The 130512-nt window shown below is 35.8% G+C and overlaps 19 protein-coding genes and 1 long non-coding RNA gene across 25 annotated transcripts; 4 read left to right on the forward strand and 16 right to left on the reverse strand.

The window, feature by feature from the left end:
• Positions 1-1941: 1941 nt before the first annotated feature.
• On the forward strand, positions 1942-4725 carry LOC9313529 (probable inactive serine/threonine-protein kinase fnkC). The gene is made up of 7 exons (XM_021026115.1): positions 1942-2046; positions 2361-2379; positions 2913-3078; positions 3179-3345; positions 3501-3789; positions 3886-4034; positions 4230-4725. Exons 1-7 carry the CDS (start codon positions 1990-1992, stop codon positions 4385-4387), a joined length of 1005 nt encoding a protein of 334 aa, XP_020881774.1. The 5' UTR covers positions 1942-1989; the 3' UTR covers positions 4388-4725.
• Positions 4726-11242: 6517 nt separating this feature from the next.
• LOC110228448 lies at positions 11243-12101 on the reverse strand. Its single transcript, XR_002332000.1, has 2 exons — positions 11732-12101; positions 11243-11654 (listed from the first exon to the last, which is right to left on the reverse strand). It is a non-coding gene; the product is annotated as an uncharacterized LOC110228448 (long non-coding RNA).
• A 365-nt stretch (positions 12102-12466) lies between these two features.
• LOC9311842 (nudix hydrolase 9) lies at positions 12467-14522 on the forward strand. The gene is given in 10 exon segments (XM_021026870.1): positions 12467-12586; positions 12662-12736; positions 12921-12977; positions 13148-13233; positions 13356-13414; positions 13518-13666; positions 13761-13904; positions 13991-14149; positions 14261-14341; positions 14343-14522. Coding segments are annotated over 10 exon segments (936 nt in total). The 5' UTR covers positions 12467-12499; the 3' UTR covers positions 14382-14522.
• A 1080-nt stretch (positions 14523-15602) lies between these two features.
• LOC9311844 (topless-related protein 3) lies at positions 15603-17852 on the reverse strand. Its single transcript, XM_002877416.2, has 4 exons — positions 17666-17852; positions 17059-17238; positions 16856-16963; positions 15603-16725 (listed from the first exon to the last, which is right to left on the reverse strand). Exons 1-4 carry the CDS (start codon positions 17743-17745, stop codon positions 16530-16532), a joined length of 564 nt encoding a protein of 187 aa, XP_002877462.1. The 5' UTR covers positions 17746-17852; the 3' UTR covers positions 15603-16529.
• A 3507-nt stretch (positions 17853-21359) lies between these two features.
• LOC9313531 (F-box/kelch-repeat protein At3g13680) lies at positions 21360-22772 on the reverse strand. The gene has a single exon (XM_002877417.2). The coding sequence runs from the start codon at positions 22640-22642 to the stop codon at positions 21473-21475; it is 1170 nt and encodes a 389-aa protein (XP_002877463.1). The 5' UTR covers positions 22643-22772; the 3' UTR covers positions 21360-21472.
• Positions 22773-23531: 759 nt separating this feature from the next.
• LOC9313532 (exosome complex exonuclease RRP46 homolog) lies at positions 23532-25766 on the reverse strand. 2 transcript variants are annotated; one of them, XM_021024401.1, is made up of 9 exons: positions 25657-25766; positions 25321-25436; positions 25096-25209; positions 24876-24976; positions 24718-24738; positions 24421-24493; positions 24270-24337; positions 24058-24190; positions 23532-23887 (listed from the first exon to the last, which is right to left on the reverse strand). In XM_021024401.1, the coding sequence occupies exons 2-9, from the start codon at positions 25424-25426 to the stop codon at positions 23775-23777; spliced, it is 729 nt and encodes a 242-aa protein (XP_020880060.1). In that variant the 5' UTR covers positions 25427-25436; positions 25657-25766; the 3' UTR covers positions 23532-23774. The 2 variants fall into 2 exon arrangements, with proteins under 2 accessions (XP_020880060.1, XP_020880061.1); XM_021024402.1 differs by having other exon boundaries at positions 25321-25439; positions 25657-25755.
• Positions 25767-25875: 109 nt separating this feature from the next.
• On the forward strand, positions 25876-31130 carry LOC9313533 (E3 UFM1-protein ligase 1 homolog). Its single transcript, XM_002875730.2, has 20 exons — positions 25876-26165; positions 26414-26725; positions 26825-27091; positions 27253-27300; positions 27476-27541; positions 27679-27782; positions 27902-27995; positions 28070-28126; positions 28239-28626; positions 28721-28875; positions 29031-29096; positions 29180-29248; positions 29327-29419; positions 29532-29597; positions 29946-29992; positions 30084-30147; positions 30243-30320; positions 30398-30460; positions 30608-30700; positions 30809-31130. The coding sequence occupies exons 1-20, from the start codon at positions 25992-25994 to the stop codon at positions 30917-30919; spliced, it is 2415 nt and encodes an 804-aa protein (XP_002875776.1). The 5' UTR covers positions 25876-25991; the 3' UTR covers positions 30920-31130.
• Positions 31059-31770, reverse strand: LOC9311845 (17.4 kDa class I heat shock protein). The gene has a single exon (XM_002877419.2). It carries the CDS (start codon positions 31676-31678, stop codon positions 31208-31210), a length of 471 nt encoding a protein of 156 aa, XP_002877465.1. The 5' UTR covers positions 31679-31770; the 3' UTR covers positions 31059-31207.
• Positions 31771-32138: 368 nt separating this feature from the next.
• On the reverse strand, positions 32139-34171 carry LOC9313534 (putative two-component response regulator ARR21). 3 transcript variants are annotated; one of them, XR_002331751.1, is made up of 4 exons: positions 33857-34171; positions 32928-33107; positions 32479-32806; positions 32139-32218 (listed from the first exon to the last, which is right to left on the reverse strand). XR_002331751.1 is itself a non-coding variant. In XM_021024403.1 (3 exons), exons 1-3 carry the CDS (start codon positions 33978-33980, stop codon positions 32544-32546), a joined length of 579 nt encoding a protein of 192 aa, XP_020880062.1. In that variant the 5' UTR covers positions 33981-34171; the 3' UTR covers positions 32431-32543. The 3 variants fall into 3 exon arrangements, 1 of the variants encoding a protein (XP_020880062.1); XR_002331750.1 differs by having other exon boundaries at positions 32479-32818; XM_021024403.1 differs by lacking the exon at positions 32139-32218 and having other exon boundaries at positions 32431-32818.
• Positions 34172-39140: 4969 nt separating this feature from the next.
• Positions 39141-59288, reverse strand: LOC9313536. Its single transcript, XM_021026178.1, has 8 exons — positions 59266-59288; positions 43588-44057; positions 43236-43484; positions 41072-41545; positions 40134-40643; positions 39888-39941; positions 39562-39717; positions 39141-39368 (listed from the first exon to the last, which is right to left on the reverse strand). The coding sequence occupies exons 1-8, from the start codon at positions 59286-59288 to the stop codon at positions 39232-39234; spliced, it is 2073 nt and encodes a 690-aa protein (XP_020881837.1). The 3' UTR covers positions 39141-39231.
• Positions 59289-60033: 745 nt separating this feature from the next.
• LOC110228524 (uncharacterized protein At1g24485-like) lies at positions 60034-62284 on the reverse strand (the record flags this gene model as incomplete). Its single annotated transcript, XM_021026179.1, has 5 exons — positions 60034-60185; positions 60347-60502; positions 60671-60724; positions 60872-61395; positions 61755-62284. Coding segments are annotated over 5 exons (1401 nt in total), but the record flags the coding sequence as incomplete, so codon positions are not given.
• A 1127-nt stretch (positions 62285-63411) lies between these two features.
• Positions 63412-64497, reverse strand: LOC110228581 (17.4 kDa class I heat shock protein-like). 2 transcript variants are annotated; one of them, XM_021026280.1, is made up of 3 exons: positions 64250-64497; positions 63562-63905; positions 63412-63512 (listed from the first exon to the last, which is right to left on the reverse strand). In XM_021026280.1, exons 1-2 carry the CDS (start codon positions 64411-64413, stop codon positions 63596-63598), a joined length of 474 nt encoding a protein of 157 aa, XP_020881939.1. In that variant the 5' UTR covers positions 64414-64497; the 3' UTR covers positions 63412-63512; positions 63562-63595. The 2 variants fall into 2 exon arrangements, with proteins under 2 accessions (XP_020881939.1, XP_020881938.1); XM_021026279.1 differs by having other exon boundaries at positions 63414-63905.
• A 2448-nt stretch (positions 64498-66945) lies between these two features.
• Positions 66946-68218, reverse strand: LOC9313537. Its single transcript, XM_021026180.1, has one exon. The coding sequence runs from the start codon at positions 67894-67896 to the stop codon at positions 66946-66948; it is 951 nt and encodes a 316-aa protein (XP_020881839.1). The 5' UTR covers positions 67897-68218.
• A 10788-nt stretch (positions 68219-79006) lies between these two features.
• On the reverse strand, positions 79007-81733 carry LOC9313538 (uncharacterized protein At1g24485). Its single transcript, XM_002877424.1, has 5 exons — positions 81673-81733; positions 80585-81104; positions 79622-80079; positions 79216-79371; positions 79007-79110 (listed from the first exon to the last, which is right to left on the reverse strand). Exons 1-5 carry the CDS (start codon positions 81731-81733, stop codon positions 79007-79009), a joined length of 1299 nt encoding a protein of 432 aa, XP_002877470.1.
• A 5091-nt stretch (positions 81734-86824) lies between these two features.
• Positions 86825-87551, reverse strand: LOC9313539 (17.6 kDa class I heat shock protein 3). Its single transcript, XM_002877425.2, has one exon. The coding sequence runs from the start codon at positions 87468-87470 to the stop codon at positions 86997-86999; it is 474 nt and encodes a 157-aa protein (XP_002877471.1). The 5' UTR covers positions 87471-87551; the 3' UTR covers positions 86825-86996.
• A 2013-nt stretch (positions 87552-89564) lies between these two features.
• LOC9313540 (uncharacterized protein At1g24485) lies at positions 89565-91811 on the reverse strand. The gene is made up of 5 exons (XM_021026182.1): positions 91319-91811; positions 90387-90896; positions 90186-90239; positions 89862-90017; positions 89565-89701 (listed from the first exon to the last, which is right to left on the reverse strand). The coding sequence occupies exons 1-5, from the start codon at positions 91809-91811 to the stop codon at positions 89565-89567; spliced, it is 1350 nt and encodes a 449-aa protein (XP_020881841.1).
• Positions 91812-98031: 6220 nt separating this feature from the next.
• On the reverse strand, positions 98032-100892 carry LOC9313542 (uncharacterized protein At1g24485). The gene is made up of 5 exons (XM_002877428.2): positions 100715-100892; positions 99948-100482; positions 99094-99611; positions 98364-98525; positions 98032-98258 (listed from the first exon to the last, which is right to left on the reverse strand). Exons 1-5 carry the CDS (start codon positions 100797-100799, stop codon positions 98161-98163), a joined length of 1398 nt encoding a protein of 465 aa, XP_002877474.1. The 5' UTR covers positions 100800-100892; the 3' UTR covers positions 98032-98160.
• A 3400-nt stretch (positions 100893-104292) lies between these two features.
• Positions 104293-107392, forward strand: LOC110228525 (meiosis-specific protein ASY2-like). The gene is made up of 4 exons (XM_021026183.1): positions 104293-105479; positions 105565-105702; positions 105844-106499; positions 106574-107392. Exons 1-4 carry the CDS (start codon positions 104486-104488, stop codon positions 107324-107326), a joined length of 2541 nt encoding a protein of 846 aa, XP_020881842.1. The 5' UTR covers positions 104293-104485; the 3' UTR covers positions 107327-107392.
• A 7071-nt stretch (positions 107393-114463) lies between these two features.
• On the reverse strand, positions 114464-116926 carry LOC9313543 (uncharacterized protein At1g24485). Its single transcript, XM_002877429.2, has 3 exons — positions 116280-116926; positions 115156-115693; positions 114464-115004 (listed from the first exon to the last, which is right to left on the reverse strand). Exons 1-3 carry the CDS (start codon positions 116359-116361, stop codon positions 114473-114475), a joined length of 1152 nt encoding a protein of 383 aa, XP_002877475.1. The 5' UTR covers positions 116362-116926; the 3' UTR covers positions 114464-114472.
• Positions 116927-118667: 1741 nt separating this feature from the next.
• Positions 118668-121351, reverse strand: LOC9313544 (uncharacterized protein At1g24485). Of its 2 annotated transcripts, none has more exons than XM_021026554.1 (5): positions 121278-121351; positions 120458-120992; positions 119619-120127; positions 118983-119153; positions 118668-118881 (listed from the first exon to the last, which is right to left on the reverse strand). In XM_021026554.1, exons 1-5 carry the CDS (start codon positions 121312-121314, stop codon positions 118787-118789), a joined length of 1347 nt encoding a protein of 448 aa, XP_020882213.1. In that variant the 5' UTR covers positions 121315-121351; the 3' UTR covers positions 118668-118786. The 2 variants fall into 2 exon arrangements, with proteins under 2 accessions (XP_020882213.1, XP_002877476.2); XM_002877430.2 differs by lacking the exon at positions 121278-121351 and adding an exon at positions 121109-121196.
• Positions 121352-130512: the final 9161 nt, after the last annotated feature.

The raw sequence follows: 130512 nt of genomic DNA on the forward strand, positions 1-130512 counted from the left end.
GAAAAAAAGAACAAAAAAAACAAGGGTTAGTTATGATCTGAAATTGAATACCATGAGCAAGGTATTTATATTGAATAGGAGGCGGTGCATGATTTAGGGTTTCTAAATTTTTCGACGATAAATACAAAAAAAGAAAAGAAAATTTACATATTTTAATAAGCAAATCACTATCATAATAATAAATATTTGTAAAACTGCCATTTATTCATTGTTATCCATGTTTATTTAAAATAATATTTACTTTTTTCCGTAAAAATATGGAATAATAACAACTATTTTAGATTTACTACTATATCTGATACTATCTTATAAAATATATTAAAATTTAAGGAAAAATTTCTTTCTGTTTCAAAAATAAGGCGGAACAATAATATAATTTTTGATTTACAATAGATAGACATGCATGGTATCCATATGCGTCATGTCAAGCTGATCCATATTTTTTTCCAAAACTCGATCTAATTGCTATTATGTGCAAAAATCACCGCCGTTCCAGTTCATGTTCACGTTAGCACTCCATACCTTAATTCACATGTAAACCTCTCTGCCTATCTCTGACTTCAGCTCTCTCATCTTCGAGTCTCCCCAAGAAAGTTTTGACACCACACCAACATTTCATTCGTCAAAATTAAATCGAGTTTGCACAAGGTTACAACCGATTAATAGGTGGTCTTCTACCTTTTATTTACGATTTTATGCTATGAATATATGTTTTTGTCAGGGTTCAAGTCAATCTCCGGATTAGAGACTTATAATCATCCGACAAACAATACGATGGCGTGATAACCGTTTCTAAATTGGTGGGTTCTCTTTCATTGATCTACATATTATTTTTTTTGTTCGTTTTTTTTTCCAAATATTTAGATTGAAACGACGACGAACACAACGATCATACCAAAAATTTCATCTATTCCGGTATGTTTGATCTTTATTTTAATTAGTTTAACAATTAATAGCCGTTTACGATTAATTTCGGATATCTAAATCTTATTAATTTGAGTAAGGTTAGAATAGTATTCTTTTATGTTTATATTAGTGCTCCGATTAATAATTTTCGGATATTTGACATTATCATCTTAAATATATCAATATTATAATAAATATTTTCCTTTTCCGATTTTTTTTTTTTATATTCACACGACGAAGGACACGATGAATTCAATTAAAGCTTCCTAAATGGTACTTCGTTGTTCCTTTTTTTTTTTGGTTAATTATCATGTTTATTGTTTCCAATATTATTTTTTCCTGGTTAATTCCGAAATTCAATTTAATTTTTTCAAAATTAATTAGATTTCATTAAGGGTAATTAAGTAATTACGTAAAATGAAGGACTCAACAAGAGCCGAGAGTCCGACACGTCAGCAAAAACACTTCTCAAATATTGTTATATATATTTCGGATATCTAAATCTTATTAATTTGAGTAAGGTTAGAATAGTATTCTTTTATGTTTATATTAGTGCTCCGATTAATAATTTTCGGATATTTGACATTATCATCTTAAATATATCAATATTATAATAAATATTTTCCTTTTCCGATTTTTTTTTTTTATATTCACACGACGAAGAACACGATGAATTCAATTAAAGCTTCCTAAATGGTACTTCGTTGTTCCTTTTTTTTTTTTGGTTAATTATCATGTTTATTGTTTCCAAAATTATTTTTTCCTGGTTAATTCCGAAATTCAATTTAATTTTTTCAAAAATAATTAGATTTCATTAAGGGTAATTAAGTAATTACGTAAAATCAAGGACTCAACAAGAGCCGAGAGTCCGACACGTCAGCAAAAACACTTCTCAAATATTGTTATATATAGATATAGATTTGTTTTTTTTTTTTTAATTTTTTGTTTGACGTCAAGAAAGTCTTTATAAAAACTAAAACTATTGCTTAAATATCAGACGCAAAAAGGCACTTTAGAGCAATTTCTCAAGACGGATTAAAACGTGATTATTGTGAAGGATTTCTTTTCCCCATCTGGTTTACCATGGAAAAAAGTGCAATCAAAGAAGAAGAGATCATTAGCAAAGGTCATATCAAAGAGGTACTTCTTTGGCTTCTATTTTCGGTTTGCGATAATCCATGAATTTTAGAGGGGTTGACTTGTTTAGTCTTGGAGGCGTTTCTTGATTAGTAGTTTTTGTGATGTATGATGAATTATGACGGTACTAATGATTCATATATAGTTGTACCTTTTGATGATAATAGCCGTACATGATCAAAGCGTATGAACACACAACCTATGAAATTGAGTCAATTTTCTGAAATGGACCAAAGATTTGTATGGAAAATGTCAATGGCTCATATTGATCAGTATTTGACTATTTCTTATTTTTCCTAATTTTCCATTTAATACAGGAATCTGATATATACAAAGGTACGTTGTCGTTGCTATACCAAAAGATCGACTACAACAATTGTGTCAAAATTGAAAACTATATTATATATGATAAATTGATGAGAGTAAAGAACACAAAAGTGTTTAGGAAGAATTATAATAGACTCTCATGGGAATAATTGTACAAGATACATTTTCTTATATAGAGATGAGATTGATCTAAGTTTCCAAATCTAAGGATAAATATAAATGTAAATAATATATTTAGAGATAATAGTTAATATCCTAAACTAAGATATTAACAAATATCATGATCGACCGTCGATCTCGGTCAATCTCCGGTTCTCCCAATAATATAATTTTTATTTCTATATAAAAGCTCTACACCAACATTATAAAAGAAATTTTTTTAAAAAATTATTAATCTTTTTTCGAGATCATCAAAATGTTCAAACGTAAAAAATACCATGGCCTTTTTAAAATTCTAATATTTATCTGTACTAAAAACTAAATATAAGTTGATAAAGGAGGCATCAAAATGTCTAACTACGAATTAAAAATAACTTCTAAAGGATGTCAACAACACGAGAAGCTCCAATTACCTTTACCACTCATTTTTATGAGAGAACGTCCTCCAACAACTTACAGCGTCACGTTCGAGTCTTTTGGGAAAATGATGGAGCTAGTCAACAATGGATATTACGAGTCCCTTCCTTTCACTGTTGATGGATTCAATTGGTACGTCATTCTCGTTATAAATCATTGCAACTTTAATTTGTTAGCTTATATATGTTTCTAATAGTAACCCACATTCTTGTGCTTGAATGAATGTTAAAAGGACGTTCAAAATCTACCCAAACGGAAACTCGGACACTACAAGAGGACTTGTCTATTGTTATGTAAGAATTGATAACTCAAGCCTCACCGACCCACCATTAGATGTGTATGCGGAGATCAAGTTCTTCGCATACAACTATGGCCTTAGCCAGTATTATACATACCAAGGTACTTAATCTTAGAGGATTGATTCATTGGTATGTAAGACAAATGTGTATTCTCATTGGTTATTGAAGAATTTACATAGCGATTTATGGCTCCAAGATTAACGTATCTGTTTTCGACTTAAAATAGTTTTTTTTTTGTTGTTGTTGTTGTTGTAGAAGTCGAGCCGGTAAAGTTTGATAGTGTAGAACAGGAGTGGGGAAAGTGGATTGTTCTAACTACGGCATCGTTTACGAAGGCGTCAACAGATTTCTACAAATACATTACCGACGGAGACAAATGTGTGTTTGGCATAGATGTCTTCGTTGCTCAACGCAACAAATCAGAAGTTTTCTCCTACGATGAAAACATCAGCAGCCCCGTTTTCACTTGGAACCTCACCAATTTCTCTACACTCACTCTGGACTCTTACACATCCGACCCGTTTTCTTCTGGAGACAGGAACTGGTGACTCTCTCTCAATCTCTCTCTACTTGTATAGACTCACATACACTTTGTTATATATCTATGTGTTAATAATATATATATGATGAATTAAATTAGGGTTTTGAAAGTTTATCCAAATGGAGATGGTGTTGGAACGGATAATTCTTTGTCACTCTACTTGTTGAGTGAGTCTAATGAAAAGAATTACGTTCGAGCCACACTAAGAGTTCTAAACCAAATCGGATCCGATAATGTGGAGAAGCCAGGTGAGTGGTTTAGTATGTTCTTGGATATATCCGATCATTTAAAGAGAGGAAAAAACCTTTATTTTGACTTTAATTACAAAATAAATACCATTACAAAATTATATATCAAAAAATTATATATAACATTATATATCAAAATTAAATTTATTATTTGTTTGAAGTTTTTATTTTGTTGCTCTTTTTTCTTATGGTAAGTTGAGGGATGGCCTAATGCAGCAGAAAATGGATGGGGTTACGCGGAGTTTATACCTCTTGCAGATCTTCAAGATTCAACCAAAGGTTTTGTTGTGGACGATGTGCTTGAAGTTGAAGTTGAGATCATGGCCATCTCTAAACAAACTCCAATTAATTAGGGCTTGTGAGCCCTAAAACAACCTACCACTTTCGTTTTTTCTTTTGTGTTTTTGTTTACAATGTCATTTGTGGGAGGTTCAAACGGGAGATCTCTTTGGAAAAACTTGAGACGTTAACGTTTTATCAATTAATGGATCGTCAAAGGCTTCATGCGTACACATGCATCCTCTACTCGAAGCCATGCGAGACCCCCTACCTCTATTGTTTATATATATGTTCAAATAAGAGAGGTTTCCATAAAACTCTTTTCCCACAATCTTCTCTTTTGTTTGTATTCTATGTGTCTCCAAAATTATAAAAAGTTTTTTTTTTTCAAATATCTTTTACCCATTTATTTCATTATCCTTAATCGTTATATAATAAATCTAATATATTAAAACCACTAAATTGTTTTTTCAGTCAACGCGACTACACAATTTGCTTATAAATGAACTTATGTTAAATTATAGTGACTGCTTAGGGCTTACTAAGTTACTATGTATGAGTCTAATAGATACATAAGAAAATATCAAAACTAGCTATATGTCTACCGAAAGATTAAAAAGAAAACAATAGATTGACATTTTTTTGTTGGCAAATCCGTGTGTTCGAGAAAACAAGAATAATCATCGTTTTATAACATGACGTATATATATATATTGGTTAGAGCATGATTATTGGTAGTATCTTAGAAATAAATTTTAAGAATATTTAAGTAATATATTTGTAAAAGTGATAGTTAAGATATAGTATTTTTGGGTTAAGATTTTTGTGTGATTAATGGTAGGTTCTTAACATGTGGTTCTAAGAAAAAAAAATATTAATACAAAAATAAAATTTATAATTATAGAAAATTTAATAATTGTTGCAAATTAAAAAAATTAAAACATACATGAGATACAATTTATAACATAAATAACATAAAGCACAAATATTTTAAACTTAATTTCTAGAATATTTTGTCCATATATGCTCGACCAAATCCTTCTTCAATTGTAGATGCATACCTCGATCACGAATTCGAGTTCTAGTGGCCATCGTATCGAAGAAATTTGAAGGCATATCTGTAGAATATGTGAAATCCACCCGTGAACTTCCTGCAGATTCCGCTTGTTCGAATTCGGTCGTATCAAACAGAGTATACCCATCTCGTTCGTCTTCTACTATCATATTGTGAAGTATTATACATGCTCGCATAATATTTCCTATTTTTACCTTATCCCAAAGAAGAGCCGGATTTTTGACAATAGCAAATCGAGCTTGCAAAACTCCAAAAGCACGCTCGACATCTTTACGGCAAGCTTCTTGATGGGTTGCAAATAAAGATGCTTTTTCAGTTTGTGGAAGTGAAATAGATTGGATAAAAGTAGCCCATTTAGGATAAATGCCATCCGTGAGATAGTAACCCAAATTATACTCGTTCCCGTTGACTGTATAATTCACTGCTGGTGCTCGTCCTTTTAAGATGTCATCAAAAACCGGAGAGCGATCTAGAATATTAATATCGTTTAAAGTACCTGGCGGTCCAAAAAACGCATGCCATATCCAAAGATCTTGGGAAGCTACAGCCTCTAAAACGATCGTTGGTTTTCCAGAGGCACGTGTATATTGTCCTTTCCAAGAGGTAGGGCAATTCTTCCACTCCCAATGCATACAATCAATGCTTCCCATCATCCCGGGAAATCCTCGAATCTCTCCAATATGGAGTAGTCGTTGAAGATCTTCTGCAGTGGGTTGTCGTAGGTACTCATCTCCAAAGCAATCAATAATTCCGTCAACAAAATGTTCCATGCACTTCATCGAAGTGGTTGCACCAATCCGGAGATATTCGTCAACCGCATCAGCACCAATCCGGAGATATTCGTCAACCGCATCAGCTGCTAAACCATATCAAGCATACGAATTGCTGCTGTACACTTCTGTAGTGTAGAAAAACCGTATCTTCCTGTAGCATCTCTTTTTTGTTGAAAGAATGGAATTGTGGAGAGTCGATCAACAACACGCATGAATAATGGCTTGTTCATTCTAAAACGGCGTCTGAATAGATTAGGAGGGAAAGTTGGATTTTCTGCGAAATAATCGTTCCATAACTGGATGTGTCCTTCTTCTCGATTTCTTTCAATATGGACTCGTTTTTTCCTCGGTTTTGCGGTTTGTGGACGATCACCGTAAGAATACAAAGAATTATCTATTTCTTGCTGTAAAATATTACTAAATTCTTCGTCCAACGCTTCTTCTAAATTTTCATGGGAAGATGATGCCATTTACAATGTAGAATTGTTTTGGATTTTTTTGAGTAAAAATAGAAGCCTTGGCGTAGAAAAGAAATTGGAGATTTTAGTTGTAGAAAAGAAAAAGAAGCCTTGGAGATTTTTGTTGCAAGTAACTGTTTTTAGAGTAGAAAAGAAATAGAAGCAAAGTAAGAAGGAAAGAGTCTGGACAATTGATATTACAAAGTGATATTACATGGTCATATTTATAGTGGACTACACAAAACATATACATGGTTAAGAAGCAAAGTGAAACATGTGGCTACAATGAATACTTGTGTCCGTGAACAAACAGAGAGGACTTGTGGTAAAAAGAAAACTCATTCAAACATGTGGTTAGAATCAAGACTTGTAGTGTCCGTGTACTTGCTGGAATCTTGTCCTCTTTAACATGTCCCCTTCTTGTCAACTTGTCTTTTTGCTTCACGTGTTGCTAGTGAAGCAACTTGTCTATCCTGCACAAAAACACAAACGTGTTACCATCACAATATCACAACTCCACTTGTTTGTCATGCACTTCAACTATTTCAAGCAAAACTGATTCATACAAACACTGATTCATTGATTCAAACAAGTTCATACAAGCAAAAGACATAACTTATGACAGAAAACACAAATTGAAATACAACAAAAAGACAAACTTATGATACATGAAACAAAAGAAAGCCGAACTTATGATACATGAAACAAAAGAAATCCTTCAAGCATTTGACAACATGTCATTTATGAGCTTGTCTTTTAAGGCAATTTCTGTGTCACTAAGCTCTGTTTTTGCAAGTAGACTATCAAGCATACTATGCTTGCTCTGTTTCTCTTTTAACTCAAAGTTCTTTTTTGAGATCTCCCATATGCCCTGCAACCTAGAGAGACCATTGCCTTCTTCTCCCACAGTCTTTTTTGCGTTGGCCTTTGCAGCCTTAACACCAATAGGACGATGCATTGCTTCCTCTACTCCATGGGACAGTGGCTGACAGCTTGAAGGCTCAACAGACTCCTTAGTCTTTCTTCTTTTAGACTGTCCAGTCGGTTTAGTAGTAGGAGCTGAACACCATTTTTGATCATGGCGAAGCTCTCTCCAAGCATGCTCAAGATTGAATTTTGCATCATAGTCGTTGGTGAAGATTTGGTGAGCCAGTTTCATCACATCATCATCATTCTGGCCACTTGATTGCTGTTTTAACGCAGCCTCATAACTCCCTACAAACTTGCATACACCATCATTGATCTTAGCCCACCTCTGCTTTATGTGATCTGGCTCTCTCCTTTCCACACCTTTCAGATTTGGACTTGCACCATAATAGTTAGCAATGCGTGACCAAAAAGCATTACCCTTTTGTTCATTGCCTATTACTGGATCCTTACTTGTGTTGAGCCAAGCACTGATGAGCACCACGTCTTCTGTGGGAGACCATTTCCTTCTCCCTCTTTTCACCTTGGGTTTGTGTGCAGCTTGGCTTGGAGAGTCAGCTTGGCTTGGAAAGACAGGGACATCATCATACGGATTGGCTTCTAGATTGTGAACCTCTTGTTGACTAGTTAAGAGGTTCACAAAGCCTGATCCATGACTATATGGATATGAATCCATAGCCTAGTTCTCTGGTTGGTGTTGAAAGGAAGCAGGATAAAAAAAGAAGAAGTGTTTTTGGTGTGTGTAAATCAGTATTAAGTTAGAGAAGAAGAGGTTCATATATAACAAGAGAAACGCTTGGTTTGTGTTAAGTGTGACACTAAATTCTTTACCTAATCAAATAAAACACAGAGGCTATAGGCATTGATAACAAAGATTTGTTGTTGAGTAGGCAGGGCATTATTAAAAAAGAGTAGGGGTGTGTGTTTAAGTGTACGTGATAGAACATAATGAGAGATAGAGTGTTTAGGTTTTTATTAAAAGGGAAGAAATCAATTAGACAAGAAGTTTGACAGATAAGAAATGAATTAGACAATAAGTGCTAGGTGTTTTAAGTGTGACACAACAAGCAATCAATACCAACTACCAAGCATTGAGTAAACACAATGTCACTAAGCAGAGCCACCAAGCATCAAATTCAATAGAACCAGTCAATGTCACTATCTCTTTTCAACTCAGCTTTTGCAAGTTCTCCAATTAACCTCGCCAAAAGATAAACAAATCAAAATCAAGCCAAACATAGTTCTCCAATCGACCAATCTCATCAATCACAACTTATCCATATGTATTCACCTAATCTAAATCATGAAACATACCAAATTCAACCAAACAACTAATCAAAAACGGATCAAAATCAAGGTTAAAATGAATCAATCTACCATTGTTAATGGAGACACATCAAACAGAGAAACATTAAATGGGTCAAACCAATAGAGAACACATCAAAAAACAGAGAAAACTCTCCATTTCTAAGGGAAACATAGAACACATCAAACGACATCATAAACCTCTAATTTTGCAAACATCAATTCCCATTTCTAAGAACCCTAATTTTGCTAACATCAAATCCCCAATTTCAGAAAATCCTAATTTCGACACCACATCAAATAACCCGAATATTACATGAAAAACAATCGAAAGCAGAGATATGCGTACCATGGAAAACAGATTGGAGCATCCAATAACCAAATTCTTCAATTTGGTGAACTCTCCGATATTTTGATCCCGATTTGGTGAACCAGAAATCGTCGATAGTCTCCATCTTCGGTTGAATGATGATGACGGCAGACGAATGACTAATTTCCGACTCATATCTCTTCTCAATTCATCGGATCGAGCCGGATTGAAGAGCTCTCGCAGTGCGTTTTTGGATGTTGAGAAAGAGAGAGAGAAACACGATGAACTGAGAAAAAAAGTAATACGCGTTAAATTTTATTTTTGGTTTTGTCTTTTTTCTCGCCCACTTATCTTAACACACAAAAAACATCTAAGCTAAGATTTACTTCTTAGCCTTTTAATCATTTTTGATTTAATTTTAAATGCTAAAACCTAAGATAATTAACTAAGATATGGGCTAAGATGCTCCGTTATTCATGCTCTTAGTGACAAGTTAAATGTCTTATCTGACCTCTACTCAATCATCTAGTTTAGTGAGTTTGTAAACATTATTTAACATATTTCTAGCAAAAGGCTTTAACTTTTGGAAAATCCAAATCTTGTGGAAGTTGTATTCTCAGTATGCTTTTGGAACTTTTTTCAAAACCCCTCATCTATAAATATCATAGAACGTTTATTAAAAAAAGAGACTATAAAATGTGAAAGTTTTAAACGTGTATGTGCAAAGTCAAATGTGTACATGTCTAACATTGTATATACATACACATTGTCACTTTGACCCACTCCCCTCGTGGCCAAAATATCTCACCAACTTCATATATCCTAACCAAACATATATTACTACAGAAAAATTAGGTATTCTTATCAACGGAAAACGTTATCTAGCGTTGGTGATAATAGATTTATCAACGAGATATTTTTTAAAAAATATTTCTATGGTTCTATATACTTCTATTATTTAATTTAGCGCTTTCATGTCTGCAATCATATACTCTACAATAACATTCAAATATAAATTACAAAGAAAAAATAATCAACAATATTAATTATAAAATTTTGGAAAGAGAACATTTTTGTCTTAATATTACTAGCTGTACGTATATTACTAGATGTATATCACCATCTCCTGCAAACGGGAACCTATACCACCATCTCCTATATATCATCCATTATGTACGCGCACTAATACATCTTCCTTCCTAATCCATACATGCACCCATATATATATACATGACTCACGCATGATAATTCATATCATAATAGTAATCATTCATAAATCCAAACCAAAAATACCTAAAATTACTCTCAAATCAAATATATATGTCTTCTTTCAAAATGATCTTTCAACCACTCTCACTACTTCTTTTCTTAACTCTACTCGTTAGTTCTGTTACTTGCGGCCGTTTCCTCTACGACTTTGACCCTGTCCCGTCATCTGCTACTACGCCATTGGATACTGACTCAGTTGGCTTCGGCGGAGCCGTGATTGAAGTCGTGGAAAATCAGGCCGTCAGTGGAAGTCTGTTAGCTAGCCTTTCTTTGGGTAATGGCGTCCTTTTGACTAGTAACGAAAACGAAGTCCCTCTCATTCACCAGATCACCAATATCCAACATAATCAAATGATCAGCTCGTAGGTACAACTAGTCAACAAAACCATAACTTTAAGGAAATTTTTTTCCCAACCCCTGCAATGTATCATCAAGAGTTGTACCTGTAATCATATCAGTTGACAATTTGAATGGTCTTTTATTGAACTTGGGTGAAACAACACATAAACTAAGGGGAACAATAATCATTTAGTAAATAGTGATATGATCATCAGTTTGTCTTTCCACAAACATCTTGATTAAACAAAAGCAAGATGTCATATATATATAGATAACGAAAGCTAGAAACAAGATCTTTCTCAGATAACTGAAATGGATATTGTTTCATGAACATGTTAACGAGAACGGATGACTATAGCAAGGACGAGATAGAGATAATTATATCAGACACGCCCATCAGTAGACTGTTTGATGCCAAGAAAGTAAGAGAGACCATCATGCTTTCGAGACCCATCTGTTGTTTTGAATTTGTCTTACGTCAGGACTATACGTTCTTATGTCATTTCTGCAACTCTCTTTACATCATGTATTTATTTTAAGAAAAATGTTGCAATATGAAGGGATGATCCTATGAGATCAGGAAATAGTCGCACTAGAGTTTAAAGAAAAAGAACCGAAACTCTCATTGCAGAAGCTTAAGTTGGTGGGTCCTTTCGCTTAAGTTGTGAGCTTTCAGATGGCTCAATTTGCGAGCCTCCACCAGCAGAGTCAATTCCAAGACAATATTGCGACCTGACATAGACCATTTTGTATAAACCAACTCCAACAGATGGCATTCTGAGATATTGCTTCCCAGGATTAGTACAAAATTTTCTCGTGTACGATTATCTAGTCTCCAGCTTAAAATGTCAGTTATGATCCTGCGAATTTTCGCAGGTCCCTCTCCTGAAAACCATACGAATATATATATATTATAAACGCGACGTGGATCAAAGTTATTTAAGACATGAAAGAGACTTCACCTGCGAGTGTGTGATTGACAACGATTTTGAGGTGACCACCAACCACTGGGATCAGATTCGTGTCACCACAATAGATGGAACCCGTACCACGATAGTCAATTACCTTTGGCAGAGATTAGGTCCTGCGGGCTGATACAGAGATCTAATTCAACCCTAAATAATTTAACAAACTTTATATAGCTTTTGAGGGAGAGGTTTTAGACATAACAAAAGTGATACGTCGCCGTTTACTTGTCTGGACCAAATACTTATTTATCTATGGGCTTGTATATTGACCCAATACCATAATAATTAAAATTTTCAAATTACTTTTTATGATGATCGAGTTGGATTCGAAGAGTGTACACCGCAGGTTTATTAATTTTTACATTATTGATAAATGTTATAGGTCTTGGTTGATGTTTTTTTTTCGGTACTTAATGATAAGATATAGATTTTCATATTTTGTGATATTGATGATGAGTCTTATTGTAGTGTGTTATGGATCATGGATGTTTAAGGAACTCGGAAGAAATTGGTTCTGAATTCGACCAAATATTGGTTGGTGAATACAAACCAAATTTGGTTTACTTCGGTTTAAAAGGTGTCATTTTAATTTTTTGGGGTAAGCCTAAGCCATGTCTTATGTATCTTAAAAGGCCACAAAAGGCCCATTAGTTCCTTTCTTGAGATTAATGGTTTCTTTATCGGCCCATTTAGTGGTATCCAGCCCATTAACGGTTTCTTTCTTCTTTCACATTGCCTTCTTTCTGTGTCGGAGCTTCTTCCATGGCGAAACTAGCACAAGAGATGAATCCTGAAGGTTCACGATACCAGCTTCTTCTCTCATGTCCTTCTGGCCTCTCTCCGTCTCAGGTTATTCTCTAATCGAATCTGTACACTGTGATTGTATCCTTAATCATCTGATTTCGTCGTTTCAATTCAAAAAAGGTCTCAGTGGATTTCTCGAAATCGCATGATCGGATTCCTCATCCTGATCCTGATCTCGAAGATTCTATTTCTCAGGTGAGAAATCGAAAATGGAGTATCTAGAACTAGTTTTGGTTTCTGAATTATGCAACGTAATCCAATAATGCTTTGATCGTAACAATGTTGAAGATTCCACTACTTAGTCATCTAATTTTTCATGACGTGATTTGAATGTTTCGACTTGATCCGAATTTTGATGTGATTACTTTGGCAAATTTAGGTTTGGGAGCAAAGATCACAGAGCAATTCATCATTGTTCAATGGCCAAAAATTTAGGGTATGCATCAATGTTTTGAGATTTTTATTTATGTTTCTTTGCATTTGATTGCATTGGTTTTGAAGTTGTTTGGTACTTAGTCACTAATCAAAGCAGCTACTTCATGTATTTAAACTTCGACATAGATTGTTTATTTGTTCGATAAGCTTACTCTTAGTTATAATTTTCAGTATGGATCATATTGTTTAGGTGGTGATGATGGTGGTGCCAATGAAGTGCCACACGTTTGTCTTCGTCTTGGCCTGACTGATTACAGGTTTCTCATTTATCTTTATTTTTCATTTCTTTGTACATGATTAGGCTTATAGTTTATTGATTTCTGGTATACATTGTATGGTTTGATGGGGAGAATTATTAATCATGGACATGGTTTCCAAGGACTTTTGTAGGAACGAATTTGAGTTCTCTGTGGGAGAGGTTCCTTGTTCCATCAGAAGGTATATCTGCACAAACCCAATCTCTGGTGCCTTGTCGTGAAACTGGAGAGATTCTATTGGATTTGTTTGCGTTTCTTATCGCTTTAGTTTTGTTCTCCCACAGATGACTCTGTAAGATGTCGACATACCTCAAGTCCATTGGGTAATGGTGCAGTTATCGAGACTTCTGACAAGAAGATTATTGTGTTACGCCGGAGTAATAATGTCGGGGAATTTCCAGGTCACTATGTATTCCCTGGGGGACATCCAGAGGTATTTACATAAAGCATCCTATATATACATAAATCATCAGCAGATTGTCCTGTTTCTGACTCTTTGGCCTTGTCGATTACTTTAAACATTGCAGCCAACAGCAGTAGGCATTGATTATCATCAGCTTGAAAATGATGTTCAAACCGGTGAAGTTTTAAACAAGAAGGTAACTCAAGAAATGTTTGACAGTATTATCTGTGAAGTTGTTGAAGAAACTGGAATACCAGCATCATCACTTGTAAGCCAGAAAGATTTCTTTTGGTCTCTCACTTAATTAGGCATCCCAAGAGATATCTAATAGGAATTTCTTTTATACAACTACAGAGCCCGCCTCTCTTCATCGGTATATCTCGTAGGGAGTTGAATGTACGACCAGCTATGTTTTTCTACCTCAAGTGTAGTCATCATTCAGATGATATTCCAAGATTATACTCTAGCGCTGAAGATGGGTTCGAGTCAACACAGCTCCACACTGTCTCATTGGTTAGTTCTCTAATCCATTAAGGAAGAAAAACCATCGACTGCATGTTTTACTCTCTAAATGTTATGATCCCATCACGAATAACTGTAGTTTCGCTTTAATTAATCGATCAGGATGAGCTGAAGATGATGACATCGAGAATGCCTGGTTGCCATCATGGTGGATTCGCTCTCTACGAACTGATGCTTCAACGCTTTCAAGAACACTAAGGAAACAGCGTTAATAGCAACGTAAGAGGAAATACTTAAACTTTACACCTAGTTGTGTTATGGTTTGCTAATGATCATGTCATTTTCGAGTAAATTTTATTATAATTAATCCCAATAATTTTAAAAATCCATGATAATGAGTAACTGATTAATTCAGGGATCGAAAGCTCTAAGTTATGTTCGATAAAAGGTTAATTTGTTTACATATGTAAATGGAGAGTTCTACAGAACCTACAACAGAGGAAATATGAAAGCTTACAAATCTCAAGCAAACACCATTATGATTCATGAGTTTACCCGGTTTTGGATGAATGGATGAATTCCTCTGGCTTTGTTTGAATTTACTCCTAAAAAGTGCAGATAAATTAGCCTTAGCACGACCATTCTCCACATACTAGAAATAATCGTCTACCGAAACAAAAGCAATGATTCAGAACTATATAGTAGATAATGCAGTGATTGAGAAACAAAATCTTTAAAACATTCTTAGACAAATGGAACGTAAGAATACAATAGACCGCTGCATGGAATTCTATTCAAGAAAGTGAGAGTTGTATTTGGAAAGACGAAATAAGCCAAGGCCGCCATTTTCTGTTCTTTGAGCGTGTTACAAGACAAGGACAATTATTATGAGAGGAAAGGAAATGAGATGGATGACCAATCGATATTCGCAATATTGAGTCAGTCACTCGACAACTACTCTGTATTATTCTTTTTAGAATCGTCTCATACATCTTTTCGACTTTTCCTAAATTATGCAAAGTAAGCATCAGCCAGAAAAATCTATTTCCTACCAAGCGAAACCAGGAATCACCTGTACCACAGACAGTACTGAAGCAACAAAAACAGCATCGAGACCAATCTGCCCGGTTTTAGGCTTCCATATGACTTCAGAACAAGCCTTCTCAACCATTTCATTCCACGTAGTTCCTGCTTTAGACTGCAGCTAGAACTTTGGTATCCCCTGAAATAAAAACGAGAACCATACCCATTTGAAAGTTCCATATGGACTGTCCGCTGAACCCTTCAATCAAACCTACGCTCAGTTTCTTTGTCTTCTGATAACTTTACCATGCAACCTTCCACAGAGACACTGCAGGATTAACAGATGATGGACTAGTACCTCTGTTGCCACCCTGTCCTTCCGGCAGAATTAGCAGATAGGTATATTTTATAGAATTTAGTTATAATTACAGCTATCCCGAAGCTAACATTGTTGAATTCATTGTGAATTAGGATGTATATCATCATATAGAAGGGATAACAGAGTTGAAGCACAGCTTAAACAAGAGAAACTATTTTCTGAGGAGTCAGAGGATGCACTTCCAATAGCTGTTCTTGGTCAGGCCAGATTTGTTGAACACTACACAGAGCTACAAGAGAAGTAAAATGACTTAGGCGTAAACCATAAAGCAACGGTGGAGTGGATACTGGAGTTGAAGAAGCAGTAAGTATCAAAGGCTGGTAAAATGGGTTGGGGTTCTGGTTCTGCTAATTCACTTTCTACTGAGCTCTAAGCCCTTGAAGTAGAAAGTGAAAAGAAATAGAAAGAGAAAGGGATTTTTTGAAGAAGGAAAACGTAAGCCTCAAGATTGAATACCGCTGGAGTTCTTGTTAGACTCAGAGAAGCTGCTGAGGTAACACAAATTTTTCATATTTTAATCGATAAACCATTGGTGTGTGAGTGAGCGTGGCATTTTTTTCTGAGTTTTGGGCTCCCACTATGAACATATTCCGTTCCAGGAAAAGTTCAATGAAGTAGAAGAAGAAAACGAGAAGTGAAAGAAAAAATATGGAAAAGCTATAAGAGGAGACACAAGTTGGAAGTGGTAACAATCAAACAGAATCTAAAACAAAACGCATTGCGAGAATCTGCATTACATTTACTATGAACATATTCGGTTGCAGGAAAAGTTCAATGAAGTAGAAGAAGAAAACTAAAAGCTAAAGAAGAAAAGGGAAAAGCTAAAGAGGAGACAGAGTCAAACAGAATCTAAAGCAAAACACATTGCAAGCCGCATTACAGTCACTGCATCAGAGGAACAACTAGGCTATTGAGGAAGGTATGTAGAAACATAGCAAAGTGCATGACTTATTGCAGAAGTTTGCAACCTGTTGAATTCGCTAGAATCTTAAAACCATCCCTTGTGGAAACAGCTAGAAGGTTGCCTTTTTAAGATTCTAGCGAATGGTTTTGACTAGGAGCAGGCTGGGTACATCGTGCTAGAGAACGTAGAGTTGCAGGTGCCAGAGAAGGAGGCGCCAATTTGCCATGAAGAAGAGGGTTCTCTTGAATTTGTGTTTCAAGATAATCCAAGGTGACTTTCCGATGAGCTTTGCGCTCATATTGGGAAAGCTCTTCATGCTCCCTGCATTTCAATAAGGAAAGATAAGGGATCCATCTTGACAGATACTATTTTCTGAGTACTAGTGGTAAATTCAAATTATATGGTATAAATACTTAATAGAATCATACAATTTTGGTTATTAAAGACCTACATGATATTTTGCAAAGTAAGAAGCTGAATCAGCTCTTTGTACTGCTTTGTATCAGAGAAAACTCCTAAATCCTGCCGCAATATGTGAAGAGCCATTGTCTTGTCTTTCCTACATAGAAGCAATGAAATGGTAACAACAATCTTCAACCACTAAGAAGATCTTACAAGAGTGTAAGATTACAAAATACATGTATGGATTCATACCGTTCAAGAGCCTCTATATACTTGACCTTCCAAATCTGAAAGAATGTATCCCTTGTGTAATCATTATCGTTGACATTGATAAAGCCTCTGAGATAACTCTCGACTTCATCCCATTCACCAGCAATAAAGTTTTCCTTGAAATATTGCAGGTTGAAGATATAACCTGTTTCTTTCTCAAGCCTACAACAATGGAAATAAGAATCATCTCATCATCCCGTAACATAAGCAATCAATTAGTTGCATATCAATCTGTAATTACTGAGTATCAATTTCATATCTTGGTTGATTAGGATTTAGGAATCATCTCATCATCCCGTAACATCCGCATTCACTGTAATTAGTGAGTATCAATCTCATATCTTGGTTGATTAGGAAACTAGATTGAATCTTTGTAGTATATATGTAATGCACATAACCCTATTGGAATATACACAAAATTCTCCAAACTACATCGTCTCTGTTCTTGAATCAAACCATTACTAAACATTTTCTCAAACACCTTAACTACGTGAAATAAAGGATCAATCTTTGGTGAATCTTTGTTTAACATACAATAACTTAACTTAGTCAAATAAAAAATCATCAATCTTGAAGAAACACAACATACCTGTGCATGGAATCGAGTAATTTTTCCTCCTCGAGAAATTGGAGAACGATGAGCACCAAATCTCGTCTCAAATCCGACATCTTTGAAGGCTTTGAGAGATTCCGAAGAGCTTGGAATATCAAGAATTCGAGAGAGAGAGCTTTGGATTACTAGGGTTTCGCAAAGAATCGTTTCTTTCAATGGTGGATTTGGGATTACTGAGACTTGAGCGAGAGACACTTTCAAAAGACGAGAGAGTGAGAGGGAAACACCTTTATATATCCCATGTGGGCCCCATAATTTCTAGCTCTTCTTCTTTTATGTAAAAAAATACTTATATGTTACTGTTAGGGGTGGGCACAAGGCAAATACTTACTCTTTTAGCGATACTTATTACTTGGCTTGCCTTGTACGAGTAATAAAAATTAGTACTTGTGCTTGGCTTGTTGAAAACGAGTACTTGTAATTTCGAGTACTTGCTAAAAAATGAGCGACTTGCGAGTTACTTGCCTTGCCTTATTACTTGCTACTTGCGACTTACTTGCAAGTAACACTTTCAAAATTTTTACATATTTAAATTTTACTTTATTTTTGATGTAACTTTTAATTATGTTCTTAAAACTAATAGAATATGAAATATATGTATATAAAATGGTAAAATATTAAGAGTACCGGATCAAACAAGCCGAGTATTAATTTTTTTTTCCACTACTTGTTGCTTGGCTTGTACTTGCAAGTATTTAAATTATACTACTTAGTACTTGACTTGACAATAACGAGTACTTGTTTTTTCAAGGCGAGTACGAGGCAAGTAACGAGTATGAGACGAGTAACGAGTACTTGTGCCTCAGCCTAGTTAGTGTGACTTCTTATCAAATTGAATATTTCGGAAAAAATAAATTCAATAAAACGAAAAATTATTTACTCAAATCTTCTTCAGCTAAAACCCAAAAAAATTGAATAAAATATAGAAGAACTAGAAAAGCTGTTCTGCTATATAATCGTTTTCTTGAAAATGTATTGTGATGCATGTAAGATTATTTAGTTCTTTCAACATTGTTTAATATGTGTTCTCAAAAATTAATCATATTTTTTCTTGTGTGTTTAGGAATAAAATTGTTAAATGAAAATTACTTTTCTGATTTTATAATTGACCTTTACATACACGAATGTATAAAGTTTTTAATAATTGTTTCCTCTGAAAAAATTATTTAAATGTGAGAAGTAGACTACGAGAGTGTGTTCTTAATAAAGGTCGAGCTAGTCAAATTATTTAGCTTGTAAACTAAAGATGCCTAGATTGAAACAAACAATTGGTCTTTTACATATACATCTTGTTTTTTTGGTCAGAAAAATGTTCTCGTCAACTAATAACGAGAAACAGAGTTTTCAAGGGAAAACGACTACAACTTTAGAATTGAGTAGTAGCTTTATCCGATTCAAATCAAGCGCATTCATCAGCGCTACTCTTGCTTCCCCTGCCTAGGTGAGAGCAAAAACTTATTATAGTCCGAGAAAGAGCCTAAATCAGTGTCTGATTGATCAAGGAAGCACCAAGTTAAGCCATTGTTCCTATTGTTAGGATTCCATGCAGCATCACCAAATGAAACAACGAAGGGCAGAGAGGAGTTTGGGGTTTATCAGCCTGATCTTCAGGTACAATTGCTTGAATCCATAGAGAAATATGAGCCGCTTGCCAATCTTTTGCTTTCTGAATAGACTTGGCCACAGTTTCAACTTCAGAGAAAGCTCGATAAATCAGTTGATTCCTGGCTGTCCACAAATTCTAGCAGATCCAAGGATAAACTTCACCATTTGCTATGCCTGTAGGAGAGACATTTACTAGACGTTTTGCTTGGAGAAAATCCAGAATCAAGCTGTAACCCCATCCTATGAATTGGGGATAGATGCCAGATCTGTTCTGCAAAAATGCATTCAAAAAGCACGTCAGGTAACATCTCAAGGAGGTCACATCTTCTTCATCTTGCGTCAACCGTTACTCCACGTTATGATAGCAGTCCTTGCCAATTGAAATCAGTAAATGCAGCAGAGGGATCAATCCTTGATCGAAAAGCATATCCTGTTCGAGTAGAGTAAGTGCTGTTTGTTACCCTTAACCAGACTAGTTTATCTATTCTTCTAACAGAGCTCAAAACCAGCTGAGTGATGCGCTGTTCATACTGCGAGATAAGTTTTCTACTTTTCTCCACATTCCAATGGTGGGAATCCTGGTGTATTATATCTCTGAGACTCGAAGATCCTCATGGTGCTTCTGTTGACTGAGAGTCAGGGGTCTGTCCATAACATCCTCTCTATTGCCAGTTAACCGACCAATTCCTTTTCTTTAGCACACCACGACCTGCAATGATTCTTCTTCATCGATTTGAGGGATTAGATGGGAGAGAACACTCCAGAAAGGAGGATTCATGGCAATACTTGTCCAAAAGTACTCGAGAGAGCAAAGAATGTGGATATTAAGTACCCACCAACAGATTTTTTTAAGGAGTGCACCGTTAAAGGTTACAATATCCCTAAAAACCAAGTCCTCCGGCCTTTTTTGCCTTATATATATCTTTGATGGTATGGCAAATTCACTCCTACACATGTTTCTTTATTTGCTCCTTACCTGTAATGATTTCTAATTTCTATGCAGCCCCTTTGAAATTTTGCTGCCGACATAACCTTAGTTCTCATTCATTTTAAAACTTGCACAAAACATGAGGCACCTTATATTGAAAGATTACCCTAGAAAGATAGAGATAGCAAAAATATTCTAGAAGTCACTAAACCAAAACAACCGCCCAAATCATGGGAAGATACTGTAACTCTCGGGCTCTATTTGGTAGTTTGAATCCACCAATACTGAAACTACCAAGCGTAGCCGCTTCACTTTTCTCAATAAGAGGTGAAGTTAGTTAGATCAGGCTTACAAACAATCATCTAGAACACTGTTTGTACATCCCACCATTACCGTACATGCCTGAACCTCAAAAGAGACCACTATATCAACCCCTACACAATATGCCTCACTACTACCTTATGTATTCCACCTCCATAAATTGCTGACCCATATCCGGAGTTAAAATTTATGTTCCAACTCTAGCTTAAGTGATGTACAGCAAATACTAAGCATTTTTTCCTGTTAAAATAAATAACTCAGCAAATACCATCACCATGCATCATCATCAAGACACAAACTTACATTCATAACTCGTAAGTGCCCCCACAATTCTGTTTTTACCAAAGGTGTAGATTCCATCAAACCATTGGTAAATGAATGAGAACTACACAGCACAACTTTATGAGTGAATGCTTCCGTAGATGAAATCAGTTTTATCATTCACAGGAAATGGCCTAAACTAACTAAAACCTGAAATACATTGATAACAGACCTTTCAGGCATTGGTAATTAACAGGATAACAGACCTTTCAGGCATTGGAGAAGAAGTCATAAACATCTCTCTCAGCATCTTTTACAGGCATATGCTAATATGAAATCATTTAGGTTGGCTTGTTTTTCCTCCTGCATTATCAACCAAATGTCATATGGTCTGTTGCCGGATCGGCTTCGGTCAGTGATACTAAAAATGATATCTATAATACTGAAATAAACTGCATAGTTTGATATCCATGTTCATATAGGTTGGGCAAGTTAAAGGAAGGACAATAAGAAGCTCGCCTGAAGGACTACCATAGAAAGTAAGAGTCGGAAATGTACCTTGTCGAATCCAAATTCTTTATTAGGTGATAAACAGAAAAACACAAACTAATCAGGTTCAAAAGTAAATGAATGCAAGAAACAAAAAATGTATTTGTAAATGGAACTAACTAATAATAATCACGTTCTTTCCCTTTTCCCGGTTGGTTGATTTGCAGTTGTACTAAGCTTGGAACATAAGAAGAGCACACAACTGGGTAACAATACTTTCTCGGAGTATATCCAAACATGTATGGTTTGTCAAGTTTTGCGAGATTCGGAGCTTCTCCGATATTCACAGATTTGAAGTATCCACCTTGTCCAATGATGTGAGCTGTTTGGTAACGAGTCTCATCATATTTGTAATCTAGACCAAAAACCACAGCAACTTTCTTCCCCTCGTCAATGAAAAAACTCCCAGCCTCAATGTGAACATGAGAACCACGGAACGATCTCAAAAACTTGCTCCAGGACACCGCATTGGGTTCAAGCTTATTCGTAACCCAAATCTCATATACGCTAGATAAATTCAGGTGGTAACTAAACACGGCGAGCTGCTCCTCTCCAACACAAGACAGAGTCATAGTTTCTGAACGATAAGAGTGAAACGAAAGAGGCAGAGGCAGGGGCGGTCCAAATCTCTCACTTGTAAAATCAAAACAGAGTAAACTATCTTCAATCTTTCTTCTCACCCCTTCTCCTCCACTCACTGTTATCTTCTCATGACCCAAAAAATAGCTATCTCCCTTCAAAGACACACCACGTTGATGAGACGGTATCTCCCAATCGGGAGTGACACAATAAAACTTCCATAAATCAGAGCTAAGATCATAGATTTCGTACCCAAAACAAGAAATCCTCAAAATCTTGTGGTTACGGTTCTTGTCATAACCAAGAGCATACCTGTCTGAGCTGAGGAAACTGGTTCTGGGTTGGATCCACTTGGTTTGACCCAAATACGGGTTCCATACCACAAGCCCTGTGTTGTCCTTAACGACGCATAACAACAAGCCGTCGCAGTGAAACAATTTAGATATCTTCACTTGATCAAGTAAAGCTACCTGCTTTATAGATGGGTCTGCGCCGTAGTCTTCGTTTGGGAGATTGAATTTCACTGAACAAACTCTATAATCCATCATCATGAATCCCAAAAACTGTTTCTCTGTTTTACCAAAAATCTGATTTTTCGATAAAGCATTCCATTTTTTGCAAGTAGATCGTAAAGCTTTCAGAGATGTTGCTGGAACCCTACAGAGTATCTCCTCTACCAATTCCTCGGACAGATCTGATATTGTCGTCATTCTTTCAAACTTTCAAGCTTCGATAAACAGCTCCGCTAGGTTTGGACGAAAGAAAAGAAAATAATTATTCCTTTTCAGGACAGGACAGGAGAGCAAGTCACATACTGTCTCTCAACTCTCAAGTATTCGAAGACAAATCGGCCTACTGTATGAACCGAACCCAACCGACCGAACAGAAATTTGTTAATTGGGCTTGTTATTAGATTTTGAATTAGTCCAATTTCTTTTTTTTTTAAGTCCAATTTCTTCGAAGTTGGTTCGAATTAACTACTGAATTAGGAAAAAATTCGGTTTAGTTCAGAGTTGATTTTAAACCCTACAACCGAACTGGACCGAATTATTTTCGGTTCGATTCGGCAGAACTATAATAGAAAACTGGAAAACCAAATAAACCGACAATTTAAATCAATAAAACCAAATGCCCGGGGTTAGTTTTTGATATCTACTAAATAACCTAAATTGTTTTCGTTAGCTGATTGATAACTATGGACAACTTGAACTCACCTATATAGTTTTCTGTGTATTTTTGTTACCCATTTACCAATTTTAGCTACAACACTGGTACCATAAGGCAAGTATTATTGTCCTCATGTCTTCTGTTACAGTGACCTTTTTGGTCTGTGGAACTCAAGTTGTGCTATGCCTCTGATCAACGCACTACTTATTGAGCTGGCACCCATCAGCTTGAATCAGAGAGTATTAATATTTTTTTTGTCAATGAATAGATAGGCCAATTTGCTTTCATTACTACTTTCTCCCTATTCTTAAAAATTGTTGTGCTTATCGTTCGTATGCTGGATAATTGAAAGCAATAGCTCATCTGTTTCGAATCTGATCCCACGGGCTGAATCTGATCCCATTAGATTTGCTTTGAACAAAAGAGGGAATGTCATGAAGAAGTGACGAATCAAGTAGTTCGTCAGATTCATACATCAATAGCTCTGACCATGGCTACCATTTGTATTAAAGATACGAGGTTCATCTGTTCACATATCTAACGATACTAGATTCTTAGGCCTCCAGCATTTAAGATTTGATTAGACACATCGACGATAAGGATTCTATAAAAGCTACAACAGGAGAAATATGAAACCGTCAAAATCTCATGCAAACCATTATGAATTTGTGCTCTTTACCCGGCCTTGGATGAATCTTTTTGGCTTTGTTGGAAGTTCTTTCTAAAAAATGCAGATAAACTAGCCGTAGCAGCACGGCCGTTCTCTACACACAGGAAATAATCGTCCACTGAAACAAAACAGAAACAAAAGGCGAGAATTCAGAATTATAAATGATGCAGTGATTGAGAGAAACAAGTTCTTAACACATATCTCAGACAAACGAAATGTATGAGCATAATAGACCACTGCTTTAAACATATAGTGAATTCTATTCAAGAAAGGAAAGTTGATCAGTACCTGACATTACTCCATGGGTAACTGATGTAATGATCCCATGCTCTACTGGCTCGCCTTCCGCTACTGATGATCCTTCCGGAAGAACAGAGAGAGTTGTATTTGGAAAGACTAAATAAGCAAAGGCCGTCATTTTCTGTCCATTGCAGTTTCAAGTAAGTATAACAAACACGCAAAACAAAAGATAACAATGGACGATAAGGTATTTAAATAACCTTTTCTTCAAGCTTGTTTGGATCGAGTACGAGATATCCATTATCAGCCAGGCAACAACATATAGCAACTGAAAGATAAAAACGCCAATGAAATAGTAAGAAGAAACACACAAAGTCAATTAGAGAAGAGTATAAAGTTGCAAAGAAGTACCAGCGAGATGCTTCATAGGGATTCCTGCATCGACAAGCGCTGCACATGCTGCATTTATCGCACACGGTAGAAGCTACACAGAATTGAATCAAGGAACAAGCAGCCAAAACTGTCTTCCAAATTAATGCACCAATTATTCCACTAAAACATATTCACACTCCCAGCTTATGGAATTAAAATCCTTCACTACTAAAAACTCTATAAATGCTCAGACCGACATTGCTTATACCGGATTAAATGTGTTTGAGACAGCATCAGTAAATGTTTACCAAGGGGCAAGGAACATAAAAAGGATACAGAACCATCATCATGTACAACCTACACGGAAATCAAAAATGAAAACATCAGATACAACTCAAATTCAGAATCTCACAAGGCAGGACAATTATTACAAGGGAGTGGAGGTACTGAAATGGATGAAGAATCGATATAAACAACATTCAATAGCTACTCACCTGAATTATCACTGAGGTGGTGGTATTTGGATTAACTGTCAAAACACAAATACTCTGTATTGTCCTTTTCATTATCATCTCATACTCCTTTTCTACTTTTCCTATCATTATGCAAAGTAAAATTCAGTCAGAATCTAAAAAACCAAGAATCACCTGTTCCGCATATTCAAGCAACAAAACAACATCCAGACATGATTAAACTAAATGCATTTACGATTACCAATCTGCCCAGTTTTAGGCTTCCATATGACTTCAAAACAAGCCTTCTCAGCATTTTCATTCTTCTTCGTTCCTGCTTTAGGTCCATAAACTGCAGCTAGAACTTTTGTATCCCCTGAAAATATAAACGAGAAGCATACACATTAGAAACTTCCATCAATCCCATTCAAAAAGGACTACAAAACTTTGTACCCATAAGATATATTAAGAAATCTGATAAAAGTACCTTGTGACCAACTAGCAGAGCCATGAGGACGATGAAGGATATTACGGGAACAAGCAAGAGGTCTCAGCTGATTCGGCGTTCTTCCATCTTCTCTATCAATCTCCATTGCTCCAATCCTTCTTCACACAAAAGGGTTTCACAAAGTAAGCATCTTTAGTCACAAATTCAAAATTGTCAGATTCTATAACTAAGAATTCGTATCACTGAAAGCAAAAACAAAACCGCTTCTAACTCAACACTAGCTCAACAATAGCTCAATTCAAAACTAGAGTAAAAACCTAATTTCGAGGAAGCTAGAAGAAGAGAGACGATTCCTTATTAGACTAGAAAACTAACCAAAGCGAAGATACAGCTACGGAGTTGAAGAACTGAGGCAGAGAGGAGAGAAGAAGAATCGCTCTGATTTTCTGAAGAATTAGGGTTTATTTGGTTTAAGTTTCAAAACCCTCAATTCAAATTAATTAAAGTGTACCGACATCAAACCGGTCGGTCCGGTTTACGTTTAACCAGTAAACTCAATTGAGGAAAGATAGTTAATGCGGCGTTTGAACATAATCAAATCTTCCGGAGAAAGAATCTGAGTATAACTGACGGAAAAATTCCGACGATCCTTTGCATCGACGATATCAAATTTGATCTGAGATTCAAATTCCGGTGATAATTCGAAGAAGATGGATGATGAATTGTTGGAATTGCAGCGTCAGTTCGAGTTTGCTCAACAGGTGAAGTCAAGCGTGAGATTATCGGATCGAAATGTTGTCGAATTGGTTCAGAAGCTTCAGGAGCTTGGCGTTATAGACTTCGATCTGCTTCATACCGTCACCGGAAAAGAATACATCACTCAGGTATAGATTCTGTTCAAAGTCCGGTGTGAATTTAGACTGTTTAAGAATCAACACTGGGTTTTTCAAAATTTTATGGCATCATGATGTGAGTTATGTGTTAATGGAGTGAAACTATGTTAACTCTGCTTGTTGCATGAGGAATTGAATCGAAAAAAATGAAGTGAAATTGTTTGATCTAGTTTTTGCTGAACGCTGCGAAGGATTTGGTGAAGTTTTTTTTTGTAATTGTTCTTCTTGATTTGTCGCAGGAGCAATTGAGGAATGAAATTACTCGTGAGATTAGTAAATTGGGACGTGTCTCTGTTATTGATCTGTCAGATACGATTGGGGTTGATTTGTATCATGTGGAGAAGCAAGCACAAGATGTGGTGTTGAATGATCCAGGGTTAATGTTGGTTCAGGGAGAAATAATATCACAAAATTATTGGGATTCGATTGCAGAAGAAATTAATGAGAGGCTTCAAGAATGCAGCCAAATTGCTGTCGCTGAACTTGCTGGTCAGTTACAGGTTGGCTCTGAGTTGGTGCAATCGGTTTTGGAGCCTCGACTTGGAACTTTGGTAATTGTGCTTCTCATCTTGAGCTTTCCAGATTGTGTTTATATGAATGAGAGCTTTTATATTTGTGTATTTTTTTTTTTATGCTTCAATCTTTTTTAGGTGAAAGCAAGGCTAGAAGGTGGACAGTTATATACACCTGCTTATGTAGAACGTGTGACCGCTATGGTTCGAGGTGCTTCCAGGGGTATTTTTGTTCCCTCCAACTTATCGGCATTGTGGGCACCATTGCAACAGTTGGTACAAGAAATGAATGGAGCCAGTGGAGTTGCTGTTGAGAATTCATTTTTCCAGTCTATATTTAACCGACTGTTGAAGGAAGAGGAGATGCTTGGATCACTACGTGCTGGAACCCATTGGACTCCTAGCGTATGTCATAACATTCCTATCTTTTGGGTTTCTGCCACTAATGGATTTACAACTCGATTACTAATTAACGACAGTTTTTAAAATTTCATGAGAGCACTCTTTTCTATGCTTGATGGTTCAGTTACAATTCATTAGAGTAACTTGTTTGATTTTGGTGGCAGGCTTTTGCAATTGCTCAAAAGGAGTGCGTAGACTCTTCTTTTTCACAGGTTCGGTCATCATTTTCTCTGAAATGTCCTTAGTTCGTTTATTTATCAGCTGGTTGTGGAAGAGAACTAAATCTAAACTTCATCAGACTGCAGTTTTATCATGTTCTGTAAATTATTCTTTTTTGAAGAAATGGTGAATACGGATTTATGGTTGTTTTTTTCTGTTTTCCTGCAGAATTCCTACATCTCCTATGAGAGCATGCAGAAGCTTGGGATTTCTCAAGCTGTGCAGTTCTTACAGGTATTGTATCATGCTAGTTTAGTGTAATTGTTTTGTAGTTAGTGAAAATCTGAGTTATGAAATGATATCTAGAATGATTATTATGTTGCCTCTTTCACTGTTTTCTCATTATAAGTTGTGGTTTATGACATGTATAGTCTAGATATCCAGATGGTACACCTTTAGCTGCTGTATTTATTCATTCCTCAATGATTGAGATGCTGGATTCTGCAACCGAGGATGTTATTGAACAAAACAGTTGGTGAGATAAAATTTCTCGTACTCTGATTCCCTCCGTCTATGGTGTTTGTTTTCTTTTATGTTATGCTGCCTGTATCACTAGATCCTTTGTTACTGAGAAACCCATGATACTGTGTGCAGGATCGATTCCCTCTCTGTATTACCTTCATCATTCACTTCACAGGATGCAAAAAAGATGTTGCTTCTTTGTCCCTCTGTCCAATCAGCTCTCAAGGTGAGATTTTGATCAAATTTGATAACTAGTCGACATTCTGTTGCAATAAATTGCTGATTTATTTGGCCTTTCAGGCTGAGAAAGCACTTATCTTGGGTGAATCCTATATCCTGAGCAGTGGGTTTATCAAGGTAAACTTATGAAATGGAGGGTATTATTAGTAGTTTCCTTTCGAGCTGTTGCCTTTCCCATTTGGTTTTTTTCCATCTGAACTATGCCTTAGTTTGACCTACTAATGTTTAGGGCATATATGATCAAATTGAGAAAGAGGCAGAAGCTTTTAGCATCCAAGCTTCTACTGCTAGTTTGATAGATCCTTCAAGCAAATCGTCAGAGTCGACAGAAAGCATACCTGCTAATACGGAGAAAGGGTCAAAGAAGAAAAAAGGGAAGTCTGTCAGCATGAAGGCAGCTACCGTTGAAACTGTTCCAGATGATGAAGAGGATGCCCGTCCAAAATCTAAGAGAAACCAGAAGAAAGGCAGGGATTCATCGTCATCACAGAAGTTGGATTCAAAAGCAGGAGGCAAGAAAGAGTCGGTTAAGGCCCAAGAAAATAATAACTTCATTCCTCCAGACGAATGGGTGATGAAAAAGATCGTCGACTCTGTGCCTGAATTTGAAGATGATGGTACATCTGAGAACTTTTTCTTATGTATGCATAAAAACATTATGTAGCTATTAATTCTGAGTCCATGTGACATAAACTATGGGGTTTCTTGCAGGTACGGAGAACCCAGATTCGATTCTAAAGCATTTAGCTGATCATATGAAACCTATGCTCATTAATTCACTAAAGGAGAGAAGAAAGAAAATCTTCTCTGAAAATGCGGATAGAATGAGGCGCTTGATTGATGATCTGCAGAAAAAGCTTGATGAGGTTAAAACTAACTGCTTCGACTATAGTTTTATCTTCTTTCGCTAAAATTTACCAATGCCTTCCCTTTGTTTCTCATCTTGGAGCTGTTACTCACCACTAGCTCCCTGCATGATAGAATCTTGTGACCTTATTTTTCTTGGATTTCCTTTTGGCAGTCTTTCTTAAATATGCAGCTGTACGAAAAAGCTTTAGAGCTTTTCGAAGATGACCAATCGAATTCGGTAAGTACTTTCAGTCATTTTGCAAGCCACGTGTACTACTCAAAGAAGCTAGTGTGTAACACTTTCTTTTCTTCTGGCCCTAGGTTGTTTTACATAGGCATCTGCTGAGAACAACAGCAGCTACAATTGCTGATACACTTCTTCATGGCTTGGTAGGTCAAAAATAAAGTGGAGTTTCTAAGGCCATCTTCATCCTGATTTAACTAATCACAGTTCGATTATCAATACAGGACATCCACAACAAACTGAAGAATGGTACTGAAGTTGGAGAATCCAAAACGCAAGATCAAGTTCTGCTTGATTCCTCTGAGAGAACGGCCCTTGTAATGCAAATTTGATCACTAATCTAACTTCGTACTTTATTATTGCACGTTTCTATTGTGAATAGTGCTAGCCTATGTTTGACTCTCCCATGTTTCCTTTCTTTTGGGGCAGGCTAAGAATCTCAACGGTTCACTTTCGAAAAAGGCTCTTGCATTAGTTGAGGCATTGGAAGGAAAGGTTAGATCCTCGTTAATGGATAGATTTTTTTTCCTTACAGTTGTTAACATACTGCCTGGCATGTGAAAAAGTGATTCTCCTCCTGTGGCTGACCATGTTGATATACACCCAAAGTTTCTGTCCTGTTAGAATTTTAATGGGAGTCAGGGATCTTAACAAGAATATGGATGTGCACTGTGCACATAGCCACATATAGCTATGGAGTTAGAGAAAAATCTTTATTAATTATAACTTAGGCCTGATCTATTTTCCGCTACCTAGTTAATAACCCTCTTAAAGGTTAGTTTCTCTTTGGTTCTTCTAGTGAATACATTCTAAGCGCCATTGATGGGATTATATTTGTTTCAGCGTGTAGACACTTTCATGATCACCTTTAGAGACCTGGCAGAAGAAAGGTATTATAAATATTATTTTTTGAGGAATCTCTGAAGCAAGTCTGTTTTGTTTTCACCGGGTTTGAGCTGAATGTTTACTATAATTGTGCAGTGGATTAGTATTGAAAAAGCTTGACAAAAAACTGGAAAGGACACTCCTACATTCATACCGTAAGGTATGTACGACACACCATGTCGTTGTTTCTATGACTTTATGATTTGTCATCACTGCTTTTTATCCCTTCAATGATGATGTTATCTGTGGTTGCAGGATTTGATATCTCAAGTTTCTACCGAATCAGACCCTGTTGCACTTCTTGCTAAAGTTGTCTCTCTACTTTTTATTAAGGTACATATCGACGTTCGTGTAACTATATTCTGTGCTCAAAATCCAAATTCAACTTATGGCTGGAAAATTGTCGACAGGTTCACAATAAAGCTTTACAAGCCCCTGGTAGAGCCATTGCTGCAGCTATTTCACACTTGAAGGTATTACAACTTAAGGAGAGATTTGCAATAACCTTCTCTCTCGATCATTCCTATATTCCTCTTTTTTTGCATTCACTGGCGTCTAGTTGTTCTGTATTATATCTTGGCCTTCCTTAATCCTTATTACATCTTTTTGATACCTTGTAGGATAAACTTGATGAATCTGCGTACAAGACTTTGACAGATTACCAAACAGCAACTGTAACTCTTCTTGCTCTAATGTCAGCTTCATCCGGCGAGGTTCATTTCCTTCTCTTGTTTTGTGGACTACAAATGTTCATTGGAAACGCAGCCGATTAAATCTCTATAGTGAATGATCTCTAAAACCTATTCCATTAACATGTACAGGAACATGACTGCTCCGCAGACAGAATCTTGACCAAACGGGAATTTCTCGAGAGCCAGATGCCATTGCTTAGAACCCTCGTCCTCGGCGACTCACAGCCACAACAATCCTAATCCAACAGAGTCAGGCCCGGAGGTTTCCTTAGTGTTCTGCTGATAAGATAAGACCGAGGTCACTACTCTTGAAACTTGTTAGGATTAGGAGAAATGACTCATGTTAAGATCGATCTTAACTATCAAATGGAGGCATCTATATTTCAAAACACTCTTTTATTAAGATTTACTTATATCGATACAACGAGATCGGTGATTACAGGAGAAAGAAGCAGAAAGGAAGTTCGCACTATTTATTTTACACTATCACACATTATTGTCTTTAGCTTTCCAACTTCAAAGTTCCTCTTAACCAGAGATATCAATGGACTTGACCTCAGGCTTACTCTCCGGCACTTTCGGCACCGTAACGGACAACACACCATTCTCCATACTCGCCTTCACTTCCTCCACCTTCGCATTCTCCGGCAATCTAAACCTCCTAATGAACTTCCCACTCGACCTCTCCACACGGTGCCACTTGTCACTCTTCTCTTCATTCTCACTGCTCCTCTCACCGCTTATCTGAAGTATGTTCCCATCTTCAACCTCCACCTTCACCTCTTCCTTCTTAAGCCCCGGCAAGTCCGCCTTGAACACGTGCGCCTCAGGTGTCTCCCTCCAGTCCACTTTAGCGTTTGTGAACGCTGCCACGTCCTTGGCAGGTGCGTTTGTCAACCCAGGCGTCATGAATCCTTCGAATGGATCCCATACGTCTAGTGAAAATGGGTCGAACACGTTTGTTCTTCGGCCTCCAAAAAAGCTCGGAATTAGAGACATCGTTTTGTTTTGCTTTCTATGAATTTCTTTTCTCTCTTTTTTTTGATGCAAACACTTGTGTGCCTTGGCTTATTTATAGGGAGAAAAGATGGGAGAGTGGAGGATAAGAGACAGAAAGTTCTGCAAGTTTCTTGCAGTTTCAGGTTTCTTCTTTTCTTTTCTTTAGCGTATGTCAAGAGCGTCACTACCAGATTTCTCAGGTGACTTCAAGAAGTTTCGACATTGATTGTTGAGAGACGACATGCAGTTCATCAGGTGGGGCAGTGAACGCCATGTCGTTTTGTTTTAACATGGGCTTCGTTAATGGGCTTTAATACACCATGCAATTAATCACATGTTTACCGTAATGAACTTATATTTTTTGTTGCTAAACTAAAGGGTTATTATTGTACGTGAGAATTTAATAGAATATCATTAAAAAAAAAAAGTGAAGAAACAATTTCCACCATTTATGCTCTGATTTGGACAAAATTCATTTATTATTTTTTTTTTTTTTATCAATTACTCAATAATCCCCTCTTAAAATGAATACATGTTCTCCTAGGAAGAAGATAAAAAAAAAAAAAAAGTAAAAATTAAAAATAAATGGTATTCTATCACTACTAAAAGTTTTTGTTCAGAAAATACCATCACTAGTTTTTTCTTCCAAATAATACCACAAATTCAATATTAAAATAAAATAAAATCTATTTTAAATGTTGAAAATATATATATCTAAATTGGAAATAGGAAATCAAAATATAATATTTTAATTTTATTTGTAATTTATGTTAGTAATAAAATTCAATTTAGAGACTCACCATCATCACTAGGACCACCGGTAGGTTTTCTTTTTTCGATTTTTTCTCGAACCATCCGTACTAACTCAACTTCCATTTGTACTGTTCACGGTCACGGATCTTGAATCCGATTTAGATGAGACATCAGCTTGTTCAGGTAGCAACATGATTTGCTGAGGGACAATAACATCTGTGTCCTTGTGGTTGTGCTCGGTTGATAATGTTGACTTACTGTTCCTCTTGCTGGTTAAAGCAAACTGGTAAATCTTTGTTAAGTCAGATGGTTTAATGGGTTTTGTAATGAAACCCATCGCTCCACCACTTAAACTCTCCTCTTCTTTGTTTGTGTCTGATGACATAACTTTATATCAAAAGAAATGTAAGAGAAGACAAACGGTTAAATATATCTTAAACTATTACAAAAAATATATCATAATTTGATTTAAGCTGTAAAGAACAAAAAATGTTACCTAAGACCGGTAAATTTCCAAATTTTTCAGTGATTTTTTTTTTGAGTTGTACACCGTTCATGCCAGGCATGTAATAATCTGTGATTATGAGATCTATATTGTCTCGTTGAATTTCTAGAGTAGATAATGCTTTCTTTGGATCGTCTACAGTTATAACTGTGATCTCCATAACCGATGGATCTAAAACCATTTAACCAAAAAAAATTAATAAACTAAAATATAAAAAAATATTGCAAGTACTAAGAATTATTACTTTTTGATTGGTTTAACCTTTGAAAAAAAAGATAGGTTTTTCATAAGTTCGTATGGAGGGCTTATATACGAAACATAAGTTTTCCACCTTAAGTATAATATATTTCACAAATTTTGAGAAAAGTTCATAAGATTAGTAAAACATATTCTTTAAAATCACAACATTTTGATTGAAGTGTTTACAAATTCTTGTGATGGCTAGTTGATACTTATAAGAAAATTCGATTTGAAGAATATCAGCTAGTTTTAAACTAAGAAAAATTACATGTCGTATGCAAACACAATCTACAAATTAAATAATTTATTTTGAATTCAACACTAAGTTACTATTTTCAACACTAATCTCTTAAAAAAATTACATAGTATAAAGTATGGTTTGACAAAAAGAAAAGAAACTTTACATGGCATATTGGTTAGAATTTTTATCAATCAAACTGTTCGTTTCAAGGTCATCAAAATAAGAATACCTTGAAATTGTAGATGTGCACATGTAAATGGAATACGAATCCGGATGATTTAGAAGAATAATTGTTAAATTTCAACAAGTTTTGTTTTTAAATCTGCTAGTTGTTTCTCCAAAAGTTGTATTTCATACTAAAAAATAATAGAAAATAAAATCTCAATGAAATCACTAACAAAAAACCAATAACATATTATATATGATAATAATATTTTACCTATGTATTTGTTCTTTTCAAGCATGCGTGCCAAAATTTGAAGGAAAACATGATCATCGTCCACAACCATGACATTGATTCTGAAGACAGAGCTTTGGTTGTAGAAAGATTGAGCAAAAGCCATTCTAATAATCTTTGTAAAGACTTTTTTTTTGTTTTTGTTTTTCCAAGTTTGTATGAACTATTTAGGTTGCACAAAGCCCACTATTTAAAGGCGAGTAAAGTAGACACGTAAATGCAACATATGGCAATATTGTACTAGTGTATATGTAATTAATTATTATTTGTAGAAAGAAATAATAATAATATAAGATAAATGAAAACATAATTCTCTTTACTATTTTAATGATAATATTGAAAATTAAGAAAAGTTGAGAAAAAATAGAAAAAAGAGATGCAAACAAATATTACCCAATGTGCTAATTAATGTAAAAAATCTAGAATAAGTTAAGAAAAAATTAATGCTATTTACCAATAAATGTTTGGTAGATTTAACACACACAAAAAAAAACAAAAACAATTGGTAGTACTATAAAATGGATATGAACTTTTAGTGTTTCTCCATATTTTTTTCTTTCTTGTTTAGGATTGATTTTCATATAGATTTTCTACATATTTGTTGGATTTGTGCTATAAAGGGGAAATGTTGCAATATTGTTTCCAGAAATTCTAAATAAATTATGAATTTTTATTATTTCAAGATTAACTTTTATCTATAGAAAAAAAATGATGTAATGAAAATTGTCCATCCAAAAAACCTAATTTGTTCCATCTTTTTGATCTTCACATATACAAATGTGACTAGAACTAAGATTTGGATACACATTAGGTTCTATGATTTTTATGTTTCGAGTTTCGTAAAAGAAAAATATTTTTCATTAACTTTTTGTACTAAATATTTTTTATTTTTCTAATCTTATACTAAAACGTGCATTAATTCTTGTTATTTTTGGAATAATCATATACTTTTACTATTTAGATATAAATAAAATGACATCAACCTAGTATCTCAATTTAGAAATAAATCTTTCAATCACTATACTATTTTCTTCTAACTATATAAGTTTGTTAGTTTTTGAACTCCATAGTAAGTTTTTAGACCATGATTAAAATTGTGTCCTTCTTCGTAACTTAAAACTATTTAACAGAAATTAAAAAAATTAGATATATAATTCACTAAAAATAAGTTAATATTAATAGTATCTACAACTTTTGCCCTTACTCATCTCATAGACAATATTTGATTAAAAGTGTTATACCTAGTTATTTCTATATTAGATGAAATATACAACAAGAAATACAACGTTTTCCTACGACCAAATTCGTAGAAAATTCTTAGAAAATCAGTAAATAAATGTTTTGTGTTACCATGTATAGTTAGATTTATTTTTAAATTATTTATAAGAAAAAATATAGTTAGTTTAACGAAAACATTTTAATTTATAGAAAAATTTCATGTAACAAAAACACTACAAAGTTTTACATACGATATTATACATTTTTTAAAAAATCACATCTAATTTAATTAATATTATTTTACCTATATCACATTATAATTAATTATACAAAATTTGAAATAAATAATATTTTAATTATATATGAAATCTTTTCTACCAATTTCCTACCTATCCTTTTTCCAGAACTTTCCTTCCAATTTCTTACGAGATTTCCTACAAGAATATGTTCATAGAAAATTGAAAAAAAATATTTCCTACCAATATTTTTCTCATGACTTTTCTACCAATTTCCTACGAGTTTTCCTACGACAATATAATTCGTAAGATTTTCGTAGGAAATTTCCTACGAAATCCTGACGACGATTTTTGTAGGAAATATCTTTCGAATTTCCTACAAAATATATATTTCGTAATAATTTGGTAGGAAATTTTTCCTATCAAATTTTTGGTAGAAAATTTGGTAGGAAAAGCATATGTTTTCTTGTAGTATATAATGGTGTTTTCTACCAATAAAATTACGTAAAGTTTACATGCGCTTGATTCTTACTCATGGAAACGCAAAACTGTTTGTAACTAAATTCACCGTGTTTCATGGAACGACAAGATCCAAAGAATTGAAATGGCAAAGAGCATTATCACTTGATCAAGTAAAAAAAAAAGTCAGTTGCATCAATTAATTTGTGTCAAAGAATAAGATGACACTAATTTGAATTACTTATTTATAATCGATACAAAAATTATAATTTAAAATCATTTACAATAATTGATGCTATTATTGATATATGTGGCATCATTTCATTAAAATTGATGCAGATCTAGATCCATTTGCATCACTTTTACAATTTAGAAAATAATACAAAATTTAAATCAATAAACAACCGATGCTAATTAAAGATTAAGCATCCGTTGTAAAAAGCGATATAATTGGTTACTTATTTTGTCAACGTCTCACATTGCTTCCACTGAAAAAAAAAGAGGCTTCATAGTTTTCTTATATATAGTGACCTTGGTTCATGATGTCAACAAGTGTAAAACTTAATAAGAAACTATTATCCTAAATAAATATGATCGTTTGCTTTCATATTAATTAATAAAATTAGATAAATTTGTTTATTAAAAAATTATTTAATATGATTTTACAAATTTTAACATCAATTATTCATAATTGATATAAACATTTAACACCACTCATTATTACCGTAGCAAATATTAACGTCATTTTGATAAATTGATGCAAATACTAGTATCATTTATTTTTATTTTTTTAATGAAATGTTTAATTGATTGATTAAGAATGAGACAAATATCTACAAAGGTAATGAATGGACTTCTACGACATGAGAAAAGGAAAAAACAGAGCTAATGACAAAAATTGCAGATTAAAAAACTAGACAAAAAACGATCAGTTTTTTCTTAGAAGCATAGGTCCAGCTTCAAACCACCTTTGCATCAGTCGCCGTAGTCGGGGCTTTTTGGTGTAATCAAGCGAAGTAATTCTGTTGCGAACTGTCTTTTCAATACGGCGAAGCACTTGTGTCATCGTGGAGTGGTAACCATTGTGAATCCGATTGTTACGTTCATGCCATATCGTGTAAATCGTGATCTGAAAACAGAGCTTGAGCAGAATGTCATCGAGGTAGCTTCCCGAGCCTGAGATCAAGACCATGACAGTAGCAGACCAGTCAGGATCTTGTGGTTGCCTTAGAAGGTTACCTGCAAGGTCAGACCAGACATTGAAAGAGAAGGGAAACGCAAAAAATAGGTAGTCACGCGTCTCCTCTCTTTCGCCGCAAAGAACACACGGTTGATCTTGTCCCCAAATTCGCATACGAACTCCCGTTGTCAACCTGTTCTCATTGCAAGCCAAGCGATGAATCCGCAACGAGGAATACTTTGTCCAAACCAAATAATAGAGCTCCAACTTATAACAGGGTGATGTGTCCTTATCTGATTCCAAGTATGAGTTGTTGAGAACTCTGGTCTGAAATCATCATCTCCACATCTCCATAAAAATTCATCCGGCCCTCTTGAACTGTGAGGTATAGGTTGTGCTCGAAGCTGCTCTGTTAGCAAAACCAAATGGGCATACTAGTATCATTTATACTAATTGATGCAAAATTAACATCATTTTTTCAATTGATGCATATTAACATCGATTACGATAAACGATGATGCAAATAATTATTTGAACCATCTTTTCTCAAATAACATATAACTACTATATTTTTGTTTTAAATATTTTCGGTACATTTTTAAAATAGTTACTGCTATTTATTGATTTTCAAAATTTCTTCTAAAATTCAAAATTTTACTAATAATTCTTAATTTTAATATTTAGTCAGTTTATTTACCTCTGTAATCGAAAGTCAAAAGGTTGTTTGGAAAATTAGTGCATGTAAAATTCAGTTTTAATTTTGTTTCCTTAGAGTAAAGTTAAGCTAGTCTTGGGTCACTGGTTACACCATTTCTAAATTCTCAAATCAGTACATATATATTTTATTGGTTGAACCTACATTAAGTACCATGCACTTATGCAGAGTCATTCCTTTTTTTTTGAATTTATGCAGAGTCATTCCTACCGCAAATATTTATCCAAATTTGAAAAAAAAATAGTATAAAATAGAAGAAGATGCAATTTGATTGATATTTTAAAATTTGATATAATATTAATAATCATTTTATTTTTGTCAACTATATGATAATGTGGGGCTGTAATTCGAAGTGCTCTAACCCACCGTTGGCCTTTGCTTCTCTGATTTTGCGTTCTTGCCAAGTCAAATGCCAACAAGTCAATACAATTTTTAATTGTTAACTCACATTTCTTCCATAAACTTTCAAATTAAATTTAACAGTCCAGAATAAATAAATAAAATTGAAAAAGTCTTTATTTTGATTAGTGTTCTAAAATACGGTCTAGGCGGCCGTATATATGGCGGCGTCTATACATTATACGGTGAGCTACTGTACCGTTTTTAGGTTATACATTTAATAAATACAGTTTGGGTTAGTCTGGATGATTATACAGCGTTTATACAAACGCATATACGGCTACCGTATGTACGGTATGTATTTTTTTTTTTTTAGTATTTCAACTAAATGATGTTGTTCTATTATATGATCACTGTTTTTTTTTTCATTACCTATCATTAGTTCATTATTTTGATTGTGTCTTAGACTCTTAGTTTCTCAATATCGTGCTTAATTTAGATGTTCACGTCAGATGCATTTCATATGAAAAACTAGAATTCCTTTAAAGTCAAATCATGTTGAACAAATTAGCTTAATATTATATGGAATCAAACAAACTGTTATGTTTTGGTTTTGGACCAAACAAACTACAGATTGCTGTTCTTTCTTATTATCATTTATTTGATGGCTTTTCTTTTGACAACTTTTTGTTTAACAGCATTTTGATTTGGATTTATAATCTTTAATTTTATTTAAGTCTTTTTACATATATGTGAAATATAAATATTTTTGTCTACCTCTCAGGTTACGCTTAGACAACTGTTTCGCCCGCCTAAAATTGCATAAATTTTATTTTAGTATTTTTATTTTTCAATTTCCAACTACATAAATTTAAATTATAAATTTTAGCTTCATATATATTCTTTGATATGAATTAAATAAATGATTTTTTTTTTACAATTAATATTTTATTTTTCTAATAAATAGTTTTATATGAAGTTTATCTATAATATCATATTTATGATGTGTTACGTTGTAAACGCCTAAACCGCCTAAAATCGTCTAGATTAGGTAATCTAAGCGGTAGGCATTGGGTCACTGTCCGCTGAGCGCCTAATGCTTTCTTGAACATTGATCAGAAGAACAAAGAGAGAAAACTAAAATAAAAATAAAAATTGGAAACATATAAAATTCAAGGTAAAAATCATTTCTTTTACATGATGTTCAATGTCATTGCGCTACGTATGACTGGTTCATTCCAATAAGGTCGTCGATCTCCCCCATGTCTGATTCATTTGTAGGCTGGTTTGAATCGTTTTCCATCTGTTGTGTGAACAGAGTTGACGCTCCAGTCCCCATATTAGCCACTATCATCAAAACATTTAAGTATTTAACTAGTCACATCTCTAGAGTACATAGATATTAGCCATGAACAAAACTTCATATATATATATATATATATATATATATATATATATATATTTAAAACAAATGGATCATACATAAACACTCTATAGATACACAAATTCACAACAAGAGACTTAATATATAAAATAATACCTGTGGAAGTAGGCATAGCCAAGGCTTGCAGCCTCACTTTGCGACGATTAGCTAAGATTATAGCGATGAACACATATGCGACAAGAACAAACGCAACGGCGGATACCACACCGAGTATAATTGGCAGTTTACTGCTCTTTCCATTGGTTGATCCACCTGACCCGATATCAAAATGTGATTTTTTTTTTTACTTGCATAAGATGCATAATTAAATTTTTTTATTTTTCTGCATAATATTCATGTTATGATTACTGAGAGCTTTCATCTAATAATAACAAACCCATAAGATAACAAGTTAAAATGGATAAAAATATCCAAATACAAACCTGGACTCACTTCATTGCTTCCTCCAGTTCCTCCTTTGCTACTCCCACCAGAGCCTTAACACAAAAATAAAATTAAATGTATATCAAATAACATAGATGACTATTATTTTTTTTTTTTTTTAGTCGAACTTTATAGGTGATTATATAATCTAAATATAGTAAATTAAAGCTTGTTTGTTTTGGTAATTCGTGTTTCTACGTCGAAAAATAGACTAATCACTAAAAATGCATTCTAAGATAACAAACCAGATCCGGATCCACTGCTCCCAGATCCTCCTCCTCCGCTTCCACCTGATCCTGATCCCGAACCACTTCCGTTTCCGCCTGTGCCTTCGTTTGTACCCTTACTTATCACATAAAGCTCGGCCGCATTTATCATGGGCGGTAAAAGCGCACTAGCAGTGGACCATAACGTCAGTTGGGTGCTTGAGCTTGCCACCAGATCTCTCACGACCACTTGTGTGGCTTTTCCAAACACAGGCACAACAGGACCCCTACCAACTTGCTTACCACCAAAGAAAATGTTGAACGATCGTAAACTGGACTGAAGAGGCTCCGAGAAATACATAGCCAAGTACACCGGAACTCCTGCCGAAGGAAGAGTAGGGTCGTATAATGATAAGCCTTCTCCGGTCCAAGAGTTACGGAGGACGGACTCAGGCGGTCTGTTTGATGCACCAGAGGTATCGATCGATGCAGCCGCGGATGGTATTCCGGTCACCAATATGTTTATATCGGATGGAAGCCAAAATCTACCTTGAGGATCCGATCTAACCAAAAAAAAAAAAAAAGATCTTAATTAAACTCGACAAGCTATTAATTAAATCTTGTATTTAATCAATCTCCCGGCCAGTTGACATAATTATGGACTTATGGTTGATTAGATTATGATCTCAACTGTACTTTAAAACATAAGTATTTTATAAATTTCACTTTCTTATCAATATTTTTGCAAAAATTGTAAACCAAACGGATTTTTACTTCCATTTACAACTAACAATTTTATTTTTTCGAATTTAAACGCTAGAAATTGCTGTTTCATATATACACATTGTAATCGTGAACACCTAAACTAAAATAATAATTGAAACCTATGTTTATGCTACTTATACACGTAATTGGATATCGATGTTACCTTAGAAATTCTGTTGCACCATACGCACGTCGTTGTTGGTAAAATAAACCTTCACCAGGACCAAGCTCGTTATACATGCCATCGTCCAAGTCGGAAACTTCAATGGAAGATACAAAAGGGTTTGATGATGAAGACGTACGTACAAAACAAACGCTGGTCTCTCCGCTGGCCGGAGAAAATATCAGCTCCAAAAGATAAGGTTCGAACGCCGAGGATATCGATACGGTGCCTCGGTGTTTCCCTTCAAACACTACGTTGAAGGATGGGGTTGAGGACTTCCCGTCGTAATTTCCGTAGTAAAACATCGTTCTCACAAGAATTTTTCCGCCTTTTGTAACGGGAATGTTGGAGTAGCAATTGGAGTCGCCGGTGGGAAAGTACCGAAGTGTGGTGAGGGATTTCTCGACGGTGGTGGACGAAACGGTGGCCGACTCTCCGGATGTGATGAATTCTTTGTCTCCGACCCATTTTAGGTTGTTGTTGTCTACGCCCGGCAATGACGTTCCACAGTCTATGTTTACGCCTGCAATTTGATTATGTATGCATGAATCATGATCGCTAAGGGTTAAATATATAATCTTCTTTCCTAAAATTAGTTTTACGGCCTATATCCAAATTCGAGGCCAATTAATGTTGTATACTGACAATTAAAAGCATCTAATAATAATCCAATAAATTCACCCCTCTTATTGATCTATTGAACAATTTTTCTGGAGTTCCATGTAGTCGTTATGAACTTCCGTTGTAGATTATGTAAACAAAAGTCATATGACTCGATCCACATGATGAAGGGACATTGTTTAACGCTTTATGTTTGATGGGTTTTGGTGAAAATGCAAAAGGCAGTTATGGATTTTGTGACCAGATGATAAGAAGTCTTTTTTTTTTGTATAAACATTTTTTTATGCATCCCTTAAAATTATGTGGATTTTGTGACATAGACCAAACTTTAAAACCAACAATGCTGAGGAATGACTCTTTTGAATTCTAATTAATTGCGGATGACAAAAAAAAAAAAAAAAAAAAACTTTAAAACATGGACAGAAAAGAAAGAAAGAAACCATAAACAGAATCCCTTAATTATGTAGATCTTCATGCTACTAAGCTTACCTAATACGATAAAGAAAGAAAAAAATTGAATTATGTGCGAAGCAAAAATACTTACTGGCAAGAGAGAGGGTTATGACGGAAAGAAAGAATAGAAGAAAAGGCAAAGCAGCAGCCATGGCGGGAGCTAATTTTTCAAGTAATGTTTTCTACAAAATTTATATAGAAATTCGATATATGTACATCATATGTGTATATAGATGTTATCTAGTTGAGCTGTCGATTAGTATTTTAAAACCAAGTTAAAATCGACCAAACAAAATAAAACATGAGAACATTCCTTTAGAATTTTGACCTAGCTAGTTTTATTTTCCAGCGAGGAAACAATTGGTTCTTGAAGACCGGGCAATTACAAAATATTTACAATATGCATTTTGATATTGATATTTCCAACTCATGCTAACAAGTTAGGAAATTTATGTCCAATGCCAGTCTTAACTTTGACATTAGTTATACACAATTTGAAATCTTATATTACCAAAGAAAAAAAATAAAAAAATAACTTAAGGCCTTGTGATCTAAGTAGACTTAAGGTGCAAATCAACTTAACCCTTGATTATACTATAGAAATTTATTCTTGACATTTTTAAGATCACAAGGCCTAAATTACCTAGAAATATCGTTCTAGAATTTGAGTCATTCAACTGGATTAACCTCTATTAACTAAATTATGAGAATCCTAAATTTTCGTTTGAATTCCAACAGAATTATGCCAAACGGTTTCTTAATTACTCTGCTGATAAGACCGATCGAGGTCACTACCCTAAAACTTAAGGACTAGGAGAAAGCGACTAAGCTTTGCAGATATTTTTTTTGGTTTTAAGGTTAATTTTCGAGAATTGTTTTATTTATTTTGGAGAAATCTGACTCATGTTTGCAGAATTTAGCTACATATTTATATCCCAACCTATTTTATTGGCATTGTTAATAACCACTTGGGGCAACTATGTTTCAAAACATTCTCTCATTAAAATTCACTTATCGATATCACCATATTCATTATTACAAAACAAGATAAACGAAAGAGAGAAAGCATAATCACACCATTTATTTCACATATCACACATTTTTGTCTTCAACTTTCAAAACTTCAAATTCCCTCTAACCAGGGATATCAATGGACTTGACCTCAGGCTTCCTCTCCGGCACTTTCGGCACTGTAACAGATAACACACCGTTCTCCATACTCGCCTTCACTTCCTCCACCTTCGCATTCCCTGGCAACCTAAACCTCCTCATAAACTTCCCACTTGATCTCTCCACACGGTGCCACTTGTCACTCTTCTCTTCATTATCACTGCTCCTCTCACCGCTTATCTGAAGTATGTTCCCATCTTCAACCTCCACCTTCACCGCTTATCTGAAGTATGTTTATGCTACTTATACACGTAACTGGAAATCGATGTTACCTTAGAAATTCTGTTGCACCATACGCACGTCGTTGTTGGTAAAATAAACCTTCACCAGGACCAAGCTCGTTATACATGCCATCGTCCAAGTCGAAAACTTCAATGGAAGATACAAAAGGGTTTGATGATGAAGACGTACGTACAAAACAAACGCTGGTCTCTCTGCTGGCCGGAGAAAATATCAGCTCCAAAAGGTAAGGTTCGAACGCCGAGGATAGCGATACGGTGCCTCGGTGTTTCCCTTCAAACACTACGTTGAATGATGGGGTTGAGGACTTCCCGTCGTAAATTCCGTAGTAAAACATCGTTCTCACTAGAACTTTTCCGCCTTTTGTAACCGGAATGTTGGAGTAGCAATTGGAGTCGCCGGTCGGAAAGTACCGAAGTGTGGTGAGGGATTTCTCGACGGTGGTGGACGAAACGGTGGCTGACTCTCCGGATGTGATGAAATCTTTGTCTCCGACCCATTTTAGGTTGTGTCTACGCCCGGCAATGACGTTCCGCAGTCTATGTTTACGCCTGCAATTGATTATTCATGCATGGATCATGTCATTATGATGATCATGATCGCTAAGGATTAAATATATAATCTTTTTTTTTTTCCTAAAATTAGTTTTACCTATCCAAATTTGAGGCCAATTATTGTTGTATACTGACAATTAAAAGTATATAATAATTCACCCCCATTTTATATATAAATTCATCTTATTGATCTATTGAACAATTTTTCTGGAGTTCTAATTAGTCGTTATGAATTTCCGTTGCAGATCATGTAAAAATAAGTCATATGACTCGATCCACATGATTAAGGGACATTGTTAATTTAACGCTTTATGTGTGATTGGTTTTGGTGAAAATGCACAAGGCCGTTATGGATTTTGTGACCAGAAGATAAGAAAAGTCTTATGTAAACATTTTTTATGCATTCCTAAAAATTATGTAGATTTTGTGACATAGAACACACTATAAATTAAACATGAACAAAAAAAAAAAACAATAAACAGAATCCCTTAATTATGTAGATCAATCGGGACGAAGAGGTTCAAGTTTACGGCCAAATCCAAGACACTTTCTACTACTAAGCTTACCTGATAGGATAAAGAAAGAACTTAAATTACGTGCGAATAAAAAATACTTACTGGCTAGGGAGAGGGTTATGATGTAAAGAAAGAAGAGAAGAAAAAGCAAAGCAGCAGCCACGGCGGGAGCTAATATTTCAACTAATCTTTTTATACAAAATTATATATAGACACCCGAATATATTTACTCCATCTGTGTATATATATATGTTATAATATATGTTATCTAGATGAGCTGTCTATTAAGACTATTATTATTTTAAAAACAAGTTCAAATCGACTAACAATATAAAACATGAGAACAATCCTTTAGAGTTTTGACCTATTTTTAATTTTCCAGCGAGGAAACAATTGGTTCTTGAAGAACGGGCAACTACAAAATATTTACAACATGCATTTGATATTGATATTTCCAACTCATGCTAACAAGTTAGGAAATTCATGTCCAATGCCAATCTTAACTTTTGACATTAGCTATAAACAATTTGAGGTCTTATTTTACCAAAGAAAACAAAAAAAGAATAACTTGAGGCCTTGTGATCTAAGTTGACTTAAGGTTAGGCCATGGTCAATGAAAATTTGGGATATTATGCAAGTGATTTTCATCTTTGTTGTGTGTAGTTGTTAATATTTCTATTTATCTTCTTGTACATGCAGACTGCTTTCCATGATTCATATTGTGGTATGTCCCACAATATGATGTTAGATATCCTTACCCGAGTCTCTAAAAGCAGTCTCGCCTCTCTTCGGTTTCTCAAAAGTTTTATCAGATTTTCTGCTCTCGCGAAATGCTTTACATGAGAAGGCAGTTAGGCAAAGATGGAGTTTTCATAATGTTGGTGGACACTAATAAGGCATGTCTTCCTCATTTTTGGTATTCTTTTAGTCGCAACCAAACTAATCTGATGGCCAGCCTATTCCAACCGACTCACATGCCCAATCCTCAACCTCCCACCCGTGACATCTTCTCCTTCCCATGGTATAATTTGTTTTGAGTTCAACTTATGATCGAGCTAGTCTATGAGTTTACAACTCTTTTTTCAACAAATTCCGCAACGGCCCTCATATGCCTTCTCAACTCACGTAAAAGACAGCCGGATTGGTGGGTAACACTCTTTACATTATCAGCGTTGGAAGATAGGGTCCATAGCAACTCTAAGTTGTGTCTTTCAACATCACGATCAACCTTTAGAGCAGTTTACCATTGATCCAAGAACCAACCATCCACGAATGTCGTTCTATTGAAAACACTTGTATCAACAAGCACATTTACTCATTGAGCTAAAACATAGAGCGACCCGTTCACTACAACAAGCGAAACGGAATGTGTGTATTTTGATTTGCTTGGTGATATACTTATACAACTTTATCAAATATTATATATATGGGCATGTTAATAGTTGAGACAACATGCAATTGATTATGTATGTTGATGAGCATCACACCATTTTATTTTACATGGACTTTGCTAATGGACCTTAATACGACATGCAATTAATCATGTGTCTACTAAAACAAACACGTATCTTTTGTTATTAAACTATAAGAATACATGTTTGTTATATTTAATGATCTTACTCTCATGTGTAGTTCAACTTTTGTACAAATTGCATAACTTAAACCCCAACATAATACTTATACAAAAAATTATGATATTAACTTAATCCAAGATTATATGACCATTGAAAATAATTTCACGAATTTTCAAACACTTAATTTAAAGATTTGAAATATCTACTTATGAAAACAATGTAAACAATTTTTATTTTAAAAATTAGTCACTATCTATTTTTTTACTTATTTGCTTTACGTTGGAGAGTAGAAAGACAATGAACTTGCTTATCAACATCAAGTATATCACTCATTATGTTCATCACCATCAACATATTTGAAGTGAAAATGTTCATTACCATCAACAACTTATTTTTTCACTTAGTTTTTTCTCATAATCAATAGGTTCTTCTTCTACCATCATCAATGTTGTGATTTTCATGTTTTTTGTCCACAACATCAACACTACTCTCTTTGAAAAAAAAAATCGAGTATATGAATTCGAGAGAGAGAACATAATTACTATAGAATTCTAATTTAAAATTAAAAATGATTACCAAACCGAGAATCCATTGTGGATCTTGAATACATGGCATACAAACTACAAAATTGTATCTAAAAGCAAAATCATATCTTGCAAATAAATAATTAATTTATGTGATCCATGATAATTATATGTCAAATAAACATTATGAAAACAATTTTACAAATGCCAGTTAGCCAAAATTCCATACAAATCAACAACAATCTCTCACATGGTAAATATTTTTGGAAACAAAAAATAACAAAGAGTACCAAAAAAAGTCATCTATCATTCCTTTTTTATCTCAAAATGTGTTCACTAATTGAAGCCTAAATGTGATTTTGTATGATTCTTTATTTTCTTTTTTTTGGTTTTATTCTATATAAATTCTCTGTTTTTTCAGATCCAAAAGAGAGAGAGAGAAGAGACGTATTAAATTGTGATCTTTTGCTTTGTATTCGAAATCACAAAACATATACTTGTAAGTTATGACTAGTGTTTTAAAATACGTTTTAGGCAGATGTATATACGACACTTATACAGTGTACGGTTAACCATTGTACCGCTTTTAAGTTATATGTTTAATATATATGGTTTGGTTAACACACCCAAGTATAAGATGTTTATATAGATGTATATACGGCGACACTATAAACGTTTTTCCATTTTCTTTTGTATTTCAACTAAATCATTTTGTTTTCGTTCGTTAAATAAACAAAAATTAATTGTGTATCTTAAAATAAACCAACAAAGAGAGAAAACCCTAATTGAATATGTTTTTGATCAATAGAAAATGATCCACGCATTGCATAGGTTCAATAATATATTAGTTAGTATTAATTATTATTTTTTCAAACTATTAAATGTTCACCTTTTTTTTTTTTAATTCGTAGTTTAGAAGTGTATGATAGTGTTGTCGATGTGTTAGTACTACCTACGTATAAACTCCCATTATGCATGTTATTGTTAAAAATGTGTTTACCTTCTTGCAAAGGAAATTAATTGCATAATCTAATATATAACTGCTAATGAAAATTATACATGAGAATGTTATAGTTTTTGTTATTCACAACACTTACACATCCAATACTAAACAATGTGATTTCATTTTCATTTATAATAGTATCTTCGATGACTTCAGATCACTCTTTACATATCATTTTTATTACTTTGAGATCTTAATTTTATGATGTAACCTCAACACCGTCTTCTTAAAAATGAACATATTGGTGTACTTAAAATATGTTGTTGCTGCCGATTTTTTGTGTTAAAAATATTTGATTTACATGATGGAATCTCAAACGTTTAAAAAAAAAAAGTATATCACAAAATTATCACTTGAGATATGCTATAAATATTTTATATCAATTTTTTTAACCGGCTTACATATCAATTTTTTGTATATTTTGTTGTACAACTCATGAATCATATGACTATTGATTATTATTTGTGTTAAAAAAAAATTTAGATTTCTTTTTAATAATTTCAGAAAAAAATGTGACCTAAGAATGTCTATCTTAAATTAAATTTGTGAGTTTAGTAATCTCTTAATATTTAAGTGAACATTTAGTAATAAATAAAATCTCTGATTCAGGTTTAATAGACCGTGAGTATTGGTCTCATCGAGATCATAATCCGCATTTGATCTGAGGCATACTGTATCAACTATAGGATTATTGTTGTTCCATTGCTCCAACAAGACAACTAGAAAGCTAATAGAAGAATTAGAGGTTTACCTACTAGATTTCACTTGTTCATCCAAGAAACCATTGATTGCATCATACCCAGGGAAAACTTAGTTAACCTTGGTCATCTTGATGAACTTGAGGCGTTGGAATATCTTTTGGTGGATGTAGGAACAATATTAGAAAGTGAGAACCCGTTTACGTATAATTTGGCAAAGGAATCAAAAGTGGTAAATAATCCCATGTAGTTGTACGAGACCAGTACGAGGATCTGGAACTTTAAAATTATGCTTATGAAGTCTCTCTTGGAATCCCATGTAGCTACACGCCTAATCGTCACTAATAAGTATGACTCAATTGTGGGAGATGATGTTTATGATCCGCGAATAAATGCAAGAGAGTTGAGCGGACACATGATTCTTAACACTGGTTATGGCATAGATTCAACCGGAAAAATGTTCTAGGAAGCACAAGAGTCATACGGAATCAACAAAGGAGCTGGCGGGTACATCAGAATAGCTCGATACAAAAACCTTCTTTCTGATTTGTATTAGATTACTGTTTGAGGTAAACTTTTGTTGCTAGTTCTGTTTTGATGGATCTTCTATCTAACCAAGCATTGGTTCCTGATAAACAAGATGATAATATATGTGGGTTTCACAACTATGATATGGAAAATATTTCGAATCGTAGACTATCTGAATTACATGTTATGGTTCTCTCGAAATGATTATATATCTCTGGGATTGTTATATATTACTTGTTTAGATATTGATAAGGTCCCACACGGTAAGATAGAGGATGAGAGTGTTATATAAGTGTTTATGGGTTGTTCTCCTCATAACCTAAGTTTTAGGGAGAAACAAAGGCCCATGGACCGTGTAAGCTACACCTCAACTCTATAATTAGAGTGGTGAGCGTGAACTTGAACCACCAATCAACAATGCGGATTTGGTATAGCTGGTACGGACTAGGGCGCGGGTATGGGCTCATTTGAAGGCTGCTTGTATGGCCGAAGCCACTAGCATCGAGACATCAATGTATGATGGGCGGGGTATTGATAAGATCTCACATCGGTAAGATAGAGGAGGAGAGTATTGGTATATAAGGTTTCATGGGTTCCTTTCCTCATGATAAGGTTCAAATTTAATCCTATAGAACTACTCTCTCAAATAAGAGATCAATTGTAGCACTTAAGGGTCGAATTCCACAAAGTTCTCGTTGTTCACACAATAAACAAATCAGCAATCGAATTAAGCTAAATAGAGAATAAAGATATTAAATTAAAATGAAGTTCCTGAACACACAAGAAACAAAAAAAAAGAAAATCACGTTAGTAACAAAAATAAAGAAAATCTAGACTTAATTCTATACTTAGTCTAATGGTGAAGCGAAGAGAACTTCAGCAACGGGGCCAAATTTGATACATGTCAAATTAAATCCTATAGAACTACTCTCTCAAATAAGAGATCAATTGTAGCACTTAAGGGTCGAATTCCACAAAGTTCTCGTTGTTCACGCAATAAATAAATCAGCAATCGAATTAAGCTAAATAGAGAATAAAGATATTAAATTAAAACGAAGCAAGTGATTCGGGTTTAGATCAATTGACGGAAGAGGTAGACTTAAGGTTATTCCTTACAGTAAATCAGAATTACAAATTAAACAGCAGGTAAGGGTTTATTAAGCACCGTTCTTGAACTCAAATTACAGATATCAAATTAACCACCTCTCGAATGAATTAATTCACAATGCCTATCAATAGAAATTACACCTCTCGAATGTAAATTCCTAAAGTTAAGCAAGCATTAAAGTCCAAATTTGATATGTTCACAAAAGCACTAAACCACCTCTCGAATGAGAATAGTTCTTTTGCTCACCTAAGATTATTTCAGGAAATAGATGACCTCTCGAATCTACCTATTATCCTATGAGCTAGATTCTAGGTGTACATGCTAGAACTAGTAATTAAATCAAATCTAGGTGAAGAACCCTAAAATTACCCTACCAATTGTTCAACTTAGCAATTCTTCAATACATGGAAAAACCCTAAATCTAACAGGTGAATTACTCAGACATAGCAAAAGAAACACAAATCATAATCTGAATAAATTGCATTAAAAGAGTAAGAGATAGAGTAAAGGAGTTCTGAATCTCTCTGAAGGAGTCTGATTCTTCTCTCCAAGGTGATACAAAATCTCTCTCCAAAATTAAAGCTTAAAAACCTTACAAAGATAAAAACTTAACAATATAGTCTAAAACACGTCGGGGACTTCTTTTGCAACAAACAGGAACATGAGTGCCATTCTGCAATTCTTTAAAACTTGATAAAAACGTGTGTCGTCCAAGCAAAACGTGACGGTGTCGGTCGACACCAAAATACTCTGATCGTGACAAGTTGCTCTTGTTAGCCATATTGTTCCAAATGTCCAGCTTTTTCTCCAGAATTCTCCCAAACCTGTAAATACTGCAAAGACTCTAAAAGACGCAAAAAGAACCAAAAATACTCTAAAAACACACCTAATATTATGGTTAAAATCAGTAAAAACCACGATATATCACCTCATAATCTAGGTTTCGGAGAAAAACAAGGGCCCATTGACCTTGTAAGCTAGACTTCAAATGGTTCATTAAATAAATAAGAATTAATCGTGTATCTTAAAATAGACCAACAAACAGAGAAAACCTTAACTGGAAAAAAAAATGTATCACTAGAAAATGATTCACGAGTTGCGCATGTTCAATAATACATTAATTAGTTTTAATTATTACTTTTTTGTTATAATTTGTAGCTTAGAAATTTATGATAATGTTGTCGATGAGATAGTATTACTTACATATAAATTCTCTTACTGTAAAAAATATGTTTACTTTTTTGCAAATGATATTTCACAACACTTACACTCTCGTTAGCCACTAAGTAATTCATGTCGTTCTAAAGAAAAGAAAAGAAGATTCTTGAGTTTTCTTGCAGAAATCTTTCTATTATCCTCTACCTTACTCTCTCTCCCTATAAATACGCTAAGGCACGTAGTTCTTTACAAGATTGGATTAATTGCATAGTCTAATATCAAGCGTCGTTACCAGAATTCTCAGGCGCTTTCAAGAAGTTTCGGTGCTGAGGATTGAAAAGACATGAAGTTCATCAAGTAGGCTAGTGAATGCCATGCCGTTTTTGTGTATATGGGCTTCGTTAATGGGCTTTACTATTTCGGCAAAATTGAAATTAGTTTAGACGAGGCTAAAAATTGCTAGTTAAACTTCTTCTTCTTTTTTTTCAGTTTTAATAAAAAAAATTCAAACAATCTGAAACAGCCATAATATATTGTAAAAATGTAGTTACTTTCTTAATTTTCTAACACTTTCTTTTTTTTTTTTTTTTTTTTTTTTTTTTTTTTTTTTTTTTTTTGCATAATCTTTCTTGGTCTAAGAACTAAGATGAGCTTATATTGGGATAACTACAAGTACGTTCACATTGACACTTTCTATAATTTTAATTTTCCTATCTCATATACATAGATCTATATTGGTTATAGAGTTTTCGTTGGACGTAGTGTGATGTATAAATAAATACATTGACTTTATATATCAATGATACTCATATAATTCATATGTATAGGATTTGGCACCGCTTCTCATAACTAATGTTTATTTATCCCATTTCCTCTACTTTAGATTCCAATCATATTTATTTTATTCAACAATATACGTCATATGATCAACTCATTGATCTAAGTGAAGACTAGATACAACCTATGCTCATTCTTTTATGTATATCTTGGTTGGTCTTTGCTCTCTGAGCTGGCGTTCTTGCCAAGTAATGTCAAATGCCAACAAGTCAATGTAAATTTAATTGTCAACGCACATATTTTCAGTTAATTATTTCAAATTAAAAACGCCAGCATGACCACCTTTTAGACAACAAAAGAAAAACAAAAAGAACCCTTATTTTATGCCTTAAATATTCTTAGATTTTAAGAGTATAATAACCAGGTTCGAGTTTATGGTTCAGGATTAAATTTGTTTATTAATGAATTGTTTAGGTTTTAGTTTTTTGACCTTTAGGATTAATTTTTTAATCTATATATATAATACGAGAGTTTTTTCTCCATCTAAGCTATCCACATCAACGTCCACATCAACGTGCACCTAAGCATCTATTCTAAATAGAATTCATAAATTTTAGTTTATATAAAATGTTAATTCAATACATATTTATTTATATTTATTGTTATTTATGATTTAAAATGAATTAATATTATAAGTATAAAACTATGATGTTATTATACGTAATAATTTATTTTGAATTTAGCGAAAAATGATAAGATTGATAATATTTAAAATTTTAGAAACATTTCAGTTTTAAAATTGGTTTATTAAAAATCAGTATGTTGGGTAATTCTAAAATTATATGAAAGTTGAAAAGTCATACATTTTTCAGTTTAAAAAAATATAAATAGTGATAAATCTTATCACATACTTAAAATCAATATTTTTGGTATTTCTAAAATTGTATAAAAGTTTTTTCTTTGTTAGAAAGAATAAAAGTTGAAAGGTCATACATTTTCGAGTTTTTTTTATAAAAAATATTACTTATGAAAAAATAACTAAATTAATAGTTGATTAGCTTATAAATGAAACTAAACAAAATGTTAAAATATCGCTAAATACTATCGTCTATGATATATCTAAAATTCACAAGAAAACTAAAAATATAATTATGTATATTTTTAACTTTAGATTTGCATAAATACAATATAAAAAAATTATGAAAGTAAATGCATTTGATAGTAATACAAACATTATGCACTTATTAAAACTATAAAGCAATTATTTAAAAAAATATGAAAATAGGTAAAAGTGCAAAATTACAATATTGTATTTTATAAGATATAATATTAGTAATAAAAATAACAGATTATAGAAATATCGGAACTGGGTGACAAAATTAGTCTCACAAAGTTAAAGGTCTAAAGAGAAACCAATATATATTATAAAATAAGATATATATAGATATCCTATTTTGCTTCTAAATATAATAGATATAAATTTGGAAAAGACAAACCACATTTAAAATGTCACGTTTGCATTTTATATTTAGAAGATGTTATGCATATACATTTATAAAGAGAAAATATATAATTAATGGTTATAGGATTACTAAGTTGTACAACAATAACAACAAAAATAATTAATATATGTAGTATATCATAAGTGGATGTGTGAATCACTAAATCTATACCATTATCATGTATAACTTTTTTTATTTTTTATATAACCGTATTCTTACCAATAAAATTTCATATATTTTTCAAATAGAATTGTAATAAAAATATTTAAAATAATATAATTTACAAAATTATAAAAACTAGAAATATATCACTAAACCCACGCAACGCGTGGGTCCATTTTTAGTATATATAATTAAGAAGTTTTAGGCCGTAGTCATACATCTTTTTAGTCTCGAACCAATCTTTAATCATTTAGCAGCACCATCTGTTAATCAAGAAGGTGTTTAATACTAACTAAAGCAATAGTTAGATATTAAACACAAGTTACTTATATTGAGAAACCGCCGGTCTGAGACACCCGCCTGGCTAGGCAAAGAGATCCAAACTGGCAGGGACAAGTATAAACCCACCTGTCTGGGACACCCGCCTGGCTAAGACCTGCCAGTCTCCTCTATGTCATTTTAACCTAATCTCTTTTATATATAAAGGTTGTAGCCACCATTGTAAAGTTTTAAACACAACTTTTAATCAATACATTTCATACCTTTTCTCTCCATTTCTAGTCATGAGTGTCGACACATTTCCTTCTTAATCTTCTATTCTTATCATGGTATCAGAGCAGCGTGTGATTCTTGAGTCTTAATCTTGGTTTCTTTGTTCGTTTCTTAAGCTTCTTCTCTTTCGATCCTGCTGGTTTCTTCTTTTCCTGATTCTTCTGGGTATTTTGCGATTTGGTTCTTCATAAAGTTATCAGCTTGTGAAGGACTCTTGTGACTAATCTGTGGTAACTCTGTTCTGGGTTTAAAGCTTGGGGATTTCTAAATTTCTAGAGCTTTCGTCTTGTAGTGTGTCTGTTTGGGTTTCTAATCGGCGAAAGGCTACGAATCTGGTTGGAAGACTTAAACTTTGAAGATGTCTGTCACGATTTATGATGGAAAGATGAATGATACCTTCAAAGACTTGAAGCTTGCGGTCACTCTGAATGGGAACAACTTTCTGTTATGGAAGCGGACTACTTTGAATGTGTTAGGAGGAAGGAAACTCACAAAACACATTGAGTCCACCTATGAGGAGCTAAAGGCAACTGATGAAAGTTTAGATGAGGGTACTTGGAAACAATATGATCTGAATGTGCTTAGTGCTCTACACTGCTCACTAGAGGCGTCAATCCTAGAGGGTTATTCGTATTGTGAGACGGCTAAGGAGTTGTGGGATACTCTCACAAGCGTATTTGGCAACGAGTCTAACTTGACTCGGGTTTATGGTATCAAGAAAGCTCTTGGCAATCTGAGCCAAGAAGAGAGTGATTTCAACACTCACTTTGGGAAGTACAGATCTTTGGTTGCTGAGCTAGAGATGTTAAGACCCTTCACCACTGATGCAAAGACACTCAAGGAGCGTAGAGAGCAAGATCGTGTGTTCGGGCTATTGTTGTCACTAATTAACTCAAGCTATACTGATGTAATCCAACACATTCTGAGGGAAGATAAGAGTCCAACTCTAGAACAAGTATGTGCTAAGATACAAAAGGAGTATGGTACTCATGAGTTGTTTGGCACCAAGAGCATAAGTCTCCCTACAGCTAACAAGGTGGGATTTCCGCCGCAAGGAGACAAGAGGACATTGGTTTGTGAGCACTGTGAGAAGAAGGGCCACCTCAAGGACATATGCTGGATACTACAGCCCCATTTGAAGCCAGATAAGTTCAAAAAGGACCAGGTAAAGGCTAACGTGGCATAAGCAAGCGTAGGCTCCGAGAATGGCGAAAGGGCCATTGTGCAATACAGTCATCATGAGAAGGCGTTGCAAGCTACACTAGACAAGAGTTCTGCTTCCATTTCTCAAGAGACCATTGTGATGAACAAAGCCGATCTAGAGAGCCTTCTTCAATCCATTGCCTCCATATTACATCCCGGGGGTATCTCTCTCTTTACTTCTAATTCTAGTGATTTAAACTCATTAGTATAGGACTCAGGAGCTTCTCATCATATGATTAGTCATCCTAAGTTGTTAGAGAACCTTTAACCGGCTTTAGGGAATGGTTAGGTTGCAAATGGTCATAATGTGCCAATAGAAGGTGTAGGTTGCATCAGTCTGTTCAATAAGAAATCTAGTGCTTTCTATATGCCTAAGTTCACTTCAAATCTTCTTTCTGTTAAGAAAACGACTAAGGACTTGAACTGTTTAGCTATTTTTAGTCCTAACGACGTGAAGTTGCAGGATATTGAGAGTGGAAAAGTGTTTGGGCAAGGAAGCACCAAGGATGACTTATATGTGTTTCAAGACATCTCTTTAAATTCTGTTTCTAAGAATAATGTTTCTTCTATCTTTGCAAATTCTGTTAAGACATCGGTTGTATTGTGGCATGAGAGACTTGGCCATCCACATTCTCGAGCTTTAAGTTTGTTAATGCCTGGCTTTTCTTATGATTGTTCAAACTGTGAAGCATGCATTTTGGGTAAACATTGCAAAGTAGTTTTTCCCAAATCCAATACGATTTATGAGAAGTGCTTTGACCTAGTGCATTCCGATGTTTGGACTTCACCTTGTGCATCTAGAGATAATCATAAGTATTTTGTCACATTCATAGATGAGAAATCTAAGTATACTTGGGTAACTTTGCTTCCATCTAAGGATAGGGTTTATGATGCATTTTTAAACTTTCAAAACTATGTGACTAATCACTTTGATGCCAAGATTAAAATCCTAAGAACAGATAATGGAGGTGAATATACAAGCACCAAGCTCAAAGAACACTTGGAGAAATGTGGAATCCTACATCAAACGAGTTGTCCATACAATCCTCAGCAAAATGGAGTTGCAGAGAGAAAGAATAGGCATCTAATGGAGGTGTCAAAAGCTATGTTATTTCAGAAGCATATGCCAAAACGGTTTTGGGGAGATGCGGTTATGACGGCATGTTATCTCATCAACCGAACACCAACCCGTATCCTTAATGATCAATCTCCTTTTCAAGTCTTAAATAATCAGAATCCTAACATTGATCATTTAAGAGTATTTGGAAGTCTTTGTTTTGTGTTTGTCCCAGGTGACTTAAGAAACAAGCTGGAACCCAAGAGTACCAAGTGCGTATTCATTGGATACTCAACAACTCAGAGGGGTTACAAGTGCTTTGATCCAGTCAACAATAGATATCATGTATCTAGGGACGTCAAGTTCATGGAAGACAAGGCTTATTTTGGAGAAAAGAGTTGGGAAAGTGTGAAAGATTTGCCTAATTCGACTTCAGATAGAGCTAAAAGTCTCCGACATATTCTAGAGCATTTGGGTAATGTTAGTTCTTCACAAGAAGATGTGGAAATTACACCAAATGTGGATACCAATGAAGCTCAAGAAAGTGGTGATAATGCAACACAAGAGCCTCGGGATATCCAACAAGAGAGTGGTAGAGAAGAAGGGGTAAGTGAAGAAGTGGAAGAGAAAGATCCATCTAGTGAAGGTGAAATTATTGAATCATCAAGCGGAGATGAGACTTATCAAGCTCCACCAGTAACACAAGATCCAATCTACACTCGGGAGAATCCAAGAAGGGGTACAAGAGAAAGGAAATCGAAGAAGTGCCACTATAATTGCCAAGTCGTGGCTCATCCAATTCAAGCGACATGTTCGATTGACCTTCTTCCCGAAGAACATAAGGCTTTTATCAGTAAACTAGATGTGGAATTTGTACCACAAAGCTATGAAGAAGATAAGGAAATAAAGGAATGGACTAATGCTGTGGATGATGAGGTTCAGGCTATGGTAAGGAACCATACATGGGATGAAGAAGAACTTCCACCAGGGAAGAAGTGTGTGAGTTCAAAATGGGTTTTCACCATAAAGTATAAGAGTGATGGTGAAATTGAGAGATACAAGGCTAGACTAGTGGCAAGAGGGTTTACTCAGACCTATGGTGAAGACTATAGAGAGACTTTTGTGCCAGTAGCTAAGCAACACACGGTAAAGGTTGTCCTTTCTCTAGCGGTGAATTTGGATTGGGAATTGTGGCAGATGGATGTCAAGAACGCTTTTCTTCAGGGGGAGTTAGAAGAAGAAGTGTATATGACATCACCTCCGGGCTTAGAGGATACAGTAGCTCCAGGAAAGGTTTTAAGACTTCGAAAAGCTATATATGGCCTCAAACAATCCCCAAAAGCTTGGTACCAAAAGTTGAGTTCAACCTTGCTTAGAGAAGGCTTCAAAAGGTCACATTCGGATCACACTTTGTTCACTAAACAAGATAATCAAGGAATCGTAGTAGTGTTGATCTATGTTGATGACTTGATTATCTCGGGCAGTAACAAAGAAGGTATCCAAGCTATTAAGTCTTCTTTACACTTGGCTTTTGATATTAAAGATTTGGGTGTTTTGAAGTATTTCTTAGGGATCGAGGTGTGTAGATCCAAGGAGGGACTGTTTCTCTCACAAAGGAAATATGCTCTTGATCTTCTAAAACTTACAGGGAAGCTTGGAGCTAAACCAGTTGATACACCATTGGAGCAAGGTTACAAGGTCAATCGAAAGGGGGAGAAAGATGACACTCCTTATCATTGCCCAGAACAATACCGAAGACTCGTTGGTAAGCTTATATACTTGACATATACTCGACCTGACTTGTCTTTTGCTGTGAATCAGGTAGCTCAACACATGAAAGAGCCCACTGTTTATCATTGGAGCTTGGTGGAGAGAATTCTGAGATACATCAAAGGAAGTCCTGGCAAAGGCATATGGATGGGAAGAAACTCTAGCACAGAAATTGTTGGATATTGTGATGCAGATTACAATGGCGATCGCAACACAAGACAATCAACAACTGGCTTTTGTACATTCATTGGTGGGAATCTTGTGACTTGGAAGTCGAAGAAGCAGAAAGTGGTCTCTTGTTCGAGTGCTGAAGCAGAGTATAGGGCTATGAAGAAACTCACAAACGAGTTAACATGGCTAAAGGCTTTGCTGAAGGACTTTGGGATCGAGCATAAGACTCCAATCACCTTTCATAGTGACAATCAAGCGGCGATCCATATTGCTACAAACTCAGTGTTTCACAAGAGGACTAAGCATATAGAGACCGACTGCCACAAGACTCAGGAGAAGATCGAAGATGGTACTATCTTACCTTGTTACACCAAGAGCTTAGACCAATTGGCCGACATATTCACCAAGGCAGCAAGTACCCAAGTTTGCGAATTTATCCATGGCAAACTTGGGCTTGTAGACCTCACACATCCTTGAGATACCTCTCCACTTATGTCAGTAATACTCTTTTTCCCTAAGATCGGTTTTGTCCCACGTGGTTTTCCGATCTTAGGTTTTTAATGAGGTTACTAGCATAAGTGTCAAGTTTATACAAATGAATATTGTAGTATAAATTGAGGGGGAGTGTTAATCAAGAAGGTGTTTAATACTAACTAAATCAATAGTTAGATATTAAACACAAGTTACTTATATTGAGAAACCGCCGGTCTGAGACACCCGCCTGGCTAGGCAAAGAGATCCAAACTGGCAGGGACAAGTATAAACCCGCCTGTCTGGGACACCCGCCTGGCTAAGACCTGCCAGTCTCCTCTATGTCATTTTAACCTAATCTCTTTTATATATAAAGGTTGTAGCCACCATTGTAAAGTTTTAAACACAACTTTTAATCAATACATTTCATACCTTTTCTCTCCATTTCTAGTCATGAGTGTCGACACATTTCCTTCTTAATCTTCTATTCTTATCACCATCCGCTATTGGATGATTTGATTTTTTGGTTTGGTATATTTAATTTCTAGTCGAGGTATCAACATGTATGTTAGGATTTCAATTTTAACTTGTAATCATTTTTTATTTTAAATTTAAAATTTTTGTGTTTAAGAGTTTTTTTTTTGTAGGCTTTGTGTTTAAGAGTTTTTTTTTTGTAGGCTTTGTGTTTAAGAGTTAGAATTTAGATCTAAATTTTAACTTAGTTTTATATAATTCTAGATTATTTCTCAAAGTTGTCCCAAACTATATTTTAGCAGAATTAATATTTTTAATATGAATCTATATTGAAATGCATATATATACGATAAAAGTACCGGTCCAACACTATCCATTGAACTGTCAGTAATAAATAAATAAATGAAAAACTATTTTCTTTTCACTAATCCTTGTACACATAATGCAGTAAAACAGAAAAGTAAAGAACAGTCCAAAATGATAGAAATATTTCATGTTACTTCGTTCTTTATATATAAAGCACTCTCATTAATCTTTCAACCATAATAAACAAATAGCGATACGAAATTATACAACTGCGGATACATGACCATTCACGATCAGAAGAATCAAAATCTTATAAAGACGAAAAACAAAAGAAGTAATGATATCATGACAATATAAAGTAAACTATTTAAAAAAAAAAAAAAAAAAAAAAAAAAAAAAAAAGAGTAAACTATTTATTTCACATGATGTTTAATGTCATTGCGTTACATACGACTGATTTACTCCAATCAAGTCGTTGATATCTCCCATGTCTGACTCATATGTAGACTGGTTTGAGTCGTTGCCCATTTGTTGTCCGAATAGAGGGGATGATCCAGTAGCCATATGAGCCACTATCATCAAAACATTTAACTAGTCACATCTCTAGAGTACATAGATATTAGTCAAGACCGAAAATACATATATCTTAATGTAGAAAAAATATGGATATAATTTAGTCACTCAATATGTATACAAAAACTACACCAAATACATAAAGAGAATGAATGTATACCTGACGTAGGTATAGCCAGGGCTTGTAGCCTTGCTTTGCGACGATTCGCTAAGATAACAGCAATGAACACATATGCGATAAGAGCAAACATTACTGCGGATACAGAACCGAGTATAGTTGGCAGTTTACTATTCTTTCCTTCACTGGCTGACCCACCTGACCCAATATCAAATGTTGTTTTTTTACTTGCATATAAGGGATAATAAACGTTTTAAATATTTGATTTGTTATTTTCATTACATGTAATGGAACTAGGAGCTTTCATCAAACTAATAAACCTATCAAGATCACAAGTTGAATGGATAGAGAAGTCCAAATACAAACCTGAGCTCACATCATTGCTCCCTCCAGTTCCTCCATTGTTAGTTCCACCAGAGCCTAAACACACAAAAATTAAGTTTATTTCTATAAGATTAAGTGACTATATGATCCAAACATGCTAATAACTTTGTTCATATTGGTAATTCGAGATTTTACACCAAAACCTAGACTAATCACTGAAAATGCATCTCCAAAATAACAAACCTCCAGATCCGCCACTCTTAGACCCTCCTCCTCCGCTTCCAGCACCTCCACCGGATCCTGATCCGCTTTTGTTTCCGCCTCCGCTTCCACTTGTACCCGTACTTATCACATAAATCTCCAACGCATTTATAATGGGCGGTAACAGCGCACTAGGGGTGGACTGGAACACCAGCTCGGAGCTTGAGCTAGCCACCACATCTCTCACGACCACTTGCGTGGCTTTTCCATACACGGGCACAATTGGTCCTTTACCAACTTGCTTACCGCCATATAATATGTTGAACGATCGTACACTCAACTCAAGAGGCTCTGAGAAATACATAGCCAAATAAACTGGAACTCCTTCCGAAGGAAGAGTAGGGTCAACTAATGATAAGCCTTCCCCGGTCCAAGAGTTACGGAGGACGGACTCAGGTGGCTTGTTTGATGCACCAGAGATATCGATTGATGCAGCCGTGGATGGTACTCCTGTCAACAATATGTTTATCTCCAACGGAAGCCAGAACCTACCTTGAAGATCCGATCTAACCAACAAAACGAAAATATTATATCAACTTGTAGCTATAGGTTTAAATCATGTATTTTAATCAGATTCCGGGTCGGTTTACATATCTATAGTTAAATCAGATTATGGTCCGATTTGTCGTTCAAATATGGCATTTATGTTTGTGCTTACGTAAAAATCATTTCAAAGCTTTCATTTTTATCAATATTTTTGCAAATTGTAAAAACGGTAATGGAATGGAATTTTTTTCCCGTTACGTTTAATTTGTTTCTTCTGATTAAAAAACGCTTGAAGTTAATGGTGAACATAAATATAAATATAAAACATATTAGATCTATGTTTTTGTTACGTATACACGTAAATGGATATAGATGTTACCTTATAATTTCTGTTGTGCCATACGCACGTCGTTGTTGGTAAAATAAACCTTCACCAGGACCAAGCTCGTTATACATGCCATCGTCCAAGTCGGAAACTTCAATGGAAGATACAAAAGGGTTTGATGATGAAGACGTACGTACAAAACAAACGCTGGTCTCTCCGCTGGCCGGAGAAAATATCAGCTCCAAAAGATAAGGTTCGAACGCCGATGATATCGATACGGTGCCTCGGTGTTTCCCTTCAAACACTACGTTGAAGGATGGGGTTGAGGACTTCCCGTCGTAATTCCCGTAGTAAAACATCGTTCTCACAAGAACTTTTCCACCTTTTGTAACTGGAATGTTGGAGTAGCAATTGGAGTCACCGGTGGGAAAGTACCGAAGTGTGGTGAGGGATTTCTCTACGGTGGTGGACGAAACGGTGGCCGACTCTCCGGATGTGATGAAGTCTTTGTCTCCGACCCATTTTAGGTTGTTGTTGTCTACACCGGGCAATGACGTTCCACAGTCTATGTTTACGCCTGCATTTGATTATGCATGATGATTAATATTTGATTATGATGATCATGAACGAAACAATAAAAAGAATTAATCTATTAATTATGTAGATCGATACGGACGAAGATGTTCTGCAAAATCCAAGACTCTTCATGCTACTAAGCTTACCTAATAGGATAAACAAAGAAAGAAATTGAATTACGTGCGAATCAAAAATACTTACTGGCTAGAGAGAGGGTTATGACGGAAAGAAAGAATAGAAGAAAAGGCAAAGCAGCAGCCATGGCGGGAGCTAATTTTTCAACTAATGTTTTATACAAAATTTATATAGAAACCCGAATATATGTACCTCATATGTGTATATAGATGTTATATATGTTATCTAGTTTTTTTTTTTTTGGTAAGCATATATGTTATCTAGTTGAGCTGTCTATTAGTATTTTAAAACCAAGTTGAAAATGAAATCTAGTAAACAAAATAAAAAATGAGAACATTCCTTTAGAGTTTTGACCTATTTTTATTTTCCAGCGAGGAAACAATTGGTTCTTGAAGAACGGGCAACTACAAAATATCTACAACATAAAAAACATATATAAATATATTTACAACATGCATTTTGATATTGATATTTCCCAGTCATGCTAACAAGTTAGGAAATTTATGTCCAATGCCAATCTTAACTTTTGACATTAGTTATACACAATTTGAAATCTTATATTACCAAAGAAAAAAAATAAAAAAATAACTTGAGGCCTAGTGATCTAAGTAGACTTAAGGAGCAAAGCAACTTAACCCCTTGATTATATTATAGAAATTCTAGACATTTTTAAGATCACAAGGCCTAAATTACCTAGAAATATCGTCCTAGAATTTGAGTCATCCAACTAGATTAACCTTTATTAACAATTATGAGAATCCTAAATTTTCGTTTAAATTATGATAAGACCGATCGAGGTCACTACCCTAAAACTTAAGGACTAGGAAAAAGCGACTAATCTTTGCAGATTTTTTTGTTTTTTTTGTTTTAAGGTAAATTTTGGAGAATTGTTTTATTTATTTTGGAGAAATCGACTCATGTTTGCAGAATTTAGCTACACCCCTATTATCCCAACCTATTTTATTTGCATTGTTCGATCTGAATAACCAATTGCGGCAACTATATTTCAAAACACTCTCTCATTAAAATTTACTTATTGATATCACCATATTCATTACTACAAAACAAGATAAACGAAAAAGAGAAAGGATAATCACACATTTTTGTCATATATCAGCATATCACCATATTTATTTCACATATCACACATTTTTGTCTTCAACTTTCAAAACTTCAAATTCCCTCTAACCGGAGATATCAATGGACTTGACCTCAGGCTTACTCTCCGGCACTTTCGGCACCGTAACGGACAACACACCATTCTCCATACTCGCCTTCACTTCCTCCACCTTCGCATTCTCCGGCAACCTAAACCTCCTAATGAACTTCCCACTTGATCTCTCCACACGGTGCCACTTGTCGCTCTTCTCTTCGTTCTCACTGCTCCTCTCTCCGCTTATCTGAAGTATGTTCCCATCTTCAACCTCCACCTTCACCTCTTCTTTCTTCAACCCCGGCAAGTCCGCCTTGAACACGTGCGCCTCAGGTGTCTCCCTCCAATCAGCCCCGGCTCAGATGGGTAGGGCAGAAGTGCGACGGCCCGGGGCTTTTTTTTTATAAAAAAATTTTACATATAAAAAGGCCCAAATATTTTTTAAAAATATTATTAATATAAAAATTATATTTTAAGAGACCTAATTATTTATAAAAAAATGTATAAAAAGGCCCAAAATTTTTAAAATAACAAATTTTACTATAAAAACTCCGCAAAATTTTTAAAAATTAAGTAAATTTTCTCTTTGTATATAATAATAAGCAAAAAAAAAATTTTTGAGAGCCTTAGGGCAAAAAAAAATTTTTTTGCCCTAAGGCTCTCAAATATATTGAGCCGGGACTGCCTCCAATCCACTTTAGCGTTTGTGAACGCTGCCACGTCCTTAGCCGGTGCGTTTGCCAACCCTGACGGAGTCAAGAATCCTTCGAATGGATCCCATACGTCTAGTGAAAATGGGTCGAACACATTTGTTCTTCGGCTTCCAAAAAAGCTCGGAATTAGAGACATCGTTTCACTTACTCTTGGCGCTTGCTCTGTTTTGTTTTGCTTTGCTATGAACTCTTTCACTCTTTTTTTGATGCAAACAATTATGTGCCTTGGCATATTTATAGGGAGAAAAAATGGGAGAGCGGACAAAAAGTTCTGCAACTTTCTAGAAATTTCAGGTTTCTTCTTTTCTTTTCTTTGGAACGTTTTGTCTTTTAAGAGTATCCTACTAGATTCTCAGGTAACTTCAAGAAGTTTCGATGTTTATCGTTGAGATGACATGCAGTTCATCAATTAGGGTAGTGAACGCCATGCCGTTTTATTTTAACATTGGCTTTTTTAATGTGCTTTAATATGACATGGAACTAATCACGTGTTTATTATAATGAACACTTATATTTGCTGCTAAACTAAGAGCAGCATTAACGGTGATATCTTAGAGATATCTTAGGATTAAAATTGATTAAAAATAATTATACCAACAAAATTAATCTAAGATTTGTATCTTAGTTAGGATGTTTTTGTTAGCTTAAGATGTTGATACGTGTCACTGTGTAACAGGTTCAAAAAACAATCAAAAGGCGAATTTTTTTCTTCTGTATGTTTTAAATTTTTTTTTTCTGTATGTCCTTAGAGCAGAATTTTTTTCTTCTGTAACAGGTTCAAAAAAAAGATGTTGATAAATTGTATCTCATGTATGTTTTAATTTTTTTAATTTACAACTATTATTAAATTTTCTATAATTATAAATTTTATTTTTATATTAATATTTGTTTTTCTAAGAATCACATGTTAAGAACCTACCATTAATCACACAAAAATCTTAACTCAAAAATACTATCTCTTACCTATCACTTTTACAAATATATTACTTAAATATTCCTAAGATTTATTTTTAAGATACTACTAATAATCATGCTCTAAGGGGTTATTGAACGTGAGAATTTAATAGAATATCTAAACAAAAAACGTGAAAAAACAATTCCCACCATTTATGTTTTGATTGGATAGAATTCATTTTTTTTAAATTTTTTCTTATTATTGTTATTTCATTCAATTTTCTAAATTCAATTGTTGAATACCTCTTCTTATATATGTCTTATCTTAGGAAGAAAGATAAAAAGACAAAAAAATGGTAATATTTAAAAAAGATAGGATATATTTAACCATATATTTTAAAGGATAATTCACGAAAATACCACACTATTAAAAGTTTTGTTGGAAAGATATAATCACTAGTTTTTTTATCTTCTAATAATACCACAAATTCAATATTAAAATAAATCAAAATCTCTTTTAAATGGTGTAAATATATCTATATTAGAAATAGAAAACCCAAATATATTATTTTTTAATTTGATTTGTAATGTTTTTTGGTTAAACAAATATTTTTTACACAGAAAATTATGGTATTGTTCGAAAATAAATTACTGATGATATTTTAAAAACAAAAACTCTAAAAAGAAAACATTAAAAAAATCTTAATCTATATATTACTCCACAGTTATTGTGAAATGGTAGTAGTAGTAAAAGCAAAAACAAACCACTAAAACCAATCAAATCATCATACAAAGAAACTCCAAAACTAGACCGGCAATGATGATTTTTTTTTGTTTGGTTTCTACTCACTAAACACGAAATAAAAGAAAAAATACGAGATAAAGATAACGAAAAAATAAAAATAAAAATACGAATTATATATGACAATAGAAAGGTTGAAAAAAGTTTTAACCCACACCAAAAAAAAGTCTGAAAGCAATATGATAAAGACCATTCTAAAATAGATATACTTGTTTCCAAGATTGTTTGTTTATATATCTTGCTTCTCCGAACACAATTAATTTTCTGTAATTTTCCTTTCAAACCTTTTGTCGAAATATTAACTTCTACGATTAAGAATCATCAACTATATCATTTGAGTTCTAGAGCCAAATGCAACTGCTTGGAACAAATCTAACCCTTTGGACAAAAAAAAAAGAAGAAAAAAGAAGAAAAAAGAAAAAGAAAGAACAATCCTAATCCAACCAAAGTCAGATTGAACGATCATGTTCCCGTACATGTCCTATCAACTACGTGCAATTCATCTGGTCGGCGGGTGAACACCCTGTTGTTTATGTCTTCTATATGGGCTTTGTTAATGGGCTTTCATACTGTTGCCTATAAATTCATTTACCTAACTCAAAATTTTCTAACCAACTAGCTTTCTACAAATATGATAACCAAGTCATACCAATGCATGTAAGGAATTCAGTTTTAATTTTGTTTTTTGGTTTTTGTTTTTTTTTTTTTTTTCTGTTAAAGGATTTTCTTATATAAACACTAAAAGTATACAAAGAACCAAATATAGAATCATTACAACAAGAAAAAGAAAAGAACTAGTAACCAGTACTAGAAAGACCAAGGATCTAAACACATGAAACTTGAAAAACAGAACCTAAGCTAAGGTGCACCCTTAGGTAGTCCAGCATTGAAGAATTGAAAGCCCACGCTTTAAACCTAGCTGAAGCATTGCATTACACTTATTTTCTATGGAAGAAAGAATGACCCGTGTAACTATGGCTGGAGATAAGGTGATACCATCATGAAAGCGTCGATTTCTCTCTCGCCATATTCATATATTGCACCTTGCCATCCTTGAAGGAGAGCAAGTATTTTGTTCCTGGAGACTAAAGTCGTTGGCAGCCAAAGGAGGATCTGATCCCATAAGAGCGGAGAAGATGAGATGTGAAGTCTTTGTGTGATCAATCGCCAAACCTCAACAGAGAAAACACAGTTAAAAAACAGATGATTTCTCGATTCATGGGCTAACCCACAAAGGAGACAATCTAACTCAACATCATAGCCCCAAGAAGATAAACGATCAAGAGTAGGGTTACGATTGAGGATAAACAACCAAGAGGTTATAACATGTCGTGGGATGGCAGCTTTGTGCCATACAAGAGGAGCCCAATAATTTACTGGCTTTGAAATCCTAACCGCATTCCATACCGCTTTGGAAGAGAAGTGCTTGTAAGGAATACCATCAACAGCCCAAACTAGAGTGTCATTTGATGAAGAAATGGAAATGGTAGAGATGAAAGAGTGTAGAAGAACTTGTTTCTCTGATCTGGCATTAGGGAGAGACCATCCATCCTCAATTCTAAGTTCAGCCACAGTTGAAAACAGAGAGATCCCTAGATGAGTAGGACCATCAGAACCCAGAAAATGGTAAAGAGATCCAAAAGGAGTCCATGGATCCCACCAAAAGAAGGTAGAATCACTATTGCCAATTTTGATGCTGAAAAACTTAAGAACTTTGGGACGAAGCTGAAGAAGTTTTCTAAATATCCGTGAGTAAGAAGCATTTTTTCCATTGAGAGTCCACAAAGGAGAAGTAAAAAGATACTTACTTCTTATCCAGGCCACCCACAAAGAACCGTCTCTAAAAAACAGCAACCAAAAAAGTTTCAAGGCACAAGTCTCATTCCAACTGCCAATGTTCCTTAATCCAAGTCCACCCTCCATTTTAGGGAAACATATGTCATACCATGACACTTTTGCCCCCGTGGATGTATCAATCTTGCCACGCCACAAAAAAGAGCTGCAGAGGCCATTAATCCTCCTAATAACCTGCTTTGGAAGGAAGAAAGCACGAGATAACTGTAGAAATAAGTGTTAACCGTCCCGCCAAACTCAGAAACTTGTGAGTCCACGAGTTTAGTTTCTTCCTTATTTGAGACAGTAGTGGATCACAGTCTTTGACCGAAAGCTTTTTTTAGCATAAAGGGAGACCCAAGTACCTGACTGGAAGCGAGACATGCTTCAGATTAAAAAGGAATTGTAGCCGAGTTAAGCAACCCTCACTTATACCAGAACAAAACATGGAGGTCTTTTCAATATTCATACCCAACCCAGACATTTTCTCAAATTCTGAGAGAACTGACATAACACCATTCAAAGATTGCTCAGATCCTTCTAAGAAGATTAATAAATCATCAGCAAAACAAAGAATAATTTTGTTTCCTAAGAATAAAGTTAAGCCATCTCTATTTTCTCAAATCAGTACATTTAATTTCTATTGGTTGAAGCCACGTTAAGTGCTACCATGCACTTATGTAGAGTTATTCCTACCTTAAATATTTATCCAAATTTGAAAGAAAAAAATAGTATAAAATAAAAGGAGATGCAATATGATTGATATTTTAAAATGGATAATAATAATCATGTTATTTTTGTCAACTATATGATAATGTGGAGGTGTAAGTCGAAGTGCTCTCTCTAAGCTACCGTTGGCCTTTGCTTCTCTGATGTGGACTTACCATATCAGCATACTCTTTTAATATATATAGGATAACTAATTATACCTTAATGTGTTTTGAAATAAGGTTCTTGTGAACGTGATCCGAGAGTGTGGAAGAATCTGATGCAATTCGAGCTAGAGTGATTTTGAGATGATTCCGTTTAGAGCTAGCTAGATATAGGATTTTTCACTCGCGTTTAGGATAAGTATTGCATCTAGTTCTTCCGTCTCTTCTACGTGGAGTTTCAAAAAAAAAAAAAAACGTTCCTGAAAAGAGCCGAACAAGAAACATGTTTGACATCATTTTCTTTTTGTAGTTTCTCCACAAGTCTAGTTCGGTTTCCATCCGGTTACTTAATCTTTGAAAGTTATGGAAGAAGTCTAGTTTATGCATCATCTTAAAATTAAATATACCCTTACTTTAAAATCATTCATAACTACGCATATCACATATTGTCCCTTACTTTTATGCAAGCATATATATATATCAAAGAATGATTTGTTACAACGAAAATAACATGCATAGATTAAAATAACAAATTTTAAAGAAACAAATTATGTTAAAAAGAAAAAAAAACTGTCCAAACTATTGTTATATACACTTATAAGAAACCTATGTGGAGTTTGAATTGCTATTTTCTTAATTTCTCTCACACTTTTGTCATTGGATTTAATTACTTCGAAAATATTGGGCTATTTGTTTCTACTATAAATTGAAAACTACATACTCATTTCATCTAATTTTGTTGTTGAGTAAATTTTTGTACTAATGTAATATTATATATTTGTATCCTTATTTTTAAAATCCATTCAACATATGTATATATTATACTAGATATGGACCCGTGCGTTGCACGGGTTGCCGGTCGAGATTATCATTCTTAACATTTTTATTTTATTTTTGTAAGCTTAATTAAAATTCTATAAACATATAATTTTTAGAAAATGCAGCATAATTATTTTTAAATATAGATTTATTAGCATAATGCGCAATATAAAACACTATTTGTAGTTATGTTGTACTAATTATTAAATCATCTAATATAAATGTTGGCCTATTTCTTCACCACCATATCTTTATTTTTTTTTCCCTATCTACATTTCTCACATTTGTCGGGCATCACCACCGAGTCTCATTACTCTGACCCACCACCACAACTAAATCTCACTACTATCACTGTCACCACCACCAACAATATTGAATCTCGCAAATTCCGACTCACCACCTTCATTAATATTTACCGCCGCTACCACCACCAAGCTTGAACCACCATCATCAACACCAACACCACCGCTACCGTCTCTTATCCTTGTTTCCCAACTTCTCTTATTACTTTACCTTCTTTATCTCCTCCGACATTGGACCAAGCCTCTCCAACAATAACTCTACTCTATGTCTATCGCCGTTCATCATTATTAATTTGCCTCAATTGCCATATATTCATTAGATCTAAATATCACATGCTATTTTTAGAAAAACATTGTGATTCACAATTTTTTTTTTATAATTGATATGATATAACATCGTTAAGAAATTAGTTTGCTTGATGAGAAAATATGAGACAATTATTTGTTTATTTAAAGGTGACTATTTACAATCTTTTTTCTTATAGGATTAATAATTGATTGTATAATTTTCTTAATTTTTTTTTATTTTTAAATCTTTTTCTTGTACAATTAGTAACTTATAAATAAAACATTTATCATAATTTCAATTTTTTTTATGGAAAATATACACATAATTTCCTTATTTATAAATAAATTTTTCTTATTATAATTTATTATATTTTTAAAACAATTTAAATTTATAGTTTTGTTATAATTATCTTTTGAAAACAAAAATTTTGTTTGCTAGATGGCAAAAACTCTTATGAAAATATATGTACAATTTCCTTATAATTAGCTTTTTACATTTTAAAACTGTTTAAATTTATAATTTTTTATAATTATCTTTTTACCTTTTTTTTCTTTTTAAAAGGGAAAATTTATTTGACACATGTCAAAATCTCAGATCAAAAAATTTGACACGTGTCACGATCTCGTGAGTTAATAGTTTTGTTATAATTATCTTTTGAAAACAAAAATTTTGTTTGCTAGATGGCAAAAACTCTTATGAAAATATATGTACAATTTCCTTATAATTAGCTTTTTACATTTTAAAACTGTTTAAATTTATAATTTTTTATAATTATCTTTTTACCTTTTTTTCTTTTTAAAAGGGAAAATTAATTTGACACATGTCAAAATCTCTGATCGAAAAATTTGACACTTGTCACGATCTCGTGAGTTATTAACTTTGAAAACCATACTTTATTAATAAGATAATTTAAATTAATTGTTAATAAAATGAAGATGAAGGAGTGTTCGAAGAGGTTTTTTCGGGGTTTTCAAGGGCTCATCATATGCTCGTATTACGTAAAGATCATCGCAAACTGGAGCTGGAGATGTGACATATATATACTTCGAGATTTGAGACGATATATAGCTATTTAGGTTTTGAGCTGATATCGTTTTGATTTGGACGAAGGATATGCCTGCAATATCATTGGCTTTGAGGATTGTGCATGTCATGCTTGCTTCACGTATCAATTCGTTTTAATGGTATCCTGGAAACGTACAACAAAAAAACGTGGTTTCTGAGGATTTGGACATATAGACTTACAGAGGCGGAGCCAAAATTTTTGTTTAGGCGTAGTCATATATTTTTAATGATTTTTATTTAAATATAATAATAAATGATATATTAAAATATAATTTTTCAAGAACATTTAAAATATTTTACCTAAAAAAAACTAAATAATCTTTTTTCTTAATATTATGTAGTTTTTAAAATGTTTCACTTTCCAAATAAAAAATATTTGTAGTTCATCATTCTTATTTTTAGTTATATTAAGGAGATCTATTTTCAATTTTTTTTTTTAAAAAAATATAGTATATTGTGTTTATCTTGCCTTTTTCAAAAAAAAAGGGTTTTGTGTTTTTTTTTTGTTGTGGTTATTGTTGTATGGATTAGAAAAGTCAATTTAAATATTATTGTAAAAACTTAATTCTAAAGATTCATCTTCATTGTGTATTTTAGATTAACATTAGTTTTTTAAAGATGCATCTTCATTGTGCATTTTAGATTAACATCTTATAAGTAATCATTCTCTCATCTTCTTCTATTATATTTATGTGTCTATTTTTATGTTGTTATATGGGTTAAAAATCAAGAATTTGATTCTATATTTATTTTAGAAAGTATTATATATATATATATATATATATATATATATATATATATATATATATATCTTAAATTGTATTCATTTTTTGTATACTTCTAAAGCCATACTAGGTTATACTTATTTCTTCTTTAATTTTCATATTTTCAATTTAAATTCACATATGTAAAATAAAAGTTTTGATGGTTATAACAAAACTTTCAAGTTTATTGGTGATAGAGAGTTAAATATATCAATTTTAATCATGGCACAACAAGGTAATGAAGTTGGAAAGATCCATTTCCATTATCTACTTTAGATGTTTGATTATTTTCTAACATATTCATGTAATTTTTTTAATTATGCAATATTTAATCAAATAAATTATTGTAATACATTTATCAACTATATTTTTCTTACCTCTTTCTTATCTCGAATAAATTTTGTAATTCTTTAATATATGTATCATTATATTTAGTTTTTGTGATCCAATAGATAATTATATAAAGATCGATATAATGTTTATTTTATTTAAAATTTGAGGTTTAAGGGTTTTTTGAAAACAAAAAGCACTTTGTTAAAATAATTTGGTCCTTAAGATTAAAAATATGAAATTTTATGTGTCAAGAAAATTTAATTTAGTTAGAATGAAACCTAGCACTCATACTTAAATGGAGTAAAATATAGAAAAAATAACTATAACTAAAACAAAATTCATATTTTTTAAATCCTATAAAGATGAAACCATTAGTATGAAATCTAGCATTAGAATTTCAATTGATGAGTGAAATTAAAAAAGAAAAAAAAAAAGAAGAAAGATCGAAGTTATTATTGAGATCTTTTAAAAACAATATTTAGATTGAACTTCATATGATTTTTATAAGAAAAACAAGTTTAGTTTGTCACTTATAAAATAATATGAATTTGAACTATTATGTGGGAATTTATATCAACAAATAAACAATTTTTTAGTGTGTTTATATCAACAACTACTAAATATGAGCAAATGCAAAATATCAAATCTTAAGAGCTTTTTAAATTTCTTCCAATCATACTTATATTGAAACAAATTTATTTATAAGAAAATATCCCGCCGCGTAGCGCGGGCTTTTATCTAGTATTAAATAAAAAGATTAAGTAATTATTATTACATTCACGTTACAACTAAACATTCATAAATGTTATGGGGTCAACTCAGATTGGGAGAAGCATTGAGATGTTAAACTCAGATTTTGCGACTGATTGAGCTGGGCTGAAGTTAAGGCCAGAACCAAGAGTCCATGTATTCAACACCAAGTTAAACCACATCCAACCACCACTTTCATAGTAAACAAACAGTTATCGATCCATGTAACCCTGATTTTTCACCAACCAAATCAAAATACCCATACATTCCATTTCACGTTGAGTAGTGACCTAGTCTCTCTATGTTTGAGCTTAATGAGTAAATGTGCGTATTGATACAAGCATTTTCAGTAGAACGTCATTCTTGGATGGTTGGTTGTTGGACCAATGGTGAATCTCTCCAAAGGTTGGCCGTGATGTTGAAAGACACTGCTTGAAGTTCTTGTGAACCGTATCTTCCAATACCAATGATGTAAAAAGTGTTACCTACCAACCCTGATGACTTATACGTGAGTCAAAAAAACATATGAGGGCCGTTGCAGAACTCACTAGAAAAAGAGTTGTAAATTCATAGACTAGCTGGATCATAATTCGAACCATTGACGAAGAATACCATGGGAGCAAAGGAGAAGGTGCCGCGGGTGAGAGGTTGAAGCCTGGAAATGTGAGTGGGGTGGAATAGGTTAACCATAGAGTTAATTTGACTTCGACTAAACAAATATTACAAATGAGGAGAGCATGACTTATTAGTGTCTACAAACATTATCAAAACTGCAGCTTTTTCCAAGCGCATGCATGTGAACGCCTACATATGAAGCATTTTACATGGTATTAGGGACTTCTTTTAGGCGAGAGCGAAAAATCTGATAGAACTTTCAGGATAGGCGAGCTACACTGCTTTTAAGGACTCGTAGAAGGATCTCTAACATCATATCATTGGACAAACTATGATATGAATCATGGAAAAATGTCTGCATGTACAAAAAAAAAAGCTGAAATATTTACACCCACACACAACAAAGATGATAATCACTTGCATATTATCTCAAATCGTCATAGACCATGGCCTAAGTTTATAACATAGAGAGGTATCATATAGTATTTAATCATAACATGTTTGCAAGCACATAACAAATATATAAAAAAAAAAAAAAAATCAGAAATCTTATAAACCTGCTTGAGACATATAAGAATATTGATTGCAAACTAAATATTAAATGTTATCTTAGTGAAGAAAAATAATTTTCTTAATTGAAGACATCTTATATATGGAAACCTAAGGAGTAATATAATTAAATGTAACAAAAAATTATGTATCAAGATTTATGCATAAATGAAATATTTTTGAACATTTAACTAACGATAAAAAAAGTTATATGTCATAAAAAAACAATGCACTATAACCATAATGAATGTCTCTAATGTCACAAATATATAATACTTATATAATTTAATCAAATATTATATGGTTATGTTAATGGTTGAGACAACATGCAATTAATTATATATGTTGGTGAGCGTCATACCATTTTATTTTACATGGACTTCGCTAACGGACCTTAATACGACATGCAATTAATCATTTGTCTACTGAAACAAACACTTGTCTTTTGTTACTAAACTATAATAATACATGTTTCCTATATTGAATGATCTTAGTCTCATATGTAGTTCAATTTTTGTACAAATATCTTAACTATCATAAGTTAAACCCTAAGATAATACTTATACGTAAAAGCATAATACTTATATAACTTAATCAAAGATTATATGACCATTAAAAATACTTTCACACATCTTCAGATACTTAATTTAAAGCCTAGAAGTTTATGATAGTGTTGTCGAATGTGTCAGTACTACCTACGTATAAACTCTCATTATGTATGTTATTGTTAAAAATGTGTTTACTTTTTTGCAAAGGAAATTAAATGTGTAGTCTAAATGTCTAATATCTAACTGCAATTGAAAAGTTTACATGAAAAAATATTATAGTTTTGTGATTTCATTTTCATTTATAATAGTATCTTCGGTGACTTCAGATCACTTTTCACGTATTACTTTTTATTACTTTGTGATGTTAATTTTGTGATGTAACCTCAACATCGTCTTCTAAAAAATGAACTTATTAGTGTACTTACAATATGTTGTTTATGCAGATTTTTTGTGTTAAAAGCATTAGATTTACGTGATGAAATCTCAAATGTGTTTTAAAAAAAATGTATATCACAAAATTGTAGTTTCACTTGAGATATGCTATAAAATTATATATCACTTTTTTTAACCGACTTACATATTATTTTTTGTATATTTTGATTTACAACTAATGATTAATATGATTATTGATTATTATTTGTGTTAAAAATCAAGATTTTTTAATAATTTCATAAAAAGTGTGACCTAAGAATGTCAATCTTAAACTAAAATTCGTGCATTTTTAGTAATCTCTTAATTTTTAAGTGAATATTTAGTAATAAATAAATATCTCATTCAGGTTTAATGGACCGTGAGTTTGGTCAAATCGAGATCATAATCTGCATCTGCTCCGAAGTATCTTGGATCAAATATGGGATTGTTGTTGGTCCATTGCTCCAACAAGACAACTAGAAGCTGTCTTCAAGGCTAATATATGAATTAGAATTTTACTAGCTAGATTTCACTTGTCCATCCAAGAAACTATTAACTGCATCATGCCCACAAAAAACTTAGATAATATTGGTGGTCTTGACGAACTTGAGGCGTTGGAACATCTTTTGGTGGATGTAAGAACAATATTAGAAAGTGAGAACCCGTTGACCTATCATTTGACAGAGGAAGCAAAAGTGGTAAATAATCAGGCTCGAAAGTACAAGGTAGCTACAGTCGTATGATACCATTACGAGGATCTAGACGTTGAAATTGTGCTTATGAAGTCTCTCTTGGAATCCTAGGTAGCTACACACCTAATCGTCACTAATAAGTATGACTCAATTTTGGGAGAGAATATTTATGATCCGCGAATAAATACAAGAGAGTTGAGCGCACACATGACTCTTATCGCTGGTTATGGCATAGATGCAACCGGAAAAAATATTCTGGGAAGCACAAGAGTCATATGGAGTCAACAAAGGAGCTGGCGGGTACATCAGCTCGATACTAACACCTTCTTTCTGATTTCCATCAGATTATCGTTTGAGGTAAACTTTTGTTGCTAGTTCTAACTTTGATGGATATTAGACCTAACTAAGCATTAGTCCTTGTTAGATAAACAACATGATAATATATGTGGGTTTCACAGCTATGATAAGGAAAACATTTATAATCGTAGACTATCTGAATTACATGCTTTGGTTATATGAAAATGATAATATCTCTATGGGATTGTTAGATAGTACTTGTTTAGATACCAATAAGGTCTCACATCGGTAAGATAAAGGAGGAGAGTGTTGGTATACAAGTGTTCATGGGTTCCTCTCCTCACAACCTAGGTTTCGGGAAGATACAAGGGCCAATGTACCTTGTAAGCTAGACCTGAACTCTATCATTGGTGCGGTGAGCATGGAATTGAACCACATCAACAGTGCGGACCCGGTATGGCTGGTATGGGCTAAGACGCGGGTATGGGTTAGGACGCGGGTATGGGCTGATGTGAAGGACGCTTGTATGGCCCGAAGCCACTAGCACCGTGACGTCGATGTTCAATGGATGGGGTATTGATAAGGTCCCACATCGCTAAGATAGAGAAGGAAAGTGTTGGTATATAAGTGTTCATGGGTTCCTCTCCTCATAACCTAGGTTTTGGAGAAAAACAAGGGCCCATGGACCTTATAAACTAGACCTCAAATGGTTTATTAAATAAATAAAAATTAATTGTGTATCTTAAAATAAACCAACAAAGAGAGAAAACCCTATCTAAATAATTTTTTCATCACTAGAAAATAATCAGAGTCGTGCCTACTAAGAAAAAAAAAATCGCCTACGTTGCTAAATTTTATAAACAATCAAAAAGGCAATACATTTGCTAATTGTGTTTGTCATATAAATACTATTGAAGCTATAAATTTAGGGAGATTAATACAAATAATAAAGGAAAGTAGTATAACGTACAATATATACAAGGAATCTTGAATTTTCACACGTATTTAAGGAAATATCTCAAAGTCTTCTTTTCTCACTTATGTTTTTTTTTCTATCTCATTAATTCTTTTTTTTTCTCACTTCTTTACCACCTTCATTTTTGATAATCATCTTTAGCCAACTTTATTAATTATTTTTCTATATTAGATACCACATTTTAAATATTACCATTATTTTTATTAAATTTTTAGTAACTACCAAAACTATGTTCTGTTTTGTTAACATCATACATCATACTGTTTGAACGGTACACAACAACAATAATAACATAAATTACTAGACTACACGTTATAATCAACCTAATTTCTATTATTTTGGTAACTATTTTGTTCAAAAGTTATTTTACAAGTTTTGCTTAAAATTTTGAAAATTTATTATTAAACTCTAAACAGTAAAATATATATTTTAATATGTATAATGTTTTATTTAAATATTGAACTATATTTTGTCGCCTATGGAATCAAAATTCCGTGGCATGACTCTCAAAATGACACACGCGTTGTGTAGGTTCAATAATATATTAGTGAGTTTTAATTATTATTATTTTCAAACTTTTAATGTTCACTTTATTTTTTCATTATAATTAGTAGTCTAGAAGTTTATGATTGTGTTGTCGATGTGTTAGTATTACCTGCATATAAACTCTCACTATGCATGTTATTGTCAAAAATGTATATACTTTTTTGAAAAAGAAAATTAATTGCATAGTCTAATATCTAACTGTAATTAAAAGTATACATGAAAATATTATAGTGTTTTGTTATTTCACAACACTTACACATCTAATACTGAACAATGTAATTTCATTTTTATTTATAATAGTGTCTTCGGTGACTTTAGATCACTCTTTACTATCACTTTTTATTACTTTGAGATGTTAATTTTGTGATGTAACATCAACATCGTCTTCTCTAAAATTAGGATTTCACAATATATATATATATATATATATATATATATATATATATTGTTTAAGGTCTTACAAATTATTTTTGTTAATTTTTTTGCTAGTTGATTATTTTCTTAATTTTGATATAAATTTAAATTTTTTGCTAAAATCTACAATCATGAATTCGTGAACCCCAAAAGTGTTCGTTGATGATGACTTCCACTCCAATGTATTATGGTTTTCCATTTAGGATATCTATAAACTATTAACGATCTCTTTGCAAAACTCATACCAAAGAGTTGAATGGGTTATAAAATTAAAGAGCCTTTGCTTCCACTTCAAGAAAAGTAATCAATGATCCTAAACAAGATGATCTCCAGTGCTTTGAATTTTTTTCGTAATCCTTAACGATCATCCAGCCACTATTTTTTCTAGTAACTTGTTTCGAGATTGAACGCAGCATCGCAATTGCATTTTTTAAATTCCTTCTTTCTTTTTTTTTTCTTTTTCTTAAATTCCTTATTTTGGACGTCTCCAAAAAAGAGAAGTTGACGGCCTATTGGTTGAGATTACCCTTGACAAGATTTACCATATGAAATACCTCAGTTTTTGCATTATAGGTGAATTACTCCCATATTCTTGCTTTCAAAATCGAATTGTTCCAGTATTAAAAATAATTTTTTATTTTATCAATCTTTCTACACATAATTCGAGATAACATACCCGTAAACAACAATCAACAATGATAGTAATATTTTGTTTACTTTCTTTTTGATATACATATAAAACTCTTGTATTGATTAACCAAGAAAAATAAATAGTATCAATCTCTCAACCGGAATCGATAATTCAAGATACGAGACTATATACAAGAATAAAAAAATATTGGAAAACAAAAAGAAAAGAAAAAAACTCGAGTCAATGATAAAGCACTTTGTTTCACATCTTAGGTCGTCATTGATATTTAATGTCCTTGCGTTACGTAGGAGACTGTTTTCACTCCAATCAGGTCGTCGATCTCTCCTGGCCCGCTTCATTTGCAGGCTGGTTCAAGTTGTGACCCATCTGTTCTTCGGATTGAGGCGACGATCCGGTCTCCATATTAGCCACTATATTAAACCATTTAAATATAGTCATATCTCTAGAGTACATAGAGATTAGTCAAGACCTAAAATTGAAAGATATATAATATACGTATGATATTCAATGTATACCTGTGGATGTAGGCATCGCCAAGGCTTTCATCCTCGCTTTGTGACGATTTGCTAAGATAATAATGATGACCACGAATGCGATAAGAAGAAGCGCCACCGCAGCTACCACACCAAGTATAATTGGCAATTTACTATTCTTTTCTTCTATGAACCCACCTGATCCGATATCAAATGTAAATTATTTTTACTTGGATAACATGAATATATATACATGTTTTATATAGTATCATATCCATAGCATTTCATGTTATGAATATGATCCAGTTAAAAGTATTTATCAAAATAACTACGTAACCATATGATCCAATTATACTAATAAGTATTAAGTTCGTCCTTCTTTGGTAATCCAGATTATTTCTTTCGAGACACAGACTAACCACAAAACAAACATGTCAAAAACACAAACCTCCTCCTCCTCCACCTACGCTTGTACCCGTACTTATCACATAAAGCTCCACGGCATTAATCAGGGGTGGGTAAAACGAACTAGCGGTTGAGCGAAACTCTAATTCGGTGGTGGAGTTGGCTACTACATTTTTCACGACCACTTGTATTGTTTCTCCAAACACGGGCTCAATTGGACTTTCATTCACTTGCTTACCATCTAAAAATATGTTGAATGATCTTGAGCTCAATGTGTCAATAGGCTCAGAGAAATACATTGCCAAGTAAACTGGCACTCCTCCAGAAGGAAGAGTGGGGTCCCCTAGCACTAAGCCATCACCAGACCAAGATTTTCGAAGGACGATCTCAGGCGGCTGGTTGGAAGCACCCGATGTGTCTATCAATGTGGCCCTAGACCTCCTTTCTCTGTACAAAGCATGTGACCCCGATGGAAACCAGAACCTACCGTGAAGATCCGATCTAACCAAAACAAAAAGAAATGTCTACTCAAAATTCAACCAGTCTAAAAGCATACATTTTTAGGTTTTCGTTTTGATTTACATTTCAATTATAAATTTACAAATTATATATGATTAAACGGAATCGTAAATTAAGTTCCCTTTTACGTATAAAACAATCATGGCTTAACTAATAACTTACAAATACCGCTAATATTTATATAAACTTCTGGACCAATTCACGTAACAATGAGAACATATGTCCAAAAGATAGTGTATACCACGATCGAATATGTCCTGTAAACTAAAGTCCAGATTTTTGGATCTTTAAAATTCTAATCTATTTTCTTACATTCTCATATCTTGAATAGTTCTCCACATGACCCCACCCGACCACTGTGTTAAATTCCGGTATGAAATTTTATAGTTTTGTCACGTATTATTGAACTCTCATAAAACAAGTTTTAATTTATATTATAAAGTAAGTGATTATTGGAAGACGTTTATGTGTGTATATATATATGTACCTTAGACCTATGGTAGCACCATACGCAATTCGTTGTTGGTAAAACAAACCTTCACCAGGACCAAGCTCGTTGTACATGCCTGAATCCAATTCTACAATTTCAATGGAGGATACAAAAGGGTTCGAAGAAGACGTACGTAAAAAACAAACGCTAGTCTCGCTGCTGGCCGGAGAAAATATCACCTCCAAAAGGTAAGGATCAAACGACGACAATATCGATGCGGTGCCTAGGTGTTTCCCGTCAAACAACACATCGAAAGTTGGAAATGAGGACTTCCGGTCGTAATTCCCGTAATAAAATACCGTTCTTATTAGAACTTTGCCACCTTTTGTGAGGGGAATCTTGGAGTAGCAGTTGGATTTGCCAGATGGAAAGTATCGGAGTGTGGAAAGGGATTTCTCTAATTCGTTGTTAAGAACAGTAGAGGACTTTCCGGTTGTGATGAGGTCTGTGTCTCCGACCCATCTTATGTTGTTGTTGTCTATTCCAGATGCGGATGTTCCACAGTCTATGTTTACGCCTGATATTTATCATGAATGCATGAATGAGTATAGCTAGGGATAACGAAAAAGGATTTACAAAAGTTGTTTTTGTTTTTGTTGTTGTAAATTGGTATTATTACTGCTTGTCCAACTTAGTGGCCAAATAATGCTCTATGCTCAAATAACATCAAGTAATATTTATATTGATTGAGGCTATAAACCAATTCTTATTGAATCGGTTTATACATTTAGTTAGGCATTGTGAATTCTTGCGGCGGCTCACTAAAATGTTTTACGCTAACCGATTGCATATAATGATTAAACAGAATTTCATGATGGTGTAGATCGTAAAAAACACATGGCAGTTATAAATCTTGTAATACAAACATTACTGTTGACATTTTCTTAACCATCACATAAAAAAAAAATACCAAACAAAACCAATGTGTTCGATTACGGTATAATCCAAGACTCTTCCTGATACTAAGCTAACCATATTAGGTTGAGAAAGAGGAACTTATATTACGTGTGTAAGACGATAGAAATTTCTTTAACATAAACTTTGTAACTAATTTTTTCTCAGAAAATAAAAACATAAGCACTTACTTGCTAGCGAGAGGGTTATGATGGAAAGGAAGAAGAGAAGATAAAGCGCAGGGGCAGCCATGATGGGAGCCAAATTTTCAACTAATGCTCCCTACGAAAAACATCTATATATAATATATTTGTACCTAATTTGTGTGTGTGTGCATGTGTTGTATGTATCGATTAGCTGTTGATTAATATCTTAGAAGCTAGTTGAAATCGAACAACAGAAAAATTCCTTTTGACCTTTCTAGTTTCCAGCGATCAGACGGGAAGTTAAAAGGTATTGCAACATGCATTTCATATATTTCGAACAGACGAGCATATGCATGCACCCATGTCTTCTTCTTTTTTTTTTGCTCAAACATACTTCATTCCATATTGGCATATTGATATTAAGATCTATACAAAATTTCTGTCTTTCCACCTACGGAGGAAATAGTAAAGGATACTAAAATATATTTTTAATTATTGATTTTTGCTTTACGTTAAAATAGTTAAGCTGGTCGGAGAAGCCAAATTGTTTCTAACAGAAACAATCTGGTAATATATATAACATAAAAATAGTCCCATAATAGAAACCCAATTAAGCCAGCTGTAAATCTCTAATTAAGCCAGTTACTAAAAGAAACAAGCCATGTATAACAAAAAAAAGTCAGACATTTAATTTCTAAAGATCTCATTTAGAATTGTGAGAAAGAAACAAGCCATGTATTACGTCTGTAAAATCCATAAATTCTAAAGATCTCATTTAGAATTGTGATATAATTTATGTCTTCTTATTAACTGCAACTTTGACATGTTGTTTCTTGGAAAGTGTTGATAAATTGGAAATTTGACTTTCCCTTCTTGTGTGATTTTATCCTCTAACATTGTGTACAGCTCTAATGTATTTCCTTAGTGGAAAAAAAGAAAGAGACGTTGCAAATTAATGACAAGAGATGTTGGTGTTGTTGGCATTGTATAAAAGGGAGAAGACGCTTCTTCTCAAGATACATTTGCTCGGTGCTCCACTGTTAAAATGGTGAAATAAAAAAACAGAGTTCATTATTCAAGTGTTTTGTAGCTACTAAGTTTTAGAGAGATTGATATTCGTGTGAGGACCACCAAACAATGATTTCTCCAAGAAGAAGACAACCATGATTGATGGGGAGTAAACTGCTTTTACTTGTAATCTTAGTTCATGTTTTTTGGGTAGATACATTAAAATTTAGTTTTAGTCTATCTTGTACTTGTCTTCTTGAAGTGATCTAATAAACTTGTTTGTAGCCGAGTACTAGTGGTTAATTTAAAAGAACCAACTGATACCTCGTTAAATTTTTGTTATCTATATTGTTTATTAAGCTTCTGTACTTTAAATTTAATATCTCGTCTCTCTCAAAATATATAATATGGTATCTGAGCGGGTTCACTGATTTTGTTTTTTTGATAAACTCTATTGGTTGATCCGGTCAGTCCCGGTAGAAACGCACCGAAGTGCTTCAGGACTACTCCCCAAAGGGCCATCACACTGTCTGTCCCGAGTTTAGAATGCTTTCCGACTAATGTCAAGGGGTAGCCAGATCGTCTGTTACTGGACTACCAGGTAAACTGCTTGGGCCTTTGGCCCAAACCCAGACTTCCCACACAAATATGTTTTTTGTTTCCAGCGTGCATCGAATCTAGGTTAGTTCCTTCCAACCTTTCTCCAATCCTCAACTACCACTGGACCACAGTTGTGTGGGCGGAAGTTCACTGATCAAGTTTAATACAAACTAGATGAAGCTCCTCGAGAAGGTATGTAGCTCTGTGACTCAGCCGCCGTTCTTAGAGGGTAGTTCAAACGACGACTACTGGTAAATTAGAATGCAATCCTTCATTAGTTCCATTGATGGAGATGCATAGAACTCTGCGATTATTGGATACAACGAACTTGTTATGGTTGATGCTCAAGAAAACGTTGCACCAAAGGTGAGAAGTCTGTGGTCTGAAGAAAAAGTCATGAAATGCACGAGCAACTCCAAAGCTTTGAATGCGATATACAAGGCAATCGACGTTGGGTTTTCCAACCCATTAAATTATGAGAGGGATCTTTGAACGTGAAACCTAAATTATGAAACAAATGCAGGTGCATTACCTTTTGTTTACTAAATTAGCAAGATCTTCTTCGGAGTGATCATGAAATCATGAGAAAACTATATTTAAGTTTCTCTCATACATGGCCAGCCCAACAGATTATGCTATCTAAAGCATCCTAAAGCCTATGATGTCCCTCCCATTTATTTTTAAACAGTCACAAAATAGCAGATCCGAGGTTCGAACCAGGTACGAGAAATACAACTTTTTTGGTATTAACCAATGCACTACAAAACGATTTAAGTGTCAGTTAAATATGCATAAGTATATGTATGAGAAAGAAAACAGAGTTAACTTACATGCTTTCTGGCATGGGATTTGAAAGAGGTCTGGCTAGAACGGTGTTTAGATATACCAAGGCCATCGGGATGATGATATCGAGCATTTCTACTGTTGATACTCCTAATTTCTGATTTAGAATCACGCCAAAAATGAACAAGTCCAGCCCACACTTCAGGATCAATCCATTTAGGCTTTGCCACATCACCTTTATTCTTTCACTTTCCCTTCCACCGAGAAACTTGATCAGACATCCTATCCTTCAACTTGTCCTCAAACTCATCTCTAACTCTCTCATTTATGGACTTGTCCCAGTTGTACATTTACTCCAAAATAAAAAACAGAGTCAGAAATAGCATCACATATATTTGTAGAGTAAAACAAAGCTAAACTATACAATTTCACTTAAAAGTCTCATACCAACGATTGATCACTGCATTAGGAGTCTGTGTCCAATTGGCATGAGGTTCCTTGAAATCTCTTTCAAAAATCTTGTGGACAGAAGCTGCAACTGAACCATCAACGTCAAACCTACAACAAAAAAATCAATTACAATGAGAATCTACATTATTAAAATACAATGAATCATATATACAAACCTAAGTAGAACCAAAACTGAAATTAGATTTAAAGTAGAACCAAAATCTTCATGCCCTTTACATTACTTTCAGGCAAAAAAGATATTGGAATAGACTGTCATCTCGTATGAGACTGAATACCCGGCCCAAGGCTAAGCGGATAAGCCCCTGTTTTGAACGCCAAAAAGTATATATAGTAATAACGGGTAAAATTTAAAATCTTTTTCTTTTGTTTTAGTGTGAGGAGACTGGTGATTTAACACCAGATTTTCTGGTGGTTCTTGAGCAAACTCATCGCAAACCTGATGGGACTTTCATTGATAGAAAGTCAGAGGAGATCTACAAGGAAGTGTCATTAAGGATTGAAGAGGAGGCGTCTCAGCTGTTTACAGGGGATAATACAGAGAGCTCTGCTTCAGGTGGATTATCAGTGGCTGCCAAGAACAAGATTTATGCTCAGGTAATTCTGTATATTTCAATTCAGAGTGTCTTTAATTAGTACTTAGTCTTTGTGTGTTGTGTGATTATGTGATTATGTGATGATGTTGGCAGCATACTTGTGTGATGATGTTAGTAGCATACTTGTTAGCATTATACTTGTGTGATTATTTCATTAGTACTTAGTCTCTTGGGAGTCCACTCATTATACTTGTGTGGTTTGTATCAGGTTGCTCCAAGGAAGAAAGGAAGGTTGTATGGGGTTGGTTCTCTGCAGAATGAAGCATCCTCTGTCCATGTTGGTCCATTGCCTACTCATAATGATTGAGTGGTTCTATTGGAGAAGCTTGCTGCTGCTGAAGCTCGTCTTGAACTTCAGGCTGAGAAGATCAATAGCTTCGATGCCTATTGGGAATACCTCGCAGAGAAGGATCCAGTGTTTGCAGGCATGTATCGAGGACCATCTGAACAGGCAAATGCAGACGCCATAAGAACTGCAGAGGGCAACGAGACCTGAGGCGATCAGACTGGCGGAACTGAGACAGGAACTGGTACCAGACCAGCCTCCTCTACTTCACAAGCTTTTTAATTTCTCTCTTTTTTAAGACTTGAAGTTTATTTTAAGACTTGGATTTGGTTTAAGACTTGGTGTTGGTTTGTAATCTACAATTATGTTTTTGAATCATTTAGGAATGTTTTTGAATGTTTACTGATTTTATTTATGTTTTTGAATGTTTTTGAATGTTTTTGAAAATCAAATTAAAATCACCAAAAAAATAAATCAGGATAAAATACGTAAATGAAAAAACAAAAAAAGACTCGCAACAGACTTGCAAATCCCTAGCAAAATTTGCGAGGGAAGTGCTACTCGTAGTTTTTGCGAGGGATTGTGGTCCTCGCAATATATGCGAGGGAATTCCTCGCAATATATGCGAGGGAATTCCTCGCAAAATTTGCGAGGAAATTGCAAGATATTACATTTGCGAGCTGCGTTTTGCGAGGAATAACATGGCGTAGCAAATCCCTTGCTACAAGCGTTTTGCGAAGGATTTACGAGGAATCATTCCCTCGCAAAACACATGTTTTCTTGTAGTGGGTGTATTGTCACAAAACAGAATAGGAAAACAAATAACTTCAATATAAAATAATTTGGTTGGTTTTTCTTTTGGTTTATATATAATCACGAAACACGAAATTAGTGAAGAAAACGAAACACAAATAGGCAATAAAAATTCTGAAAAACAATAATTGTAACAATATAAGAAACGATATTGGACCCTAAGAAATTCACATGGATTAATTCATGTTTTCTTACCACTAACCAGCATGGGATCGGACTAGTAGTTGAATGTAGGTAAACCAAAAATGTAAGTACCTAGGAATAGAGTTTGATTTCTCTTGGGATGAATAATTTATCACAAAATGATTCTGACCCTAAAAGTTGTTATCAAAAAAGAGAAAAAAATAAATAATAATAAAATTAAAAAGAAACAGTCGTAGAAATATCGTTCTAGAATTTGTTTGAGTCATCCAACTAGACTACCGTCTATTGACTAAATTTTTCGCTTGAATTCCAACGGAAATATGCCAAACGGTTTCTTAAATGCCCTGCTATAACTTTAAGGACTAGGAGAAATCGACTCATATATCTTTGCAGATTTGTTTTTGATTTTGAGGTTTTTGGAGAATTGTTTTGTTTAGCTACAACCTTATATGATATATCCCAACCTATTTTATTTGCATTGTTCGATCAGAATAACCAATTGAGCATCTATATATCAAAACATTCTCTCACTAAAATTTACTTATTGATACAACCATATTCATTATTACAAGATAAGTAAGATAAACGAAAAAGAGAAAGGATAATCACACCATTTATCTCACACATCACACATTTTGTTTTCTTCACCTTTTCAAATTCAACTTCTCCTGTTAACCGGAGATATCTATGGACTTGACCTCAGGCTTCTTCTCCGGCACTTTCGGCACCGTAACCGACAACACACCATTCTCCATACTCGCCTTCACTTCTTCCATCTTCGCATTCTCCGGCAACCTAAACCTCCTCATGAACTTCCCACTTGACCTCTCCACACGGTGCCACTTGTCACTCTTCTCTTCACTCTCACTACTCCTCTCTCCGCTTATCTGAAGTATATTGCCATCTTCAACCTCCACCTTCACCTCTTCCTTCTTCAACCCCGGCAAGTCCGCCTTGAACACGTGCGCCTCAGGTGTCTCCCTCCAATCCACTTTAGCGTTTGTGAACGCTGCCACGTCCTTAGCCGGTGCGTTTGCAACACCTGATGGCGTCAAGAATCCCTCAAAAGGATCCCATACGTCGAGTGACAATGGATCGAACACGTTGGTCCTTCGACCTCCAAAAATGCTCGGAATCAGAGACATTGCTTCACTTCTTTTACTCTGTTTTAAATTTGCTCTGTTTTAATTTTGATTTGCTATGAACTCTTTGCTATTTGTTGATTCAAACACCTACGTGCCTTAGCATATTTATAGGGAGAGAGAGTAGTGTAGAGGATAATAGAAAGATTTCTGCAAGTTTCTTCAAAAGTCAAGAATCTTCTTTTCTTTTCTATAGAACGTTCGTATGTAAGGACTAAAGCGTCTTTACCAGAATTATCAGGCGCTTTCAAGAAGTTTCGGTCCTGAGTATTGAAACGACGTGAAGTTCATCAAGTAGGCTAGTGAACGCCACGCCGTTTTTGTGTATATGGGCTTCATTGGCCTTTACTATTTCGGCTTATTTATTATTTCGGCAAACTGAAACTAGTTTAGATGAGGCTAAAAATTGCTAATTAAACTCTTTTTTTTTTTTTTTTTTTAAAAAAATTTACAGAAAACTTTCAAATAATCTGAGACAGCCATAATCTATTGTGAAAATTTAGTTACTTTCTTAATTTTCTTACACTTTGTTTGGTACCCATTGTATATTTATATAAGTATAATAAATTTGAGTTTATTGCATAATCTTTCTTGGTCTAAGAGAAGCTTATATTGGGATAACTACAAGTACATTCACATTGACATTTGCTATAACTTCTTCCTATCTCATATACATAGATCTAATTTGGTTATAGACTTTTCGTTGGTCGTAAGTGTGATGTATAAAACAATACATTGACTTCATATATATCAATGATACTCACATAATTCATAATTAATGTTTATTCATCTCATTTCATTTACTTTCAGTATTCCAATCATATTTATTTTATTCAGCAATATTCGTCATATGATCAACTCATTTATCCAAGTGACGACTAGATACAACTTATGTTCATTCTTTATGTATATCATCGTTGGTCTTTGCTCTCTGAGCTGGCGTTCTTGCCAAGTAATGTCAAATGCCAACAAGTCAATGTAAATTTAATTGTCAACTCACATTTTTTCGTTAATTTCAAATTAAAAACTCCAACATGACCGTCGTTTAGGTTAAAAAAAAAACAAAAAAAACAAAAAGAAGCCATTATCTCTCTTTTTTTTTTACATCTTTGGATCGACAAGGGTCCGAAATCTATAGTCAATCCTTACTACGCAGAGTAAGACGATTTAGTGGAGTCGAACTCCGATAGAAAAGACAGAATCAAATGGACTTAACCACTTGACTAAAAGCACATCTCCTATTTCTATACCTTAAATTTATGAATAAACATTAGTATGACCCAGGTTCGAGTTTATGGTTCAAGATTAAATTTTTTTATTAATAAATTGTTTAGGTTTTAGATCTTTGACCTTTAGGATAAACTTTTTAATATATATAATTAAGAAGTTTTAGGCCGTATTCATACATCTTTTTAGCGTCGGATCAATCTTTAATAATTTAGCAGCACCATCCGCTATTGGATGATATGATTTTTTGGATTGGTATATTTCTAGTCGAGGTATCAACATGTATGTTAAGATTTAAGTTTTAACATTTAATCATTTTTTATTTTAAATTTTAAAGTTTTGTGTTTAAGAGTTAGAATTTGGAGTTAAAACTATTACTCAGTCTTATATAAATTTAGATTATTTTTAAAGTTGTCCCAAACTATATTTACAGCAGAATTAATATCTTTAATATAAATCTATATTAAAATGCATATACATACGATAAAAGTACCCGTCCAAAGATGATGAAAAAAAAAAGAAGTACCCGTCCAACACTATCAAAACACGATGTCTATTGAACTATCAATTTTAATAAATGAATAAAAACTATTTTCCTTTCGCTAATCAATCGCTGTACACATAATGTAGTAAAACATAAAAGAAAAGAACAGTCCAAAACGATAGAAATATTTCATGTTACTTCATAAAACACTCTCATTAATCTTTCAACCATAATAAACAATTAGCGATACGAAATTATATAACTGCGGATACATGACCATTCACGATCAGAAGAATCAAATTCTTATAAAGAGAAAAAAAAACAAAAGAAGCAATGATATCATGTTCAATTTAAAGTAAACGATTTATTTCACATGATGTTTAATGTCATTGTGTTACATACGACTGATCTACTCCAATCAAGTCGTTGATATCTCCCATGTCTGACTCATATGTAGACTGGTTTGAGTCGTTGCCCATTTGTTGTCCGAATAGAGGGGACGCTCCAGTACCCATATGAGCCACTATCATCAAAACATTTAACTAGTCACATCTCTAGAGTACATAGATATTAGTCAAGACCGAAAATACACATATCTTAATTTAGAAAAAATATGGATATAATTTAGTCACTCAATATGTATACACAAACTACACCAAATACATAAGAGAATGAATGTATACCTGACGTAGGTATAGCCAGGGCTTGTAGCCTTGCTTTGCGACGATTCGCTAAGATAACAGCAATGAACACATATGCGATGAGAGCAAACACTACTGCGGATACAGAACCGAGTATAGTTGGCAGTTTACTATTCTTTCCTTCACTGGCTGACCCACCTAACCCAATATCAAATGTTGGTTTTTTACTTGCATATAAGGGATAATAAACGTTTTAAATATTTGATTTGTTATTTTCATTACATGTAGTGGAACTAGGAGCTTTCATCAAACTAATAAACCTATCAAGATCACAAGTTGAATGGATAGAGAAGTCCAAATACAAACCTGAGCTCACATCATTGCTCCCTCCAGTTCCTCCATTGTTAGTTCCACCAGAGCCTAAACACACAAAAATTAAGTTTATTTCTATAAGATTAAGTGACTATATGATCCAAACATGCTAATAACTTTGTTCATATTGGTAATTCGAGATTTTACACCAAAACCTAGACTAATCACTGAAAATGCATCTCCAAAATAACAAACCTCCAGATCCGCCACTCTTAGACCCTCCTCCTCCGCTTCCAGCACCTCCACCGGATCCTGATCCGCTTTTGTTTCCGCCTCCGCTTCCACTTGTACCCGTACTTATCACATAAATCTCCAACGCATTTATAATGGGCGGTAACAGCGCACTAGGGGTGGACTGGAACACCAGCTCGGAGCTTGAGCTAGCCACCACATCTCTCACGACCACTTGCGTGGCTTTTCCATACACGGGCACAATTGGTCCTTTACCAACTTGCTTACCGCCATATAATATGTTGAACGATCGTACACTCAACTCAAGAGGCTCTGAGAAATACATAGCCAAATAAACTGGAACTCCTTCCGAAGGAAGAGTAGGGTCAACTAATGATAAGCCTTCCCCGGTCCAAGAGTTACGGAGGACGGACTCAGGTGGCTTGTTTGATGCACCAGAGATATCGATTGATGCAGCCGTGGATGGTACTCCTGTCAACAATATGTTTATCTCCAACGGAAGCCAGAACCTACCTTGAAGATCCGATCTAACCAACAAAACGAAAATATTATATCAACTTGTAGCTATAGGTTTAAATCATGTATTTTAATCAGATTCCGGGTCGGTTTACATATCTATAGTTAAATCAGATTATGGTCCGATTTGTCGTTCAAATATGGCATTTATGTTTGTGCTTACGTAAAAATCATTTCAAAGCTTTCATTTTTATCAATATTTTTGCAAATTGTAAAAACGGTAATGGAATGGAATTTTTTTCCCGTTACGTTTAATTTGTTTCTTCTGATTAAAAAACGCTTGAAGTTAATGGTGAACATAAATATAAATATAAAACATATTAGATCTATGTTTTTGTTACGTATACACGTAAATGGATATAGATGTTACCTTATAATTTCTGTTGTGCCATACGCACGTCGTTGTTGGTAAAATAAACCTTCACCAGGACCAAGCTCGTTATACTTATACATGCCATTTTCCAAGTCGAAAACTTCAATGGAAGATACAAAAGGGTTTGATGATGAAGACGTACGTACAAAACAAACGCTGGTCTCTTCACTAGCCGGAGAAAAGATCAGCTCCAAAAGGTAAGGTTCGAACGCAGAGGATATCGATACGGTGCCTCGGTGTTTCCCTTCAAACAATACGCTGAAGGTTGGGGATGAGGACTTCCCATCATAGTTCCCATAGTAAAACATCGTTCTCACTAAGAATTTTCCGCCTTTGGTAACCGGAATGTTGGAGTAGCAATTGGAGTCGCCGGTAGGAAAGTACCGAAGTGTGGTGAGGTATTTCTCGACAGTGGTGGACAAAACCGTGGAAGACTCTCCGGATGTGATGAAGTCTTTGTCTCCTACCCATTTTATGTTGTTCTTGTCTAACCGCGGCAATGACGTTCCGCAGTCTATATTTACGCCTGAAATTGTCATGCATGCATAAATCATAATAGCTATAAAACACTAACAAAGTCATTTGACTCGATCCACATGATTAAGGGACATTTTTATGTGTGATGGATTTTCGTAAAAATTCACAAGGCCTTATTTATGAGATCTTGCATGGGAAAATCCATCAGTCCGTCACATATAAAACAAGAAACATAAGTTTTTTGAAAGAAAAAAAAAACACTGAAAATAATCCTTTAATGTGGATTGATCCGGAACGTGTTAGACTAATCCAATCTTGTAAAGAACTACTTACTGGCTAACGAGAGGGTTATGATGGAAATAAAGAAGAGAAGAAAAAGCGAAGCGGCAGCCATGGCGAGAGCTTATTTTTCGACTAATGTTTTATACAAAATTTCTACAAACATCCTACATATATAAAGATATATACGAAATCTATGTATATATAGTTTATATTTAACGAGTTGAGCTGTCTAATAGTTAATTCTATTAGTAGGTTCTTAAAACCAAGTTGAACTCGAACATGATAACATTCCCTTAGAGCTTTGACCATTCTTTCCAGCTAGGAAATAATTGGTTCTCTAACAACGGGCAATTACAGAATATTATAACAAACATGCATTTGATTTTATATCTCAAACTTATGCTAATAGTTTAAAGTTCAGAGCCGACTTGCTCTGATACCAAATAAAGTTCAGAGCCGACTTGCTCTGATACCAATTAAAGTTCAGAGCCGACTTGCTCTGATACCAATTCAAATCAAGATCACCTTATCTTGACTGCTCTGATGCCCAATTCAAATCAGGAACACGTTACCCTGACTAAGTTACTGAATGATTCAGAAAGTGATTCAGCAACACGAGAACAAGAGATTAAAGAACAACCTTTCTTTATTGATTTAGAAACTTCTCAAAACTAAATCTCTCTAGGTCTTTTGGAACAACTCTCCAAAGCCTTAATCTTTCTCTCTAATGTCCTCTCTTAGGTCTTATAAAACAACTCTCCATAAGCCTCTTCTTCTCTCTTTAGGTCTTATGGAACAACTTTCCATAAACCTCATTGATCTAGTCTTATGGATCTACTCACCATAGTCTCTTCTCCTATATAGAATTTAGCTACCCCTAAGTCTATATGAGTATCTTCCTCTAGACTCTCATGAGGTCCTTCTCGACTCTCATGTGTCTCGACTCCTCATGAGTCTCGACTCTCTTCTTAAGCTCTCTCCTTTGAGCTACTCGAGCTCCCCTCTTGAGCTGCACGAGCTCCCCTGCTGAGCTACTTCTCTTGTTCTTCATAAGGCTCTTATTTATACTATAACCAAGCTTCTTCTTTTCCTATTGTGAATAGGAATACTTACAAATCTTGTCCAACTTGACATTATTTGTATTTCCTTTTCTCTTGATTTCCTTTCTTGGATTTCCTTTCTTGTATCTCTTCTAGCATCTTCTAGAAGGAGATAACTTGCTCCTCAAGTTAGTTGGAATTATCCAACATTCTCCCCCTTAATTCCAACTTGAATTCCGGGAAGCTTGATTCTCGCCAATGCCTTAGTAAGTGTGTCCGCCTTCTGCTCCACACCTTGAACATTCTCAACTTCAACCTTTGTTGAGATACGATCTCTTGCTCCTCCTCAGCTTTTGAGATCTTCAAATTTGACAACTTCAAATTTGACTGCATCATAGTATCCACAAGCATTCCTTGAGCATCTCCCTCTTGTTCTGCTCCTTGAATTACTTCTTGTACTAGTGCTTGTACTACTTCAATGATTCCTTGAACACAACATTCTTGTTCTGCTCCTTGAATCACGTCTTGTACTACTTCATGTACTACTTCAGCGATTAGTACAGAGTACCTAAATATCATAACCCGACTTGGTTTGATATTCTCTAGACCCCGACTTGGTTCTAGCATCTCTAGAATCCGACATGATTCTAGTATCATTAGAACCCGGCTTGGTTCTAATCCAAATATCATAACCCAACTTGGTTTGATATTCTCTAAAACCCGGTTTGGTTTTAGCATCTCTAGAATCCAGCTTGATTCTAGCATCTTTAGAACCCGACTTGGTTCCAATATTGACCAATCATCTACCATCTTGAGATGCGGCCTCCTGATCTTCTTAGCTTTTAGTAAGCTTGAATGACGTTCGGCTTCTCCCCACATATCATTCAGAATCTTCATTAGGTGCCTAGAGACTCCTCCTCTATGCAACCTCGAATCTTCATTAGATGCTTAGCGACTCCTCCTCTATGCAACATCGAATCTTCATTAAATACCTAGAGACTCCTCCTCTATGCAACATCGATTCTTCATTAAATGCCTAGAGACTCCTCCTCTATGCAATATCGAATCTTCATTAGACGCCTAGAGACTCCTCCTCTATGCGTAATCGATTGAACTCCATAAACTCTCCTCCTCTATCAGTGCGAAAGGTTTTGATAGATAAGCCGACTTGCTTCTCTACACACTCTTTTAAACCTTTTGTACCGATCGAAAACTTCAATCGATATGTCAACAAGGAACCACCTGTTCTTGTTGATTGATTCAACATCTTGGCTCGTCTCTCACTTTCATCATAAGTTTTCTGGAACAATCCGGAAACTGTCTCGGACTTCATAACATAGTCTTCAAGGTATTGCGGCTGATTCACTTGTCGACCCGACCTTGTCAGCTGTGGTACTCCTTGAACTACTTCACCAACCTCATCCTCGTGGTTGTCTTGAGTGATATCCTCCATGACATCATCTTCTTCATGTCCTTCTCCAGCATCTTCTCCGTGAATTAACTCCAAACTTATATGACCTAACCGAGCATGCCATGTCCTTGTAGATTCATTAGCAATTCATTTAGTCAGTCCTTTAGTGAGTTCTTCAACGAGTCCTTCAGCAAGTCCTTCAGCACGTCCCTCAGCAAGTCCTTCAGCTTGCAGACATGTTACCTTGCTTATCTCCAAACAACTTGATGCTGACCAGCCTTGTCGCATCACTTTGGATAAATTCTGCTTTTGGTTGTGATCACCGGTTACTCCTCCTTGAGATTGTAAGACGGACCTTCCTTGTCCCATGCCTCTGCCGGAACTGTCACCTCTAAATCTTCCCCTACCATAACCACCGTAGTTATAGCTTCCTTTGTTATAACGTCTTCTTGTTATAACCGCCTCTGTTTCCTGCTCGAAACTTCCCAAAGCCTCCACGCTTAGGGTTTGAGGTCCTTGGTCTTTACTTTGGGTTTCTTACCCAACAAGTTCTTCATACTCCAGTAACCTCCCAACAATGTCTTCAAACCCCATCCGTTTTAGGTCAAGAACTTGCTCCAGGGATGCTACAATATGAATGATCTTGGTTCGTGGTTGTGGATTCTCGCCTGCCATACTTGCTTACGAGTCAGATACCACCGGTCTTGTCTAGAGTCTTCACACTAAGCTCTGACACACCACAGATCTTGTCTAGAGTCTTCAAACTAAGTTCTGAACTTGTACAGAGTCTTCAAACTAAGCTCTGACATACCACATGTCTCGTCCAGAGTCTTCAAACCAGAAGCTCTGATACCAAATAAAGTTCAGAGCCGACTTGCTCTGATACCAAATAAAGTTCAGAGCCGACTTGCTCTGATACCAATTAAAGTTCAGAGCCGACTTGCTCTGATACCAATTCAAATCAAGATCACCTTATCTTGACTGCTCTGATGCCCAATTCAAATCAGGAACACGTTACCCTGACTAAGTTACTGAATGATTCAGAAAGTGATTCAGCAACACGAGAACAAGAGATTAAAGAACAACCTTTCTTTATTGATTTAGAAACTTCTCAAAACTAAATCTCTCTAGGTCTTTTGGAACAACTCTCCAAAGCCTTAATCTTTCTCTTTAATGTCCTCTCTTAGGTCTTATAGAACAACTCTCCATAAGCCTCTTCTTCTCTCTTTAGGTCTTATGGAACAACTCTCCATAAACCTCATTGATCTAGTCTTATGGATCTACTCACCATAGACTCTTCTCCTATATAGAACTTAGCTAACCCTAAGTCTATATGAGTCTCTTCCTCTAGACTATCATGAGGTCCTTCTCGACTCTCATGTGTCTCGACTCCTCATGAGTCTCGACTCTCTTCTTGAGCTCTCTCCTTTGAGCTACTCGAGCTCCCCTCTTGAGCTGCACGAGCTCCCCTGCTGAGCTACTTCTCTTGTTCTTCATAAGGCTCTTATTTATACTAGAACCAAGTTTCTTCTTTGCCTATTGTGAATAGGAATACTTACAAATCTTGTCCAACTTGACATTATTTGTATTTCCTTTTCTCTTGATTTCCTTTCTTGGATTTCCTTTCTTGTATCTCTTCTAGCATCTTCTAGAAGGAGATAACTTGCTCCTCAAGTTAGTTAGAATTATCCAACATAGTTTAGTGGTTTGAATTCGTACTATCGCTATTTTACCACCCGAATTCGAAGTTAGAATATTTTATGATATTGAAAAAAAAAACATAAAAGTACTTGCATTACCTATTAGGAATTGTTAGTAACATAATTACACAGTGTATTAGCAGTCATCCCCAAATAATTATGTTAGTCAAACTTGCAAATTAATATTCTTATTAGTCAAACTGAAAATTAATATTGTATCATATCATTTCAGTGTACTCAATTATATGAAAAACTTGGTTTTGACTTTTGACATTGATATATGTTATACACAATTTGAGGTCTTATATATGTTTTTCTCAAAAAAAAAAAAAAACTTGAGACCTTTTGATTTTTGTTTGCTAATATGAGATTGTCTTTTCTGGTTTGAACAATTCATCACATATTGATGATCAGGGGCCACAACAAACGAGTTTACCCATATACTCCCATGTAGCTGAAGTAAACAGAAATTAGTAGTTATGACAAGAAAAAAAAATCATAAGTAGTTACAAAATATTATTTCTCGAATCTGATCATCAAGGCAGAGGAAGATATAGAATATATTTTCACCTTTGTTGTTGGTAAACTAAATCTGATATTTTTACCTTTTTCAGATGTATCACAAGAATCGATCTCCGTCTTACGTGAAAATTTGTCCAAGAAATTCCCTATCGGTGTAAATATTCATTTCCATGAACCACGTCGAAGAATTTCTATTATCGGACTACAAGGAAGCCGATTACATTAATGACTAAAACGATGTAAATCCTAATTTTCATATGTGGAAGTCAAATGTAATCGGCTTCCTTAGTTCCTTGTACTCCTAGAATAGAAATTCTTCGAAGTCCTTCATAAATCAACTATTTCACTTTCATTTGACTTCAACATATATTAGGAATATAATTTTTGAAAATCAACACAATCATGTTAAAGAACGCATATATCCCCACTCTGTTTTCCAACTCATATCTTTCACTAGAAAAATCAATAGTCATTGAATAGAATTGGTTTTGAAAATAGTTTACATCCAATTGTTCAATCTGTTCAGGGTTGGATTAGGATATTGTTAAGGCTAGTTGGCTCAATTTTTCATTCATAAATGTAAATAGAAAATATGGTTTTGACTTGAGTAAGTTTAGTTTTTTTATGACCAAAGAAATCATTAATTTTACCGACTGATCGGAAGTAATTACACTAACTTTGCTGACTATAGTTATTTGTGAGCAATAAATCATTATTCTTGTTGATTATAGTATTCTTGGATCGAAGACCATGGTAGTTAAACAACTTTTGCATTTTTTTTTTTCATCAGACAAATTCAAATTTAGAAACCTTGCACACATATGGATTAGGTTTTAGACTATTTATTTATTTATTTTTTTGGTTTTAGATTATTGCATTGCATCACTCCTTGTATCAGCTTTCAATTACCTTTTCCCAGGTCCGATATGAGTAAACAAATTAACTTTTCTTAAAAAGAATCATAAATCTTATGGTGCATAATAGTGCATAATGGTGCATAATCAAATCTCCTCCATCCACCAGCTCCAAAGTCCAACCATCAAAGTGGCTTGGTGCCCTCCGGGTTTGGTTTCACTCGAGAACATAAGCGCCAAGGCCTATACTCTGTTTTATTCTCTCTAGCTCTGTTTTCTTCATTTAAAATTTCAGAAATTTGAAAAACATTCAGCTCTATTATGTTATATGAGTCTGTATAGAGAGTCTCTAATTGTATAGGAGTCTCTAATTGTTGGTTAAGGCTATGGTTTAAGCCTTGGTTTTGAACTGTATATAAACCCTCAATTGTATAGTTTTGCAAATTAATGAGAATAAGATTCATTTGGTAATAAGCTCAAAGATGTATATATTGTAACAAAGGACTTTTTTAATTAATTTTACATTGATTCAAAAAAAAAAAATAGAATCATAAAAAAGACAAAAAGGTGTAGAATAACACATGGATCTAGCTCGCCCACAACTAGTTTCGATATTCATCTTGAACAACATACGAATCATTCGTGTCGCTGGCCGTTTGTTGTCCAAATAGAGGTGACTCTCCTGTTCCTATTCCATGCTCTTGATGACATAGGAGAGACCAAAAACCAATATTACTTATCAATAATATTCCAATGTTTAATCTAATAACATGTATATAACGATTAACGCCAACCATATAAATACCTGTGGACGTAGATGGTGCTGTGTTGGACTCTGGCTTCGCATTTTGACGCTTTCTCAAAATATTAACCACGAACGCTGACCAGAAAACAACGAACACGGAGGCGAACGTAACTCCCAAAATGAGTGGTAAGTTGTTCTTTTTCTTTCCTACTTTGCTCCCACCTAAAAACGTCATAGAAAGGGTTCTTCTATTTAATAATATAAGAAACCAGGGAAGTATATTATAAGCTCATTATGATATACAAAGGGTTGTTATGAAGTTTGTATTTTTATCTAAAAATGTTATGATATACTAAAAGATTATACAATCAATAGATTTAAAGTTATATGATTATATCTTCACTATTAATTATTAAACAATCTTATGTGAATAAAATTAACTTAATTTAATAGCTTTCAGAAACTCAATACGTTTTTTTTGGGTAAATGACCAAAAAAAACCTGTGTTTGTTTTAAGTGTTCAAATAATACCCCAACCTTTTAGAAATCGTTTGTAGAGGTTTCTCTGTCATTTTCCCCACTTTTTTTAACGTCAGAAAATGACTACAGTATTCACTATCTTCAAAATATCACTTCTTTAAATTTATACGTTTTGGTTGTTAACTAAAAACTTGGGAAACTTTGGTGAATTTTTTTTGTAATTTAGTTTGCTTGATTGATCTGGAAGAAAAAAGAAGTTATCTGTATAAAAATTAAATACAGTACATATATAGGTCCAATAAAAACTTACCATTATTACCACCACCGCTTTGGCCCCCACCACCACCACCGCTTTGGCCTCCGCTTCCACCGTGCTGGTTGTTACTTATTGAATATAGCTCCAAACCATTGATGATGGTTGGCAAAACCGAGTCATCCGTAGACTTAAAGACTATCTGGGACTCCGAAGTGGCCTCTACATCTCTCAAAACGAGTTGAGTAGCTTTCCCAAAAACCGGTACGATGGGATGTGAACCCACTTGCATGTTGTCCAAGAAAATGTTGAACGATCGTTTCTGGGTCCGACCTAGACTCTGAGGCTCCGAGAAGTAAAGAGCCAAGTATACCAATACAGCAGTTGAGGGGAGAGGCAGGCCGGAGATGATTAAGCCATCTCCTGACAATGCCTTCGACATAACAATCTCTGGCGGCTTGTTTGACGCCCCGGTGATGTCTATCGATGGGGCTGAGGTTGTTAGATCGGTCAGTGCGGTGTTGTCTTCGGACCCTGACGGAGACCATAGCCTACCGTAAGGATCTGACGGGTAGCTAAAATAAGTTTCCAAAATAAACCAACAAAAAAAATTTATAATTAAATAACAAAATTTTAACAATGCACTTGAAGATTTAAATATGAATCAATAAATGTTATCTATAGCAAGGATCGAAATTAAATGCCAAATGAAACATTGGTAAATGATCCAAAAAAATAATAATGTCAAGGATGAAAAACCTAAGCTAGTATGCTACGTTGATGACGAGAATGGAATTTCGTGGGTTTCACTTTAGCTAAGACAAATACATTATAGTAAGACTTTATGAATACTACGATTATTTGATTCATATATGAAACCCCATATATTGCATGACTAGCTTTGTATTTACCTTATAAGCTTTTTGGCACCGTACGTAATTCTTTCATAGAGAATGAGACCTTCTTCAGGACCAACATCTTCGTACATGCCGGCATCGAAGCTGTAAACTTCAATGGAAGATATAAAAGGGTTATCGGACGGAGAAGTACGGAGGAGGCAAACGCTGATATTCTCATTCGCCGGAGCAAATATCACCTCAGAGAAATAGAATGTGTCCTCGTCGTTGAGTAATGATTCAGTAATTTCAATAGAATCACGGTGTTTCCCGTCATAAACTATGTCGAAAGATGGCGGCGAGAACTTGTCGTCATAGTTCTCATAGTAAAACTTCGTCCTCACAAGGGTTTTCTGGTCTTTTGTCGCCGGAATGTTGGTGTAGCAGTTTGTTTGACCGGTTGGAAAATACCGGAGAGTGTTGATCGGCTTTGTGGTGACGTCCGTAATATTAATGGATTCGCCGGTGGTGACAAAGCCATTATCTCCGACCCATGTTACGTTGTTGGAGTCCACGTAGGATCCCGTTGTTCCACAGTCAATGCTTATACCTAACGATGAAAAAAACTAATCAGTAAATTATATGAACAAAGTTTATGAACAAAGTCATCTTTTATTTCATGTGCAACGTATAAAATTGTATGTACACATGTATTAGTGGGGACCTACAGTTTATATTATGTTCATTGTAGTAAGACGATGATCATGAATTCCAAAGTGCTACAACTATATATATTTCTTTTCTTAAAAAGCTTTGTAAATTAAATATAAAAAAATATTTACCATTTTGATCTTGAGCTTGAACAAGGTGAATAATAGCCAAATTTGATATACATGCGAGCAACAAAAGCCTATGGCGACTCTCCATACTCTCTTATTTCCGAAGCAATATCAATGCAAGTTCTGCTTCAAATCAAAACAATATATATGATGTCAATACACAGTGGAAGCACACAACTATTGTGCCTCATTACAATAAAAGCCTTTCCAAAGTGAAACCTCAAAATTACGTGAGAACATGACTTATTATTAGGATACCAAGAGAAATTCAATGATTAAATACGTAATCTAGTGGGCAATTAGATGTTTTCAAATTATATACCGTACCAGTCCCCCTCCCTCATATAACTCTGTTAGGCTAAAATTCCATTCATATACCGTCAATTGCTAATTAATATTTTTCTTTTCAGTCATACTGCAAATTAATGTTGTATCATATCATTTCAGTGTCAATATTATCTGTAAGATTTGGTTTTGAGTTTTCACAATGATATATGTTATAAGTTATAACACAATTTTGAGGTCTTATTTTATGTCCCAAAAAGAACAACTTGAGACCTTCTGATTTTGGTTGGCTTGCGTGCGAGCTAATCGGAGATTGCCTTTTCCAGTTTGTTTCGTTGACACCTTTTGAACAATTCATCACATATTGGTAAGTAGGGTCCGCAACACACACACATATATATATTAGGAATATAATTTTTGAAGTTTAACAAGAATTGTATCAAAGAATTCATTATAGTTGGTCTAGCTCCCCCGTCGACCACATATCCCCACTGGCCCACTCATTTGTCTGACTCTTTTGTTCAATGTGCCACATTTCATGAAATTCTTTGGGGCCACGCCACTTTCGCGTTTGTATTTCAAAACGTGCCACATTTAGGGTGTATGGCAGCAATGGAAAGACGAAAATACCCCTGGTGTTGTTTCCCGCGGAAGTGTAAAATTGGCTGGTGGGATTGGACGTGTCAGAGTTTTGATTGGAGAGGCATTTAATGAAGCCATGTCACAGAGAGGACAAACTAGGTTGTTATAGACAAAACGTAATAAATTAAGTATGTTGTAAAACTTTGTTTGAAATAAAGTTAATCTGCAGAGATAATGAAAGAAGAAAGAGGTAAAAAATGAAAGTTTTTTGTAGACAAGATGTTGTTGAGGACACGTATGATGGAAATGTTATCTATTTATTTACAAAACCAGAATACATGGATGGTGAACCAAAAAGAAAGACAATAATTTGTAGACAAGATATGTGTTCCTATAGAAGAATGCTAAAAGTGTAGACAATAACATCCTTGATAGACAAGTTATTAAGAATAATGTTGTCTATTTTATGATCACAATGCGACGACATTGACATTTAATGTCTATAGATTGTAAGGACTAATTGGTGAAAAACGTAGACAAGTTATTATGAATAATGGTGTCTATCATATGATCACAAAGCGGCGACATTGAAGCATACGTGGACATGTTAATATCTATCAATAAAAAGACAGGTTGGACCAAGCCATAGACAAGTTATTATGAATAAGGTTGTATATCATATGATCACACTGCGAGGATATTGAAGCATCAGATGGATTGCGTGGACAAGTTGGGCCACACCGTAGACAAGATTTGGTAGATAAGTTTTTGTAGACAAGTTATTATGAATAAGGTTGTCTATCATATGATCACACTGCGAGAACATTTAAGCATCAGATGGATTGCGTGGAGACGTTAATATCTATCAATAGAATGACAAGTTGGGCAACACCGTAGACAAGTTTGGGTAGATAAGTTTGGGTAGACAATTTATTATGAAGACGGTTGTCTATTATATGATCACAATGCGAGGACATTGAAGCATCTGATGGATTGCGTGGACATGTTAATGTCTATCGGTGGAATGACAGGTTGGACCAAGCCGTAGACCTGAAATAAAGAATTACAGACAGGAAATAAAGAATTAATGCAACATAAACTTTATGTCTATTCCGCTGACTATTTCAACAGTGTGCGTTTAAACAAGGAATGAGGGCAAAATAGACATTTTACCTCGACCCTATGGCACAATTTAAAAGACTTTCCGCAATGTGGCACAATGTGTAAGTTTTTGAATAGTGAAGGGCATGAGATCTAATAATCTCTTAGGATATGGTTAAGGCTAGTTGGTTCGATTTGTCATTCATTAATTTACATATAAAATATAGTTTTGAGTAAGTTTAGATTCTTTTTTATGACCAAGAAATCATTGATCTTACTGACTGATCTGAAGTAATAACACTATATAACTTTGCTGACTATAGTTATTCTGTTAGCAAGAAATCATTATTCTTGGATCGAAGACCATGGTAATTAAACAACGTTTGCGAATAGTTTTCTTTTCATCAGAAAAATTCGAATTTAGAGACCTTGCACCCATTTGGATAAGGTTTTAGCTAGATATTGCAATGCATCACTTCTTATATAAGCTTTCAATTACCTTTCTAATCTTATCAGACTTCTTGTCGGATATCATATGATTAAACAAATTAAATTTTATTAAAAAGAATCATAAATAAGACAAAAAAAAGAAAAGGTGTAAAAATAGAATGACACATGGACCTAGCTCGTCCACAATTAGTTTCCATGTTCATATTGATGAACAACGTACGAATCATTCGTGTCGCTGGCCGTTTCTTGTCCAAATAGAGGCGACGTCCCTGTGCGTATTCCATGCTCTTGAGGACATAGCATAGGAGAGACCAAAAACCAATATGACTTGTCAATTACATTCCAATATTTAATCTAGGAAACATATAACGATTACCCAACCATATAAATACCTGTGGACATAGTTGGTGCTGTGTTGGTCTGTTGCATCGCATTTTGACGCTTTCTCAAAATACTAACCACAAACGCTGACCAGAGAATTACGAACACGGAGCCGAACGTAACGCCTAGAATGAGTGGTACGTTGTTCTTTTTCTTTCCTCCTTTGCATGAATATTTAAGTTCATTATTTGTCTAAAAAAAATGAAAATTCTATCTTTATCTACACAAGTGTTGATCCTCGAAATCACACAAGTACGTATTCGTAGTTTTAAGGGTGAAAGAAGAATCTCTTATTTAATGACGAGCCGACGATTACAAAAATGGACGAACTAAAAACTGAGTATACGAGCCGAGCCGCAAAGTATTCTGACGGTTGTACGAAATTCTCTGTAAAAGCGTTTTTTTTCGGGATCCTTTTACCAACATTCTTTTTTGCTATTTATAGGGTGCAGAAGTAGGGTACACTGTGCGTACGAAATGTCCTTTTTACCCCTTTGGTCGGTGGAAAATCGAACTGGGCTTTTGCTGGGCTTTGGCTGGGATACATGGGCCTTTTTTGGAGAGTTTTGGCCCGTTAAGGGTTTTGGGCTCGGGCCCAAAACCCACCATCAACAGTAGCCCCCCAACCCTAGTGCGTAGCGATGACGCGGCTAGGGTTGCAATCATTTCGCCGTTCTCGCTTCGACTTCCTTCGCGTGTTTTCGAGGCGCGTGTGATGGACGTTCTCTTCTGATTCGTCCACTGCCGCTCCCGAGACGTTGGAAAGCGGGTCGTTTGCGTGTTGAAGGCGGCGAGGTCGTGATGATTACGCCGTTCTTCGAGGCGTGATGATGACGCGGTTTTTTCTTCGACCGACTCCCTCTATAAATACTTCGCTTGCTCCTCATTCCTCTCATTCTTTCTCCGCATCGATTTCGAAGGTATTCTCTCTGTTCTCTCTCCTTTTCTCAGCGCGTCTTTTCTTATTTTCCGATTATGTCTTCAAGTATCGGTTCTTTCGACTCCATCTCCGACCATCGCCGATCTCGTACTTCCGACGAGTCGAATATCCGGTCTGTTGATCGTTTCCTCAACGAATCCGTCAGCAACTCCCGGGGTCGTAGATCTAGAACCTCTTCCGGATCGTCGGCCTCGTCCGTTGCCAGAGACTCTCCGGCTGTTGCAGAGTTACGACGTCGCGAGCTCGAAAGTCGCGTGGGAGCAGCCGGACCGAGTGCAAATCCTAAGTCCGTTGCAACCATGCGCCTTCGTGATGACGACAGTGACGCGGCGTCTATGGATGAGGATGACGTACCGCTCATCAGACGCAAATCTTCTATCATTAGAGCGGCTCGTTCTGTTGGCCCGTCGCCTGATGTCGCCGATCGTTTGGACATCATTCCATTGACGAGGCGGGCGTCCGCCCCGGTTGGGTTTGTTCAGCCCGGTGGACCAGCACCGGGAATTCCGGATTACCTTCAACCGACGTCGTCGACGAGCGAGACGATTGAGCTTTCTCTCCATTTTTGCGATGCTCCAGCTTCCCTGAATACGCTCATCCCGAACCCGTGGGATCGTCCCTGGACTGCTCCGGAAGGATATCTTTGCGTATACGAAAAGCTCATCACTGACTGCGGGCTGACTTTTCCAATTCCGGCGTTCTTGCTTCAGTACGCTTCGCGGCGAAAAATGGCGTTTGCGCAACTTTCTCCGGCTGCTATCCGGAATGCTTACGGCCTGATTCGTCTGGCCAAGCAGTGCGGCGTCGAACCTCGTTGTTCTCTGTATGAGGAACTGACGACGAAGAAGAATTTCGGGAAATCCAAGCCGGGCTTGGTGTATACTCAGTCTTCGCTGACCCCAAAGTTGGTTGTTGGTGCGAAGAGTAAGACCAACGATTGGCTTCGTTGGTACTTCTTTGTTAAGATCGACAACGATTCCGCGGGGGACGTGGTCGTCACGAATTACCATGGGTGGACTGTTTCACCCGGTAGTTTGCTTATCCCTCCGAGGTCGATCCCTTGTTAATTGATTGTCTATCTAACATAATTTTCTCGTTTCTTTTCCTCTTGTAGTTCGTTGTCCCAAGATCTTGGACCCGTATCCTGAGAAACTTCGCGACGACGTCAAGAAGATTCTAGCTTTGTGTCCGTATACCTGGCCCAACGAAGAAGACCCTGTTCGTCGCCCTTCCTCAAAGTCCAAGAAAGCGAGTCGAAGAGGAGGTCCTTCGAAAGCAAGGAAGGCAAACAAGACTCCAGGTCGGCCTTGATCTTTCCCTTCTTTCTTTATTCGTTCGATGAGTGCGTACGATTTTTCTTACATTCTTCTCTCCCCTTTCTTTTACATACCAGCTCCTTCAAAGGCTATGGGAAAAATGAATGTTGACGCGGTGGGCGATTACTCATCGAGATACAAGAAGAAGTCGTCGGTGACGCCGTCGAAGAGGATAAGCCGGGAGGAAGACGAGGCCATGGCCTTAGGGAGACGTCTTTCCTTAGCCGAACACGAGGCTAAGGAGAGTGAACGACGATCTTCAGGTCGTCGGGATAGGAGAGATGAGGGTGACCGTCGTGATCGACGCAGTCACGATGTTGTCGGTGCCGATCGTTTGGAAGCAAGATCCGACGTAGAGAGGGAGAGGAGGGAGAAGGAGGTGGCTGAAGCGCGGTCAGCTAAGCTACCTGTTGCCGAGACTTCTCACGATGTGCCCCTAGGCGGCAGGGAGGTTATTTTGTACGACGACTCTCAGGTCGAGCCGACCAAGAAGCGGGCTGCTGATGAGTCCGAACCGGTGCGTTCGGACCCGACCAAGAGACAAAGGACGGCCTGGGCCCCTGATTATAGGTGGCGATATGATTATAACGGGCGCGACGTCCATATCTCGACTGATTCCACATCCTGTGCGGAGCTGTTCCGCAAGCTTCACGTCGGTCCATCTCCCTTCTTCGAGCTTCAAGATATGTGGGAGAGAACGGCGTTCACTGACGCTGCGAAGAAGACCGTTGCGGTAATGCCCTGAGAACTTTTCGTAATACTTTTAAGTGTTTTGCTCTCTAATCCAGTTTCTACTTCTTTCTGTAGGCCATCGGCGCGATCGACAGGATGGCGTATATGTACGAGCGTCGTCTCCGCGTTGTTTCCGAGCAGAACACGGCCTCGAAGGATCACCAGAGGGCCTTGGCAGCCGAGACGAGGAGGGCTGATCAGGCGTCGAAGGGTTTGGAGAGTGCCAACTCCGAGGTGCAGCTTCTTCGCGAGGAGGTCGCCAAACTGAAGGAGGAGCGGGATAACGCTCTTTCAGAACGGGAGCGTTGTCTTGAGGAGTTGTCGAAGTCCCGTGTTGACTTTAAGAACTTGGCCGAGCAGTCACAAGCCGAGGAGGCAAGGCTTCGGAAGCGGCGCACCGAATACGCTCGTAAGGCTCTCAAGGAGGCTGCAGACCAATTTCAGCAACGTCTCGACGGGATTCAGAGGCATTTTACTACCAGGGACGCGGCGTACCCCAAGTTCCTCGATTATAATCAGGCGGTCGGGAGCGTTGACCTGCTGAAGGCGCTGGCTGAAACTGGGGAGATCGTCTTGAATTCCAAGGACGTGATTGAGAGGCTTGAAGCTGATGCGGAAGAGCTTAAGAACGAGGTCAATGCGTTCGATATTGCCGAGCTGGAGGAAGGCTGGAATGACGTCGGAAATCTCTTCACGGGCTCTCTCGCTGCTGAAGAAACCGAAGTCGTTGACGGTGAAGTTGTTGGTGACGTCGAGGCCGTCGACCAAGTCGTTGGTGATGGCGACGCCCAGATCGGAGATCCTCCTCAAGACGAGGCCGCGTCTTGAGTTTTTATGTTATTATTTTTTAAGTTATTTGCCGCGTAGTCGGCTTTTGTAAGACGCTTGCCACTTCTGTTGGCTTTTCCTTTATTAAATATCTATTTCGTTTGCTATTTTTTTTGTATGCCGTCGATATCGTTCCGCGCAGGTTATTGAGGACGAGCTCAATAACTTGGTCGATAATCGTGTTTGGGTGGGATCCAAGACACTCGGTGGTACGACCTACGAGGTCGTACCGCGCAAGTTATTGGGGACGACCTCAATAACTTGGTCGATAATCGTGTTTGGGTTGGACCCAAGACACTCGGTGGTACGACCTACGAGGTCGTACCGCGCAAGTTATTGGGGACGACCTCAATAACTTGGTCGATAATCGTGTTTGGGTTGGACCCAAGACACTCGGTGGTACGACCTACGAGGTCGTACCGCGCTGGTTATTGAGGACGACCTCAATAACTTGGTCGATAATCGTGTTTGGGTTGGACCCAGAACACTTTTAGGTGCGACCTCCGGGGTCGGCTTATCCTGTTCGAATGATTAAAACGAGCATGATTGCGAGTTCGGCCTCGGCTTACGTGACCAGTCGTTTTAATCGTGCGAGTATGGAACTCGGCTTTCGTTCGATTAGACACCGGGCCGGGGTGCTAATGTATTTCGTTTCGTTTGTCTTTAAAAAGATAGATTTTATTAATATTTGCAGCTGTGCCTCGTAAACGAGGCTGCCTACGTACCCTCTGATCGGAGGGATCAAGCCGCTCGTAGTTCACATTACATAGTGAGGCGTCGGTAAGGCCGAGCTCCTTTTTTTTTTTTTTTTTTTTTTTTTTTTTTAATAATAGTATCGCTTTAGATGCATCGAATTCCATGTACGGGGGACTTCGACGCCGGACATTGTGAGGAGTTCGTAGTCTCCGGGTCGGACGATCTTCGATATCTGATAGGGACCTTCCCAATTCGCGCCTAGCTTCCCGGCGTTGAGTTCGGCCGTGTTTTCGAACACTTTTCTGAGGACGAGGTCTCCTTCGCTAAAATGCCGATTATGGACTTTCTTGTTGTAGTATTTCGCTGCGGCGAGTTGATAATTCTGGATTCGACATAGCGCGGTGTTGCGGTTTTCTTCCAGGTCGTCGAGACTGTGCCTCATCATTTCATCGTTGAGGTCACTATTCTGTATCATCATGGAACGTCGGAGGCTCGTACACCCTACTTCGGCCGGGGCCATTGCTTCCATTCCGTAGGCTAATGAAAACGGAGTTTGTTCGGTGGCGCTGCGCGGGGTCGTTCTGTATGACCATAGGACGCCGTCGAGTTCGTCTGCCCAGACTCCTTTTTTGGCTTCTAGCCGTTTCTTGAGTCCGGCGAGGATTGTTTTGTTTGTTGCCTCAGCCTGGCCGTTGCCTTGGGGGTAACGCGGTGTTGACTTGTTCAGACGAATTCTCCAGCTAGCGCAGAAATCTTCGAACTGTTGCGAAATAAACTGTGAGCCGTTGTCCGTGATTATTTCGTACGGTAGACCGTGCCGACAAATGATGTATTTCCAAACGAAGTTTTGTACGTCTTTGGCTTTGATCGTTGCATAGGATTCGGCTTCGACCCACTTGGTGAAGTAATCAGTCATGACGAGGATGAAGCGTTTTTGCCGCGAAGCTGGAAGTGGACCAACGACGTCCATGGCCCAACGCATGAATGGGTATGGCGCGGCGCCAGCTTTCATCAGTTCGGTCGGCTGGTGGATGACGGGGGCGTGCCGTTGGCATTGCTCGCACTTGAGCACGTAGTTTTTACAATCCGAGATCATCGTCGGCCAGTAGTAACCGAGCTTTCTGATTTTGAGTGCGAGAGATCGTCCTCCTGAGTGGTTTCCACCTGCTCCCTCGTGTGTTTCTTTCATGACTTCTGCCGCGTCCGCTTTATGGAGGCAGCTGAGCACTGCCCCAGAGGCGTTGTACCGAAGTAAGCATTCGCGGTATAGAGCATATTTTGACGATTTGGCGCGTAGACGCCGTGCTTCCCATTTATCTACCGGAACCGTCCCATCTGACAGGAAATCGCGTATTTCGAGGCGCCAATCTTCGGGGTCGCTTATCGGATCTGGTGCGGCGCGGCTGCACACAAGGTTGATGGATTCGACCCCTTCAATGCTGGGGTGGTCGATGCTTTCGACTGGTATGACGCGACGAAGATCTGGGTCGGACGTTGAGGCTAGCGCTGCTAGGGCGTCTGCGGAAGCGTTATCTCCTCGCGGTATTTTGGTTAGCTCAAACTCTGTGAATTGTTTGGACAGACGCTGGACGACCTTGAGGTACGCGTCCATTCTATCATTTCTTGCTTCGTAGTCGCCGCTATATTGACTTGCTACGAGCTGTGAATCGATCAAGGCGCGGAGTCGTCGGACGTTCATCCCAATTGCGAGTCGGAGTCCAGCGATAAGTGCTTCGTATTCGGCGACGTTGTTTGTCGCCGCGAAACGTAACCGGAAGGACTGCTCCAACATTTCGCCGGTTGGGGACACGAGCCTGATGCCGACGCCCGATCCATGCGAAGAGGACGAGCCGTCTGAATAGAGGGTCCAAGTACCATTCTTCTGATTGGTGCTTAGTGCGGTGTCGTCCGTGTCTATTACTGGTAATTCGACGATGAAGTCGGCGAGGACTTGAGACTTCATGGCTGGTCGAGCCCGGAAGTCGATATCGTATTCACTGAGTTCGATGGCCCACTTGGTCATCCTTCCAGACAGGCTCGGACTGTGTAATGCGGCTTTGATAGGTTGGTTTGTAAGCACGGCCACGGTATGAGACTGGAAGTAGGGACGCAACTTTCTCGCCGACGTAACGACTGCTAACGCAGCCTTTTCCATTGTAGGGTATCGGACCTCGGCCTCGATTAGCGACTTACTTATATAGAAGATCGGTCTCTGTTCGCCGCGGTCATCTCGTACTAATACCCCGCTGACGGCCCAACTGGATACAGCTATGTATAAGAATAAAGTTTCACCGTTCTCAGGTTTTGCGAGTACTGGTGGCGTTGTCAGATACGTCTTGAGTTCGGCGAACGCTTTCTCGCTTGCGTCATCCCAGGTAAACTTGTCTCTTCGCTTTAGGAGGTTGTAGAACGGCAAACATTTATCCGTCGACCTTGAGATGAATCGATTGAGGGCCGCGATCCGGCCGGTCAACCGTTGTACTTCCTTGGCGTTTCTGGGAGAGGGCAACTCCAGTATAGCGCGAATTTGTTTTGGGTTGGCTTCTATCCCTCTCTTGGTGACGACGTAACCTAGGAACTCACCGGAAGTTACCGCGAACGTACACTTGGCCGGGTTTAACTTCATTTGGTATTTGTTTAGCACGTCGAAGCATTGTCGGAGGTTCTGAACGTGGTCGTCAGCTTTCAATGACTTAACGAGCATGTCGTCGATGTAGACCTCGACAGTTCGGCCGAGCTGTTCGGCGAACATTTTGTTGACGAGGCGCTGATACGTTGCTCCGGCATTTTTCAGGCCGAATGGCATCACCTTGTAGCAGTACGTTCCGCGATCGGTGATGAAGGACGTTTTTTCCTGATCGTCCTTATGCATGAGAATTTGGTTGTATCCAGAGAAAGCGTCCATGAACGATAGGAGCTCGTTCCCTGCTGTGGCTTCGACGAGCCGGTCGATATGCGGTAAAGGGTAGCTATCTTTTGGACAGGCCTTGTTCAGATCAGTGAAGTCGACGCACACCCGCCACTTACCGTTTTTCTTTTTGACTACGACGGGATTTGCCAACCACTCTGGATATCGGACTTCGATGATGGAGCTGGCGCCTAGTAGCTTTTCGACCTCGTCATTTACTGCTTTGGCTCGTTCCGGACCCAATTTGCGTCTTTTCTGCTTCACAGGTTTGAATGTCGGATCCACGCCTAGCTCGTGGGACGTTATCGATGGGTCGATTCCAGGCATGTCCTCAACGCTCCAAGCGAAGGTTGACGAATTCTCCTTGAGGAGGGCCACAAGGGCCGCTTTGATTTCTGGACTAATTTCAGCTCCGATGCCGACGCATCGCAGTGGATCCGACGCGTCGATATTCATAAGTTCCGTCCGACTTAGTTCCGATTCCTCGTAGGATTTGCCCGGTGCCTTTGCTACTGCGGAGCGGAGCATGGGCTCCTCTTTCTTTGGTTGCTATAATTTCTTTTCGGCGCGGTTCTTGTGTTCGATCAGGAAACACGTCCGCGCTACTTGCTGATTTCCTTTGAGAGTAAAGATTCCTTGATGAGTAGGAAACTTGACGCACTGGTGGTAGGTGGACGCGACGGCCTGCATTTGATGAAGCCATGGCGTCCCCAAGATTACATTGTATATCGTCGGTTTATCGATGACAACGAACTTAACCCAGGCGATCGTTCCGCCAACAAATGTGGGTAGTTTGATGGTGCCGAGAGACATGATGAAATCGCCATCGAACCCAGCCAATGGTCGAGAACGCGGCTTTATACATCGGTCAGCTACGTTCATCGCGGTGAGGGTGTCTTTAAAAATTAGGTCGACCGAGCTGCCTGTATCGATCATGACGCGCGTAACTCGACTATCGCTGACGATTAGCTCGACAACTAACGGATCGTTGTGGGGGAGATCGACTCCGACGAGGTCGTCTTTCGTGAAAGAAATGGGTTCGATCTCCACGGAAGGTCGGCTCGGCGCTACTGGCCACGTTTCCATCATTTCGGCTTTCTTTCGACACTGCTTGATTGAACGGACCGAATCGTTGCAGTTTTGGAGACCGCCCATGATCATATGGATTTGTCGAACGACAGCGGGGGCGTCGGCGACAGCTTTGCCATGGCGTTGTGTTTTGGCCGAATCGTTTGCTTGATCGTCGCCTCCAGCTGCTCCGTCGGCTCGGTCCTGGAGGAATTGCCGAGCAGTGGCCTCGTTTCGTTTTTGGTTTTTATTGCCCCCTTGGGCTCGGTCACATTCGATGGTGATGCCGCCGCTCTTGTACTTAGCCATGAGGAGTCCTTGCAGATAGCGACAGTCTTCCGTCGCGTGAGCCTTGCTTTTATGATACTCGCAATACACCGGCCCGGTAGTAATGGCATCGGTATCTCTTGCCCATTTGTTCCATTGTTTGGGCGCCGTGTCTTCACTATTTATGACGAACGTGGCCGGCTTTCTACCTTGGCTCGTATTGCGGTCGAGGTGCTGTCTTGGCTCCGCAGGTTTTACCGCATGAGTTTCTTTCGGCGCTGATGCCTTTGTTACTCCGTGCTTTCGTGACAGAATGAGTCGTTCCTCCTCTAACTCGATGTACCTCGTTGCTCTATGAAGTGCGTCCTCGAGCGTGTTCGGGACATGGAGCGTGATATCGTCCCTAAACCTAGAATCGTACCACACTGCGTTGCGCAGAGCAACGATTGCGGCTTCATCTGGGACGACGATCCGGGTAATGACGTCCTTGAAACGGTCGATAAATAACCGGAGCGACTCCGTGGGTCCTTGCGCAAGGGACCACAGGTCGGCATTGGTCGTCTGGTTCTGTATGAGCGGCGAGTAATGCTTGAGAAATGTTACGGACAGTTCACGATAACTGCTGATTGAGTTCGGCTTAAGTCTTGAGAACCAGTTGAGGGCGGCACCGGTTAGATGCTCGGTGAAAATCTGGCATTGTCCTTCTTCGAAGTTCTCTTCGGTTAGTTCGGCTCGGTTGATCGCGATGCCGAATGATGTCAGGAATTCTTTTGGATCGCCCTTTCCGTTATAGGGCTCGAGCTTTATCTTTTGGCGCCCTCGGAGTGAGACGCTGGTTATTCTTCGAGTGAAAGGAGTTTGCTGCGTTTCTTCAAGGACGCGGTCGAGTTCCGGTGCGGCACTTGTGGCCTTATGAACCTTTGTGTTCATTTCCTGGACAATGCGCCGCAGTTCGGCGAGCTCAAGGTCTCGGGTATTTTCGCTTGACGAAGTGACAGGATGGATCTGCCGGGTCGGCACTTGGTTTCCTTGAACGGGTCGCACACCTTGCATCTGACTTGCACTTAGGCGATTGATTTCATCCTGAGCGCAAGCTTGGGCTGCTGCCAGAGATTCGAGTCGCACGTTCGTCCTGGCTTCTTGCTGGCTCAGGTGCGTGAGGATGTTTTGAAGCAGGTCGTCTGGTTCGCCGCGGTCCTGACTTCTTTGGTTCGTCCCGGCTCTAGTGTTAACCTGTGGGTTCGTCATGTTACGTCCGTGCGAGGGAGTTATCTGAGCATCAGGACGTGGTTCAGGGTGCGGTCCGATAGCTGCCGCGGTAGGTCCTTCCGGCGTCGGAGGTAGCGAAGGCGGTGCGGCTGCTGGCGTGCATGCTTCTCCTCCCGAGCTGGAGGCACTTGCGCCGAGTGCGTTGTGGAATGCGTCTGTCATCTTTGCTGTTTCGTCGGTTCGTAGTTATGAGAGAAATCTTCGAGCTTCTCCCCTACCTGGCGCGCCAACTGTTGATCCTCGAAATCACACAAGTACGTATTCGTAGTTTTAAGGGTGAAAGAAGAATCTCTTATTTAATGACGAGCCGACGATTACAAAAATGGACGAACTAAAAACTGAGTATACGAGCCGAGCCGCAAAGTATTCTGACGGTTGTACGAAATTCTCTGTAAAAGCGTTTTTTTTCGGGATCCTTTTACCAACATTCTTTTTTGCTATTTATAGGGTGCAGAAGTAGGGTACACTGTGCGTACGAAATGTCCTTTTTACCCCTTTGGTCGGTGGAAAATCGAACTGGGCTTTTGCTGGGCTTTGGCTGGGATACATGGGCCTTTTTTGGAGAGTTTTGGCCCGTTAAGGGTTTTGGGCTCGGGCCCAAAACCCACCATCAACAACAAGTTGATAAAAAAAATCTTTATTTAGTAATTAAATATTCTGATATATAATAGTATCCAATCAAATGATATAATGTTACGTATATATATACTGTTAAATTTTCTATATATGAGTTAAAATTAATTTAATTTATTTTGTTTCTGAAACTCAATACACCTTTTAACGTCAGGAAATGAAAACACATTCACTATCTTCAAAATAGTACTTCTTTAAATTTAACTTATTACCTTTTGGTTGTTTACTAAAACTTGAGAAAATCTTGTGAATTTTTGTGTGTGATGTAATTTGTTTAATTAACCAGGAAAAAAGTTAGCAATAAATCATATACATAGGTCCAATAAAAACTGACCATTATTACTACTGCCGCTTTGGCCCCCGCCTCCGCTTCCACGGTCCTTGTAGTTACTTATCGAATAAACCTCCAAACCACTGATGATGGTCGGCAAACCCGAGTCATCGGTTGACCTAAAAACTAACTGAGACTCCGAACTAGCCATTACATCTCTTAAAACGACTTGAGTCGCTTTCCCAAAAACTGGTACTATGGGATGTGAACCCACTTGCATGCCGTCCAAGAAAACGGTGAACGATTGTTTTTGGGTCCGACCTAGACTCTGAGGCTCTGAGAAGTAAAGAGCTAAGTATACCGGTAGAGGGGTACTAGAGGGGAGATTCAGGCCGGACATTGTAAAGCCGTCTCCTGACATTGCCTTCGTCATAACAATCTCTGGCGGTTTGTTCAACGCTCCGGTGATGTCTATGGATGTTGCTGAGGTTGTAAGATCGATCAGTCCGGGGTAGTCTTGGGACCCTTTTGGGAACCATAGCCTACTGTAAGGATCTAACGGGTAGCTAAAATAAATTTTCAAGAAACCAACATTAGAAAAATTATGGGTTTCACTTTAGTTAATAATTAGACATGAGACTTTAAATATACTACGACTAATTGATGCATATATGAATAATAAAACCCCAAACATTCGAGGACCAGTTTTGTGTGTACCTTATAAGCTTTGTGGCACCGTACGCATTTCTTTTATAGAGAATAAGACCTTCTTCAGGACCAAGATCGTCATACATGCCGGCATCGAAGCGGTAAACTTCAATGGAAGATATAAAAGGGTTATCGGACGGAGACGTACGGACGAGGCAAACGCTGATATTCTCATTCGCCGGAGCAAATATCACCTCAGAGTAATGGAATGATTCCTCGTCGCTGAACAACGAGTCAGCTGTAATCGCAATAGAATCACGGTGTTTCCCATCGTAAACCACGTCGAAAGATGGTGGCGAGTAATTCTCGTCGTAGTTTTTGTAGTAAAATTTCGTCCTCACAAGGGTGTTCCGGCCTTTTGTCGCCGGAATGTTGGTGTAGCAATTAGTTTGACCGGTTGGAAAGTACCGGAGGGTATTGATCGGTTTATTTACGACGTCCGTGATATTAATGGATTCGCCGGTGGTAACGAAGCCATTATCTCCGACCCATGTTACATTGTTGGAGTCCACGTAGGAACCCGTTGTTCCACAGTCAATGCTTATACCTAATGATAATGGGAAATTAATACAAATAAATAACCGAATCAGTAATTTAAAAATAGTTTAATTTGGCCAAATTATGATAGCACGAAGATTAATGGATGGAGTGATTTGCATTTGTTAATTTACCTTAGCATGTGCAACCGAAAAAAGTTCCGATTTAAGATATAAACTAAGAAACTTTTTATAAACCCCAAAAAAAAACTGAACTACTAATACTTTTTTTTTTTGGTAAAAACTACTAATACTTTATAGTTTATATACCGGACAAAAAAACAATAGATGAAATAGTTGAACCAAACCCAACCGTTTACTGGACTGTGATCCCTAAATCAAACCCCATTGATCAAATAAAACAATGAAGGAAATTTTAGTCATTCTTAATTATATGTTAGGTGTATACTTGTAAAATCCTTTTTGTGATCATACATTGCCTTCTTCCATTCTTTGTTTTCGGTAAGGATACATTTCCTTCTTCACAAATTGTAAAACCCTTTTTGGTGTCTAAGTGATCTTAGCAATGGTTTTCAACTACGTGATCTATTTTTAAAAAAAAAATTGTAAATGGAATATATAAATGTTTGTACGTACCTTCTTGAGCTTGAATAATGTGGAATTGGTGAACTATAACCAAAGTTGATATAAATGCGAGCAACAAGATCCCACTCTCCATATTTTCTAACTGAAGGAGCAAAATCAAGACAAATACTGCTATAAATCAAGGATATGTAAGATATCTATACGCAGTGGGAGCACACAACTATTTTTCGACTCTACAAGAAAATAATTTCCCAAATGAAGCCACAAAATTACGTGAGAACATGACTTATTATTAAGATGCAAAGAGAAATTCAATGATTAAATACGTACTCTAGTGGGAAATAAAATATGTTTTTTTTCTAATAAGTTTAGGAGCCTTATTATATTCAAGTGGTCTAGTTTATCATAAAAACCTATAGTATATCGTAGGAAAGGAATTCGAAACTTAGGAGTTTTCTATTGGGATTTGAAACCGTAAAACAAAACCGAAATTTTGGTATGATAAATAAGAAAATAGGTGACAGCTCTAGAATTTTAAACCACGTGATTTTAACTTCTTATATAGAATGAATTTTGATAACAATTTAAATTTTACCGATTTTATTTTGATAAAACTGCTATAGAATTATTTTGTTTAATATAGCTTTCCCTTGGATTTCCTAACATATTCTTTACCAATTGCAATTAATCATTTTTTATCATCCAATTTCAAATTAATATTTGATCAAATAATTGTCAATGCCGATATTATACAGGAAACTATGTTTTTGACATAGATACAGTCATACATAATTTGAGGTCTTAATCTTTCCACACAAAAGAATGCGATCTTAGCTGGTTTCCGTGTTTGCTAATGTGAGCAGTAATACGACAACTTCAAATCAGATTATGAATTTATTAGAGGAAAAATGTGGAAAGGAAGTAAAAATAAATGGGCAAATTTTTTGACATATTTATTCTTGTACCGGCTTTCAATTAAAGGGAAAATTGGAAATAAAGGATAAATATTTAAGTATTTGTCCATATATAAATTCTATGAACAAATATCAACTATTCCTAAACTACCCTTTGCATAAGATTGAACCAATTGTTTCAAAAATAATTAAGAAAAATATGTATTAAAATGATAAAAAAGACATGAAGATATATAAAATTTCAAAAATATATTGTTTTGTTTTCGTTTTAGATGGATAAAATATAAAGTTTAGAATATGTCTTCTGAAATTAGAATGTATATTCTATACACTCTACATGTTCTACAAAATTTAGATTATGTATTCTACACACTCTACATGTTCTACAAAATTTAGAAGTCATTTCTGTTCTACGGTATTTAGAATACTAGTTTCTACGAATTTTAGAATACATATTCTATAGTTTGTTCTTTGTTCTACAAAAATTAGAATATGTTTTCTAATATTTACTCATGTTCTAAGAATGTTAGAAAACATATTCTTAAGATTTTTTTTATTCTATAAAAATTAGAAAGTACATTCTATCTAATTTAGATTTAAAAAAAAAAACAATATCTTAAAATATGGAAATTGAATATAGTGAATTTGATTACATCTGCAAATTACAGAAGTTGAATTCTGAATACTTTAAAATTCTTTATACCTAAGTGAATAAATTATAACACAAATTAGAATTTTTCTTTATACTTCACACTTTTTCCTATAGATTACGCTTAATTTCTTGTCTCAAAACCCAGAAAATTAGTTGAATTTTGAATACTTTAAAATTCTTTATACCTAAGTGAATAAATTATAACACAAATTAGAATTTTTCTTTATACTTAACACTTTTTCCTATAGATTACGCTTAATTTCTTGTCTCAAAACCCGAAAAATTAGTTGAATTTTGTATACTTTAAAATTATTTATACCTAAGTGAATAAATTATAACACAAATTAGAATTTTTCTTTATACTTAACACTTTTTCCTATAGATTACGCTTAATTTTTTGTTTCAAAACCCAAAAAATTATAGTTGCGCTCCATAAAAAAATTGAAATCAAGGGAGTGAGATAGAGAGAGAAATTGAAGAAGAGAAGAAAAAAAAAATTATTTAATATGACGTTATTAGAGAGGAGAGAACAATTACGAAAGCTTAACTTTGATGAGCAAGAGAATCAAAGAAGAAGAAGATATGAAATTATCTACGGCAAAACAAATAATGGAATGTAAATAAATGTTGATTTTGTCCTATATTTTTTCCAAATTGTTTTTAGAAAGAAATCAATTTAATTTTGAATTTTTTTAATAGTTTAGTAAGATTTTAAAAGACTGGGGGCATATTGGGATTTTAATTATATGAAATCATATATGACCAATATTAAAGTATATATGACCAATCATGAATATAGAATGCATAGATAGACAATAGTTTAATTATTTGTCCTTTATTTCCAATTTTCCCATTAAATTTTCCCATAATTTTTATAACAAATGTTGGTCGGATATAGATTAAATATCATTTATTAAAAAAGAATCATAAATAAGAAAATACATGGAAGATAATAACACATGAATCTAGCTCGCCGATAATTAGTGTCCATGTCAATGACGTTCATCTTGAACAATATAAGAATCATTTGCGTCGCTGGCAAATTGTTGTTCAACTAGAGGCGACATCCCGGTGCCTAATCCACTCCCTTGAAAATATACGAGAGACCAAACACCAATAATACTTGTCATGTATATGCAAATATTTAATTTAGTAACATATATAACGATTAAGCAACAATATTTATACCTGCGGACGTGGTTTGTGTTGTGTTAGACTGTAGTTTCACAATTTGACGCTTTCTCAAAAAAGTTGCCCCAACCGCTGATGAGAAAATTACAAACGCGAAGGTGAACGTAAGACCAAGAATGAGTGGTAATTTGTTTTTCTTCTTCTTTCCTCCATTGTTTTTTGCCCCACCTAAAGCCATTATAGAAGAAGGGTGTCAAATAGTTTTGTTTAATAATATAACAAAAAATTAAGGCAGTAAGAAATATTCTTTATTATTTATTATATTTTGTATCCAAATTATATTTTTATCATATACTGTAATAATTTTTTTGATATCCATGCAGCCTTGATAGTTTTTCACATCTCCAAATAGTTGGACATACCATTTAATAAAATATAGTTTTATAAGATTTATGTCCAAAGATATAAAAATAAAACAGTGTATACGAATTTGCCGTTAAAATATTGTATACTTATAGATTAATAACTTGACTAAGACTTCTTTTTCTCCATTTCAAATTTTTTTAAAAAATATATGGTTTTGTGTTTATATTAAAGAGAAAAATCGCAAAAATAATCAATTACTGTTATTAAATAAGGTTACTCCTACCAAAAATAAATATAAAGAAATGGGGTCAGATTGTGAATACAAACCTCCTACTGCGTTGTTTGCTTGTGGTTTCGATCCGCCTCCGCCTCCACCATCCCGGCTGTTACTTATCGAATAGAGCTCCAAACCATTGATGATGGGCGGCAGAACCGAATCATCGGTTGACTGAAAGACTATCTGAGATCCGGAGGTGGCCACTACATCTCTCAAAATGACTTGAGTAGCTTTTCCAAAAACCGGGACGATGGGACGTGAACCCACTTTTGTGTCATCCAAAAAAACGTTGAACGACCGCCTCTGGGTCCGACCTAGACTCTGAGGCTCAGAGAAATAAAGAGCTAAATATACCGGTAGACCGGTTAAGGGGATCAGACCCATGTTGGAGAGTATTAAGCTATCTCCTGACAATGCCTTTGACATAACAATCTCTGGTGGCTTGTTAGAGACCCCGGTGATGTCTATTGATGGAGCTGAGGTCTTGAGATCCGTCAGTGAGAGACTGTATTCGGAACCTGACGGTAACCATAGCCTACCATAAGGGTCTAGCGGGTAGCTAATATATTTTTCCAAAAAAATCAAAAGAAAAAAAAAATTATAACCTTGAACCAAAGATATTATAACTAATTAACACAATTTTAAAAAATCACTTGAAGTCATATAAAAATGTTATATATGAATTAATATATGTTATCTATACCAAGGATCAAAATCACATGCTAAACAAATGAAACATTGGTAAATTAATTTTTGAAAGAGAAACACATGCTAACATTTATTTCGAATGAAAGTTTTGGGGTGTATAAAAAAAGTTTAGGGTTTCACTTTAGTTACGATTGATGCATTCATAAAACCCCAAACATTCTAGGATCGACTTTGTGTATACCTTATAGACTCTTCAGCACCATAGGTATATCTTTCTTGAAGAATGAGACCTTCGTTGGGACCAAGATCGGCGTACATGCCGGTATCGAAGCTGTAAACTTCAATGGAAGAAATAAAAGGGTTATGGGACGGAGACGTACGGAAGAAGCAAACGCTGATATTCTCATTCGCCGGAGCAAATATCAACTCCGAGAAATAGAACCTCTCCTCGTCGTTGACCGATGACTCAGTAATTTCAATAGAATCACGGTGTTTTCCATCGTAAATCACGTCAAAAGATGGCGGCGAGTAATTCCCGTCGTAGTTCTCGTAGTAATATTTCGTCCTCACGAGGTTTTTCCGGCCTTTGGTTACCGGAATGTTGGTGTAGCAGTTGGTTTGACCGGTTGGGAAGTACCGGAGAGTGTTGATTGGCTTTGTGACAACGTCCGTATTGTTCATGGGCTTGCCGGTGGTGACGAAGCCATTATCTCCGACCCATGTTACATTGTTGGAGTCCACGTAGGATCCCGTTGTTCCACAGTCAATGCTTATACCTTGTGATGATAGAGCACAAAAAAAGAAACAATTAGAGAGTTAAAACAAATTGAATTGGGTCATGTACTCATATTAAGGAAAATGTTAATGTGTGGAGTTCTATATGTGTACGTACTTTCTGTGAGTGAAAGAAAGAGAGAAAAGAGAGTGATGACGAGAAGGAGAAGCCACGCCATCATCAACGAGTAATAAACTTAGCTACATGCACACATACATACGTAATATATAGATAAATTCTAGTTGACTTGACTTATTGAGAATGCAAACATACGTAATGTCCATACCTAGTTGACTTGACTCTCTTGAGATTACACAGCTCATGATGAATACTTGCACAGCGGTTTAGATCTGGAATTGGTTCTAGACAATTGTCAATTCGACAAATGAATAAGGTAACAAATGAACAGACAATTATGCATTTATTAAATACAAATATAAAAGAATATTGAGGATATATAAAATATTTCCGGCTAGTCATGATATTAATATAGAGAGCCTAATTATATAAATCTCTATAATGTTTTCGGCTTATATTTACGCATCGACATATATTTGTGGTAATTAAGTACTGTGATACATTACTTTGTTAAAAAATATTCTTTCATCACACTATTTTTGTAAACTAATAGAAAATATAGAAATATAGAAGTTGACACTTTTTTTTTTTTTTTTTAACTCAGGTGATCCTAAAGGTTTTCTAGGCCCAAAGACTAATCCTGGGGCCCGGGGAAACCATGTTAAATTGCTTGAACCCCGGTGGCCAATGCTACTCGAACCCATGTGGCGGGAATTACCCCCCTTTACCACTGGACCAAGGCGACTTGGTTTATAGAAGTTGACACTTATTTTAGGGAACTTGATTATTTAGGAAGAAGAATTGATGATTGAGTTTGGTACAACCGTATAACTTATTTGGTTGACTTTGCATAAAGTTGACATGTCGAAGTCAATGGCGTTTCACGTAGACTTTAAATTAAACGTACATTGTATATTTTGTATTAGTATATACACATAGTGTGCATATTTTAGTGAAGTCAAAATTATAGTTAACGTAAGCGAAATGGTTAGATAATTTCATGTGTTAAGCCGATTTCCCCGCATCTCAACGTCAGCACTATCCATATATAGGTAAGAACTGAAACTAAATAGGAGTCAAGTGGATCCAAAGGATGTCCAATTCTAATAATATGCTTTTGTTCGTTTGTTGGGCCTCCTGTTTTGATTGAAGAGGCCAGGTTAAGATGATATTCTTACTATAATAGGACAAGTCCACACATATGTATTTCTTATGGAGCCCCATATTACAGCAACCTGTATGTTTTCTGAGTAGGTTTTGCCGTTGACTACCAGTAACATCAGTTAGGTACTTAGGTTGCAACAGGATCAACCAAATTTCCAATGATGTGAGATCGAGGAAGAGAGTAGCAAGTCTTTTTGAATTCCTAGCATACCCGGCCCACTATTGCCAATAGCATTGCGTAGATTTCTTTATTATATAATCCAAATTTACTCTTCCTGTCTGCCTCTATTATTCACACACATGAATCGTGGCAACTGACATTATAATTTTTAAATTTTCATATTATTTTTAAATGCATTGTAATCATATTATTTTTTGTAAAAGTTAAATAATCATCTTTAAAATTTTAATATTTTGATTTCCTGTAATAGAAACAAAAATAATTTACCAAAACTATATTATTATTAAAAAAACATATTATTTAGTCAAATAATTTGTAAGACTCCTAGAAGTTGTTCCATTTTCATAGCTTCTATATCTTTTGTCTCTTCGATGATGGTGACAATATATACCAATTGTTGTTCCAAAGATCTAAGAACACTTTCCACAATTCTTACATCGTCTAACTTATCATCGTATTTGTAGGTTATTAATAACCATCAAAACTCTTGATAAGTAGTCAAACAAGAGTTCACCTAATTCCTTTATATGCAAGGCTTCAAATTTTCTTAGAGTTTGAATACAAGCGCACCTTCTTAACTTGATCGGCATCCTTGTAAGAGACCGAAGCTTCTCACATGCTTCTTTCGTCGACTTTGCTCTTGCAATCTTCTCGGATGTATCTTCATCTATCATTGATGGATTAGTCATAGAGTCTTCTTGTATCTTTCCTTATTCTCTCAAAATGATATTTTGAGTTTGAGATAAACTATCTTCATTATTCTATGGTTCAGCGAGGTTTTTCTCTACTATTATCCACACGTCTAGTGCTCCTAAAATAGTCGTCATTCTTACACTCTATTCCTAATTGCTCTTTTTGAACATTGAGAGTTGAAAGAAAACACTGTTACTCGTCATCTATAAGAAATTATTCTAGTTCTGCTACTATTTTGTTGGATGAAAACTTTTAAAGTGATGGAGAAAGTGTTTTATAACAAGTTCTTTCCAATTCTTTTATAACCAATCTTAGTCAGATATATATTATAAATATGGTATTACAAAAAAAAATTCATAAATAAGAAATTACATAAAGAATAATAACACATGGATTAGCTCTTCGATAAATAGTGTCCTTGCATGTCAATGATGTTCTTCTTGAACAACATACGAATCATTCGTGTCGCTGGCGAACTGTTGTCCAACTAGTGGCGACATCCCGGTCCCTAATCCATGCCTTTGAAAATATACGAGAGACCAAACACCAATATTGCTTGTCAAATTCAAATATTCAACTTAGTAATATATATCAATTAAGTAAAAATATAATTATACCTGTGGACGTGGTTGGTCATTGGTGTTGTGTTGGACTGTGGTTTCGCGTTTTGACGCTTTCTCAAGAAAATAGCACCGAACCCGGATGAGAGAATTGCAAACTCGGAGGCAAACGTAACACCAAAAATGAGTGGTAATTTGTTTTTCTTCTTCTTTCCTCCGTTTGTTTTTGCCCTATCTAAAGCAGTCATATATATAAATAGTGTCAAATTGTTTTGTTTAATAATAATATAATAAGAAATTAAGGCATCATAATATAAGTCCATTGTGTATCTTTAACAATATTTACTAAGTAAATACTTAAATTTTACGTTTTTACAAAATAATTAAATTTTAAATTTTATTGTTAAATTATTGTATATACAATTTAAAATAAATTTAATATTATAACCTTTATAAAACAAATATGCTTTTAGTAACTGCTTAAAACAGTAAAAAAGGTTATTGCATTAAAAATTCATAAATTAGTTAATTAAATTTTAATGATATCTTATGAAGCTTCGATAATTTTTCAAATTACCAGATAGTTGGAGTCTTGGACTTACTATTAATTCAAATATTACTTGTTAAAATTTAAGATCATAGAAATGAAAAGTACTAGTGTATACGAATTTTCAGTTTAAAATCAAACATAATGTTCTGAACAGAAAGAGAAGACAACAAGATGAAGAAATATTTCTGTGTATTCCAGTAAATGAATTACATAGCTTATATAAGCCAAGAGGAAATCGTAAGACATAAATACAAAGATATGAGCTATCAATTAGGAGAATTAAATACATGATTGTAAATCCCTTAACATGTGGGATATGATTATATACGATATCCCAATACCCTCCCTCAAACTGGAGCATGAAGGTTTAGAATGCCCAGTTTGCTTCGAAAAACTTCATAGGATTGGCGGCCAAGAGGCTTTGTAAAGATATCAGCTAATTGAGATTCTGAATGAACATGAACAGTAGCAATGATACCTTTTTGTATTTTTTCACGGATGAAATAGCAGTCATTTTCGATGTGCTTCGTCCGTTCATGAAAAACGGGGTTTGTGGCAATGTAGATTGCGGATTTACTGTCGCAGAGAACACGCATTGGTTGGTCATGTCGTATGCCGAGATCATAAAGAGCTTTCTTCATCCATAGTAGTTCTTTTGTGAGAAACACCATGGCCCGAAATTCTGCTTCGGCGGAAGACAAACTTACTGTGTCTTGTTTCTTCGTTTTCCAAGAGATTGGAGAATCACCAATTTGAACAAAGTAACCAGTAACGGAGCGACGTGTAAGAGGACAGCTGGAATAATCGGAATCACACCAACCTGAAATTTGGAAATCAGTCTTTGCTTTTAACAAAACTCCCTGACCTGCAGTGCCTTTGAGATAACGAACTACACGCAAGGCTGCTTGCCAGTGATCTTCTCTTGGTTTTTGCATAAATTGAGACAGGACGTGAACACTGAATGTTAGATCAGGCCGTGTTGCAGCGAGATAGATCAAGCGGCCAATCAAACGTCGATACTGTTTAGGTTGTGGAAGCAATGCCGATGTTGAGAGAGCAAGATTGTGATTCTGTTGTAGCGGAAACATTGCTGGTTTGGCGCCTAACAATCCTGTTTCAGAGACGATTTCAAGAGCATATTTTCGTTGACTGAGATAGAAACCTCTTTTGCTTCTTGACACTTCGATTCCTAAAAAATATTTCAAAGGACCCAAATCTTTCATCTTGAAACAGGATGCCAAATAATCTTTGAAAATCTGTAAGGCACCAGCAGAATTGCTTGAAACAATCATGTCATCAACATAGATGAGAATGTTGATTTGAACCCCTCCTTTGTCAAAAATAAACAGCGAGTAATCAGAGAAGGACTGAACAAACCCGTATTGACGTAAAGAGGTCGTCAATTTTTCGAACCAACAACGCGGAGCTTGCTTTAATCCATACAATGATTTACGAAGACGACACACTTTCTTTTCATCTTCTACATGAAAACCAGGAGGAAGTTTCATGTATACTTCTTCGTCTAGATCACCGTGTAAGAATGCGTTGTGAACATCCATTTGGTGCACTAACCAATTCTGACCAGCTGCCACTTCTAAAAACAAGCGAACGGTTTCCATCTTTGCTACAGGAGCAAATGTTTCTCCATAATCTACCCCTTCAATTTGTTTATTTCCAAGAGCTACTAACCTTGCTTTGTAGCGTTCGATTGTGCCATCAGCATTATGCTTGATTTTGTAGACCCATTTCGATCCAATCGCATGTTTTCCTGGTGGCAAATCCTCAATTGTCCATGTCCCATTTTCTTCCAAAGCATCTACTTCGGTACCCATCGCATTCTTCCAAAAACGCTTCTGAATTGCTTGTTTATAACTTTTCGGTTCGACAGCTTCAACAACTGCAGCTAAGTAAGCTCGATGTGTTGAAGAGAAACGAGTGTTCCCAACATAATTCTGGATCGGGTATAAACATTTCTTCTTGTCAGTGGCTAACAATCGTGTTTGGACAGAGTTGGTGACATAATCGTTCAAAGCAACCGGTTGAGTACGTGGCCTAGTACCACGGCGGAGCTGGGTAGGTGCCGGTGGAGGAGCCACAACCCTGGTTACTCGAGCCGCAGGTTGCTGACGCGGAGAAGAGGAATCAGCAATCGGCGATGAAGAGGTCGGATTGGATTCGGCGGAAGAAGGAGAAGCCGGTGGAGATGATTCATCGTTATCAGACAGAGGTGGTGTTGACGTTGATGAAGGATTTTCAGTATCGGAGGAAGAAGACAATTGAGAGGAAGAAGATGTAGATGGTTCTGTTCTTTGGAGATCAGTTGGGCCCAAAACTGTTGTTGGGCTTGGTAGTGGTGACTCAAAAAACTCAGCTGGAACTGGGCCTGACGAAATTGGAGCCCATAAAGCATCACCTTCTTCTTCTAACTTGTTATCGGGATCAGAAACAGAGACGTTGAATGGAAAAACGTCTTCAAAGAATTTTACATCGCGAGAGACAAAGAACTCACGCTTGTCAAGATCGTACAATCTCCATGCCTTCTTACCATAAGGATAGCCGAGAAAAACACATTTACGACTTCGATCCGCAAATTTGTCACCTTTATGAGCTTGATCATAAGCATAACAAAGGCTACCAAATATCCGTAGATGATCGTAATCAGGAGCTTTGTTATGAATCCGCTCATATGGTGTTACTCCATTCATCACAGAACTTGGAGTTCGATTGATTAAGTATGCAGCCGTCAATACACACTCTCCCCAGAAATCGATTGGCAAACTTGCTTGAAAACAAAGCGTTCGTGCGACGTTTAGAATGTGACGATGCTTTCTTTCGACTCGACCATTCTGTTGAGGCGTTCCTACACAAGACGTCTCATGTATTATGCCTTGAGAGCGAAAGAAGCTAGCCATGGCGACAAATTCCGTTCCATTATCACTCCGCACATGTTTGACTTGTGTATGAAATTGTCGTTCTACCATAGATAGTAGATTTTTAAGATTAGTTGATGTTTCTGTTTTATCAACTTGTAGATACAACCAAACACTTCTCGAAAAATCGTCGACGATTGTAAGGAAGTAACGAGCACCGGAGTGAGACGGTGTTCTATACGGTCCCCATAAATCAACATGAAGCAATTCAAAAATGGTAAGTTTTATTGCTGCTTAATGGAAAAGAAGATCTTGTTTGCTTGGCGCGGAGACAAATATCACACGCCTTATTGGAAATTTCGGAAACAACAGAAACATCTAACTTTGATAAGGAACCAACAACTTTAGCAGATGGATGACCCATCCTCTTATGCCACAGCTCATACGACTTCTCCTCCCGAGACGACACCGATGCAGCCAACTCCATTCTGCAAAAACGGTAGGTTCCAGATTCACGCTTACCCGCACCAATCGTCATCCTCGTAACACGGTCCTGAATAACAAGGAATTTATCAGCCAACTGAACCACACAACCATTCTCATCGATGAGCTGACCATCTGAAATCAAATCAGAGTGAAATCCCTCTACATAAAAAACAGATTTCAACACCAAGTTTTCACCTAACACCACTGTTCCTTCCTTTACTGAAATTCTTTCACGACCATCTGCTAAAATAATCAACACAGGTTGTTCCATATCTCTCACATTGGTGAGAACATCAAAATTTCCGGTAAGATGATGAGAAGCACCAGTGTCCAATATCCAAGCTGGATTAGAAAACTTACCCGAGAGTTTCTCTGTGCTAGTGCTAGCGCCACCGTTGAGAAGCTTCACGAGAGTCTGCCACTGTGTATCGCTGAAACCCGACACCGCATCTCGATCTTTGTCTGTGATGACATGATTAGCAGCTTCAATGTTTGGTGGATTGTTCACGTACACTGCATTAGCATAGGAGACCGCACCACGTCCACGTCCGTTGCCAATGACACCACGACCACGACCTGTTGCAGAGCGAGTCCTTGGTCTATCGCCCCACCACTCTGGATATCCGATCACACCATAACAACTCTCGGAGGCATGCCCGGCACGGTTACAGTGTTTGCAAAACAGACTTTTGTCTTTATCATCCCGACGAAATTGTGATTTTGTTTGAGCAGCAAAAGCACTAACTTCTTGTTGATCTTCAAGACTTTTGGTTCCAGTACGCACCAGATCCTCCTCTTGACGCACGATATTGTACACCTCCTCCATTGGTTGAATTGGAACACGAGACACCAAGGTGGATCTCACAGTTCGGAACAAACTGTCATCCAATCCGAATAGAAATTGATGCACTTTGTCATCTTCACGGTCTTTTTCTTGCAATTCACCCAAATTGCACTCACACTTTCCACATTTGCACACCCTCAATGGTCGATAAGCAGCCATACTATCCCAGATTCGAGTGAGCTTACCAAAGTAAGTCTCAATCGCAAGCCCTCTCTGCTTGCAACACGCCAATTCTGCCTTGATTTGCTGGATCTTTGGCCCATTCATGACAGAAAACCGCTTCTTGAGATGATCCCATAAATCCTTAGCAACATCCCGATGAGAGATGTTAGATCTCAGAGTGGGATCAATCGACATCTTGATCCATGACACAAGCAGTGCCTGAATCGTCCACCAGTCTTCGAAGTCGGGTGATCCCTCAGCCGGACGAGCAATGGATCCGTCGAGGAAACCAAACTTCTTTCGGGACAGCAGAGCTGTTTTCATTCCGCAGGACCACTCATCATAATTCGTTCCCACCAGCAACGGGTGAGATATCACGGCTCCTGGGTTGTCGGTAGCAGTCAAATCGTACGGAGAAATCTTTCGTCGCACCTCCGTGGCTGCTGGTGTCGTTGTCGGGTTCGATCTTGGTTCAGACATCGTCGGAATTCGTTCGAGAAAAAAAAAAAAAAATCTTCAAATTTGTGTTTCAGGCTCTGATACCATGAACAGAAAGAGAAGACAACAAGATGAAGAAATATTTCTGTGTATTCCAGTAAATGAATTACATAGCTTATATAAGCCAAGAGGAAATCGTAAGACATAAATACAAAGATATGAGCTATCAATTAGGAGAATTAAATACATGATTGTAAATCCCTTAACATGTGGGATATGATTATATACGATATCCCAATATGTTCAAAGTATATGGTGACAATTTATTGGGATAAACAATGACTAATTAAGAGCTTTTCTTCATTTCAAAATTATAATAACAAAATCTTTTGTTTTTGCATTAAGAAAAAAATTGCAATAATAATAATAACATATACTAGTTAAAGGAACAATTTTGACCCAAAAGAAAAAAATAAGAAGAAAGAAATGGGTACAGATTGTTAGTAGAAACCTCCTTCGGCATTGGTTTATATTGTTTTATATGCTTTCGTTGCATAATGTACAGATTGTTAGTATAAACAATGAAATAATTAATATCATTCAAAGCATTTCATATTATAGAGTTAAGTGTGTAAAATTGATAATTTTCCTATATATTAACATCAATCATTCATATCAATGTCAATTGAATCTTAAGTTGGAAGCAATGAACTTTACAATCATATGTATTCAATCAGAGTTTGAAGTGTTCAGAAAATAAATAAATGGTCGAGTTTGGTTATTTACCAAAACTTGGAGAAACGTTTGATATTTTAAATTAGTTAAATTTACCTAATAAGGTAAATATTACTAAATTATATCTTATATAATATGAGAAGGTTTTTTCTAACTTTTCTTAACATTGCGACATTTGGCACTATTTTTTTATGATACTTGTCCTCTTTCATTTTAATTTTGTCTCTTTTAATTTAGTTCTAAAAAGAGATATTTATCTTATCCTATTAGTACATTCGACATATTTTTAAACTATTTTATTGTTTAACTATTTTACAATGTCTTCTTAATAGTTGAATATTTTTATCCTAATGATGTATCATTTTCCAATATTTAAATAATTCATATGATTTTAAAATATGATTCCATAAAGAATCTTATATAAATAAAAAGACTTTCACTCGCAATCTATTAGGCCACTTAGTTGACATCATTTTTTAATTATGATTTTTTTTTTAATCCATCACTAAAAAGAATGTCAGGGCAGTAGATATAAAATTGAATGAAAAAAAGAGCCCAAAGACAAGAATATTGTAAACTTATGATAGTCATGAGAGAAAAAAATTAGTGACACTTGTCCTCTTTCATTTAACTTTGTCTCTTTTAATTTAGTTTTAAAAAGAGATATTTCTCTTATCTTATTAGTACATTCGACATATTTTTAAACTATTTTATTTTTAAACTATTTTACAATGTCTTCTTAATAGTTGAATATTTTTAT

This window comes from Arabidopsis lyrata, assembly GCF_000004255.2.
Source record: "Arabidopsis lyrata subsp. lyrata unplaced genomic scaffold ARALYscaffold_5, whole genome shotgun sequence".
NCBI lineage: Eukaryota > Viridiplantae > Streptophyta > Magnoliopsida > Brassicales > Brassicaceae > Arabidopsis > Arabidopsis lyrata.

Bases quoted from the DNA above. Each gene is read 5' to 3' on its own strand.
- LOC9313529 (XM_021026115.1), top strand. From the start codon at position 1,990: ATGGAAAAAAGTGCAATCAAAGAAGAAGAGATCATTAGCAAAGGTCAT. The intron at 3,079-3,178 runs GTACGTCATTCT...GAATGTTAAAAG, and splicing joins ACTGTTGATGGATTCAATTG to GACGTTCAAAATCTACCCAA. The intron at 3,346-3,500 runs GTACTTAATCTT...TTGTTGTTGTAG, and splicing joins CCAGTATTATACATACCAAG to AAGTCGAGCCGGTAAAGTTT.
- LOC9311844 (XM_002877416.2), bottom strand. From the start codon at position 17,745: ATGTCGGATTTGAGACGAGATTTGGTGCTCATCGTTCTCCAATTTCTC. The intron at 17,239-17,665 runs GTATGTTGTGTT...CCATTGTTGTAG, and splicing joins TTACTCGATTCCATGCACAG to GCTTGAGAAAGAAACAGGTT. The intron at 16,726-16,855 runs GTAGGTCTTTAA...ATTGAAATGCAG, and splicing joins CTTACTTTGCAAAATATCAT to GGAGCATGAAGAGCTTTCCC.
- LOC9313531 (XM_002877417.2), bottom strand. From the start codon at position 22,642: ATGACGACAATATCAGATCTGTCCGAGGAATTGGTAGAGGAGATACTC.
- LOC9313532 (XM_021024401.1), bottom strand. From the start codon at position 25,426: ATGGAGATTGATAGAGAAGATGGAAGAACGCCGAATCAGCTGAGACCT. The intron at 25,210-25,320 runs GTACTTTTATCA...TTATATTTTCAG, and splicing joins CTCTGCTAGTTGGTCACAAG to GGGATACAAAAGTTCTAGCT. The intron at 24,191-24,269 runs GTTATTTAAATA...TGCAATGGACAG, and splicing joins CAAACAAGCTTGAAGAAAAG to AAAATGACGGCCTTTGCTTA.
- LOC9313533 (XM_002875730.2), top strand. From the start codon at position 25,992: ATGGATGATGAATTGTTGGAATTGCAGCGTCAGTTCGAGTTTGCTCAA. The intron at 26,726-26,824 runs GTAATTGTGCTT...AATCTTTTTTAG, and splicing joins AGCCTCGACTTGGAACTTTG to GTGAAAGCAAGGCTAGAAGG. The intron at 29,249-29,326 runs GTAGGTCAAAAA...TTATCAATACAG, and splicing joins ATACACTTCTTCATGGCTTG to GACATCCACAACAAACTGAA.
- LOC9311845 (XM_002877419.2), bottom strand. From the start codon at position 31,678: ATGTCTCTAATTCCGAGCTTTTTTGGAGGCCGAAGAACAAACGTGTTC.
- LOC9313534 (XM_021024403.1), bottom strand. From the start codon at position 33,980: ATGGCTTTTGCTCAATCTTTCTACAACCAAAGCTCTGTCTTCAGAATC. The intron at 33,108-33,856 runs GTAAAATATTAT...AAATGGTTTTAG, and splicing joins TGAAAAGAACAAATACATAG to ATCCATCGGTTATGGAGATC. The intron at 32,819-32,927 runs GTAACATTTTTT...TTTGATATAAAG, and splicing joins TGGAAATTTACCGGTCTTAG to TTATGTCATCAGACACAAAC.
- LOC9313536 (XM_021026178.1), bottom strand. From the start codon at position 59,288: ATGACTAGAAATGGAGAGAAAAG. The intron at 44,058-59,265 runs GTATGAAATGTA...AATCAATTGCAG, and splicing joins ACTAGAAATGGAGAGAAAAG to GCGTAAACATAGACTGCGGA. The intron at 39,942-40,133 runs GTTTGTTATCTT...TTTTGTGTTAAG, and splicing joins GAGCAGTGGATCCGGATCTG to GCTCTGGTGGGAGTAGCAAA.
- LOC110228581 (XM_021026280.1), bottom strand. From the start codon at position 64,413: ATGTCTCTAATTCCGAGCTTTTTTGGAAGCCGAAGAACAAATGTGTTC. The intron at 63,906-64,249 runs GCAGTCCCGGCT...GGCTGATTGGAG, and splicing joins AACGCTAAAGTGGATTGGAG to GGAGACACCTGAGGCGCACG.
- LOC9313537 (XM_021026180.1), bottom strand. From the start codon at position 67,896: ATGGAGGGTGGACTTGGATTAAGGAACATTGGCAGTTGGAATGAGACT.
- LOC9313538 (XM_002877424.1), bottom strand. From the start codon at position 81,733: ATGGCTGCCCCTGCGCTTTATCTTCTCTTCTTCCTTTCCATCATAACC. The intron at 79,372-79,621 runs GTTTGTGTTTTT...ATATCGGATCAG, and splicing joins CGTAGGTGGAGGAGGAGGAG to GTGGGTTCATAGAAGAAAAG. The intron at 79,111-79,215 runs GTATACATTGAA...GGTTTAATATAG, and splicing joins GGCGATGCCTACATCCACAG to TGGCTAATATGGAGACCGGA.
- LOC9313539 (XM_002877425.2), bottom strand. From the start codon at position 87,470: ATGTCTCTGATTCCGAGCATTTTTGGAGGTCGAAGGACCAACGTGTTC.
- LOC9313540 (XM_021026182.1), bottom strand. From the start codon at position 91,811: ATGACAATTTCAGGCGTAAATATAGACTGCGGAACGTCATTGCCGCGG. The intron at 90,897-91,318 runs GTTTATTTTACC...CGGATCTTCAAG, and splicing joins CGAGCTTGGTCCTGGTGAAG to GTAGGTTCTGGCTTCCGTTG. The intron at 90,018-90,185 runs GTTTGTATTTGG...ATATTGGGTTAG, and splicing joins GAGCAATGATGTGAGCTCAG to GTGGGTCAGCCAGTGAAGGA.
- LOC9313542 (XM_002877428.2), bottom strand. From the start codon at position 100,799: ATGGAGAGTCGCCATAGGCTTTTGTTGCTCGCATGTATATCAAATTTG. The intron at 100,483-100,714 runs GTAAATATTTTT...TTTCATCGTTAG, and splicing joins TCAAGCTCAAGATCAAAATG to GTATAAGCATTGACTGTGGA. The intron at 99,612-99,947 runs GTAAATACAAAG...AACTTATTTTAG, and splicing joins GGTGCCAAAAAGCTTATAAG to CTACCCGTCAGATCCTTACG.
- LOC110228525 (XM_021026183.1), top strand. From the start codon at position 104,486: ATGTCTTCAAGTATCGGTTCTTTCGACTCCATCTCCGACCATCGCCGA. The intron at 105,703-105,843 runs GTCGAAGAGGAG...TTTACATACCAG, and splicing joins CTCAAAGTCCAAGAAAGCGA to CTCCTTCAAAGGCTATGGGA. The intron at 106,500-106,573 runs GTAATGCCCTGA...TTCTTTCTGTAG, and splicing joins CTGCGAAGAAGACCGTTGCG to GCCATCGGCGCGATCGACAG.
- LOC9313543 (XM_002877429.2), bottom strand. From the start codon at position 116,361: ATGGAGAGTGGGATCTTGTTGCTCGCATTTATATCAACTTTGGTTATA. The intron at 115,694-116,279 runs GTACGTACAAAC...CATTATCATTAG, and splicing joins CATTATTCAAGCTCAAGAAG to GTATAAGCATTGACTGTGGA. The intron at 115,005-115,155 runs GTACACACAAAA...AATTTATTTTAG, and splicing joins GGTGCCACAAAGCTTATAAG to CTACCCGTTAGATCCTTACA.
- LOC9313544 (XM_002877430.2), bottom strand. From the start codon at position 121,172: ATGATGGCGTGGCTTCTCCTTCTCGTCATCACTCTCTTTTCTCTCTTT. The intron at 120,993-121,108 runs GTACGTACACAT...TATCATCACAAG, and splicing joins CTTTCTTTCACTCACAGAAA to GTATAAGCATTGACTGTGGA. The intron at 120,128-120,457 runs GTATACACAAAG...AAAATATATTAG, and splicing joins GGTGCTGAAGAGTCTATAAG to CTACCCGCTAGACCCTTATG.